At 44.4% G+C, this 144179-nt stretch overlaps 1 protein-coding gene across 1 annotated transcript; it reads left to right on the top strand.

Moving 5' to 3' along the window:
• Window positions 1–32111: 32111 nt before the first annotated feature.
• CLTCL1 (clathrin heavy chain like 1) lies at window positions 32112–103170 on the top strand. The gene is made up of 32 exons (XM_044275543.1): window positions 32112–32258; window positions 47161–47368; window positions 63886–64154; window positions 65643–65804; window positions 67052–67165; window positions 67952–68125; window positions 68417–68614; window positions 68702–68902; window positions 69758–69910; window positions 69995–70117; window positions 70710–70847; window positions 70992–71156; window positions 71699–71879; window positions 78850–79013; window positions 79960–80085; window positions 84670–84812; window positions 85044–85278; window positions 85369–85491; window positions 87352–87497; window positions 87833–88016; window positions 88362–88554; window positions 88716–88873; window positions 88954–89118; window positions 89253–89360; window positions 91278–91445; window positions 91554–91703; window positions 91787–91918; window positions 92097–92207; window positions 93164–93334; window positions 95861–96082; window positions 97219–97294; window positions 99942–103170. Exons 1-32 carry the CDS (start codon window positions 32217–32219, stop codon window positions 100076–100078), a joined length of 5040 nt encoding a protein of 1679 aa, XP_044131478.1. The 5' UTR covers window positions 32112–32216; the 3' UTR covers window positions 100079–103170.
• The last annotated feature ends 41009 nt before the right edge of the window (window positions 103171–144179 follow it).

The following is a 144179-nucleotide window of genomic DNA, read 5'->3' as shown; positions in this document are numbered from 1 at the left end:
AATTAATCAATTAACAATTAACAGAATTGACAATACCCTAGGTACTCTATATAGGACGCCAAGGCACTGCACCAATTGTGTAATGACGTAGACCAACTCATGCAAGTAAAATTTATTGGCAGGGTTAGTGTGCTGCCTTCGGACTCGAAGAAAGTAAAATTACGTAAGTAAAATTCTGACTTTCTTCTTCGTCCTGCAGCAGCACAGAAGGGATATAACATAGAAATTAAAGGGGGGGAAAACTTTCTTTAAAGGGAACCTGTCATGTGGATATTTGATTATAATCTAACTAATTATATACAATCACTAACTACTAAAAAGTACCTTAGATGTGTTCACTTACTGGTGGGACAGATGGTTACCTCATAATATACACACAAAGATGCCGCATGCTAATGATTCGAGTCCGGCGTGATGTCATTGAGTCCGGCGTATATTTAATTCAGAGCTATAGCCACTCCCCTGCCCACCTGCTGCTGATTCCTATGGAAACAAACTGTCATTCAGCAGCAGATGGGCGGGGAGAGTCAGGAGCTCATGAATATTTATGACTCATCATTATCAGCTGGAGCTTTTCAATACAAGATGTTGGCAGATTGACTGGGTCAATTAAAGAAAGTGACCCAGCATTTTGCTTAGAGAATCAATCACTTATTTATGTTGCCCTTAGTTAGGACACCATAAAACTGGTGACAGGTTCCCTTTAACTGCTGACAAAACTGCTGTGCTGAAGGCTGAGTTCTCAGATCCATTGTTGAGCCTGTAATGATGAACAAACGTAGAAGATGAAGTCCAGGAAGCTGCGTTGCAGATGTCTAAGATATCAACTTGTCTTTCTGCCCAAGATGTAGAAGTTGCTCTCGTGGAATGGGCTCTTAATGGCCGAGGTGGTTCTTTACCATCTAAGATGTAGGCTTCTGAGATGGTTGTTTTAATCCAACGACCCAGAGTATCTTTGGAGGCCTTCATACCCTCCTTCGAGACAGAAAATAAAATGAACAAATTTTCTTCTTTCCAGAAATCTTTCAGCCTTTCAAGATAGCAAATTAATGTTCTACGAATGTCCAGTGTATGCAGTTTTATTTCCTTGTCTGACTTTGGGTCAGGGTAGAATACTGGAAGAACAGATTCCCTATTGATGTTACTTGAAGACGAAACCTTTGGTCTAAAGGAAGGCATGGTTCTAAGTCTGACACCATTCGGCAAAATCTTCAGATATGGTTCTCTGGAAGACAAAGCCTGCAACTTCCCTAGCCTCTTTGCATATGTGATGGCAATAAGAAAAAGGATCTTGTAGGACAACCAGCTAAGATCAACTTCGGCAATAGGCTCAAAGGGGGACCTCTAAGTCTATTTAGAACCAGCGATAATTCCCAGATGGGCATAGGCGGTCTAACAGAAGGCCTAAACTTCTTCAATGCTCTAAAAAATCTAGCTATTAGAGCGTGACCTGCAAATTGTCCATCTGTCCAGGCATTAATGGCTGTCATGTGAACTCTCAATGTATTAGGTTTAAAGCCTTTTTCGTGCCCTTCTTGTAGGAATTGCAAAATCGAGTTGATAGAGATTAGTAACTCTTTTTCCTGCAACCAGGATGAAAATTTTCTCCATAATTTGTTGTAAACTGCAATAGTAGACTGCTTTCTGGAGGACAGCAAAGTGGAAATGACCTCATCCGAAAGGCCTTGCTCTTTTAATCTTTCCCTTTCAGGTGCCAAACGGTTAAATATAACTTGTTCAGTTGAGGATGGTAAAGGTCTCCCTGTAGAAGAAGATCTGGGTACAGAGGCAAGGTCCAGTGATCGTTCTTCGAAAGTTGAGATACGACAGAAAAACCAAGCCCTGCGGGGCCAATATGGGGCTATTAGTATCGCCTCCGGTGCTTCTGAGAGGAGTTTTGGTATGATCTGAGGTAATATTGGTATGAGAAGAAAAAGGTAGACGAACTTGTGGCTCCAGTTGAGAGAGAAGGCGTCCAGACAGTTGGGTCTGTCCGCTTTCCTTAGCGAACAAAACTTCAGGACTTTCTTGTTCTTTCTGGTTGCAAAGAGATCCCATTATTGATGGCCCCATTTCTCCACTATTTGGGCGAAATATTTCGGGTTCAATTCCCATTCTTCTGGACACACCCTCTGTCGACTGAGCCGATCTGCCCTGACATTCTCTGAGCCCTTGATGTGAACTGCCATTAGGCTGTTTAGGGCTGGTTCCGCTCAAGACATTATTTTGTCGCAAATGGACTGAAGAGAGAGACAACGCGTGCCCCCTTGTTTGTTTACATAATATACTGCCGTCGCGTTGTCTGTCTGCAGGAGAACTGCTCTGTGATAGAGATAGGGATAGGGCTCGAAATGCTGCAGGGCTAGTTGAATGGCTTTCAATTCCCTGAAGTTTGAGGATCCCCTAATCGTGGTTGAGGACCATTCCCCCTGAATCCACCGATCTCCCATGTGCGCACCCCAACCTTTGCGGGAAGCATCTGTGGTTATCACCACTCTTTGTATAACGTGGAATTCTCTTCCTTGTATCCGATTTTCTTCTCTTGTCCAGCAAAGAAGCCCTCTACGCATTGTATATGATATCTTCATCATAGTGGTCAGATACTTGGGATTCCTGTCCCAACAGTGGAGAATTTCTCTTTGCAGGTCTCTCATATGAGCTTTCGCCCATGGAACTGCTTCTATGGCAGCCGTCAAAAGACCGAGGGTGCTCATTGCCGAACGAATAGATATTTTCGTTGCAGAGATCAATAACTGAATTCTCTAAATAATCTGAGCCACTTTGAGGGGAGGAAGAAATACCCTCATTAACTCTGAGTCTATTAAAAGACCCAGGAACTGGATTCTCGTAGTGGGGACAAGCTGTGACTTCTTTAGGTTGACAATGAACCCAACTTGCTGAAGTAGATTCAAGGCACTGTGTAGATCCGACCTAAGAACTTCCTCAGAATCTGCTATAAGCAACCAGTCGTCCAGATATAGCACTATCCTTAGGCCTCGAATTCTCAGAGCTGCTATTAGGACAACCACAACCTTCGTGAAGATAAGAGGGGCTGGAGATAGCCCGAAGGGAAGAGCTTTGAATTGATAGTGCCAAGTCTGACCTAGGGACCTGACCGCCACCCTGAGAAATCTCCTTGATTCTTTGTGGATAAGTATATGAAGGTACGCATCCTTTAGATCTATGGATGCCATCACCTACCCCGGTTGCAGGATGCTCAGAACAGATCGTATGTTGTCCATTTTGAATTTTATCTTTTTTAAATGGTTGTTTAGAAACCTTAAATCTATGATGAGACGCCACCTGCCGTCTGGTTTCGGAACAGGAAACACTCTTGAATAGACCCCTGAATATTCTTCTTCTTCTGGCACCCTCTCCAGAGCATTCATCTGTAGGAACTCCTGAAGAAGCATAATTCTTGGATCCTCCGTGGTATTTAACAGGAACCTTTCTCTTGGCTGATGAACGAATTCGAGTGAATAACCGTTCTTGATGAGATTCCGAACCCAATTGTCTGAAGTGAACCACAGAAATAAGATAATAATGCACTTAGTATGGTAGATGCTAGCACTATATATGGACAAAGTCCTCACTCTGATATGATCTGAGACACTTAGTCAATATATTTTGATCAAAACACATCTAAGTCCGCCTACCGAACGCCAAGGTGGTCTCAGGTCAGGCGGGTCCTACGCTAAACCTACCTAAGCCGTTGGGCTTCTATGTTCAGTAGTGCAGACGCCGCACATATGGTGTGCTGCTCCTAGTCACCTCCATGTGCATAAAGCAACCAATGGGAGGAGGAGCAAGCACACCCATAATGTACCACCTAATCAAGGCGCTCTATTGGATAGGAAGGGCAAAAGTGCAGAGGAATGCTACTCCCAAGATAAAATAGGTGCGCATTCACACTTGAAGGTGCCACTCCCTCAAGCAAATACTACATAGACAAAAAAATTCCACAGAAAAAACTAAGATAAAAACATCCAGCACGATATGATATACAAATGTGCGGATGTCCCTGGCCATATTATTGAAGAAAACCACAGAAATAAGATAATAATCCACTTAGTAAAGTAGATGCAAGCACTATATGTGGACAAAGTCCTCACTCTGATATGATAATATCTGAGACACTTAGTCAATATATTTTGATCAAAACACATCTAAGCCCAACGGCTTAGGTAGGTTTAGCATAGGACCCGCCTGACCTGAGACCACCTTGGCGTTAGGTAATATGGCTAGAGACATCCGCACATTTGTATATCATATCGTGCAGGATGTTTTTATCTTAGTTTTTTCTGTGGAATTTTTTTGCCAATTGTCTGAAGTGACATTCTCCCATTTTGTATAAAAGTTTCTCAACCTTGCGCCAACAGTGAGGGCAGGCCTGACGTCAGAATTTTGAACTGGAGGCAGGGGCTTCAGAAGGTTTCTTCTTTTCCTTGTCCTGGTAGCGGAAGCGAAATTTCTTCCCCTGCTCCTGTCTATTACGACCCCGAAAGGAAGATCTTCCCCTCTGGGTACGAAACCTAGTAGATCGGGGCCTGAAAGTTTGCGGAAAAGCTTTCTCTTTTTTATTTTCCTCCAGGATCTTATCCAACTGGGATCCTATTAACTTTCCCGGTTCAAATGGGAGAGCGCAAAAATTGGATTTAGAGGAAGCATCTTCCGTCCAAGGTTTTAGCCATATCGATCTTCTTGTAGAATTCGCTAAAGCCATGTTTTTGGCTGAGATCTTTATAACATCAAGAGGAAAATCACAAAGATATTCCGCAGCCGTCTTTAAGGTCGATACTTGATCCAAAAGCTCATGCCTGGATACCCCCGTCTGAATGTCTCTGGTTAGTTCGCTGAGCCAGACTCTTAAAGCTCTTGCAACAGGCACTGAGGACATTGCTGCCTTCTGTAGGGAAGCAAGGTTGCAATGAGCTCTTTTTAGGAAGGTGTCAGCTTTACGATCCATAGGGTCTTTTAATAGGGAGGAATCATCTGACGGAAAAAAAGATCTTTTGGACAGCCGTGAGATCGCCGGATCAACTTTAGAAGGCAATTCCCACTCCTCCGATGCTGCTGAGTCTAACTTGTATAGAGACTTGAAGCGAGGTCCTAAGTCCAGGCGTTTATCGGGTCTTTTCCATTTCCTTTCCATGATGGTCTTTAAAACCGGATGAGCGGGAAGAACTCTGGATTTCTTCTTAGGGAAGTAATATAGGTTACCCTTATCCTGAACTAAATCTTCTTCATTATTAGTTTCCAGACAATGCTTTACGCGTCTAATGAGTTTTTCTGCTGAATCCTTTTTCAATAGGAAAAATTCTTCACTGCCTGTATCTGAATCCGAAGATAGGTCAGATTGAGAAAAAATAGCTGATGATTGAGACTGATGATGGCTTTTTTCCTTTTTGCTACCAGAAGTAGAAGGCAAATTCTGCATATTTTCTCTGAACCAGGAAAAAAACTTTTTTGCTTCTTCTGCTAACGAGTCCTGTGGGGTACAATCCATACAGATATTGGATACCGCTTCTGGTGATAAAGGCTGTAGACAAGTGCTGCATAGCTTAGATCTTGCGGGCTGCGGAACAGGCGTGCGTAACTTCTCTGCACAGAGATCACAGATGTCATCAAGTAAAACATCTGGAAGCGGCAACTTACAACCTGCACAAGCACAGTGCTTTATCTTTTTATGGCTCTTCCGGCTCGACATCTATAGAAAGAAATAACTTTTATTAGATGCACATATAGAGAGAGCATAAGGGAGGCAAACAGGGCAGCAATACCTTTAGAGACTCAGAACTCGGCTGCCCCGCACAGCAGACATGTGCACACAGCTTCTGAGCCTCTAAATAGGAACTAGGGTTTGAATTTGCCACCCAAGACACACCCCAAACGTGATGACAAACAGGACCTGGACGCCGCACAGGAAGAGGCAGAGCGCCTGCGCCCGGCAAGGAACGAAGCATAGGTATAAGGGGACGTGCGTGCGCTCCTATACAACAGAGTCCGCAGAAGAGGTACGTTAACCCTTCCTGAACTTACCCGGAGCATAAAATAACAGACATGAGCCAGGCAAGCGCCGGCAGACAGCCCAATACTCACCGGCTGTCACAATATATGTATTCCGGGAACCAGGTCAGCCAGGCAGACGCACTGGACACCGACCGGCGACCTGCTACAGGCATTACCAGGCCAACGCACTAGTGGGCAACAGCCACAATACACTATAGCAGGTCTGGGCTAGGAACACACTAGCCAGACAGAAGGAGCCTGAACAACGCAAGGCTCAAGTCCTTTCCAGGTGGGGAGCAAGGAGAGACCATCACCTGCTAGAGTAAGGACTAGAAAAAACACAATTTGTGCAGTGCCTTGGCGTCCTATATAGAGTACCTAGGGTATTGTCAATTCTGTTAATTGATTAATTGTTAGATTTTTTTTCTAGGTGGGCGGTCCTATAATAGAGTGACTGGGACGGGAAATATCACTTCTGTGCTGCTACAGAAAGAAGAAGAAAATAGGATTTAATGGTAGCACAATCTTTTTAATAAGCAAAATATGCCAAATAGGTGTTATTTGTTATGCTTGGCTGGCTATAAAAAAGATATACTGTGTGGTAAATATATATATATATATATATATATATATATGTATTTTTTATGGTTCAATCTCTTTCTATTAAAAAAGTGTCGATATACATTTGACAGAGTGATATAAGCATGAAAACATTATGTCTCAAACAGTAAAGCTTGGCATAGTGCAGTATCATAGGCATATGTAGCTAACATATGGCTATATGCACACATCCGTATGCCATCCGTTTGTTTTTTTTGCAGATCCATTGTAACAATGCCTAAAACGGACAAGAATAGGACATATGTTATATTTTTTTGCGGGGCTACGGAACGGACATACGGATGCGGTTAGCAAGAGGGGGCCCAGTCTTAGTTGTGATTATCCCCTCTTCTACTGGAGGTAAAAACTTGGTCATCAGGGATGTAGTTATAGGCTCATGGGCCCTGGTGCAAGAGTTCAGTTTGGGTCCCCCTACCCTCAATACCGTTTCCTAACACCATCAGACCCCTGCACGCCCACCATGCCCAATGGCAGAACTAAAATCTCACGAGAAAATACATTTTAATCCAACAAGTGCATACTAATAATAATAAGGATGCCATCTATATACTATCATACCCATCAATATAAACACAAGCACAGAGAGGGAGCGTGTCAGCTCCTTAGCCAAGGGAGGGCTATATACTATCATTCCCATCAATATAGGCACAGGCATGAAGAGGGAGAGTCAGCTCTGCAGCCAAGGGATGGCATAAACCTATGCACTATATCCCATCAGTACAGCTGTAAACATGTCAGCTCTGCAGCCAAGATAATCCTCGCTCATGCCCATCAGCCCTGGCACAAGCAGGAACAGTTCTGTCAGCTCTGCAGACAAGAGAACAGAACTAGTATGTTATTAACCCTTCTCTGCCCATCATAAGAGCATAAGCATAAGACTCTCTGCCCCCAAGAGATGGTGCTGCCCCTTCACAGCAGAGAGTGCCAAATGATCAGCTCAGCAGCTGGGCAATGCCTGCCGTACCAGTGCCCTACCATGCCAATAAACACAGCCACCAGCCTGCTGCCAGATTTAGGTCACCCCTGTCCTGCCATACTGAGGGGGGGGGGGGTCCTCAGCTCTGGAAGCCTGGGCACTGAGGACTGGCATGCCAGCCACCCATCAACAAAGGGGCCAGCGTGCTGCCAGATCCGGATCAACTGCCAGGTACCAGCTCCTATCCCCTGAGGTGGGCACCAATCACCTGGTCTGTGCCCACCCACAGCTAGCCCTGCAGTATGCACAGCAGTACAGAGGCTGGCCAGGTACCCACCAGCAGAGAGGGAAAGGGAGCCGCTGGGCACCTTGAACACTGTAGAAAGATCACGCCGGCGCCGCCTTACCTCACTCACTCCAGCACGCAGCATGCAGCTTCACCTCCTCCACGTCCGGCAGCCCGTCCAACTTTGCCAGACGGGAGAGGGACCACTCCCTCTCCTGGCTGTGCCTGTACGCACACACGCTCTGCCTCCGCCCCCACCCTATGTGAACTTACTTAGCCGCCCAAAGCCGGTATTGTAAATCACTTAGGCTTTACTTTGTCTCTACTGGGGGGGCCAGTGGTCCCCCCTGACTTAGGGGCCCGGTCGCAATTGCGACTGCTGCGACCCCCATAGCTACGCCACTGTTGGTCAGGACTCTACCCTCTAAAGCAGGGGTGCACAACCTTTTTTGGTCTGGGGGCCGCATTGTTACATCGCTCTATTTCAAGGGGCCACAAATAAAAAAATGTTGATCGGTGCTAATCTGCCTATTACACAAGCCAGTGCAAAGTGACTGGGGAGGAGTGATCGCTGCCACAGTTGTGCTGCAGATAATTGGACATCTTTCATCCTGATAAAATATGCAAATCAGCTGACAAATGAGCGATTCCTTGTTTATCGACTGATCAGCTGCAGGATTATACTGGCCAGATATAAGATATGAGTGCTCCTATGAACACTTGTTCCCAGTAATTGTCCCATATATCGTGCTGCAGCATAGCCCCTGAAACCAGTAAGTTATACTTACCTGCTCCCCGCCTCTCTGGTTCTTCGAACTGCCTCCGCTGTTTACACCTGGCAGTGCATGGACATGGTCATACACCACTCCAGACAATGACTGGCTTAGGCGGTGATGTGGCCACAAGCAGCGTGTCACTGCTGAAGCCAGTGATTGACTGGAGCCGTGCAAGTGACCATGGCCATGCACTGACAGGTGTAAACAGAGCAGGAACCGGAAGATGGAGGCAGCGGGGGCAGTGCAGAGGACCAGAGCGGAGTGGAGCAGGTATTTATGAATTTTCGATTTCAGAGGCCATGCTGCAGGAACTTGTAAAAAATCATTTTTACCAGAAAAGTGGCGACATTTCCTTCCATCCTGCCTCCTATTTATAAATCGGCCTTTTCCCTCACTGCAGAGGCCGGCGCTCACTTGTTATTACCTCCTCCTGCCCCCAGTAATAGGGGCCCTGCAGTAACAAGTAAGCACTTTACCTTGCTAGTGGGGAAGGCGCCTATTGGTTAACGCTTGAATGACCAGGCCCAAAAAGGCCTTAAGGACCAAACACTTATTTGTGATTTAGCGCGCATGGTGGTTCAAATGGTTGCAACTATCTTATTTGTTGGACTACCAAATTGCAACAATTTTTATTTGGGGGAAACTGTACAAAATGTTTTTAAATATTTTTTATTTTTTTTAAACTATAGCTCCTTATTCTCTAAATATGCAAACTGACACCAAAATAAATTATTATAATTAGATCTCTATTTTGTGTAGGCCGTTTTGCTATATAATATGAGAAGTTTCATGTGAATGGGGCGGCAATGGTGATGGTTTTGATTGGTATGGGTGTTTTTTCTTTTATGTATTTTTTTTTTTACTTAATATATTTCTGCTACATAATATGTCCCCCAAGAGGTCATAAAAAGACTTTGGGGCACACTGTCCCTTTTTTAAATTTTGCACTTTTTCATAAAAATACTGTGGTGGGACAGTGAACACTTTTATTAAGCACTTTTTCCTTTTTATTTTATTTATTTAGTGTTCACATTTTTTTTTTATCATTTTTTAACTTTTTTTAAATATATTTTTACCACATAATTTGTCCCCAAGAGGTCAATGAAAGACCTTTTGTGAGACAATAAGTGAATTTTTTTTGTACTATTTCCACTGTAACTGGAGCATCCAAAGGAGCCCCAGTTACAGGGAAACCAGCCTGCTGCGGAGGCTTTGTACCAGGGCAGCACTCCTCTGTTCCCGAGACACCCAGCGATCACATGATCGCTGGGTCCACACTGCAGAGTGCTCATAGAGGAGGAGGCAGAAGCGCTAATAAAGCGCTTCTGTCTTCTCCTCGGCTTCCCCGCTCTCACTAATAGCCGGGGACCCTTTCTGCTCCTGCTACAGTGCAGGAGCAAAACCTGTGATCCATCTGCTGTGCGGCGCTCTGGGCAGAAACACAGCTGATTGCAGGATTAGCTGTGTTTCTGCCCAGCAGGCCGGGGGCCGCAAACCATGGCTCTGGGGGCCGCATGCGGCCCGCGGGCCGCAGGTTGTGCACCCCTGCTCTAAAGGAACAACTTTTAGCAAACGAGGCAGTGGAAAAATGGCCCAAGGGTCATTGAAAATGGTTTAGGCAAAACCCTTCTGTCCTGTGTGGGGGGCCTGGTTTGATTCTTGCTAGGGCGCCCTTACATCTCTATGTATGCCACTGGGTAAGAGTATATACCTTATTAAAGATATTGACCATCTAGATGACCTGTGAAGGAATAACGCCATTGATCAGCCAATCCGAGAAAAACAAAAACTTGTGGAACTGAAAGGAGCACAAGCCTGTGTAAAGGCAGATGGTAAATATATATATATATATATATATATATATATATATAAATGCCTGCATTTTAATTGCCTATCACATTCCATATGTCTGGCAATATGTCCAGTGTATTGTCTTCCTGAATGTAATCACCAAATGCAGTGTAAATTTAGCATACGTCATGTTAGATTATGCACATTGCTGTCCTAGTCCTCAGAAAAATGGCGATTCCATAGCATACAGTACACTAGGTGCCTCCTAAAATATTAAATTAAAGACTTAGGGGGAAAATGAAAGGGGGAATCTAATTGGTTGTTATGAGTAATTAAGCCAATTTTCCTTTACACCAGTTTTGATAAATCTCCCCCTTAGAACATAACATCTAATTGTAACTATGCTACAACCAGGAATCACTAATCCAAAAGATAGACCTAGAACATTTGTACATAACAGATATAACATGTATATTTGTCGAAATTCAATTTAAATACACAGGGTACTGATATAACTGGAGATAAACAGCTGTCTAAGCTGTAAAAGTAAAAGCATTGGCCATTGCGGGGCACCACAGGCTCTTTTTATTTTAGGGATCTGTGTCCTGCTGGTGTTCATGCTTAGACACAGCTTTTTCTCTGGAGGCTTCTAGTGTAAGACGGAAATTGGAGACATTCCATGAAATACACTAGGGAATCACTCAAATCTAAAGCAACCCTTTACTGAATCCACTTGGCTAAAGGGAAGTTTAAGACCCCAGGAGTCTCCATCCATACCACACCCTTCATTTCCTTCCATTACCATATAGCTGCATCCAGAGTTTTTAACCCTTCATTAACTTCTGGAGGGAGGCATGATGTTGGGCTAGTCCTGCATAGTAATAAATTATGTTGAATTAATATATAGAATTGTTAGCACAGTAGACTACAATTTACCATACAGTTTGGGCTGTAGAAATCCTAACGTATGCTGATCAAACATATACCAAAAGGACACCGGTTTGTGCCTTATTTTGCCTATTAAAGTGTTTGGGCTCTTGGTATGTACATCAGGAAATGTTCCTCTTGTATACTCCAACAGTACACCACAAACTTGCTAGAGTAAAATATACAAGAGCTACATTTATTCAAGTATCAGACTATTTACCACATGTGGAAAGTATCCAGGTACCAGAAGAATTGTCTCATATGAAATTGTTCCATTCATAGCAAATATTGAAGATAATTCATTTCAGCATTGATGGGAAATGTACAACACTGTAATGACCAAAACCCTAAGCAAAAACATAATACAATTACTACATTTATTAAAGGAACAAAGTTATCTATATCCACCACATAAAATTGTAACTGATCTTTTAAGGTTCAAACACTTCATTTTTATGCCTTTTTAAAATTACAGTGAAATATTTGACTGCAATTTAAAAAAAATGCACCAAATATAGCAAGTATGTTAGCTTTATAACTGGTCTTGAGCAGCAATAATTGCAGCCACGCACCCACAATAATTCTCTACTAGTTTTGCACGTTGCCAAGTATAAGGCTACATATTTGCGGTCTGATCCGCATTCTTGGTGGATCACACGTGGACCCAATCATTTCTATGGGGCCACAAAAACATCCCCCCAGCAGACAGATGTCATCCGTGTGCTGTCCGCATCCGTGTCGCCGTTCCGCATGTTTTAGAACATATTCTATTCGTGTCCGTTATGCAGACAATAATAGGCATTTTTACAATGTGGCCCGCAACCTCAGTATTTTGCGGATCTGCAATTTGCTGACTGTAAAATGTGTACAGTCGTGTGACTGTAGACTTAGAAGTTAAAAGGGTTCTCCAGGGTTTTGATTAAATTCTAGCTTTCAGACAATCTGTGGAAGGAAGACCGTTTCACCACTGGGTTGTGCTCACTTGACAACCTCACTGGCTGCGGGCTCTTCCGTTGATGTCTCGACCTGATCTGCTCCTGTGTCTTCCTGTTCATGATGTATATGCAGATCAGTGGAAGAGCCCGCAGCCAGTCTCATGAGCATAGCCCAGATTGCGGAATCAGCAGCATAACAGAATGGCAAGTAATGGTGAAATGATATTTGCACAGGTTGAAAGCTAGAATCTAGTCAAAGCCCCAGAGAATCCTTTTTAACCCCACTTTTTGTTTTTCAGAACTTCTTGAAGTCATACACTTTGGCTTCTTAGTTACATAGTACATTTGAAAAACGTAGGGTAATATGTCCATCAAGTGCAACCAAGGGAAGGGGGATGGGAGGGGATGTGAATTTAGGGAACTGAAGTGGGAAACAAGAATTCTACACATTTACATAAGAATTCATGTTATTCCTACACTTCAGCCATTCAGATGTAGACTTTTGTGTTTCTCTTTGCATCCTAGTTGCCCTTCCGGTCACAGATAGATGAAAGGACATTCTTCTCAAGAATTTTCTGGTACATTGCACAACTTGGTTCATTGCTTTTTTTTTTTTTTTTTTTTTTTTTTTTTTTTTTTACATTGGAAAGCCATGGACAATGAAGGCTAAAGAGTCATGCAGTTGGTTGGTAGCCCTTCTGGAATAGGCATTGCTGCTATGCAAAATATTGGAAGGCTATTAATTTAAAGGAAAAATGTGCTGCCATTCCTACTCTTCTTCATTAGGAGTTAAAGGGGTTTTCCAAGGTAATGAAAAATATGTCTATTGCTAGGAATTTTGATTAAATAACAAAAGAAGGCACATACTCACCAGTTTGCTCTGCTGATGAGAGCTAAGGAGCAAAGCTACATACACTCCGGTACCGCATGCTTGTTGGAGAGGCATTTGTTCTGTTCAGAGTCACCAGCGGATGCAGAGCAGACCCAGGTCGGTAAGATCGTGCATGCACCTCATTACAGTGTTGGCGCCTAGAGACTGAGACCAGGCCAGTAGTTAGTTAGGGTCTCTGTTTGTGTCAGGCCACAAGTGTTACTACTGTTCATTGCAAGGACTCCATAACTTAAAGTGACATTTCACATTGGAGCAGTGGCGCGTTGCTAAGGATGGTGTCACCCGATGCGGTAGAAAATGGTGTCACCCCCCCCTGGGACGAGTCACGTAGGGGACGTCCATCAAGCTCCGCCCTTCCACCGCGGCGCTGCTGACATCCCTTCACGTCCTTCACTGAGCCTGCCGACCGACCCAAGTGGTAACACGGGGGGAGGGTTTGGATGTTAAACAGACCACTGATGTGGGGGGGACTAAGCAGACAGCTTGCCAACAGGGGGGGGATTTTTTTGGGGGGATTGGGGGTGCTAGCAGGCAGATCGACAACGGGGGGGGGGTCGTATTTTTGAGAACAGGTTCCCTACTCAACGGCGGACGCGTGGCGTCACGACACGTACATCATATATATCCAACACACAAATACACCCTATACATGGTACACATACAGTACAGACCAAAAGTTTGGACACACCTTCTCATTCAAAGAGTTTTCTTTATTTTCATGACTATGAAAATTGTAGATTCACACTGAAGGCATCAAAACTATGAATTAACACGTGGAATTATATACATAACAAAAAAGTGTGAAACAACTGAAAATATGTCATATTCTAGGTTCTTCAAAGTAGCCACCTTTTGCTTTGAATACTGCTTTGCACACTCTTGGCATTCTCTTGATGAGCTTCAAGAGGTAGTCACCTGAAATGGTTTTCACTTCACAGGTGTGCCCTGTCAGGTTTAATAAGTGGGATTTCTCGCCTTATAAATGGGGTTGGGACCATCAGTTGTGTTGTGGAGAAGTCAGGTGGATACACAGCTGATAGTCCTACTGAATAGATAGTTAGAATTTGTAATATGGCAAGAAAAAAGCAGCTACGTAAAGAAAAACGAGTGGCGATCATTACTTTAAGAAATGAAGGTCAGTCAGTCCGAAAAATTGGGAAAACTTTGAAAGTGTCCCCAAGTGCAGTCACATAAACCATCAAGCGCTACAAAGAAACTGGCTCACATGCGGACCGCCCCAGGAAAGGAAGACCAAGAGTCACCTCTGCTGCGGAGGATAAGTTCATCCGAGTCACCAGCCTCAGAAATCACAGGTTAACAGCAGCTCAGATTAGAGACCAGGTCAATGCCACACAGAGTTCTATCAGCAGACACATCTCTAGAACAACTGTTAAGAGGAGACTGTGTGAATCAGGCCTTCATGGTAGAATATCTGCTAGGAAACCACTGCTAAGGACAGGCAACAAGCAGAAGAGACTTGTTTGGGCTAAAGAACACAAGGAATGGACATTAGACCAGTGGAAATCTGTGCTTTGGTCTGATGAGTCCAAATTTGAGATCTTTGGTTCCAACCACCGTGTCTTTGTGCGACGCAGAAAAGGTGAACGGATGGACTCTACATGCCTGGTTCCCACCGTGAAGAATGGAGGAGGAGGTATGATGGTGTGGGGGTGCTTTGCTGGTGACACTGTTGGGGATTTATTCAAAATTGAAGGCATACTGAACCAGCTTGGCTACCACAGCATCTTGCAGCGCCATGCTATTCCATCCGGTTTGCGTTTAGTTGGACCATCATTTATTTTTCAACAGGACAATGACCCCAAAGACACCTCCAGGCTGTGTAAGGGCTATTTGACCATGAAGGAGAGTGATGGGGTGCTGCGCCAGATGACCTGGCCTCCACAGTCACCGGACCTGAGCCCAATGGTTTAGGGTGAGCTGGACCGCAGAGTGAAGGCAAAAGGGCCAACAAGTGCTAAGCATCTCTGGGAACTCCTTCAAGACTGTTGGAAGACCATTTCAGGTGACTACCTCTTGAAGCTCATCAAGAGTGTGCAAAGTAGTAATCAAAGCAAAAGGTGGCTACTTTGAAGAACCTAGAATATGACATATTTTCAGTTGTTTCACACTTTTTTGTTATGTATATAATTCCACATGTGTTAATTCATAGTTTTGATGCCTTCAGTGTGAATCTACAATTTTCATAGTCATGAAAATAAAGAAAACTCTTTGAATGAGAAGGTGTGTCCAAACTTTGGGTCTGTACTGTACATAAATACACTATACTATACAGCAGCACGTACCTCTCACATCCAGGGCCTCCAGGTGATGTCTCCTCCGATGTAGATCTTCTCTGTCATCATCTTCTCCATTTGGTCCAGACACTTCTTTCAGCCGCGTCTCATCTCTGCAGAGTGTGACACACGGACATCTTAGTGTCCTCACCTTTCTATCATCATCCCCCAACCTGGAGTCCCCCCAGTGTTATCCTGCAGCTCGCTGTGCTCCCCAATACCCCCAAATACTATCCTGAAGAAATAATAGTGCACCCATAGTAATAGTGCTCCTCATAATTCCACCAATAGTAATTCCCTTCTAGAGTGCCATAATTAGTAATACTGCCCCCTACACTGCCCCACATTAAGTAATATGCCCCCCTACACTGCCCCACATTAAGTAATATGCCCCCCTACACTGCCCCACATTAAAGGGGTTCTGCACTTTGTTTTAATTTATGATCTATCCTCTGGATAGATCATCAGCATCTGATCGGCGGGGGTCCGACACCCGGGACCCCCGCCGATCAGCTGTTTGAGAAGGCAGCTGTTTACCGCTGGCCCATTGACATCATGACTAGTATCAACTAGCGTGGGCGGGGCTAAGCTCTGTTCACTTGAATGGAGCTTAGCCCCGCCCGCGCTAGTTGATACTAGTCGTGACGTCACAGGGACAGTGATAAACAGTGAGAAGGCCGCGGCGCTGCTATAGCGCCACTGCCTTCTCAAACAGCTGATTGGCGGGGGTCTCGGGTGTCGGACCCCCGCGGATCAGATGCTGATGATCTATCCAGAGGATCAGTTAAAACAAAGTGCAGAACCCCTTTAAGTAATATGCCCCCCCACACTGTCCTCCATTATATGATTTGCCCCCCACTAAGTAATTTGCCCCCACACTGCCCTCCATTATGTAGTGTGCGGCATTTCCGGGAAATGCACTTTAATGCTCCATGAGTCATGGAGCATTAAAGTGCATTTCCACCTTCTGTTCAAGCTTTAACCTGGCTAGACCTGGAGGCCCCAAGCCCCCGCCCCACCTAAATATAATAAATACTATAATGGGGTATTAAATTAAATCATCTAAATATAAAGTCAATATGCGCTCTCTGCGCTACCTACCACACCTCCTCCTCCCTCACGCGTGGCAGTGGCAGGTCTGGCTGGCTGTGTGAGTGAGTCACTGCTGTCACATGACTCACCACCCAATCTATTAGCTCCAGACTCCAGTCCTGGGCCTACTGGCTGCCCCTGCAGGGCAGCCGCCGTGCCACTCGCCGGGCAGTCACAACCCCTCCACCACGTGACGGCCGGGCCGACGTGCTTGTGATTAAGGAGAACTCCGGCGGCCGGCGGGTGACACCCCATCAGACTGGTGTCACCAGGTCCGGCCCGCACCCCCCTCACAATGCCACTGCATTGGAGAGCTGATAAAATTCCCACAAACTCAAGCCAGGCTGGCATTTTGCTCAGAAGGAATACTCAGGCATGTGCTACAGGACCAGTTATGGGAGGGGGAATATTGTAGAGCTTTGTAAGATTGTAAGCTGTTGTGCTAAACCGCAGGACAGCCCGGTACAGTGATTCTTGTTCTTTTAGGGTAATAACAGGTAAGGTGTGGCAGATTAGTTGTGCCCGCCAGTAAGTATGTTACTGCACTTTCCTCCTGCATCCATCGGAGGGCTCCGTGCTGTGCAGCACAAGGGTCTCAGCCTTCTGGCTGGGTGTATGTAAATTTATTGTATATACAAGCATTTGTGGTTGTGTTTATTGCCACATTTAAGTAAAATTCTATTTTGGCAAAAACTGTTGTTGGGGTTGCTTTCCTCGTTTGTGACTTCACTGTATCCTGGGTAGCCCACCCCGTTACACGGCTTACATCAGCATTCACATCCCCACTGATGCACATCTTTAGGGCTTATGCTCATGAACATAAGGACTCCGTGGCCCTGCTGCAGACAGCAAATAGCAGTCTGCCATGTGCTGGCAACGGCCGTGCACACTGCGTTCTGTGGATGTGGACCCATTGACTTGAATGGATACCGCAAGATACAGAAAAAGATGGGACATGTCCTATCTTTCACAGTATGTAGGCAAGTGCAATGAGCCGGACCGTAGTGTGGTTACACGGACGCCAAATTATGCAGTGGGTCCGGATATGGGTATAGAAGTCTATAGTTTTGGTTTGTGACGCCAATTACAGCGTGCACAGGGTACAGTCTCAGGGTTGCAACTCACGTACCAGGTTAGGAATGCCAGAGTGGTATAATGTCTCTGTGTAGTAGTAGCAATAGTGTCAACGGTGTCTCCTACCTGGGTACGGCTGGACTCCTGGATCCTGGCTCACTTGCAATAAATGAGTGTGTTGCTAGCACAAGTAATTGAGGAACTTAGTAGTAATGAATGAGATCCAGATTTGTAATAAAGTTCAACTTGTCTTTACTGGTTGCAGCTTGAATCCATATGAGATACAGCAATAGTCTTGGGTCCCAGCAGGCATTGGCAATGTATGGCAGGGATCAATATCTCTTCTGCTTCTATCATGTGCCTGGAGCTCTCTTGCAGGATTAGTCATCTGCTTATGGCTCTGTGATATGTGGCAGGAATCTATCTTCTGCTTTGTCTATCTTCTGCTGTATATAGCACTGACTAGCTGAGGAGGAATTTGGCTTCTCCTGGTCTCTGGATGTTACTCACAGTTGTGCTCACAGGGGATATTTTTTCCTGGAGTTCTGGAGGTAGCTGCTTGCTTGTCACCAGCTGAGGCTGAAGGGCTTAGGCTGGGAATGAAGATCTTTGGTCTCAACCGAGACAAGATCCTGGTTTGGGATCCCTATTTCCGGGAGCTCCTACTTGCACAGTCTTCCCCTTGCAGGGAGAGCTGGAACACACTCACATTACCTTCCTTTCCTCCCCATGAGGCAGGACATGGGCGAGCCCACTCTCCTCAAAGAGGAGGGACCTAAACTGGAATGAACTATTCTAGTCTAGATATGCTAAACTGAACTACGGCCCTGCTGACACATTGCTGCCACCTGCTGGTGAACATGGAAATTACAGCAAAGTACATTCAACAAGGCTTTCAATGCACATTTGTGAGAAATATTAAATAAAATCACATTAGATGACAAGGCACATGTTACCAACAAATAGTAGCGGGGAAAAAGAGTTTAGTAACATAACTTTGGGATGTTACACATGGACCCGAAAGCCCATGGAATTGCGTTGTAGTGTTTCTGTGAGCTTCTGATCTGTGCCTCCGCCCTGCAAAAGATAGGACATGTCCTATCTTTGGCCGAATCTTGTGGATCTGCAGCACAAAGTGCACATGGCCAGTGCCCGTATATTGTGGACCCGCTTTTTGCGGTCCGCAATACGGACACGGAGCCCTTTCATAAACAGGAGCCCTAAATGTGCCTTTATGACTTATCAAAAGTTTTATGAAAACTCAGTGACCCTTTAATAAGATATACTGAATAAGGTATACTTGAAATCAAACTCTGCTTCGGTTCCGACTGGTATGTACCTCGGAACTGTTATTCAACAAAGTCAAACGCAACTTTGTGAATAACTTACTTTGACTCATCGGAGCCCATAAGTTCTATTACTGCACGGAGATGGATCTCCGTACAGTATTAATCTGAAGTTTTAAACGAAGCGACTTCGGATGTAGCAAGCGACGCTTGCTTCGCTCGTCACTAGTCATCAGTATTAAAGTCTTAGGCCCCTTTCACAAGAGCGAGTTTTCTGCGCGGGAAGCATGCTGTGGTATTATCTCTATCCTGAAAAGTCAAAAACTCCAAACTCCCGAACGGAACCTCACGAATAGCTGCTAGCAGACGAATAGAAAACGCACCCAAATGGCTTACACTCCTAGCAATCAGTCTCTAATAGCATACAGTGAATCCCCCCAAGAACAAAACCAAGCTCTGTGTTGAGGGTAAGGCAGTGGACAGCCAGAGCTGTGGGTTTATTGTTCTTATATAACATTGTTACACACTAGTACCACCCACAGGGTTTTGTAAAAACAACCAATAAACACGTACAATACAGTAAAGTACTCCCACACAAAATCCTCCCCTCTGCCTGTGGTACAATTACCTTACACAATGGGTTGATGTAATTATCACAGGCAGGAGAATACACAATGTCTTCTGTCCTGGAGACAACCGAGGAGTAATTCAATTATCTCTCAGGACAAAAGGAAATCGCCAGTACACACGTGGAGACAATAGGATAGACATCACTATTCAAATATACAATGTCCCAACCATGGGGTTTAAGTTTAGCATGGGCTGATGAGAGGGCCCATAATCCTGGGGCAAGAGGCTGGCAACCAGGCTTCACCACCCAGTGGTAAGGTTGGTTTCGTCACACAATACATTAGTAAGTGTCTTGTATTAACTTTTTCTACATGATAAATGCTATTTGATGAAGTGACACAACCCCTTTAAGCTTGCTGTAAATTAAAATACCTAAGTCTTTTTCCATGTCATTGTTAACCAACATGCACTGTGTGTTATCCTCCCATTGCTCCTCTACCTTGTATGGATCATAATAAATGGGATCGCAATGTACATGGAGAATGCCATGGATTTCTTATTTTTTATGAAGTTATATTATACAGTGATCCCTCAAGATACAATGGCCTCAGGATACAAGATTTTCAGTATACAATGGTCTTTTCTGACTCATCATAACTTGAAGCCAGACTCAGGATACAATGCCTCAGACTCAGATCCAAGCAATCAAGGACACTTCCCTGGTAAAATAGCTGAATTAGTTGCTAGTTAGCAGCAAATCCTGACTGTTATATGTAAGGACATGTTTTATCTGTCTTAGTTATCTGCTTTTTTTTTCTTAAATCATAATTTTCTCTTATCTTGGATGACATTTTGGGGCTTTGGAACCGATTACTCAAGTTACAATGGTTTCAACCTACAATGGTCATCCTGGAACCAATTAATATTGTAACTTGAGGGACCACTGTACTTTAAAGGGTTTTTCTGGGAGTATTAAATTGATGACCTATCCTCAGGATAAGTCATGATTATCTGATTTGATGGGGTCCCATCACCTCCAGCTGTTTTAAGAGACTGCAGTGCTCCAGTGATTGATGTGGCCTCCTCACAGCTTTCCAAGCACAGCACCGTACATTGTATAGTGGCTGTACCTGGTATTGCAGCAAATGTCTATTCACTTCACAGAGCACATCGGAGGGCTGTGGACTCTTCAAACAGCTGATTGGCGAGGGTGCCTAGTGTCGAACCCCCACCTGAATTATATTGATGACCCATCCTAAGGATAGGTCATCAATATTCTACACCCAGAAAACTCCTTTAATTACAGTTTTTCATTTTTTATTTTTTTTTAACTATACTTGTCATAGCTGCATTAATAATCTCAAATCATAATAATATCCAGTTTCACATATAAAACTTTCCACTGAAAAAGCTGAGCAAACTGTCATCTGGTAAAATTAGCTGAGCCAGCGGGCCAGGAACTGACGAAATTTCTCAAGAATCACTCTTTACTTGTAAAGAAACGTGCTTGAGTTAGCAAATATGTCTTTCCTGTGTGGAATTCAGTTCATTAATGCCTGACCCATGATCAACCCACAGTAATGCGCCGATCCTGTGGTAGGATTTCAGAAATTCCTTGTAAAGGAGATTAAGCCATCAAAGGGTAACCTGACCTCTCCTAAAATGGGTCAGTAAGGGTGTGTTCACACATAGCAGTCACATCTTTTTACAGTTACCGTTTATATGGGTTGGTCTTTTAAAGTGATAGGTTTTTGCTACCGCTGGGACCCCCACCAACATACCTCCCAACTGTCCTGGATCTAGTGGGACATTCCCAAATTCCAGCGGCTGTCCCTGGAGGGCTGCAGCATGTCCTGATTTCTACTATGTCTGTGTGCTGAGGATCCAGATACAGTTGAAAACAATGGTGAAGCAGGAAGAGTCTTAGTTCCACCATTCATCGGCCTGTGCCAGTCAGGAGCGATGCAGCGGAGCAGGAGAGAGCACAAACCGGGGACTGATTTCATCCATTTGTGTGATGGGGAAACAGCTCTCCTTGTCTGAACACTGTGTAGATTAAATTAAATGTTCTAGACTGACATTCTGCTGTTTGGCCACAAGATGCCGCTGTTTCCTAAACACAGCTACAGACTGCATATACATATCTCCATATTCATGAGAAAGGTGGGGTTTGCACAGAGTCTGGAGAGAAGAGAAGGGGAGAGAAGCCATCTTAGAGGGAGGTGAAACTAAGGAACTGTATGAGCAGAGAATCTGACGGCATCCAGATGTGAGAGCATCCCTTAGTGACCAGAGCTGCAGCTAAGCCTGACCCTGATCCTGTCCAGAGGAAGGAGGATTGCTGCCATGAACCCAAATGAGAGCAGAGGAACAAAGCAACATACACTGCTGTAGTGCATGCTTGTTGGAGAGGCATTTGGTCTGTTCAGAGTCACCAGCGGATGCAAAGCAGACCCGGGTCGGTAAGATTGTGCATGCACCTCATTACAGTGTTGGCGCCTAGAGAATAAGACCAGGCCTCTAGTTAGGGTACTTTCACACTTGCGGCAGAGGATTCCAGCAGGCAGTTCCATCGCTGACAAATGCATTGAAATGCCGTCTATGTCTCTCCGATGTCACCCTGAAAAACGGATACTGCATTCATGCATTGCCGGATCCGTTTCGCCGAAACACTCGGCATTAATGCCAATGGGAAAAAATGGGAAAAAATGCAGAATCCGGCATTCCTGCAAGTGTTCTGGAACTTTGGACGGAGATAAAACTGCAGCATGCTGCGGTATTATCTCCATCCTGAAAAGTCCAAAAGACTGAACTGAAGACATCCTGATGCATCCTGAACGGATTGCTCTCCTTTCAGAATGCAGTAGGCCTCTTTCACATGGGGGAGATTTCCACGTGCGTGAGGTGAACGCTTTGCATCCGCACTGAATCCGGACTCATTCATTTCTATGGGGCTGTGCACATAAGCGGTCATTTTCATGCATCACTTGTGAAAATCACATCATGCTCTATTTTGTGCGTTTTTTACGCAATGCAGGCCCCATAGAAGTGAATGGGGCTGGGTGAAAGTCGCAAGCATCCGCAAGCAAGTGCGGATGCGGTGAGATTTTCACGCACGGTTGATAGGAGACGATCTAGATGGGGACCCGATCATTATTATTTTGGTTATATGGTTATAACATTGTTATAAGGGAAAATAATAGCATTCTTAATACAGAATGTTTAGTAAAATAGGGCTGGAGGGGTTAAAAAAATAATTTAACTCACCTCATCAACTTGTTCGCGCAGCCCTGCTTCTCTTCTGTCTTCTTCTTTGAGGAAAAGGATGTGTGGTGATGTCACTGTCCTTATCACATGGTCCATCACCATGGTGATGGATCATGTGACGGATAATGTGATGAGTGCAGTGACGTCACCACAGGTCCTTTTCCTCCTGGACAGCAAAGAAGAAGACAGAAGAGAAGCCGGGATGCGAGAACAAGTGGATGAGGTGAGTTAAATTATTTATTTATTACACGAGGCCTATAAACCACTTGAAGATGTATGGATGTAACACTGTATACCACTTCCCTGTAAATGACCACTGTCAGATCTCCTTGGATATTTGTTCAAGTAATTTAATTCTCTTCCTTTGTTTTATTATATGTATGTACCAAATACCTTTATCATTGGTATCTCATGATACATTCCTGATACTATAAAATTTCAATAAAGCATTTGAAACATAAATTATTTATTAATTTTTTTTAACCCCTCCAGCCCTATTTTACTAAGCATTCTGTATTAAGAATGCAATTATTTTCCCTTATAACCATGTTATAAGGGAAAATAATAAAATCTACACAACACCTAACCCAAACCCGCACCTCTGCGAAGAAGTGCGGGTTCGGAATTGGGTACCAAACATGCCGATTTTTCTCACACGCGCGCAAAACGCATTAAAATGTTTTGCAATCGCGCAAAAAAATCGTGCATTTTCCCGCGACGCACCCGCATCCTATGCGACCCAAATCCATGATGCCTGTGTGAAAGAAGCCTTAGGATAAAAATTATTAGATCTTTTCCAGTATTGAGCCCCTAAGACAGAACTCAATGCCGGAAAAGAATAACGCTAGTGAGAAAGTACCCCTAGTTAGTTAGGATTTCTGTTGGTGTCAGGCCACAAGTGTTACTACTGTTCTTTTCAAGGACTCCATAACTTAAATTGACATTTCACATTGGATAGCTGATAAAATTCTCAAGCCAAGCTGGCGTTTTTGCTCAGGAGGAATACTCAATGAAGTGCTACAGGACCAGTTATGGAAGGGGCAATACTATTGATCTGTGTAAGATTGTAAGCTGTTGTGCTGCACCGCAGGATAGCCCATAACACACACCCATACAGTGGTTCTTGTTTTTTAGGGTAATAACAGGTAAGGTGTGGCACTTTAGTTGTCCCCGCCAGTGGGTAAATTCCTGCACTTTCCTTTTCCATCCATTGCTGCACAAGGGTCTCAACCTTCGGGCTGGGTGTATGTAAATTTAGTGTATGTTCCCAGCATTTGTGGGTGTGTTTATTGCCACATTTAAGTAAAATTCTGTTTTGGCAAAAGCTGGTGTTGGGGTTGCTTTCCTCGTTTGTGACTTCACTGTATCCTGGGGAACCCACCCCGGTACACGGCTTACACATTAATTGGGGGAACAGGGATAGGTATTACTTTTAATTTTATTAAAACTACAGGGGCTTCACTATTGTGAGGGGGTACTAATGGGGCAACACTATTGTAAGGAGGAATTCTACTGTGTGGGGGCACTAAAGCGGCATAACTACTGTGTAGGGGCAGCAGGGCTGGTCCAAGGATTTTTGCCACCCTAGGCAAAAGCTAATTTTGCCGCCCCCTTGACTCCACCCATTGACCACACCCTTTGACCCGCCCCAATTTAATAATTGTTGCATGCAACATTTTACTTGACCAGCTAATTTTAGATATTCTACAGCAGTCCCGTTACAATCACCCCTCCCCAATCAGCCTTTCGACCAAATAATAAAAATAGCAAAATAGAACATTTAATTAAAACATTTTAGTTGTAAACATTTTCTGATATGCAAAACATAAAATAGCAACATTACACATATACAGCAGCACGTACCTTTCATATCCAGGGCCTCCAGGTGATGTCTCCTCCAATGTACAGTAGATCTTCTCTGTCATCATCTTCTCCATTCGGTCCAGACACTTCTCTCAGCCGCCTCGTCTCTGCAGAGTGTGACACACAGACACATTAGTGTCCTCACTTTTCTATCATCATCCCCCAACCTGGAGTCCCCACAGTGTTATCCTGCTACTTGCTGTGCCCCGGCCCCAATACCACAAATACTATCCTGAAGAAATAATAGTGCCCCCGTAGTAATAGTGCTCCTCATAGTCCCACCAATAGTAATTCCCTTCTAGAATGCCCTCATTAGTAATATTGCCCCCCACACTGCCCCATATAATGTAATTCGCCCACACACTGCCTCACATTATGTAATTTGCCCCCCACACTGCCTCACAATATGTAATTTGCCCCCACACTGCCCCACATTATGTGATTTGCCCCCTATACTGCCCCACATTAAGTAATTTTCCTCCCACACTGCCTCACATTATGTAATTTGCCCCCCACACTGCCCCACATTATGTAATTTGCCCCCCACACTGCCTCACATTATGTAATTCCCCCCCCCACACTGCCTCACATTATGTAATTTGCCCCCACACTGCCCCACATTAACCTCAATTTAGACCTGCGGTTTTCAGCACTTTCGGAAGTTTCTGATCCCCACGGTCCGTGACCGCAGGGATCAGAAACTTCAAAATGACCTAAATCTTAATTGGTGCTGGCGGTGCTGGGAGGGCGGGGGCGGTTGCGCGATCATCCCGCCCGCCCCCTCTCATTTTCAGGATGGCCGAGCGGTTAGCAAGCAGAGTGTCAGCACATTGCTGACACTCTGCTTGAAATGGCTGACATCTGTGCTGTGATGTCAGCCGTTTAACCCCTTCCATGCCGCGGTCCGTAGGGACCGCTGTATGGAAGGGGTTAACAGGGAGGGAGCTCCCTCCCTCTCCCATCGGGGGCTGCTGTGCCTTTTCAGACCCCGATTCTTGACGGGATCACAGAGGGAGGGGGCCCCCCTCCCTCCCCATCACCCGCTGCTCTGTTGTGGCAGCAAGTGATGGTTACCATGGCAACCGGACGCCTTCACAGGCTTCCGGCTGTCCATGGTGCTGATCAGACTTCTGCTAAAGGCAGAAGTCTGATCAGACTAAGTGTAAAGTGAAAATACAGTATAGTACACTATATAGTGTACTGTACTGTACAAACCAGATTCCAAAAAAGTTGGGACCCTAAACAAATTGTGACTAAAAACTGAATGCAATGATGTGGAGATGGCAAATGTCAATATTTTATTTGTAATAGAACGTAGATGACAGATCCAACGTTTAATCCGTGTAAATGTATCATTTTAAAGAAAAAATACATTGATTCAAATTTTCACGGTGTCAACAAATCCCAAAAAAGTTGGGACAAGTAGCAATAAGAGGCTGGAAAAAGTAAATTTGAGCATAACGAAGAGCTGGAAGACCAATTAACACTAATTAAGTCAATTGGCAACATGATTGGGTATAAAAAGAGCTTCTCAGAGTGGCCGTGTCTCTCAGAAGCCAAGATGGGTAGAGGATCACCAATTCCCACAATGTTGCGCAGATAGCAATATCAGAAAGATGTTACCCAGCGAAAAATTGCAAAGACTTTGTATCTATCATCATCAACTGTGCATAACATCATCCGAAGATTCAGAGAATCTGGAACAATCTCTGTGCGTAAGGGTCAAGGCCGTAAAACCATACTGGATGCCCGTGATCTCCGGGCCCTTAAACGACACTGCACCACAAACAGGAATGCTACTGTAAAGGAAATCACAGAATGGGCTCAGGAATACTTCCAGAAACCATTGTCAGTGAACACAATCCACCGTGCCATCCGCCGTTGCCAGCTGAAACTCTACAGTGCAAAGAAGAAGCCATTTCTAAGCAAGATCCACAAGCTCAGGCGTTTTCACTCGGCCAGGAATCATTTAAAATGGAGTGTGGCAAAATGGAAGACTGTTCTGTGGTCAGACGAGCCACGATTCGAAGTTCTTTTTGGAAATCTGGGACGCCATGTCATCCGGACCAAAGAGGACAAGGACAACCCAAGTAATTATGAACGCTCAGTTTGAAAGCCTGCATCTCTGATGGTATGGGGTTGCATGAGTGCGTGTGGATTGGGCTGCTTGCATGTCTGGAAAGGCACCATCAATGCAGAAAAATATATTCAGGTTCTAGAACAACATATGCTCCCATCCAGACGTCATCTCTTTCAGGGAAGACCCTGCATTTTTCAACAAGATGATGCCAGACCACATTCTGCATCAATCACAACATCATGGCTGCGTAGGAGAAGGATGGCCAGTCTGCAGTCCAGATCTTTCACCTATAGAGAACATTTGGCGTATCATAAAGAGGAAGGTGCAACAAAGAAGGCCCAAGACAATTGAACAGTTAGAGGCCTGTATTAGACAAGAATGGGAGAGCATTCCTATTTCTAAACTTGTGAAACTGGTCTCCTCGGTCCCCAGACGTCTGTTGAGTGTTGTAAGAAGAAGGGGAGATGCCACACAGTGGTGAAAATGGCCTTGTCCCAACTTTTTGGGGATTTGTTGACACCATGAAATTCTGATTCAACATATTTTTTCCTTAAAATGGTACATTTTCTCAGTTTAAACTTTTGTTCTGTGATTTATGTTCTATTCAGAATAAAATATTAGAAGTTGGCACCTCCACATCATTGCATTCAGTTTTTATTCACGATTTGTATAGTGTCCCAACTTTTTTGGAATCCGGTTTGTATTATACAGACATCAGACCCACAGGATCTTCAAGAACCTAATGGGTCTGGGTCAAATAAATGTAAAAAAAATACATTTATCACTGATTAAAAAAAAAAAAAAAAAAGCACTACACATATTAGGTATTGCCGCATCCGTAATAACCTGCTCTATAAAAATATATCATGACCTTACCCCTCAGGTAAATACCGTAAAAAAATAAAAATAAATGGTGTAAAAAAAGGCATTTTTTGTCACCGTACGTCACAAAAAGTGTAACAGCAAGCGATCAAAAAGTTATACGCAACCCAAAATAGTGCCAATCAAACCGTTATCTCGTCCCGCAAAAATCATACCCTACCAAAGATAATCGCCCCAAAAATGAAAAAACTACGGCTCTCGGACTATGGAGACACTAAAACATGGTTTTGTTTGGTTGTTAACTCTTGCTTTCTAACTGGAAAAAAAATATTAAAATGGAAAATCTGCCAACAAAGTGAAATTTTGAAATTTTATCTCTATTTTCCATTAATTCTTGTGGAACACCTAAAGGGTTACTGACATTTGTAAAATCAGTTTTGAATACCTTGAGGGGTGTAGTTTCTTGGGGTCAATTTTGGGTGGTTTCTATTATGTAAGCCTCACAAAGTGACTTCAGACCTGAACAGGTCATTAAAAAGTGTTTTTTTGAAAATTTCTGAAAAATTTCAAGATTTACTTCTAAACTTATAAGCCTTGTAACATCCCCAAAAAATAAAACGGCATTACCAAAATGATCCAAACATCAAGTAGAAATATTGGGAATGTAAAGTAATAACTATTTTTGGAGGTATTACTATGTATTATAGAAGTAGAGAAATTGAAACTTGGAAATTTACAAATTTTTCCAAATTTTTAGTAAATTTGGTATTTTTTTTATTAAAAAATGGATTTTTTTGACTCCATTTTACCAGTGTCATGAATAAGTAAAAGGATAAGTAAAAGCGTTTTAAAGTTATTCACACATATAGTGACACTGGTCAGATTTGCAAAAAATGGCCTTGACCTTAAGGTGAAAATGAGCCCGGTCCATAAGGGTTAAGTAATTTGCCCCCCACACTGCCTCACATTATGTAATTTGCCCCCACACTGCCCCACATTAAGTAATTTGCCCTCCACACTGCCCTACATTATGTAATTTGCCCCCCACACTGCCCCACATTATGTTGTTTGCCCCCCACACTGCCCTCCATTATGTAATTTGCCCCCACACTAAGTAATTCTGCCCCACACTGCCCTCCATTATGTAATTTTCCACCCACTAAGTAATTTTTCCCCCACACAAGTTAATTTTGCCCCAAGACTGCCCTCTATTATGTAGTTTCCCTCCTCCCCCCGTACTTGTGTCGCTGATCCTGTACAGTCTGTACTTGCCAGCTGCGCGAGCATGAGTTCAGTTAACTTCAGTGTCTTCGGCGCGCAATCCCATCCTGCGGCGCGTGATCCCGCGAAACCCACCTCGGGAGGTCACAGGTCTCTCGGGATTACACGCTGAAGTGACTGAACTCATGCCCGTGCAGCCGGCAAGTACAGGATCAGATCAGTGACACAAGTACAAGGGGGTAGGTGCTAGTGGTGTTGGGAACTTGGGTCCGGTGGGTGACACCCCATCAGACTGGTGTCAACCGGTGCGGCCCGCACCCGCACGCCCCCACCTCGCATTGCCACTGGCGGCCAGACTCCAGAGCGCAGGCGCCCCCAGCAAGAGTGACATTCTACGCGGTGGCCTATTCTGCTTATGGGTGGAGCCGGCCCTGGGGGGCAGTAAAGGGGCATAATTATTGTAAGGGGTCTCTAAGGCAGCATTCTACTGTGTGGGGGCACTAAGGGGGCAAAACTATGGGGGCACTAACAGGGCATTCTTAATGCGAGGGGCACTAAGGGAGTGTAACTGTCTTGGGGGAATAACTACTCTGTGTGGGGCTCAAAGTTGACTCGGCATAATTGGGCGTGTATGATAGGCATTGGCAGAGATAAAGGTGTAGCTAAAGATCCCTTTACACGTGACGACGATCTGGCAGAATGTTTCCTTCCTGACAATCTGCTGATCGCTAGCAGAGGAGACCAATGCATTTACATGCAGCGATCTCCTCCAGAGTATGGGGAGGAGCGATCATTAAAGCTAATCTGCCACTGGGAAACAATGATCTTTTGGGCTGCACAAAACCTACAATTACCCAATAAACAAGTGTTTTGCTCGTTCATCGGGTAATCAGTGGTGCATTTACATGGCCAGATCATTGCTAACGAGCATTACTAGTAACGCTGGTTAGCGATGATCCGTTAAATTGTCGGCCCGTGTAAAGCGCCCTTTAGTGTAACAAAAATTTGCTGAAGCACACGACATGTGCTGCCGATCTTGCCCCTCCTTGAGCTTTTCCAAAGTACACCAACCAATGTAATGGTTATTCCTCATTCTGTTGATAGGGAATAACTTGAAATTTCCAGAATACCCCTTTAAAGGGACACTGACAGGCCCAACAAGCATATTTAGGTATCTATATGACAGTACAGGTCTTATAAGGGGTATTAAAATCATCTAAGTATCCCCCCTGTCCACATTCTAAATACAGTAAACTGAAGTTTTATAACTTGCTTAAACCGTCTTCAATCTGCCCAAGGGGTGGCGTTTCACCTCCACTTGCGCCCAGCCAGCCGCTCCCAACTGCAGTTTTGAAGCGCCGCCCAGCTCATCAATATTCACTTTGCTGGTCGGCTTCTGCTGTCCCCGCTCTGAAGCGCTGCGCTGAACAGTGCCCGGCGCATGCGCCGGATCTTGTGAAGTCGGGGACAGTAGTAGCCGCCCAGCGAAGTGAATATTGATGAGCTGGGCGGCGCTTACTGTACCGGACTTCACAAGATCCGGCGCATGCGCCGGGCACTGTTCAGCGCAGCGCTTCAGATTGGGGACAGCAGAAGCCGCCCAGCAAAGTGAATATTGATGAGCTGGGCGGCGCTTCAAAACGGCAGTTGGGAGCGGCTGGCTGGGCGCAAGTGGAGGTGAAACGCCGCCCCTTGGGCAGATTGAAGACGGTTCAAGCAAGTTATAAAACTTCAGTTTACTGTATTTAGAATGTGGACAGGGGGGATACTTAGATGATTTTAATACCCCTTATAAGACCTGTACTGTCATATAGATATCTAAATATGCTTGTTGGGCCTGTCAGTGTCCCTTTAAGGTCCCTTTCACACAAGCGAGTTTTCCGTACGGGTGCAATGTGTGACGTGAACGCATAGCACCCGCACTGAATTCTGACCCATTAATTTCAATGGGTCTGTGTACATGAGCATTGTTTTTCACGCATCAGTTCTGCGTTGCGTGAAAATCGCAGCATGTTCTATATTCTGCATTTTTCACGCAGCCCTGGCCCCATAGAAGTGAATGGGGCTGCGTGAAAAAGGCATTGCATCCGCAAGCAAGTGCGGGTGCGATGCGTTTTTCACTGATGGTTGCAAAGAGATGTTGTTTGTAAACATTCCGTTTTTTATCATGCACGTGAAAAACTCATCAAAACGCATTGCACCCGCGCGGAAAAAACTGAACAACTAAACGCAATCGCAGACAAAACTGACTGAACTTGCTTGCAAAATAGTGCGAGTTTCACTGAACGCAGTCTGAACGCATCCGGCCCCAGTCCGCAACGCCCGTATGAAACCAGCCTAAAGCTGGAGTACGAAAAGCCAAATTCCCCCCCAGTGTCGACCAAATGAACGGCAAATCTCAAAGAAGGTGAAATAATTCACTTATATGAAAAATTCCTGTTCCAAAGATCGGACATGCTGACCTGCAGCTCTATGCACCCCACCACTGATCAGAGGGTATTCAAACCCTCAGACGTGGACTGGCCACAGACCCTACAGGGAATTTACCTGGTGGTCCAATGCCCATAGGGCCAATTGAGCCCTCCTCACTGCCACTGGCCTGGTATATACTATAGGGGGAACTATAGGGGTTAATATGTGAGGAAGTCCAGGCACCATGCTGAAGGTAGGGCTGGCTTGGTGTTGTGGCCTACATCTCACCTCCTAAGCCCCCTGCTCCATATCCGTATCAGAGACAAAAGAGGACAGAACCTGCAGCTATTGGTGGTCACCACAGAGGGACATGGTTCTGTGGGATGGTAGTCTGTGCTGCACTATGGTATTACTGACCCTGGCATATTGCATTGGCCCGTCTACTTGTTTTGTCCCACCTTCTATCAGTTTGGACCCACCTACAACATTGGGGCCACTTTTAGGTTTTTCCAGGGCGACTTTAAGTTCCCAGTCCCCATTAGACCTCTTACACATATTTCCAACACATTTGTATGGTCAGAACCTTATGGCTCCTTGTGTGAAAAGTCCATTTTTCAGGTATAATTATCTGCTTGAATAATTTTTCATACAGACATTAGCACAACACTAAACTGAATATAGAAGCGTACACCAAATAATACAATAATATACACATTTATGGCGTCTGAGGGTTCTGGAGCAACATGCTATAGGTTTATCTATTTCCCAGGTCTAGAGAGAGTGAGGACTGCGCCTCCAGGTCATGGATGATGATGATGACGACCTCCAAATATATTCTTCATACATCCAGCAGGGGGAGACATCCTCACAAAACGCTTGAAGACCCCCGCTCCCATTCTATGCCTCCATAGTAACATTCCCACCCCTGAGCGTGCGCCCATCTTTGAGTCTGCGCAGCCGGCTCGTCAGTGCGCCTGCGCGGGTTAGACCTCAGTCATACCGTGTGTCCCGGGCGCCGCCGGCGGATTCTCCTCAGGACACGGTTTGAGCTGCGCTTGGAGCCCGAGGCCGGACTTGCAGCCATGGCGCAGATCTTGCCTATCCGCTTCCAGGAGCACTTTCAGGTAATCTATGGGTGTGAGGGGAGAAAGGGCCATTGAGAGCAGCTGCAGCAATGGTGAATAGCGGGTCTTTGGGGGGGGATGATTGGTGATGATTGCTGGAGGGCGACGGACGAGACGAGGACCACTCAACCTGTGTGAGGAATAACGCAGCTGTTTAGGGGGCTATGCATTATGGCGGGGGGATGCGTCTTTTGTGGGCATGGGGGTGTACCGATGCATCCCTCCAGGGGAGGGGTTAGTAGCTCTTGTGCCCCCCTGTGTGATGTAGGTATGTATTGGTGCCAGGTCCACAGTGGGCCTGTCATAGCTGATCTGCCCTCTGATATATGGCTGATTCTGTCATTTGTAACCCTTGAATGTCTGCAGTCCCCCAGATTTGGCCTACGCAGGTTACATGGAAGCTGCGGCTAATGCAGATGTGCAGATCCCCCCCCCCCACCTCCTCTTAGGGTTATTGATTTCCAGCAGTGAGGAGAAAGGAGGGGTGCTGTGTGCAGGGACGACTCTGGGTACCAGTGGAGGTGGCACAGACACAGATTTTGGATGCCCATGTCATCTGCTGGTACCTCAAGACATAGTAATCATTCATCGTCGACGCACTGGAATGGCTGGCAGAGAACTCATTCATCCTTGTACAGTATTTCTCTGTAGTCATCGCAGCAAATATCAGGCCAGCACTAAAGAGGTTAATCTGCATTAACATGAATAGAGAGCAGGAAGTGAGCCTTTCTTATCACGAGGGTCCTCAAGTGTCGGGACCCCCTGTCTTCCTTTTATTTGTTGCTTGTGATTGCGCTGGAAGACCCTGCTCTCAGCTGCGCTTCTGTAGATAGGCCTCAGATGTGACCGAGCCGATGACACAGTCTCCTGCTGTTCCAGGGTAATTGTGAGCAACTTACCCAAGGTCAGGAGCAAATGGAACGCTTGTGTCAGGGATATGTGCTGTGCCCGGCTTCTGCCGCGCTGCAGAGGTCTGACTCTTTCCGTGGGGTTACGAAGGGCATTGAGAGCGAGTTCTGCCGATCGAGCGGGCACGAGATGGATCCACCAGCGTGAAGATGTGTGGGAGCGTGCTCCTGGAGACCTGAAATGCAAATGATGAACCAAGACAGGAATCTGACAGCTCGAGATGTTTTTGTCGCCCCCATCACATTGACCTGACGTGGGTTGCCTGACAGAGCTTCAAATGTAGGAAATGTATGTGCGTTTTCCGTAGCTGTGTCAAAAGTGAAAAAGGCAAAAAATCTTTCCATTCAGAAAGCAGCAGTTCTGGGGACACCTTAGCAATACCGCCATGTAACGTAAAGACAACCTGCACATGTTGCGGATTTTCCTGCCAGGAAAAAAAGCAGCGCTATACAGTACCAGCAAGGTGTATCAGATTAGCCAATTGGCATGGACACATTGCATATTTATTTATTTTTCCGTGTAGATTTTGAAATGCGAACCCATTCAGTTGAATGGGTCCACAATCGCGGAGATGCTAAACGAAAGCTTGGATCGGAAGCACTACGGAGTAGGGTTGTTTCGGGTATCGAGCTTTCGATACCCAGTCGATACTTTTGCCTTTTATCGATACTAGGCTGTGCTACTGCACAGCCCAGTATTGGCGAACATGGCCGCGCTGCTCTCAGCACGGCCGTGTTCCCTCAGCAGCATGGGAAGAAGGAAGCAGTCTCTCCCTCCCCCTGTGCTGCTGCTGCCACCAATGGGAACGAAGAGGAGGGCGCACTGCGCCACCAATGATAACGTTGACTATCATTGGTGGCGCAGTGCACCCCCCCAGTATAAAAAACATTGGTGACACAGTGCGCCCTCCCCAGTATTAAAATCATTGGTGATGCAGTGCGCCCTCCCCTGTATTAAAATCACTGGTGATGCAGTGCGCCCTCCCCTGTATTAAAATCATTGGTGCCGCGGTGCAGTGCACCCTCCCCAGTCCCCAGTATTAAAATCAGTGGTGGCAGTGGCCACAGAGTCCCCTCACCACCTCTCATTGGCGGCAGTGGCAGCTTCTGATTGGAGCCCCAGCGGTGTAATCCTGGGGCTCTGATCGGTTACCATGGCAGCCAGGACGCTACTTAAGCCTTCCATGGTAATCTCCCTGTTACTGTGTGTACTATGCACCCTAATAGAGCTCTATCAGGATGAATAGGACAAGGGATTAAAAGGGGGGAATTTTTAGTAAAATTTGTAAAAAAATTTTTGCATGGTATCGAGACCGAATCAAAATTTTGGTATTGAAACAACCCTACTACGGAGTGCCTCCACACCGGAAAAAAAAATAGACTTGTATTTTTTGTGGTGCGTACGGATCTGCATTTTTTTTGAAGATCCCTTCATTTCAATGGGGCTGCAAAAAGTGCGGCGAGCACACCGTGTGCGGAGCCTGCACATGACCGGTATCTGTGTTTTGTGGACTACAAAACGAATGTGGTGGAATGAATGGGTCACATTGGCTCTTGGAGTGGTAAATATGGCTTCTAAAATCTATTAGTTTGTCAATCGCTATCTGTAGGAGTACCTTACAGCAAGTAACCGCGGGCATCAGACTGGCCTTCTGCCGTTGTATGACAAGAACCCTCAGTCAGGCCTTATGTCCGTGACTGTATTTTTGAGCATAGCACAGTGACTTCTGTATTTCTGATCCATGTGGCCATTCTGCAAATTAAACAACATGTCCTATCCCAGTGATGGCTAACCTCCAGCCGTGGTGAGAACAGCCAAGCAAAGGGGGCATCTTGGGAGTCGTAGTTTTACCACAGCTGGATTTCCGGAGGTTAGCCATCAAAGTCCTATTCCCTCCATGCTGCGTGAGAGAATAGTCCTTTTTATTGACGGGAGTGAGAAAAATGAGTAACGCACAGTTGAAGGTTTCCATATTTTGCCGATCTCTGGTTTGTCGAGGCTTCTGTTGAGCACAGTCAATGTAAAGCTGTCCATGCAGGTTACTTATAATCCTGTCTACACAATTATATTGGGATATGCTGTTGTATGAAAAGTGTAGTCTCACCATTGACCGACCTGCGCAAACTTATTAGGAAATTGTTCCCTACAGTCAGCTGAGTTTCTGATCGTAAGCCGGCAAAACTGTGGGGGCTTCACATTCTTTATAGTTTCCCAGCAAATCTTTCAGCCTGTATCCGGTCCATGGAGCAACAGGCACAGGCAAGTCCATGGCAGACAGTTTGTTTTCATGGTATCTTCACCCACAGAAGATTTATCGCATTCACATTTTTGTGGGTAAAAATCAATTCCCCAAAATTTTGCAGTAAGTTTGACCGCATGACGACATCTATACATGACGTAAATTAAACAGAAAAACGTCTGTGGATTTGGTTTAGGCGGCGGGCATCCGGCCGTGTGCTCCCTGCATCACGGATGCGGACCCATTGACTTGAATGGATCCACAATCTGGAGCTGCGGTGCGGAACTGAGGCATGGAAGCACTACAGAGTGCTTCCGTGGTGTTTCTGTCCGTGCCTCCGCAACCCAAAAAAATAGAACTATTTTTTTGCGGTGTGGACGGATCACGGACCCATTCAAGTTGAATGGGTCCCGATCCGCCCTGGTGGTCCCCAATGCACGGAAACGGCCGCACAACGGCCGTGTGCATGAGGCCTTACATGCAGATTCTGCAAATGATTTGCCGCAAATTTTATTCTATGCGTTGCAAGGCTGAAAATCCGCAACATAAAATGAAATGCAAGTCATTTTTCACTTCTCTTCCCCTCACAGCTTGTAGGTGAGATCTCATCAGCTTTAGGACTCGTGCACATGAATGTATTTTTTTTTTTTCCGTCTGTGCCTGTTTTTTGCGGCCCGTATGCAGATCCATTCACTTCAATGGTCCACATAAAAAACTGTATTTACTCCATGTGCATTCCGTTTCTGTATTTCCGTTCCGCAAAAAAATAGAACATGTCCATTATTGTCCATATAATTTGTGGCCATTTATAATACATACGGATAGGGTTTTCAGAAGTGTAGTTGGGAAAACCCCTTGCAGATTTTGGGTCATGCTCTGGGTTTCCAAGTCTAGCAGGCCCACTGTGTATATAAAAATCTTGGTGATTTCATATATTTGTGGTACTTGTGGGAAGACGGTGGGGCCACAGCAGCCTGACACATTAAAGGGGTTGGCCACTTTCTTGGTCAACTTACTGTTGACCAATGTGTATGTAACATGACTATATGGAACTTCCTAATAAAGTATTTGATATCCTGCACCATTTTCTATATTTTGTAAGGTATGGCCCCTGGTAGGGCAAGTCTTTTGTGCTATCTACACAGAGGTCTTGTCCATAAGATGGCCACTAATGGCGGGTCATGTGACCAGGCTAAGCCCCCAGTCTCCTTCATTTATATACACTGCACTTGCACGGTTGGAGTTTGAATGGAGGAGGCTGAGTGATTTGCTTGGTCACATGACCCCCGATCAGCGGCCATCTCATGGATAGGACCTTTATGCAGACAGCACAGGACATTTGCTCAGCAAGGGGGACACCTTACCTACTCCTAGTCAACAGTTGCCAGAAAGTGGCCAACCCCTTTACCTATAACTTATGGCAGAATATTGGCCTAAATTATAACAGAATTCTCCTCTAGCTCTAGGCTGGTGTAGATTTCCGCTTCTGGCGCACGGACAGCAGAAAATGAGACAGATATAAATTGGTTGGATCTTTCTCCTGCAGGCACCCATGCACATTAGTGTATTGTTGCCTGAGCTCGCCAAGTACAGCGGGTTCGGCTGTCAGTCTAAGGCTGGGTTCACACCTGAGCGTTTTACAGCGCGTTCCTACGCGCTGTAAAACGCTCAACCAGGAGAAACCAATGATTCCCTATGGGAATGGTTCACACTTGGGCGTTTTACAGCGCGTACGATCGCGCTGTAAAATGCCCGACGCTCCAAAAAGTACATGAGCGACTTTTGGGGCGTTTGTGGCCATAGGACACTGTAGTGAATCACACAAACGCGCGTCAAACGCGCATTTACTATTACAAAAACGCGCATAAAAATGCGCGTCAAAAACGTGCGTAGAACGCGCGTTTGCGCAACGCTCAAGTGTGAACCCAGCCTTAGGCTACTTTCACACTTGTGTTCGGTGTGGATCCGTCTGGTATCTGCACAGACGGATCCGCACCTATAATGCAAACGCTTAGATCCGTTCAGAACGGATCCGTCTGCATTATATTTCTGTAAAAAAAAATCTAAGTCTAATTGTTAGTCAGACGGATCTGTCCAGACTTTGCATTGAAAGTCAATGAGGGACAGATCCGTTTGAAATTGCACCATAATTGTGTCAACGTCAAATGGATCTGTCCCCATTGACTTACATTGTAAGTCTGGACGGATCCGTTTGGCTCCGCACGGCCAGGCGGACACCAAAACGCTGCAAGCAGTGTTTGGGTGTCCGCCTCCTGAGCGAAATGGAGGCGGAATGGAGACTGAACTGATGCATTCTGAGCGGATCCTTATCCACTCAGAATGCATTGGGGCTGTACGGATTCGTTCGGGGCCGCTTGTGAGAACCTTCAAACGGAACTCACAAGCGGAACCCCGAACGCAAGTGTGAAAGTAGCCTAATGTGTATGGGGTGCTCCCTACACATGATTTTGAGGGAGAGAAGCATCAGACGAAGTGCATATTTTTGCCTGATCCTTTTGTTCTCCATTAGTGATGAGCGAACTTCTGTTTTAAGTTCGGCGTCTAAAGTTCGGCTTCCGGTTAGCGGAGAATCCCGATATGGATCCCGATATGGATTCCGACTTCCGTTGTGGTCCGTGGTAGCGGAATCAATAATCGGCCATTATTGATTCCGCTACCACGGACCACAACGGAAGTCGGAATCCATATCGGGATTCTCCGCTAACCGGAAGCCGAACTTTAGACGCCGAACTTAAAACAGAAGTTCGCTCATCACTATTCTCCATGTTATGGAGACTTATTGACAATGCTCCATTGGGAAACATTATGCAAAGGGGGATCTCCCAAGGAAAGAGAACCATCTTGTTAGCGCCACCTTGAGAAATCTAACTTTCTAACCAGCCTTGGAACATATAGAAAAATAACCAAGCCAAATATCCATCTGTAGACAGTTGTTACGTGGTGCTTGAGCCTCATCAGTGCAGAGACCAGTCCTGTATGGAGGCATACTGTAAAGTGCTCCATGGTATGCAGACTTATTAGCAATGCTCCATGGGAAAAAAGTATGGAGAATTGCTCCATGGGAAAAAAGTATGGAGAATCTCCCAATAAGCACCATGAAGTACTTCGAGTAATTCTCCATACAGGGCTGGTCTCTAAGGAGAGCCCGTACCCTACTGAGCTGCATACAACGCATCGCACTCAGCCAGCCAGAATCCTAGTCCGTACCGATGAGGGGTAAGCACTGTATAATAGCTGTTTATGGATGGATATTTGGCTTGGTTATTTTCCTTGTCATGTCCCAAGGCTTGTTAAATTGTCGGATTTTGACTCGTTGGGAGCCACTTCCACAAGGTGGTGCTAGTGAGATGTTCTCTTTCCTTGGGAGATCCCTCTTGGCATCTTTATCTTCCAGGGGATAAGCTGCCGTCAGAAGTGTCTGTCAGTGGCTTTCTCCTCTCTATCCATTGAATACACATACATGTGCAACAGAACCATACATACTATACAGTATGTGTATGGGGAAGTCGGGTGATATAGCTATCGGCTGACTGATCGTTTGGCCAACAGCTATTTCATGTCATTAGGCTGGCTTTAGACTGGTGTGTGACATGCAAGTCTATTGTAAATGAACCTCTCTATGTTAATTCTTAGAGATACCCTTTTAACTAATGTGGTTGCAGTTAAAGGGGTTGTTGGAGCATTGGATCGTTTCTAACTCTGATGCTCCCTTTTGCCCTGCGCTACATTGCACAGAACAAAGCTTTTTTTTTTTTTTTGAACGGGTGACGTACTGGGCTTCTCATGAGCATGCTAGATGGAGGCTTCCTCCTAGCAGTGAGCCTGGTGACATCACCGGCACAAATGGGGGGGCTTCGCCCATTAGTGCTGGTGACCTCACCGGGATCACTGCTAGGAATAAGCCTCCACCTAGCATACTGAAAAAAGCCAGGAATGTAATAGTCAATAAAAAAAAACAGTGCATGGGGGAGCATTGCTGCAAGAAATGCTCCACTGATACAGGCTAATTGTGTGAAGGGGAGCTTATGTTCGGGTTCTGAACCCAGACAACCCCTTTAAAGGGAATCTGTCACCTCGTTTTAGGTTATAGAGATGCAGACATGCACGGCTAGATCGCCGCTAGCATGTCCGCAATATACCTGTCCTATAGGGCTGTGTGCTGTTATTTTGTTTAAAAAATGATTTTAGAGATATGTAAATGAGCCTTGTAAGGTGCCCGAGGGGCTGTACTAACCTTCTTGGTGCCCAGTCACGCCCCCTGTGAAGGAGCCCAGCACCGCCTGCGTCCTCCGAATCTCCTCCTTTCTTCATAGATTACGGCTATCTAACTGTGAAGAAAGGAGATTCGGAGGACGCAGGCGGCGTTGGGCTCCTTCACAGGGGGCGTGACTGGGCACCAGGAAGTTTACTACAGCCCCTTGGGCACCTTACAAGACTAATTTACATATCTCTAAAAAAGGACACAGCCCTATAGGACAGGTATATTGCGGAAATGCTAGCGGCGATCTAGCCGTGCATGTCCGCCTCTCTATAACCTAAAGCGAGGTGACAGAATCCTGTTAATGGTGTGAATAGTGTCTGTGTACTCACCTGACAAAATGCTTACATGTGACAGTCACGCTGACAAGTCATGTGGCTCCGAATTAAACCCCTTGCATTAGAGTGTAGAGGACGATCACTTTTACAAAGTGATGGCGATAGAATGGGAATAGATGGGCTAAAGAAACGTGATGATGATGTTGGTTTATCCTTTTGTATTGTATGTTTTTTGTGGTGCGCAGTTGGAGGCCTTCTAACTCTGGCTTGCTGTGCAGGAGAATTTCAGTAAGCAGATGTTCAATATCTATAAACGTATTTCGGAGATCTCCGAGCTGTGCACGCGTCCTGATGCAGCATCTTGGCCTGTAAGAAATGACTGCAGTAAAAACTGATGTTCTTTTATAGACTGTTACCAGTCGTGTCTGCAGCCTTCACTGATAACACTCCAGCAGTCTGCAGATACTGGCTCACATTTGCTAATGTGGGTGCACCTGGTTTTGACATCAGTTATGCTAAAAAGTGGTGCAATATGGCACATCTACTGTAAATTTAGAGAAAGTTTAGTCCAGAAAGGGGCAGGCTGCAAGATGCGCCATTTTGTACCAAACACGCACAGCAGTTCTGGAATAAAATTCTGTCTGTGTAAACCAAGCATCGGACACGTGCCTATCCTTTCACCACACGGTCATCCCGCATGAGCCCCTGTGATACATTTGATGCATGTCTAGACAGTCTGGGTTTCCACCATGTATCTACCTCACACACAAAGGCAAGTTTTTTTATTTTAATTTTTTTCTATTGTGATTTACCAAGATCATGGCTCAGCATGGACATATGGCTAAAGGCATTGTGTCAAGATTTAAACTTATCCCGTATTCACATTGTAAGGGAGAAGTGGAGGCATGACTGTTTGGATCCCCACACCAATCGCTAAAATAGGTGCCCTCTGTCCTCTCGTATGAACAGTTTGGTTGTTATGGTGGCCTGGGGCCTTTTGAAGGCTCTGAGGCCTGCCATAGTAAAGTTGCTATCAAGCCCTCCTGTGGCAGAGCTTAATAGGAACACAGTGATTTTTGCCATAGCTTGTAATGGTAAACCCCTGCAATCCAAGCTATTATGATCACATGGTGAAGGTAAAAATAAAATGAACATAATTGGTATCACTGCATCCAAAAAGGGCTTAAAGGGAACCTGTCACCAGTTTTATAGTGTCCTAACTAAGGGCAACATAAACAAGTGACTGATTCTCTTCAAAATGCTGGGTCACTTTCTTTATTGACCCAGTCAATCTGCCAACATCTTGTATGTAAAAGCTCCAGCTGATAATGATGAGTCATGAATATTCATGAGCTCCTGACTCTCCCCGCCCACCTGCTGCTGATTGACAGTTATTTTCCATAGGAATCAGCAGCAGGTAGGCAGGGGAGTGGCTATAGCTCTGAATGAAATATACGCTGGACTCAATGACATCACGCTGGACTCAAATCAGCTCATTAGCATGCGGCATCTTTGTGTGTATATTATGAGGTAACCATCTGTCACACCAGTAAGTGAATACATCTAAGGCACTTTTTAGTAGTTAATGATTGTATATAATTAGTTAGATTATAATCAAATATCCACATGACAGGTTCCCTTTAACTATTGAAATATAAAAGCATTGATCCTGTAAGGTGAATGTTGTAATGGGATAAAATCTAAATGCGGGAATCAACGTTGATTTTAGTTGCTTTGCTTTCCAACAAAATTGAATGAAAAGTGATAAAAAATTCATAGATGCCCCAAAATGGTATCAATAAAAACTATAGCCCCTCTCGCAATCAGTGAGCCCTACATAGACATAAAAATAAAAAAAATCTGAATATGAGCTGTGCGCTGCGATTGGCCAGTGCTGCAGCAAGGGACACGCCTCCTACAAAAAAAATCTGTCCAATACAACAGACGGAGAGGAGACACCGGAGCCTATACCGGGCGAACGGAGCGGCGCCCAGGCATACTAGTAAGTGCAGGGGGACCCCTGGGCGCCGCTCTGCCCACAGATAGTTTGTTTTTAGTTTGTATACGAGTGAAAGGTCCTCTTTAAAGCTGTGGTGAAAACTGTGGTAAATGTCTGGGTGATGTGGGATCGGTAAACAGCCTAACTAAGCTCAAAGGTGTGCTTATCTTTCTTTATTTCTCCTTTTCTGGTTAAAAAAAAAAAAAAAAAAAAGGCCCCCTTCCCATGTGTGACAATTAAAGCAGACATACTTTTTTTTTTTCTGGGTTGGGGGGGGGGGGGGGAGAGATAACATGCACAGAAGGCCACAAGCCCCCTTTTTCTTACCCACACTGGCTGATATCACTGTCAGCTTAAGTATAGGGTAGAACTTCAACCTGCTCTATTTCAGGCTATATAGCAGCTAGAGATACAGGTTTTGAATTGTGGCTTTAAAATTAAACTGGGATAGCTGCTATACAGCCAGTGAACCAGTAGGGTTGGGAGAATATGGGCTGCAGGTATATGCAGCTCCAACGTCACCCAGCTGCATCTCATAGCTATGGTTCTCCGCTTTAAAGCAAGACTTGTATCTCTAGCTGCTATATATTCTGGGATAGTCCGCCTTACTATTGGCTCTATCTAATAATCCTTTGGCTAATGAAATACCTCCCTGTCAGCATGTATGAGATACATCCTTGGCAGGAAAAAGGGTTAAAGGGCATATGTCAGCTGATTTGTACCTATGAAACTGGCTGACCTGTTACATGTGCGCTTGGCCGCTGAAGACATCTGTTTTGGTCCCATGTTCATATGTGTCTTCATTGCTGATAAAAATGAAGTTTTTATATAAGCAAATGAGCCCCTTGGAGCAACCGCGTCGTTGCCATTACTGCTAGAGGCTCAGCTCTCTCTGCAACTGCTGAGTCCTCTGTACTTTGATTGACAGGGCTAGGCTTGATGATGTTTATACTGTTTGGCCCTGTCAAAGGGCAGAAGGTGTACAAGTTGCAGAGGGAGCAGAGCCTCTAGGTAGGCTCATTTGCATATATTAAAACATAATTTTTCTCAGCAATGCGGGCAAATATGAACATGGGACCAACACAGATGTCTTCAGCGGCCAAGCGCATATGTAACAGTGTCATAGGTGCAAATCTGCTGACAGATGCCCTTTAAGGCCTTTATTTTGACCATGTTAATCAGTTAGGTATAGAGATAAAACTGGTATATCACTGGGATCACAGATTATAATGCCTGTCTTAAAGAATTGTTCCTACAATAAGCATTAATGGCATATCCCAGGGAAATAAGAAACCCGATATTAGAGAAGTTGTGGTCAACATTTGGTTTATGGAGGTTGATTGTTTTTGATATTTTAACTAGGGTTGTTGCGGGTATCGAAATTTCGATTCCCAATCGATACTTTTGTCCCGGTATCGATACGATACTGAGATTTCCATTTTTTTTCGATACTGTGCTGCGCAGTCTAGTATCTCCAAACATGAGTGCGCTGCTGTCAGCGCGCTCATGTTCCCTCAGCAGCACAGGGGAGAAGGAAGCAGTCCTCCCTCCCCCTGTGCTGCTGCCACCAATGAGAAGAGAGGGACGGAGGAGGGGCAGGCGCACTGCGCCACCAATGATATGACTTTTCCTACACAGAGCGGCGCCCAGCGATGTCCTAGCACTCACCATTATTCCTGGGCGCCGCTCCCTTTGCCCGCTGTGCCCCATTACTGTCGCCTCTCCTGCTCCACATGCTAATTTCTATCGGAGCGATGGGGAGGAGATATCAGCTTCACTAGTGGGCGTTCCTTCTCCCTGCGCTGCGATTGGACAATGCTACAGCCAGGGAGAAGGAACGCCCACTAGAAAAGCTGATGTCTCCTCCCCATCGCTCCGATAGTAATTAGCATGTGGAGCAGGAGAGGAGACGGTAATGGGGCACTGCGGGCGAAAGGAGCGGCGCCCAGGAATAATGGTAAATGCTGGGACATCTCTGGGCGCCGCTCTATGTAGCCTAATACTTAAAGTCTGGACCCAGGAAAAGTAGTCTTTAACACATAATACAGGAGGCGGGTGCCGGCAGCAGAATCACATTGCCGGCACCCTGCCCCTGACATGGAGCTGCACCTCAGGGGTTAACTGCCGCTGATCTGCCAGTACCCGCCTCCTGTATTAAGGGGTAATTATCATTGGTGGTGCAGTGTGCCCCCCACCCCATTAAAATCATTGGTGGCACAGTGCGCCGGCCCCTCTCAACCCCCCGAGTATTAAAATCATTGGTGGCAGTGGCCACAGGGTCCCCTCCCCTCCCCCTCATTGGTGGTGCAGTGGCAGCTTCTTATCAGAGCCCCAGCAGTGTAAGCCTGGGGCTCCGATCGGTTACTATACCAAGTAAAAAAAAAATAATAAAAACGCCAAAATATTAAGTATGAATCACCCCCTTTTCCCTATTTCACATATAAAATGTATAAATAATAAACATTACATATCACCACGTCAGAAAAGTCCAAACTATTAAAATATATAAAAAATCTATGCGGTGAACGCCGGAACTGAAAAAATAAATAAAAACTGCGCAATTCGCCATTTTTTTAAAATGCGGAATGCACGTTGCTTTTTTCGCTTGGTATCGAGTATCGCAATACTTTTTCATGGTATCGAAACCGAATCAAAAATTTGGTATCGCAACAACTCTAATTTTAACCATATGGTTGGTACAGTTGTAAATGAAGAGAGCCGTTGCAGAGACCCATTCACATTAGGTTATAAACTTCAGATAAATAGAAATGTGGCTTTGACACGTAATCTTATATAAGCAATCCAATAGTTTGGGTGAGAGCTTTAGGGCACAACCCCGTCAGCTAGTCTGCTATAGCTATAAAGTTTCTGTTCATTGTTTTGCAGCATATTGAGGGCACTGTATAAAATATAGACAAATCTTTACAATTTATAAGTATAACCATTGCCTCGACTACTCTTGTGTCAATAATGGTGATGGACCCATGCCGCTGTTGTAGAGGCACTTAGAAAATGGAGAAGAATAAAACCAGTTTCCCCTGGGGTATTCGCTGCGGTGCTGTCTTTGTGGAACATCCTGCGCGTATCTTGCTTCGCTTACCTTTTCTCGCAGTTTGCCTCTGTAATAGTTGCCTCGGGTTAGTAGTTTATTCAAATGCAAATTCATGTTCAAAGCTGTCCCAGAGCTCACTATGGGTATTGCTGTATTGTGTTGGTATTTAGAGCAAAACCTGTCATGGCTGTTCATTGTAAGAATGTATGAAAACGAAAGTCCCTATAGAAGAAGTGGAAAGGGTTATTTGATAACAGATTGACTTGTACTTTAGCTATAATGATAAATTCTAATATTAATACAGGGTGGCCCATAAAAAAGTAGCCCGCCTCCAGTGATAGTATGGCAAGAGGAACCAGCAAGTGGATTGTTTTGTTGTTGGTTTTTTTTTTATACCCACAAGTCTCAAAAGATGCTGAAAGTGGTCCCCGTTCGTGCCTATGCCTCTTTGGGCACGTTGGATTATGTTGGCTGATACAGTTCACAGTTCATGGACTGTGAGCAAGAGGTTATGGCCACCACATTCTCCAGGCTTGGCCACATGCCATTTTTATCTGTGGGGAAAGTGTCCGCTAACAATCCACATCCCCTGGATGATCTCACGGAGAGGATCACTAACACCATCCGCAGCACCACAAGCCGTATCCGCCGACATAATCCCACCTGCCCAAAGATATGGAGACCAGCATCTCTTGTGATTTGTGGATAATAAAAAACAAAAACAAAAAACAATCCACTTGCTTGTTCATCTTGTCATATAAGATGCTGAACACACCACAAAATAGCACCAAACACATACATGTATGAACATGAAAAGTCTTTATTAGATATACATTACTTGTAACATGTATAAAAACAGCAGCAAGGAAGGGGGAAATCTTCAGTGAGGAACAAAACCCTAGAGAGGGCCGAGGGGTCAACACACAAGGGTATACAGATTGCAGAGCCAGACATAAGAGCCAGTGAGGTAATAGAAGCCACCAGACATGAATCCGATAATAAGGCATAATAGCAGGCCTATGTGTGGAAATGAAGAAGCAATAACTACCCCAAGGTGCGTGTTGATCCCTCAGCCGCCTCCTCCCGAAGATTTACATATCTCTAAAATTATTTTTTTAACTAAATAAAAGCACACAGCCCTATAGAACAGGTATATTGTGGACATGCTAGCGGCGATCTAGCTGTGCATGTCCGCAGCTCTATAACCTAAAACGAGGTGTCAGAATCCCTTTCATATCAGAGTCATGTCTCAAGGCCTGTTTATATGGTTGAACATTGAGTTATAGCAGGCATGCTCAACCCGCGGCCCTCCAGCTGTTGCAAAACTACAACTCCCAGCATGCCCGAACAGCCTACAGCTATCAGCCTATAGTACGGCATTGTGGGAGTTGTAGTTTTACTACAGCTGGAGAGCCGCAGGTTGAGCATGCCTGACTTATAGGATAGCAGCTACCTTACATCTGGTGGCATTAGAGGCAGAGCTTGTTAATGGCTCATCTGCATCCCCGTCTTGCCATACTATCACCTGATATTGATGACCGATGAGCTCAGCTGCAGTAACCCACTACACTTTGAACAAAGCTGTGTTTCCGACTCTGTACAGGTGGTTAGTTCTGGCGCTGGAGGCTGCAGGAAAAGGGCGCGGGGTGTCAGATCCCCACTGACTGGGTATTGATGACCTAACTGATGGTAGGTCATCAATGCCAGGAGTCTATAAAGTGGTTATCTGGAACTGTAATGGGGTATTCCAGAAGTTTAATGCTGCATCAGTAAGATAGGGCATTAATATCTGGAAGGTGGGGATCTGACACCCTGCATCCCCTGAACCGAAAGTCGGCACTAGAACTACATGGCTCCATTCATTGTGTAGCAGATGGAGCTGGTAACTGCAGCACTATTCCCATTTACTTTAATGGTTGCAGCTCCATCCACTACAAAGTGAACAGAACTGTGTAGCTCCAGTGCTGGAGTTACAAGGTAAAACCTGATCAGATATGGGTGGCCTATCATGATATTAAACTCCCGGAATACCCCTTTAAAATGAATGGCCCATCCTTAGGTCAGTCTATGAATATCAGGACGATCCTTGGAAACAGCCGTATTGTCATACAGTATATTTATTGTGTTTTTTTTCCTTAAATTTCAGCTTCAGAATCTGGGAATCAATCCAGCCAACATAGGCTTCAGCACTCTAACCATGGAGTCTGATAAGTTTATCTGTATTCGGGAGAAGGTCGGGGAACAGGCTCAGGTGGTTATCATTGATATGGCAGATGCAAACACTCCACTGAGACGTCCAATATCTGCTGAAAGTGCCATCATGAATCCAGCCTCCAAAGTCATAGCTCTGAAAGGTGAGTCTCACACTTGACCACAGCAGCTCCATTACAGTGAATTCTCTTATATGCGCTTATTATTCAGGACTTATGGAGATACAGCTGGACTGGACGGCAGTTCTCAGAAGTTTTTTTTTTTTCCTCAACTAACTATTTACTCTTTTTAGTTTCATACCTGACACAGTAGGACATCATCCATACACCTATTTTTGACAGTCGTCAAAGAAATCTTAACATTTATGGCCTGCATTACTATAATGGTCATTCGTTTATTAACCCTTTTGTTTTTCTAAAGGTACTTTCACACTAGCTGCAGGACGGATCAGACAGGATCCGTCCTGCCGCTATTTCGCCGTGCTGCCGGACTGCTGCTCCGTCCCCATTGACTATAATGGGGACGGGGGCGGAGCTCCGGCGCAGCACGGCAGTGCGTGGTGAGAGGCCGCTGGACTAAAAAGTCGGACATGCAGTACTTATAGTCAATAGGGACAGAGCGGTAGTCCAGCGGCACGGCGTAATAGCGGCAGGACGGATCCGACAGGGTGAACAGCCTGTTGGATCCGTCCTGCCGCTAGTGTGAAAGTAGCCTAAGTAGCTATTGTAATGTTTTTTCACGTGTCTGGACACACAACTCTATTATGCAGTGAGGCTCCTAGAAGGTGGTTCTAATATAGATACTGCTGTTGAATAACATTTTTTCGTAATTTGTTTTTCATCATTTGCCATAAATGAAACCCATGGCAAGTAGTATAAAGATCCTTTTTCCCCTCCACAATCGAAAATGTACATATAATGTATGTCTTGTTTTTGATAATGTCACATGCAGTATAGAATAGACGTGCAATGTTAGTAAGTTAAAGGGGTTGTCTCACTTGAGCAAATGGCATTGATCATGTAGAGAAAGTTAATACAAGGCCCTTACTAATGTATTGTGATTGTCCATATTGCCTCCTTTGCTGGCTGGATTCATTTTTCATCACATTATACACTACTCGTTTCCATGGTTACAGTCACCCCACAATCTATCAGCTGTTGTCGTGCTTGCACACAAAAAAAAAAGTGCCAACCTTTCTGGTGTCCAGGGAGTGGGAGTGCACATGGTATAGCTCTTTTTCCTATAGTGTGCAAGCAAGGCCACTGTTTCAGGGCGGTTGTCACCATGGAAACTGGCAGTATACAGGTGAAACTCGAAAAAATTAGAATATCGTGCAAAGTTCATTTATTTCAGTTAGGGCTCATCCAGACGAACGTATGCTGTCTGCAAAAATGTGGATTTTTTTTTTTTTTCGGACAGTTCAGCATGTCCGCAAAAAAAACTGATTGCTCTCAGTTTTTTTGCTGATCCATAGACTTCAATAGGGCCATGTGCTGATTTTCACGGACAAGTATAGGACATGTTTCATTTTTTTGCAGAGCCGTGCAATGGAAGTAAAGTGCCCCATAGATGTGAATGGGACAACATCTAATCCGCAAAAAAAATCCGCATTTTTGCGGACAGCATACGGCCGTCTGAATGAGCCCTAATGCAACTTAAAAGGTGAAACTAACATATGAGAGACTCATTACATGCAAAGCGAGATAGTTCAAGCCTTTATTTGTTATAATTTGGATGATTATGGCTTACAGCTTATGAAACCCCAAAGTCACTATTTTGAGGTCCCCTTTGCTCAGGGGATATGGATTAATTAGCTGGCTAGAGTCTGACACTTTCAGCCTAGAATATTGAACCTTTTCACAAAATTCTAATTTGAAGCTGCATTAATGCAATTCCTTCTAATTTGCATTACTGAAATAAACAGACTTATGCCCGATATTCTAATTTTTCGAGTTTCACCTGCTTAATGTAATGAAAAAATACTAGCAAGCAAAGGAGGCAATATGGAGAATCACAATACGTTAGTAAGTGCTTTGTATTAACTTTATCTACATGATAAATACCATTTGCTGAAGTAAGACAACCCCTTTAAAAGGATTCTGTCACCTCCTTTTACGATTTTAAGCTGGCACCATCGCTATGTTGACTAAAGTAGCTTATTTCCAGGACTCTTCTTTTTACTTTATTTCGTTTAGTAGTTTTGATGTAAAAGCGATTTTTATGTTATGCTAATTGGGGTCCAAGGTGCCCAGGGGGGCGTTTTTCTCACTCTCCGGTGCCCAGTGACGCCCCCCTGCAGTGCCCAGTGATGCCTCCTGATCATCAAATAACCTCCCACAGCCCAGCAAACGGTTACGCCCCCTCCCCACATCATAATGTACCTTATAGAAATGCCCCGTCCTTCTTCCTGTCTGCGGCCAGAAAATTCTCGCAGGCGCAGTACCGCCTGCGCGATCATCAACCTCCTGAGGGCAACAGCCTCAAAAGTCTCACTGGGCATGCGCCGAGCCCATTGATGTGACCTGAGCACTGTTGCCCTCAGGACTTTGATGATCGCGCAGGCGGTACTGCGCCTGCGCGAGTTTTCTGGCCGCAGACAGAAAGAAGGACGGGGCATTTCTATAAGGTACATTATGACGTGGGGAGGGGGCGGAACCGTTTGCCGGGCTGTGGGAGGTTATTTGATGATCGGGAGGCGTCACTGGGCACTGCAGGGGGGGCGTCACTGGGCACCGGAGAGTGAGAAAAACACCCCTCTGGGCACCTTGGACCCTAATTAGCATAACATAAAAATCAAACACTGCAAAACACTACGGCCGTCTGAATGTGATCTTAACTGTATTTGGGACTCAAGAACTTTTTTGTAGCAGGTTTTTATTAAACATTTAGCTATCTTTGGCTTCTACTAACTCTGCGTTTTACCCTATGCAGAATGCCGTTCATAGTGAAATCCATTGGTCTGGCTCAGTTTAGTCTTTCTCCTCTCTTAAATGGTCTTGTATGACCAAATCAAAGTTCAGCTTTGGTCGTCATTCAGCTTTGGCGTTTGTTCAGAAGAGGAGAGTGTCTAGAGACCGAGTCACCAGACAGTCTGATGGATTTCACTGTGAATGGCATCCTGCGGCAAGTAGTGTAAAACATAGAGGCTGTAGAAACCAAAACATAGCTAAATAAAAAAACATGGCAAATCTAATGCAGCAAGAAAATGCTTCAAATGTAGCAGAGCCTTCAATCTTTATATTGTTGCTTTTCTGAATGAGGTCTATAGTCTCCCCGATCTCTGCTGGCCATAAACTGAGAACATTATACATTTCCATTAGCTGCCTGCACATTAATAATAGTTAATAGAAACCAACAATGTTCTGTCCTGACATCACCATGAATTTGTGACGCCCTTACTTTAGCTTAGTGTCCTGCTGGATGTAATGAAGGTGAAAAGGCAACCAAGACGTTAGTATTTACCATGTGCTGTCATCTAGTATACCATGCTGGAGTTACATGTACTAAAAACTGAGAATGAAGGAGAATTCTATAAAGGACACTGTTTTTAGACATTTCCACTTTATATATACCTGGCTGCGGTGATGATCAGTATACATGTGACCACTGCATCCACTTAGAGGCACTTTACTGCTCCGGCCAATATCAGCGCGGTATATAGGGTATCACCTATATTTTGCCTTAGTGAAACCAGAGACTGGTATGAATTTGGGCTGTGTATTGCGGTTCATTCACATGAATGGGACTGAGCCATGTCACTGATGGATGTAATGTCGCAGCGGGGGAGCTGGAGCCGCACATGCTCGGCCACCCTTACACTGCTTTGGGAGCTCTGAAAATAGTGGTGAATGTAGAGATGTCCTCGCCATTTACCAGTAGAAGCTGAGCATGCTCTCTCCGATATTTCCTGAACTCCCATAGCAGTTGAGAGCATGCTGTGCATGTGCGGTGTGCTCTCCTTCACTTCTGAAAATAGGTGCTGGTCTCAGAAGTAGTACAAGCACTTATCTGACATTGATGGGGTATCCTAGAGAAATCACGTCTGAGATGGGTATTGCCTTTTAAAGTCAGTGTTTTCATGATAAAGGCTTTCTTTACTAGCAGGGTAACTTCCTTTTTAAGTCTTAATCTGCTTATTTTCAGATTTTCTTTTCAGTGTTAGCATGCTGGCCACCTACACATGGCAGAAGCAGCCATTTTGGCCCTTCACAGGGTAGCGATTCACCGTGTGCTGGTGGCTGCCTCTGCTGCGTGTCGCTGCTGGTTACACCGTGTTCCTGGGCCTCTACTGCATACTTCAGCCTGTTGTCTCATATCCTCTATAGTCTCTTGCTTCTTAGTATTTAATATGCTGTTCCCTTCCCTTTCTTTTCCGTTTTCTTTTTACTTATGCTTTCTATCTTTTGTTTCCTTCTGCTTTCTCTTCTCAAACAGACGGTGAGTTTTTACTTTGTCCTGTCTCTTATGACTTTGTGTGTGAGTAAACGTTCATCAATATGGACAACTGTTATGTCTCAGTTTATGATGCTTGGCCAGCAGTTTGTGGATGTATGTTGTACATGACTTCATTTTCTCAATTCTTTCTTCAATATTTCATTCTTGCATTTTGTGATGAGAATCACAACTACATTTGTATTCATCAGTCCGCTGCATTTCAACATCCATACTCCATTATTGCCTGTATCGTTGTGGAGAGATGCAGGTATCGCACTGGCTAAGGCCTGAGTCCTATTCTAATTAACAGGACCCGTACATGAGACTCCTCGGACATCTTATGGTTGTCTGGGAAACTTCACAAGACTGCTCGGGTGTCTTGCAGTTTTGATATTTAGGCGTTACGCGGTGCTGCAGGGGCATTCCGTTATGGGGGATTTATGATCTACATGTTGCATCAAAAATTAAACTAAAAACTCCATGTTAGGGCACTGCCTTTTAAAGGTAGCTCACCACTTGAACTAAAACCTTAAAAGGGACCTGTTACCCCTCCTGACGTGTCTGTTTAGTTAATAGTTGTATCCCCCATAAAATAACCCTTCTGAAGTCTTTTTTTCTTAGAATTGACGACTGGTCGCAAGGCTTTGGGTACACAGCGATTTAGGTCACCACAAGTGTTGTCTGGTTAAAGATCTCTGCAGCCACACAACATAATGGAAGTCAGTGGTGTCACCGGGAGACTTGCAAGTTGCCACAACGGTTACCCCTGAATTCCAAAAAATTTAACACTGTCTTACCATTCCCTTCTCAGAAAGGTCTGTTGCTAAAGACTGTCACCTTATTGACCAGGAAAAATAATGTAACGCACGGTTTTCAAGATATTGCTATGTGTCCAAGAGGAATAACAGAGGAATAGCAACCACAGAGAAAAGTTGCTCCATGATTGTTAGATTGTTACTTATTAGGGAATTTACTGTAAGTATTTAACCGCCTCCGGACCGCCTAACGCAGATGTGCGGTCCGGAGGCGGCAGCCCTGCGCACAGCGACGCATATACGCGTCATCTCGCGAGGGCCGAGATTTCCTGTGAACGCGCGCACACAGGCACGCGCGCTCACAGGAACAGAAGGTAAGCAAGTGGATCTCCAGCCTGCCAGCGGCGATCGCTCGCTGGCAGGCTGGAGATCTGATTTTTTTTTTTTAACCCCTAACAGGTATATTAGACGCTGTTTTGATAACAGCGTCTAATATACCTGCTACCTGGTTCTCTGGTGGTCCCTTTTGTTAGGATCGACCACCAGAGGACACAGTAAAGTCGCACCAAACACCACACTACACTACAACCCCCCCGTCACTTATTAACCCCTTATGAACCGCTGATCACCCATGATCACCCCATATAAACTCCCTGATCACCCCCCTGTCATTGATCACCCCCCTGTCAGGCTCCGTTCAGACATCCGTATGATTTTTACGGATCCATGGATCGGATCCGCAAAACACATGCGGACGTCTGAATGGAGCCTTACAGGGGGGTGATCAATGACAGGCGGGTGATCACCCATATAGATTCCCTGATCACTTCCCTGTCATTGATCACCCCCCTGTAAGGCTCCATTCAGACGTCCGTATGATTTTTACGGATCCATGGATACATGGATCGGATCCGCAAAACTCATGCGGACGTCTGAATGGAGCCTTACCAGGGGGGTGATCAATGACAGGGGGGTGATCAGGGAGTCTATATGGGTGATCACCCCCCCTGTCATTGATCACCCCCCTGTAAGGCTCCATTCAGACATTTTTTTTGGCCCAAGTTAGCGGAAATATATATTTTTTGTTTGTTTGTTTTTTCTTACAAAGTCTCATATTCCACTAACTTGTGTCAAAAAATTAAATCTCACATGAACTCACCATACCCCTCACGGAATCCAAATGCGTAACATTTTTAGACATTTATATTCCAGACTTCTTCTCACGCTTTAGAGCCCCTAAAAAGCCAGGGCAGTATAAATACCCCACATGTGACCCCATTTCGGAAAGAAGACACCCCAAGGTATTCCGTGAGGGGCATATTGAGTCCATGAAAGATTGAAATTTTTGTCCTAAGTTAACGGAAAGTGAGACTTTGTGAGAAAAAAACTAAAAAAAATCAATTTCCGCTAACTTATGCAAAAAAAAAAAAATTATATGAACTCGCCATGCCCCTCATTGAATACCTTGGGGTGTCTTCTTTCCAAAATGGGGTCACATGTGGGGTATTTATACTGCCCTGGCTTTTTAGGGGCCCTAAAGCGTGAGAAGAAGTCTGGGATCCAAATGTCTAAAAATGCCCTTCCTAAAATGAATTTGGGCCCCTTTGCGCATCTAGGCTGCAAAAAAGTGTCACACATGTGGTATCGCCGTACTCATGAGAAGTTGAGGAATGTGTTTTAGGGTGTCATTTTACATATACCCATGCTGGGTGAGAAAAATATCTTGGTCAAATGCCAACTTTGTATAAAAAAAATGGGAAAAGTTATCTTTTGCCAAGATATATCTCTCACCCAGCATGGGTATATGTAAAATGACACCCCAAAACACATTCCCCAACTTCTCCTGAGTACGGCGATACCAGATGTGTGACACTTTTTTGCAGCCAAGGTGGGCAAAGGGGCACATATTCCAAAGTGCACCTTTCGGATTTCGCAGGCCATTTTTTTTACACATTTTGATTGCAAAGTACTTCTCACACATTTGGGCCCCTAAATTGCCAGGGCAGTATAACTACCCCACAAGTGACCCCATTTTGGAAAGAAGACACCCCAAGGTATTCCGTGAGGGGCATGGCGAGTTCCTAGAATTTTTTTATTTTTTGTCGCAAGTTAGTGGAATATGAGACTTTGTAAGAAAAAAAAAAATTTAAATAAAAATCATCATTTTCCGCTAACTTGTGACAAAAAATAAAAAGTTCTATGAACTCACTATGCCCATCAGCGAATACCTTAGGGTGTCTACTTTCCGAAATGGGGTCATTTGTGGGGTGTTTGTACTGTCTGGGCATTGTAGAACCTCAGGAAACATGACAGGTGCTCAGAAAGTCAGAGCTGCTTCAAAATGCGGAAATTCACATTTTTGTACCATAGTTTGTAAACGCTATAACTTTTGCCCAAACATTTTTTTTTTTATCAAAGACATGTAGAACAATAAATTTAGCGAAAAATTTATATATGGATGTCGTTTTTTTTTTGCAAAATTTTACAGCTGAAAGTGAAAAATTTCATTTTTTTGCAAAAAAATCGTTACATTTTGATTAATAACACAAAAAGTAAAAATGCCAGCAGCAATGAAATACCACCAAATGAAAGCTCCATTAGTGAGAAGAAAAGGAGGTAAAATTCATTTGGGTGGTAAGTTGCATGACCGAGCGATAAACGGTGAAAGTAGTGTAGTGCAGAAGTGTAAAAAGTGGCCTGGTCATGAAGGGGGTTTTAGCTAGCGGGGTTGAAGTGGTTAAAGGGGTTGTCTCACTTCAGCAAATTACATTCACTAATGTATTGTGATTGTCCATATTGCCTCCTTTGCTGGCTTGATGCATTTTTAAATTATAAATGCCATTTGCTAAAGTGACACAACCCCTTTAACAAAGCAGGCAGGTCCGATTTAAAAAAAGAAATCTTTCAGAGAGACTGAAAGCCCCATAGCTCTTACCAAAAACCAAATATTTTTTTTTTTTTAAACACACCTACAACAGACGTTCTCTCTGTGGCTATACAAGCAGCTTATATTAATACACAGCTCCCGCACTGGTAAATCTGAATGTTTTCATTTTACTGAATCATTTTTAAAGGGGTTCTCCGGGGCTTTGACTAAATCCTAGCTGTCGGAACAACCTGCGGAAGGAAGATCCTTTCACCACTACCTATCTTCCCGTTGCCCACTTGACCGTCTGTCTGGCTTCTGGGTCCTCTGCTCAAATGGGTGTGTTCCTGAGTCTTCCTTTACGGCAGCATTTGCAGTATGCAGCTGAACAGGACTCTGAAACGCGTCCAGTCAAGACCTGAGTGGAAGACCCTGCAGTCAAAATGAGTGCAGATTGATGGAGATGTAACTACTGACTAGGCTACTTCCAACAACAGCTCAGAAGGCTGCAGGACTTTTCTTAAAGCTTGGCGGACCCCTTTAATGCATGCAAATATTTATATATGTAATATATGGAAGTCTTTTATTAAAAAGACCACATGGCCCGTGTAGTCTGCCCTTACATTTATTTTCTCTTATTGTTTTTTTGTTTGTTTAATTTCATTAATGCTGAATTTATCTTCTCATCTGCTGCATGAGAAGCATTTACTATCTTTCAGTAAAATATTTTCTGACATAACATCTGTTCTCTCCCCCATCTAGTTTAAGATTTCTGTGTAATCCACATCCTGAAAGAATGCAGAAGTATTCCAAAAGTTACACTTTTGCACTTTACCACAAAACATTTTAGAAAAGAGAGAAAAAAAAAAAATTCTTATCTATAGCCAAAGTGGAATGTAAATTCGAAACATCCTGTGAATGTGGGAAACGGAAAGGGTTGGGTCCAGGGTGAAACGGCAGCTTGATGTGTACCTGCACAGACTGACTCTATCCAATCAGTGCTGCTGTTTTCAGACTGTGCAGGTACACCCCCCAACTGGTTACCTCCCCTCTGTACCCTTACTGCAGACTGCTAGCAATTCACTCATAACTTCTAGTAGAAATAATAAAGGAATGGCACAACGTACAGCCATAAGACTAGATGTTTCAGAATTGTTATTACATGGGGAATGCATTAATCTATAAAAACAGACAAGTCAGGAGTGGTGAAAGGTCCTCTTTAAATGAGCTTACGGTTCACTGTGGCCTTTTGGTGCTGTTTGCATCTACATTGTGGTACAGTTCAGCACCCATATTTATAATGGATCTGCCAACCTTAAAGGGGAGATAACAACAAAATGTAACTAATTCCCCCAAATGCTGTAAATGTAATACATTTGTGAAATGCTATAAATGTAATTAAAGTTAGTAGAATGTTTTATTCTCTTGGACAACCCCCTTTTCCTTCCAGCTTTACAACGCATTCTTTTTAGTGGTTGGTATGTTGTTTTTTCCTCTTCTCCTGATTGCATGTGCCGAACAGAGGCTTCATACATAACCAAATGAGAGAATACATGAAGTCCATCAATAAATCGCATTGATAAATAAGGTAAAGAAAGCGTGTTTGTGCGCTAAGGACTGCAGAAATGTTCTGGATGTATCGCTGAATTCTGCAGTCATAACAAACACCCACTGACTATGCTGAACGCTATCCTGCTGAAATATCCCAGGCTGCCCGCTGAATTCCTGGAATCTTCTGCCACAAACAGCCAAGTGTTACATACATTTCTCCTGCCTGTACCTGCTCTCCCCTATTAATATGGCTTACTCATTTTATACTTAACCCACAGCCTACTGTCGATCTAATTCAGCCCAGTAATAGTTCTGGCAGGGAATCAAATAATGGGGAAATATATTCTGATTCGTGTTTAGTATGTATCGTGAGATGGCAGTCCCAGTTTCCCGTCAAGACAAATGCAGAACATATGACTTTAGTAGACGTGTATAAACATACATACTGTCTGAGCATGTGTCTCCAGTTCTTTTTTCTTTTTTCCAAAGACTTCCTGCCAGGAAGTTTATTCACACCCTTACATCCACATATTTTTTATGTATTAGTTACTGGAACAGTTTTAGAGTGTTACATCATTTTTGTAATTGTGTGTTTCATCTCACTTGAACCGTTCGAGGATTCTGCAGGTTCCTTTGTCTGCTAGATGAATCTCTAAAAAAAAAAAAAAAAAATCCATTAAATGACACCAAGATGCCAGAAGTGAGCTCCGACTCCTAAGTTTACTTGCAAACTTTTTATTTGTATTTTACCAAATAATGATAGTTTTGTTATTAAAATGGTTATCCCACAAAAAGTATTACAGTGCAGTGAATAAAGCATTGCAAATTAAGTATTATTGCAATAGATATGTAATAATAAAAATGTTTAGTTTTTCCTCTCTGGTAGCGCCCCCTTCTGTTTATGCTTCTGGTCCACCTTCTCCTGCATTCAGTGGTCGGCTAACCTGCTTCTCTGTTCCTCTCCCCTCAGCGCTGGTATACTGATCTCATAATGAAGAGGCCCAGACACCTTACATTCATTCATTTATTCCTACTGCTAAATTCAGAGAGGGATATATATATAGCTGTATCTCTGTCTACACCATGGATGTCAAACTCATGGCCCTCCAGATGTTGCAAAACTACAACTCCCATCATTCCCTGATAGCTGTAGTATGCCCAGGCATGATGGGAGTTGTAGTTTTGCAACAGCTGGAGGGCCACGAGTTTGACATCCCTGGTCTACACCGAGAAGATGGAAATTTTGGAGGCATTACTTACCATAGTATGTGTCTCTGGGGCTACACCCACAGAAAGGAAAGAAAGTCCTCCAGATCTGTAAAAAAAATAAATAAAAAAGTTTTAAATTTGTGGGATTACCTATTTGGAGGTTTTTGAAATGAGGCTGCATTATATTTGTGGTCCGCAAACTGCTGACGTCTGTGTCCCACATGGTTCCCACTCTCAAAATGCCTATTCTTGCCTGCAAAATTGACAAGACTAGGACATGTTCTATAATTTGATGTGGATAGCACATGGATGACATCTGTTGGGCAGCGACATTATAATGCTTTGAGGTCCCATCACAGGAACAGAGGTCAGGCCAAGAAAGCATACGATGGGTTTTCCCACGGTGAACACTCGTCTGAGATTGGCCATACTTATTGGTTTTTTTTTTTGCCGCTTTAATAAATCCTGACCTACCATTCTGTGTCAGGCTGTGAGGAAAAGATTTAGTGTGGAATTGCCTACTGCATACACATTGGCTGAATCTCTGCCTATTAGGGCGCCTTCAGACCACCTCGCCGCGTTTTGCTGTCCTCAAATTGTAGATCCAGATGCTGCCAGTGTATCTTCTGCAATTTTCAGAACGGACCGGGCGGGCCATTATAGAAATGCCTATTCTTTAGTCCGCGATTGTGGACAAGAATAGGACAGGCTGTATATTTTTTGCGCGGCAATGGAACAACTGATGCGGACAGCGTTCTATCCGCATCTTTTGCGGCCCCTTTGAAATGAATGGATGCGGACCCATTAATACGATCGTGTGAATGAGCCCGGAGTTGGAGAGGACCTGCAGGCACGGGGAAATACAATTCCATGGAGCTGCTTTCCATAGCATATGACACAGTTGCTGTTTACTGTGCCTGAATTGTGGGAATGAAGCTGTCAATAGAGGGAGCTGAAGACGCATGGAACGGTTTTTAGCATCAGGCAGCATTAAGGGAGTCTCTTGCCTCCAAAATTTGTTGCAAAATAAGCATATCGCCATGTAGGATAGGTCCCTCAAAAAATGAAATCCTGCCCTCTAATCCTAGGGCAAATACGGTGTCTGGTGCACGTAGCTTCCCCTGCATCTTCACTGCTGGCTCAGAAATCTCAAGGACCATCATTGAAACAAGAAGGTGCACCTAATGGATGGTCATAGTGCACCAAAAACACTTGCATAACGATGAAAAGGAGCTTTTCTCAGGTTTAAAGGCAGATGAATTTACAGTAATGGTACAGCATAAGAAGTCTACCAGCTACTGTGGTGCTCGGTGTGTGCACAATATGAGCCTGAAGTGTTGTTTGGGTCTGACCCCTATACAGTATATCGGGCTTGACATGTTCTTTTGCACATTTTGAATATGGACAAACGGCTCCCTCCACTTGTATATATTACATTATTCTGTCATCTGATGCTCCAGCATACACCCGTAGGAGAAGCCATGGAAGACATCCAGGGAAGGATCTGCTGCTCCACTCAACCAAAAAGCACGTGCTGCTCCTCTGGGTGTGGGTGGGTAGCTGTGGTACGCTTAGTGGAATGTCATTTTTGTGCTATTGATGTCATTTTCAAGGGAATTTTGGGTATAGAGCTGAGGACATGGGTTGCTTATGGCCGCTAGCACATCCGCAATACCCAGTCCCCATAGCTCTGTGTGCTTTTATTGTTTAAAAAAAACGATTTGATACATATGCAAATTAACATAAAAGAGTCATATCTTACTTGTGTGACCAGAGAAGAGTCATATTTTCAAGCTCTGACTCATCTCAGGTTAATTTGCATATGTATAAAATACTTTTTTTTACACAACAAAAGCACACAGAGCTATGGGGACTGGGTATTTCGGATGTGCTAGCGGCGATCTAGCAACCCATGTCCTCAGCTCTATACACAAAATCCCGGTGACAGGTTCCCTTTAAGAAGGCAAAACAGAATTATGTGTTCTAATAAAAATCAGCCCAAAATAGTAAGACATCAAAAAGCTACCTAACCCTAAACGGGTTTCAGGGATTTTAATAAATTAGATTCGCACCTGGAAGCTTCAAAAAAAAAAAATAAAAAAAAATCAATAAAGGGTAATATTTTGTCAGTTTTGATTAAATTCGCTTTGACGCACTTTGCACCAAATTTATCAGAGATGGCATGTTTGATAGGTTTAATGATGCTTCATATTTTTTGTGTCATCATGCCTTACGCAGGAGCACATCTCTCTTACGCCTGTGCCTCTGCCACCCCCCCCCCCCCCCCACTGCATCCACTGAGCTGTACATGCGCCAGATGGATGTGCAGTCTAGTGGATGAACCGACAGAAGGGTACAGACAGCGCAGGCGCAGACATAATGGAGATGTGCGCCTGCGCAAGGCATGATGATGTTGACGAGGGTAGGAGATGGAGAGAAGAACAGGAGGGGAGTAGTGGGACTTCTTTCTAATGGGTGCGGCTGGGGTCCTTTAGAGATAACTACAGCCCCTTGGGCTCTCTTATTCTCAATTGCATATTTATAAAGACCTATTTTTTGGGGCCAAAAGAAGAGGGATCAGGACAGAAAGGTATGTTTGGAAATGACATTACAAGAGCTACAGTGCTATGCAAACAGAAGTGGTGACAGAATTGCATATTTACTGACAGGAATTTAGAAAAGTTATTTGTTCAGAAATTGTATTCCAATAAATGTTTTATGTTCTATGTAGCCTGATTATTACATGTATGAAGTGTAATAAAATGCAGGCGTTGGAGTCAGGACGTTGGCCTGTGTGAGAGTCACTGCAGAGATGGGAAGGGGTTTTGCTCATGAGTACACCCAACTCCCCCAAAACAATTATCTGGTGTATTCTTTCAGAGCTCCTAATAGCCAAACAGCACATTTTTTTTGCCATTCTTGCTACTAGTATGGATCCGCAGCTATAATGTGCTGCCCTCACCTAGGACAGCATATTAGTCTAACAGAGCAACGTTAAACGTTTACCTTAATGACCTTGTCCTGATGTGTGGGGGATGCATTTTATTTTCTTCTAGCATGGAGCCACACAGCAGGTGAGGTTTAGCTTGGGTCATGTTTCTGCATTACTTCCATTATGGGATCTCTCTTCGGCCTGCTGTTTCTGGGATGGAGCCAAATTCCATTGAATACTCTTAGGAGAAAATTCTTTTCATGTTTAGAAGAACTGCAGGGAGGTGTCGGCGGAATTATTATTGTATATTTATTTATGCAGTCTTTTAAAGCTTCAGGTAGTGTAGTTTAATTCCAAAATGCATCTTGGGCTTCTTTCACACTAGTGTTTTTGCTGGCCCTGGCAGGGTTCAGCAAAAGCGCTTCCGTTGCTGATAATACATAGATACTGAACGGATGCAGTTGTATTATCTTTAACATAGCCAAGACAGATCTGTTGTGAACCCCATTGAAAGTCAATGGGGGACGTTTCAGTTTTCTATTGTGTCCCATGACCGTTTGCTTTCCAGTATGGGAACGCAACCAAACTGAACCGAATCCATTTTGGTGCACTCCGTTCTGTTCAGTTATGTTTTGTCCCCATTGACAATGAATGGGGACAAAGACAAAACGGAACTGTTTTTTTTTTTTTTTTTCGTTTTGAGACCGTATGACGGATCTCAATACCGGAAAATAGAAAAGCTAGTGTGAAAGTAGCCTAACATATAGTGAAGTGGAAGTATGTACAGTAATGAGCATTACCGAAACCTACTAAACCCCAAATAGTGTTATATTGTAAAGAAACCATAGTGATCTGTTTGTATGGTCAAAACTGATCAGGAGAGTCCAAAAAAAAAAAAAAAAGCACGTGGAAGATGTACAGGAGATAAACCAGCTGAGGCTACTTTAACACTGGCGTTTTGAGTTCCGTTTGTGAAATCCGTTTCAGGGCTCTCACAAGCGGTCCAAAACGGATCAGTTTTGCCCTAATGCATTCTGAATGGAAAAGGATCCGTTCAGAATGCATCAGTTTGCCTCCATTCCGCTCTGGAGGCAGACACCAAAACGCTGCTTGCAGCCTTTTGGGGTCTGCCTGACGATGCGAAGGCAAACTGATCCGTCACCATTGACTTACATTGTGTGTTCGGACGGATCTGTTTTCATTGATACAATTTGGCACAATAGAAAACGAATCCGTCCCACATTGACTTTCAATGGTGTTCAAGACGGATCCGTTTTGACAATGTTAAAGATAATACAAACGGATCCGTTCTGAATGGATGCATGCGGGTGTATTATCAGTGCGGATCCGTCTGCGCAGATCCATGACGGATCCACACCCAACGCAAGTGTGAAAGTACCCGGAGAAGGACAGAACAGGTTACTAGGCATTTCTCGGTGATACTACATACTACAAAGTCTCTTGTGGTCGCTTGTATTATTAATTTATGCAAGGTTATATGAAAAGTTAGTGACCCCCCTGTGTTCCAGCGGTGATAACTTATTTTTTTTGTTTTCTTCTTTAATTTGGCTATATGAGACCTTGAATTTTGCGGGATGAGTTGTAGGGATTTTTTTAGGAACACTTTTCGGGTGCATGTAGTGTATTAAATAACTTCTATTTTATTTTTAGGGGAAAGATAAAATTGGGGGGGGGGGGGTACATTTTTATGGCGTTCACTGTGTGGCATGATAACTTTATTCTGTGGGTCAGTGCGATTATGATTTATATATTTTGTTTTAAATATTTTTTTCCTCTGCTATACTGCAGGCTGTCAGTCCCCCCACTGCCCCCCTCTCCTTCTTCAGACTTGCTAGCAGCTAGAGCTATCAGCCTGGTCTTGTTTGAAAGCTGACAGTCTTTAAGGCTACTTTTACACTAGGAAATCCAGCAAAAACACTTACGTTACTGGTAATACAACCGGCTGCATCCATTATGAATGCATCCGGTTCTATTATCTTTAACATAGCCAAAACGTATCCGTCATGAACTCCATTGAAAGTCAGTGGGGGACGGATCAGTTTCTCGATTGTGTCAGAGAAAACGGCCCTATTGACTTGCCTTGTGTGTTATGACGGATACGTCTTGCTCTGCATCTCAGCATGCTGTGGTTTGCTCTCCGGTATGAGAACGGAACGGAATGCATTTTGGAGCATTCCATTCTGTTCAGTTAGGTTTTGTCCCTATTGACGGATCTCGATACCGGAAAACATTAACGCTAGTGTGAAAGTAGCCTAAAACAGGACTAGAATCACAGCATTCTCTCCTACATCGGATCGGGAGTTAAAGCAGCTGAAACCTGCTTTCAATTTCAGCTGCTGTCACTCCCAACCCGATTTCAACCGCTATATCTCCCAATGTAGATGAGATAATATGGTCATTTTGGTCTTGTTTTAAAGCTTAGATTGTCAATTCTTTACAAGTCTGTTAATAGTTTCTTCTTTATATTCTATATTTGTAACCCCCTCTTGATGTACAGCACCATGGAATTAGTGGCGCTTTCAAGTAATAATAATACTAGGCCTTTTATCTCTACCCAGCCCAAGATATGAGGAATTCAAGCAGCCCTTCTGCCCCACCCCCTCACCCTGCTGATTGAGCTCTGCTCGGGCAAAACTGTTAGGTGCTTAAAGGGATGACATTGTTCAAATTTTATACTATATGGCCAATTTTAAGTTTGGAATGAGACATTTTCTTTAAGAATTTGTCAACTTTGCGAAATGTCAGTGGTTTTCTGTGCTGGTCTTCTAACCCATTGCCATATATCACTGACCTACTCATTTCTTATTTTTACATGATTTTTTTTTTTTTTTCTTGCTTAAAAAAAATGGTAACAGAAACCTGTATTTATATTGTTACTTTTTCATATTCTAGCGGGAAAAACCCTACAAATCTTTAACATTGAGATGAAGAGTAAGATGAAGGCTCACACCATGTCTGAGGAGGTTATCTTTTGGAAGTGGATATCTGTCAACACAGTGGCTCTGGTGACTGAGACAGCGGTTTATCATTGGAGCATGGAAGGAGACTCGCAGCCACAGAAAATGTTTGATCGTCATGCAAGTCTTGCTGGCTGTCAGATCATTAACTACAGGACAGATGAGCAACAGAAGTGGCTTCTCCTGATTGGCATCTCTGCCCAGGTATTATCATGTGAAGTCATCTCATCACTTACTGTACCTATACCCTAGAAAATTCCAGCTGTGACGTAAAGTGGCTATAGACATCAGATATGTTAATAGTTTCACAAAGATCCTCCAACGATCTGATGGGTTCTTTTTCCAACTGTTCTGTTTTAGAGGGCTTGTCAATTCAGCAAATCTCATTTATCATGTAGAGAAAGTTAATACAAGCCTCTTACTAATGTATTGTGATTGTCCATATTGCCTCCTTTGCTGGCCTGATTCATTTTTCCATCACATTATACACTGCTCATATCCATGGTTACGACCACCTTTCAATTCAGCAACAGCGGTCATGCTTGCACACTATAGGAAAAAGCTCTGACCTCTCTGGTGGCCGGGACCATGGTAGCAGCCATAGGCACACATGCGTAGCAGCTCCCGTCCTGTCAATCTCATATCTGTGCTGCAGCGGTGGCTGTAAGCCCTGGAAACCAGCAGCGTATAGTGTGATAGAAAAATGAATCAAACCAGCAAAGGAAGCAATATGGACAATCGCAATACATTAGTGAATGCCTTGTATTACCCTTTATCTACAAGGTTACTCACTAAAAGGCAACAACAGAGATGTCTGACAGTCATTTATCTTGTCCCTTTTCCAAAAACACGCATGTTTGGCAAGGCCAGACAATCATATATATGGTGCTGTTGGATACTTGTGAATGTCTGTGGTCAGCTGTATCTGTTGGCTGACAGATATTTCTTCCGACTTCATTATAACCATGCAAGTATGCATGTTTGTTTCCATGGATAAAAGGCATTAAACCATTGTCCAATTGCCCTGGCAGTAACGTATCTCCTGTGGGAACAAAGGATCATTGTAGTCGATTTCCCTCTTTACTCCGACATCTGCCTTTAGAGGACATTCTGGAGGCTTGTGTATATATAGTATGTCATAATCGGCCAATCCTACTAAATTTCTCTTGTCCTCGGGAAATTCTTATTTGTCCAGTTGAAGAACAGAGTCCAGATGAATAAACATCAACGGCATAATCTGATCCAGACTGTGTAAATCATTCTGCCTGTTTAAAGTGACTACAAACCTGACATGACTTAAAGGTGACCATACACACACAGACCCATTCATTTCTATGGGTCTGCAATTTTTATTTATTTTTTTAATCCACATATTTCATTTGTGTGCTATCCGCATCCATGTTTCTGTCCCACAAATTCTAAAAGATGTCCTACTCTTGTTCTTTTTTCCGGACAAGAATAGCCATTTCTATTAATTCGAAGAAAAATGCAGATTGCTTGCAAAGGTTTCTGTATTTTGCAGACTGCCTAATTAATACGGTAGTGTGCATGTTGCCTAAGACTGTCTAAATTTATACTGTCTTACTTTTAGACAGTATTTAGCCGTGAGTAGCTTTTTAAAATTTTTATAATCTTGATCTTTTCATTTTGTGTATGTTGAATTCTTATCTACATCATTGTACTGTGTTACAGCAAAACCGTGTGGTGGGTGCAATGCAGCTGTATTCTGTGGACAGGAAGGTCTCGCAGCCCATTGAGGGCCACGCTGCAGCTTTTGCGGAATTTAAAATTGAAAGAAATACAAAGCCCTCAACTCTTTTCTGCTTTGCTGTTCGTGGTCAGGCAGGTGGCAAGGTAAGCCAGAGACTGAAAGTAATAATCTGCTTTGGAATTGCCTGCATAAAGAACTTTAAAATTGTGTTGAAAGAACAAAAAAACTGAATTGAAGAAGGCCAGAAAATAAATGTAGATTAGCTGTCATTATATTCGTAAGTCAGTGGTCTCCATTACCAGTAGTGTTGTATGATGACCATAACCAACCACAAACTGCTTAGACTTCTTACTAGCTGGAGTATCTGTGTTTAAAGTGTAACTGCCGTTTTATATTTTATTTATTTTGCTAATGTGTAATGACAGTGACGGGGAACATTTTTGTAATATACTTTATTTAGTGAAAACGTTTATTTGTGCTAGAAAACTGGGGCTGAAATGTCCCTTAGCAGCGCTCTTTCAGGGACATCTGTCTTCTATTCGCATAGAAGAGAGGGGCTGTGCGGGAGCTGCGGGCCTCTGCCTGCTCTGCTCCCTCACAGCCCGGTGGAGAAAAGAGCCTTATGTGTTCAGAAAGTAAATCTACGTTCCCCCTTTTTATAAAATATCAACTTCTACACTATTGTATATGCTCACTGACCAGAGTGGCCAGCGCTGCCAGTGAGCTGCTTTCCCCCTGCCCTCCCGGCGGGCTGACTAATGAACCAGCCGCCGGGAGCGATGCCTGTGTGAGCGATAAGCGCTTACTACTGGCAGTGCAGGGAGGCAGGGGGAAGAATGTATTAAGAAAACATGCTAATTTATAAAACTCTTATATAGTATAATTCTGAAAGCTCAACCGTTGTCCAGATTTCGGACCAACCCCGTTTTGCTGTACAGAAAGCTCCACCTAATGCTCAACATGGGCAGAGAGCTTCCATTCCCCTATTTGTGGCCCTCTGTCTGGGTCAGTTCCTTAGCTAAGCCATCCCTCTTCTCTATTATTGCTGATGTAGAGGCAGAGAAGGAAGCTGGCTTAGTTAATAAACCAAGCCATACAGTCTTCCCCCTTCATCACATCACCAACATAGAGGGAGAAAGCTCTCTACCCATGTTGTGAGGATGGTGTTGGATGGAACTTGCTCCACTGCAAGAGGTGGTGTGAAGTTAGGACATCGGTGCTGCTTTCATATTTTACGCTATGTTAGTAAGTTACATTAATTCTAATTTTCATAACATCTAAACAACTTTTTATGTCACCACACAACCCCTTTAACTTCTCAAAAAAATGTCATGTACATTCCATTTATTTTAAAGGTGCATATGACATGGTTTTGTCTGCTTCCATCTAGCTGCACATTATAGAGGTTGGACAACCTGCCAATGGAAACCAGCCTTTTACAAAGAAAGCTGTGGATGTCTTCTTTCCTCCTGAAGCTCAGACTGACTTCCCTGTGGCTATGCAGGTATAGTGCTTTAAAAATATACAGATGCATATGAATTAATTAAATATCATCAAAAAGTTCATATATTTCAGTAATTCAGTTCAAAAAGTGAAACTCATATATTATATAGATTCATTACACACAGAGTGATCTATTTTCAAGCGTTTATTTAGTTTAATGTTGGTGATTATGGCTCACAGCTATTGAAAACCCAAAAGTCAGTATCTCAGATAATTAGAATATTGTGAAAAAGTCCAGACTCATATTGTAGACTCATGGTGTCACACTCTAATCAGCTAATCAACAGAGGACACCTAAAAAGGTTTCCTAAGCCTTTAAATGGTCCCTCAGTATGATTCTGTAGGTTACACAATCATGGCAAAGACTGCTGACTTGACAGTTGTCCAGAAGGCAGTCATTGACACCCTCCACAGGGCGGGTAAGCCATAAAAGGTCATTGCTAAAGAAGCCAGCTGTTCAAAGTGTTTATATCTGGTGCATCATGGTCATTGTCACCTCCCTGCACTGGCTTTAACAGTGACGTGACGCTTTTGGCCATGTCACTGTTGAAGCCAGTCATTGGCTGCAGCGGAGCATGTGACTGTGACCATGACCATGCTGCGCCAGATGTAAACACTGCAGTGACTTGAACATGGACACACTGGAGCCAGCAGGGAGGACCAGACCGGAGAGTTTAATGGATGTATATTGCAATAATACCTTAACCCATTTAAACCTTTAAATCTTTTAGCCATTTTGTAAAATGTTTTCTGATCAGTTATGTCTCTACCTTCCCATTGTGTACAGATTGGAGCTAGACATGGTGTGATCTATCTCATCACAAAATATGGCTACATCCACTTGTATGATCTTGAGTCTGGTGCCTGCATTTACATGAACCGGATCAGTGCTGATACCATCTTTGTTACTGCTCCTTATGAACCTACGTCTGGAATCATTGGTGTGAATAAGAAAGGACAAGTAAGAATGTTACAATGTTTATTAAAGGTGTTGTGTAAATTCGGAAATTGCAAACTGTAAGCTATCAATCTGAATGGGAACTTACTAGGGGCTATGTATATATAGTACATCTCCCAGAGGAGGAAGGAGACTGATTAGGGACTGTATATTTACAGCTACAAGAGGGTAAAGGAAAGGGACTGGTAGTGATGTGGAGCAGTGGCTGGTGAAAGACATGTGTATGCAAGGCTTTTTGAGAGTTGTTTATGGACTAATAATACTGTTTTCTTTCCTTTTCTGTCCCTTGTTCAGGTACTATCGGTTTGTGTGGAAGAAGACAACATTGTCAACTATGCTACAAATGTCCTACAGAACCCTGACCTGGGACTACGTATGGCTGTCAGAAGCAACTTAGCAGGTGCTGAAGAGCTTTTTGCACGGAAGTTTAACACTTTGTTTGCTCAAGGGAATTATTCTGAATCTGCTAAGGTGGCTGCCTCTGCTCCAAAGGTACCCTGGTATTTGTTTGTATTTTCTAGCAGATTTTACAGAGTTAAAAAATGTTTCTTTTAATTAACGTCCTGAACATCTCTCCAGGGAATCCTTCGTACTGCAGAGACTATCAGGAAGTTCCAGAGTGTACCTGCTCAACCTGGACAAGCTTCCCCTTTGCTTCAGTATTTTGGGATTCTGTTAGATCTGGGTCAACTGAACAAGTTTGAGTCTCTAGAACTTTGCAGGCCGGTCCTGCAGCAAGGGCGCAAGCAGCTCTTGGAAAAGTGGTTGAAAGAAGATAAGGTAGGATTCTATAATATTGGTTTTTAGCTGTTATGTTTCATTGTCTTGTTGCTTGATACATTTTTTATTTTCTTTTATTTTCCTGTCACCCCCCACCAGTTGGCAGTTTGAAGGGGCTGTGGCTCTTGGGCTTAAATGGGGTAAGGCTGCATTTAGGCTACTTTCACATCTGCGTTTTTGCAGGATCCGTCATGGTTCAGCAAAAACGCTTCCGTCATGATAACACAACCATCTGCATCCGTTATGAACGGATCCGGTTGTATTATCTCTAAAATAGCCATAATGGATCAGTCTCTAAAACCATTGTAAGTCAGTGGAGAATGGATCAGTTTTCTTTTGTGTTAGAGAAAACGGATCCATCACCATTGACTTACATTTTGAATCATGACTGATCCGTCTTGCTCTGCATCCCAGGACGCAAGTAAAAACGCTGTATGCAGCGTTTTTGTGTGCGTCATGGGAACGGAATGCATTCTGGTGCACTCTGTTCCTTTCAGTCCAGTTTTGTCCCCATTGACAATGAATGGGGACAAAACTAAAGAGTTTTCCTCCACTATTGAGATCCTATGGCGGATCTCAATAGCAGAAAGGGAAAGCGCAGATATGAAAGTAGCCTTAGTTGTAACACATTGCTACAAAATGTACAGCACTGTGTCTGGTTAATAGTGAAGGGGCCGTAGTGCCTACAGCTCCTTTTTACCATCTAATTGGTAGGTGTCAGACCCTCACCAATGTGATATTGATGGCCTACCGTAAGGATTGTCCATCACTAAATGTACCAGAAATCTCATACATTTCATTGTAGTTTATCTTATTTTATGGATTTTTCTCTTCTTTATATTTTTCTCTGTTTAGCTGGAGTGCTCTGAAGAGCTGGGAGACTTGGTTAAGGCTGTGGACCCAACGCTTGCGCTTAGTGTTTATCTGCGTGCTAGTGTGCCAAACAAAGTCATTCAGTGCTTTGCAGAAACCGGACAGTTCCAGAAGATTGTCCTTTATGCCAAAAAAGTATGTTTTTACCGCTCATGGCTGAATTCTCATTTTATTCAAGGATAATTAGTGATATTTTTATGTCTGTTTTGATTTTGAAAGGTTGGTTACACCCCAGATTGGATCTTTTTACTTCGGAGTGTTATGAGGATCAGCCCAGATCAGGGTCTACAATTCTCTCAGATGCTTGTACAGGATGAGGAGCCACTGGCTAATATTAACCAGGTAAATAGTTGGAATATTAGCTAGAGTGTGTGCGTCTGATTCATGCCCATGTTACATGATGGTGCTTTGCCACTTCCGAAAGCAAATGTTGCTGCGAAAGGATGAACTGGTGATCCAGCTGCATCCCTTGTTTTTCTTTTATTCTATTTTTACATTTAATTGACCAATTATACTCTCCCTTATCAATAATTAAACTGTAATTACGTTATTGTTGCAGAGGCTTGTATAAACCAATTACTTAGGTCATGAAGCCCACACAATGCAATTATGAGTCAATGTTTGGTATCTGTGCTCATAGTAGCCCTGTAGTTAGTTTATAAGGGGAAGATATTTGTATTATAGCTATTACATGTAAAGACAAAAGTTTTGGGAAGTCTTGCGTTATGTGGAGATATTTTATTTTATTCTGTCTGTTAAAGGCAGTAGCTGCATCACTGTATCCATCTGGAGAAGGGCCTAACTAATGCCAAGTCTGTGGGCAAGACAGTATTCTGGTATTGGTTACGGTGGTGTTTTATATACAGTCATTGAAGCTTATCAAACATGCGACCCAGAGCAGTATCAGTTTGACTTGATGTTTTCTAAATCCTAGATTGTGGATGTCTTCATGGAAAACAGCCTTATACAGCAATGCACGTCATTCCTGCTTGATGCTTTGAAGAACAATAGACCCGCAGAGGGCCATCTGCAGACTCGCCTCCTGGAGATGAATCTGATTCATGCTCCACAGGTAATTAATTCTTTGCATTGCCTTGTTGTTTGGAGATAAATAAGACTCACATCGTTGTGAAAGCCTAACATTACAGCTCCTTACAATAACTGCTCGTTCTCCTCGGATTCCTCCGATTTTAATTTATTTTTTTCTCTCTCGCAGGTTGCAGATGCAATACTTGGTAACCAAATGTTTACTCATTATGACCGGGCTCACATTGCCCAGCTGTGTGAGAAAGCAGGACTGCTGCAGAGAGCTCTGGAGCATTATACAGACTTGTATGATATCAAGCGGGCCGTGGTACACACGCACCTTCTAAACCCAGAGGTGAATTTATTTTTTATTTATTTTTTATATATTTTTTTCATTCCAGTGTAAAAAATGTGTCACTTTAAAGGCCTCGTTCACATTTCTGTGTCCGTTTGACGTCCATAGAAAATCTGTGTTTTATCCATGAAGAGGTCTGTGAAGGATCAGTGTGTCCATTTCTTACCGTCCGTGGGTCATCCGTATTCCTTGGACACTGCTTAGCTGAAAATTAATTTCCAAAGCATCTCCTACCAGTGCTTAGTGAAAAAACCGGGCCAAACACAGACCCATAGACTTTATTAGGCGTGTTTTGTCTGCATCATGGACAAAAGTAGTGTCTGTCTCCGTGATTTTCTTTCATTGACCCACGGTTAGTGGAAAACTACTGATGTGTGAACAAACACATTAAAATCAATGGATATTTTTGCTATCCGCAGGAAAAAAAGCACACCAGTAAAAAACGGAAAAGTGAATGAGGCCTAACCGTATATTAATAACTCCTCCTTATGTTAGTTTTCACCGCCAACATCTGTTTTTATGGCCCCCCTCCTTCCCATTAGTGGCTGGTGAATTTCTTTGGCTCTTTGTCGGTGGAAGATTCAGTGGAGTGTTTGCGAGCTATGCTGTCTGCCAACATCCGGCAGAACCTACAACTCTGTGTCCAGGTGGCATCCAAGTACCATGAACAATTGGGCACTCAGGCATTGGTTGAGCTGTTTGAGTATTTTAAGAGTTATGAAGGTATGGTCGTAATGAAATATTGTTTGTTTTTCCTGCCATCAACTTTTTATATAGATTTTTTGGCATATAATAAAGTATCAAACTTTTCAGTGTATTTTCCATACAGAGTCTCCACCGATCCACTGCTCTCCTTTAATATGCCATGTCGTCTTTTTAAGCATTCACGTTTATATGTCACCTGTAGTGACAACACATTTATAATCATTTTAAATAATTCTTCCAAATGGGTAATAAGAGTAGAATTAGTTTTAAATAGAGCTCTCGGCGGCCTGTACGACCGTGCAGTACACAACCACAACGCAGATGCAACACAACCGCACCCTGTGGTTATACCGTTAGACAATTTGGTTTCATTTGTTTATGCTTCCTTGGCTAGCTGATACTCTTCTTAAACTGTTATAAGATGATGCATCCATTTTCTAAAAATTAGGAGTCTTGTAATAAACTAAAGTGTTTACACTGTCCTTTTGTGAAGAGCAGCGAATGGTTGGGCAGATACATCTAGAGGCATATTCGCAGCAAACAATATACGACAGCCATAGTCCACATCATATGTAGAAGATCCACTTGAGGAAAGTTACACCTAGGGCAATTAGATGTGATACAACATATTATGTCATTTCAGGGATGACTCAGTACATGTTGGTTTATGCTGTCTAATGTGTATACTGGAAATAAATTTGTCTGTCAGAAACTTTTATTTCTCGCCCATTTTCCTTGGGGGACACAGACCTTGGGTATAGCTCAGCTCCCTAGGAGGCGTGACACTAAGTAAAACTGTTAAGCCCCTCCTCCATCAGCTATACCCTCAGCCTGGAGATAGAGGCTACCAGTTTTAGCTTAGTGTCCAAGGAGGCAAGACACTCCCTGCTACTGCAGGGCTGTTTTCTCCTTGTTGTAATTTTATTTTATTTTTGTTTTTTCCTAGAGATACCAGAGACGCATTGGGCCTCTCTGCTCTCCCGGGGTGAGCTGCGCCAGTGCCAACTTATCTGCACTGCTGCCTCCCCCACAGAAGCAATAGGAGGATCTGGGCAGCAATGGCTCCCCTACATCCCGCCAGCTAGGGGGTCGCCCGCACGCAAAGCCCCTCTCCCAGCTTCCTGCCACTGCGGTGCCAGTAGCTGAAGGGGCGACCCTGCTGGAAGGAACTGAGGGTGAAGACAGGTGAGATGGCTTTTCCAGCCCATACCCGTCCCTATCGGCAAAGCATGTACCCCTCTGGGTAAGGGGGGCACCCGTGGTCGCTCATTCTGAGCGCTCCAGCAGACCCTCCCCAGCTCCCCTCCGTGTATCCTGCACCCCCACGCCGTTTAATCGCCGCACTCTTCCCCCATCTTCAGGCTACTCTTCAAGACGGCTGATCTCTCCCTCTCTCCCTCCCGCCGCCGCCCGCTCCGTTCCGAACGGGGGGCGGGGCTTATGCCCGACATGACCATTTCGGCATCGGCGGGGCAGGGGACAATGGTGGCAGAAGGTCACCCACCTGGGAATAATCGCCGCACTCTGGGGCCTGCGGGCCCTTTATTTCATGGCATCCTGCTTCTTCTTAGCCCTGCGAGTTTTTTTCGGCAGCAGGGGGCGTGGCTTACGCGCGCGCGCGCCATTTTGGGGGCGGATTTAGGTTCTCCTTCACAGGAGACTTTTCAAGCGCTGGAGGGGGCGGAGCTTGTTCCCCGCGCTTCTGCTGAATTCTTCCCGCGTTTCCTCACTCCTAGACAGGAAGCTGGGACACGTGGGGGACTCTGAGCACCTGGTGTTTCGCTCGGCTTCTGTGGGCGCTATCTGCAGGCTCTCTGCTGTTTGCTGCTCCCTGCTGCTGCTGCTGCTGCAGCTGCTGCTGATCCTCTCTACTCCTGACGTTCTTCTGAGGCACTGGTAGGACAGTTAACCCTCTCCTAACCCTCCTGGTCATAGCTGCTATATCCCTTGTGGTCTCTGTATTGGGGTACGACCACTTTTTTTCAGCATGTCAGATCCCACGGGTGCCCCCAAACTCTGGTACCATGCCTGTACCGCCTGTAAGGAACTTTTTTCGTGTGGGCAGTCTGAGCCGCATTGCCTTGCATGTCAGGCCCCGGTGCAGGGCCCGCTTTCCGCTGCGCCCCCCGGTGCCTCTGAACCCCCTGACTGGGCTAGGTCTCTGTCTCAGGCGGTGGAAAGCCTTACACACGTAGTGGGCCGTCTCGTGGATAGACCGCCTCTCCCGCAGGCTGCCACAATCCCTGTCGCACCCGCTGGGACTACCGTTTCTGCCGCCCCCACTGATTCCCTGCCTCCCAGCGAATCTTCCAGGGCCCGGCATATTCAGAAACGTTCAAGGGTTGAGCGCACATCTTCTCCAGATGCTTCGCTCTCTCCGCCATGCGTGCGAGCTCAGTCAAGTCTATCCTCTCAAAGGGATACGCTTTCTGAGGGAGAACTGGCGGATTCGGACGTGGACATGGACTCAGAGCTTCCGTCCAAATTGGCGTCCGCGGTGGGGCATCTTATCACTAGCATCCGTGATACCTTTCACATACACGATGACCCCCCCAACTCTGAACAGGCCGGCGTGTCCTTTCTTCGCCCCAGACAGGCCTCCAAGGTCTTTCCCATCCACGCAGATTTTTCTTCTGTGGTGTCCAAGGCTTGGACCCGGCCTAACGTCCGCTTTGTTACACCCAAAAAGCTGGACATTTGTTATCCCTTTCCAGCGGATTCTGTGACCACGTGGACGTCCCCGCCTAAGGTTGATCCTCCCGTGGCTCGCCTGTCCAAAAGCACTACTATTCCTGTACAAGACGGATCTTCCCTCCAGTCTGCTGAGGACCGTCGTACGGAATCCCTCTCCAAGGCCATATTTACTGCCTCTGGTTCGGCCCTTAGACCGGTCTTTGCCTCCGCCTGGGCTGGTAAAGCGGTCTCTGAATGGGGTTTGCAACTGGAACGGGAGTTAGGGTCGGACGTCCCTCTACAGGACCTCCGTTCCTTAGCCCAACTAATTGTCCAGGCCGGAAAATTTGTCTGTGAGGCCTCTCTTGATGCGGGTGCCCTCATTGCCCGTTCCTCTGCCCTGGCAGTTTCTGTCAGGAGGGAACTCTGGCTGAAGGTTTGGGCGGCGGACGCCGCTTCCAAACGCTCTTTGGCTGGCCTACCATTCTCGGGTTCCCGCTTGTTCGGAACCCGTCTGGACGAGCTTATATCTGAGGCCACGGGTGGGAAGAGTACTCACCTCCCCCAGTCCAGGCCGAGGGGCGCCCCCCGCGGTCGCGCTGGTTCGTCCCGTTTCCGGTCCTTTCGCAAGCCCACCGGGTCTAGACCCGCGGCCGGTTCTTCTTCCTCTGGCCCAGCCCAGGATAGACGCAAGAAGCCGTTTTTTCGGACGCAATCTACCTGGCGCAAGCCCCAGCCCACACGGGCTCCCTCAGGCCAGCAGCCCTCTGCCTGAAGGTGCGCCCCCACCCACCCGGGTGGGGGGCCGCCTTCTACTGTTCAGGAACGTATGGCGGGCCCACATCTCAGACGCATGGGCGCTCGAGATTGTATCTTGCGGATACAAGATCGAATTTGCGTCCATTCCGCCAGACCGTTTCTTCCGGTCCCGTCCTCCACGGGATCCCGTACGAGCGGCCGCCTTCTTCACGGCCATTCGCTCTCTAATGGACAAGGGTGTCGTCGCCCCCGTGCCTCCGACGGAAAGGTTCAGGGGGTTCTACTCGAACCTCTTTGTGGTTCCCAAGAAGGAAGGCTCAGTGCGACCGATCTTGGACCTAAAGCGCCTGAACCGTTTTCTCCGACTGCAGAGATTCCGGATGGAGTCTCTCAGGTCCGCAGTGGCCTCCCTGGAAAGAGGGGATTTCATGGCCTCAATCGACGTTCAGGATGCATATCTCCACGTTCCGGTTGCTCCATGTCATCACCGCTTCCTGCGCTTCGCGGTGGGGGACGATCACTTCCAATTCGTCGCCCTTCCCTTTGGTCTGGCGACGGCTCCTCGAGTATTCACCAAGGTCCTGGCCCCTGTCTTGGCCCTTCTGCGTTCAAGAAGTGTTTTTCTTCTCCCTTACTTGGACGACATCTTGGTCAAGGCACCCTCCTTCTCTCAGGCATCCGGCAGTGTGGGACTCACTCTGGAGACCCTGACGCGGTTCGGTTGGATCATCAACCACCCCAAGTCTTCTCTTACCCCCTCCAGACGGCTGATCTTCCTGGGGATGCTCCTGGATACGGAGTTGGCGGAGGTCCGCCTCCCGTCGGACAAGCGTCTGGCCCTTTGCGGGTCTGTTCGCAGTCTCCTCCGTCATCACCGCCCTTCCCTCAGATCCAGCATGCGGTTGTTGGGGAAGATGGTTGCCTGTTTCGAAGCGGTGCCGTTCGCACAATTCCGATCCCGCACCTTTCAGAGGGCAATTCTGTCGGCCTGGGACAAATCACCGAGGAGTCTGGACAGGACCTTTCTTCTGCCTCCCCTGGCTCGGGCTTCCCTCAGCTGGTGGTTGCATATCCCTCTACGGGGGAGGTCCTTCCTCCCACTGAACTGGCTGGTGATTACCACCGATGCCAGCTTACGGGGGTGGGGGGGGGTTTTCCCTCCCCGGTCCGTACAGGGCGTTTGGTCTCTATCGGAGTCCAGACTTCCAATCAATATTCTGGAACTGAGGGCGATTCTTCTGTCCCTCAGACACTGGACCCATCTACTGAGAGGCCACCCTGTTCGGATCCAATCGGACAATGCCACGGCTGTGGCATACATAAACCATCAGGGGGGCACTCGCAGCTGCAGCGATGCAAGAGGTGACCCTCATTCTCCTCTGGGCGGAGGCGCATGTGCCGGCCTTATCCGCGATTTACATCCCGGGGGTGGACAACTGGGCGGCGGATTTCCTGAGCCGGTCCACCATCGACCCGGGAGAATGGTCCCTGCACCCAGAGGTGTTCGAAGCCCTTTGTCTTCGCTGGGGTCGCCCCGACGTGGACCTCATGGCTTCCAAATTCAACCACAAGGTCCCCCGATACCTGGCCAGGGCACGGGACCCGAAGGCGTACGGCGCCGACGCGCTCGTCCTTCCGTGGCGCGAATTCTCCCTTCTGTACGTCTTTCCTCCTTTCCCCCTCCTGCCACGGGTTCTTCGGAAGATCGCGGCAGAGGGCGTTCCCGCGATTCTGATCGCCCCGGATTGGCCCCGCCGGTCTTGGTACGCCGACCTAATGTTGCTGTTGGCAGACGCACCGTGGCCACTGCCCTCCAGGGAAGACCTTCTCTCTCAGGGACCGATCTTCCACGAGCATTTAGGCTCGCTACGTTTGACGGCGTGGCTATTGAGACCGCCGTCTTAACGCGACGGGGTTTCTCCGCGGACGTAGTCCGCACCATGATCCGTGCTCGTAAGCCCGTGTCCTCTAGGATCTACTATCGGGTTTGGAGGTCCTATCTGGGGTTCTGTGAGTCCCGGAGCATCCCACCTCTCCGGTTTTCTCTTCCCACGATCCTGTCCTTCCTCCAGTCGGGTCTGGACCTGGGGCTGAGCCTCAGTTCTCTGAAGGGACAGATTTCGGCGCTGTCTATTCTTCTCCAGCGTCCCCTGGCCCCTCTGGGGCCAATTAAGACCTTCTTACAAGGGGTGGCTCACTCTGTTCCGCCGTACCGCCCTCCAGTTCCATCCTGGGACCTGAATGTGGTGCTCTCGACGCTCCAATCAGCCCCCTTCGAGCCTTTACGGGAGGTCTCCCTTCGCCTTCTGTCCTGCAAGGTCATTTTTCTTGTGGCCATCACATCTCTCCGACGGGTGTCGGAGTTAGCGGCTCTTTCTTGCTCCGAACCTTTCCTGATCTTCCACCAGGATAAGGTTGTGCTTCGGCCTGTCCCGTCCTTCCTGCCAAAGGTGGTCTCCGCCTTTCACATCAATGAGGACATCGTCCTTCCGTCGCTCTGTCCCTCTCCTTCCCACCCCAGAGAACGGGAACTGCACCGTCTGGATGTGGTCAGGGCGTTGAAGATTTATCTGGAGGTCACCGGATCCTTTCGGCGCACGGACTCCCTGTTTGTGGTTCCGGAGGGTTCGCGCAAGGGTTTGGCGGTCTCCAAGGTGGCTATTGCCCGTTTCATTAAACTGGCGGTGTCTGAGGCTTATCGAGCCAAGGGTAGAGCTCCGCCTTTCAGCGTCACTGCTCATTCCACCAGAGCAGTCGGGGCTTCCTGGGCGCAGAGGCATCGGGCCTCGGCTGAACAGTTGTGCAAAGCAGCCACTTGGTCCTCTCTGCACACTTTCACAAGGTTCTATAGAGTGCATACGCATGCATCAGCGGATGCTGCTTTGGGCCGCCTGGTTTTGCAGGCAGCGGTTTCCTGATGCTCCGGTGGTGGTCCGCCTTGGGTTTGTGGTCCCTCCCTTCTTGGACTGCTCTTGAACGTCCCAAGGTCTGTGTCCCCCAAGGAAAATGGGCGAGAAAAGGAGATTTTTGTATAACTTACCAGTTAAATCTCTTTCTCGCTCTTCCTTGGGGGACACAGCACCCACCCTTCTGTGTTTTGTTACAGGGTTATGGTCTGGCGCCCCGTTGGGTTGCTGGCTGGTTGTTTCCGTTATTGGTTGTTATCCTTTCACTACTTGGACACGCAACTGGTAGCCTCTATCTCCAGGCTGAGGGTATAGCTGATGGAGGAGGGGCTTAACAGTTTTACTTAGTGTCACGCCTCCTAGGGAGCTGAGCTATACCCAAGGTCTGTGTCCCCCAAGGAAGAGCGAGAAAGAGATTTAACTGGTAAGTTATACAAAAATCTCCTTTTTTATACGTAAGGAAACAAATTAACCATAACTAACATGGAGAACACCAAAAAAGTGCAGTACTAAGTGATGGCAAAAAAGCCTTGAAAAGAATGTCTCTCCATTATCCGCTTAGTCATTTTTAGATGTAGTAAACAATGTTTGTTTTCAAAGGCAGTGTCATGTTGACTGTCAGATGTGAGATATGTTCTTCTCTTTTTCAGGGCTTTTCTATTTTCTGGGATCCATTGTCAATTTCAGCCAAGACCCCGATGTGCATTTCAAATATATCCAGGCAGCTTGTAAGACCGGGCAGATAAAGGAAGTTGAGCGAATATGTAGGGAAAGCAACTGTTACAACCCTGAACGTGTCAAGAACTTTCTCAAGGCAAGTACACTTAGTAGGAGGTAACAGAGGACCAAACAAATATTTTCTTTTTTTTCTGTTTTATATCGAGCACATTTTAATATACACTTCTCAGTGAGTGATTTTTCATACAACGCTCCTCTGCTTGAGCCACCGCCTCCTCTTCCAGATGTACGGAGATGTCAGTGGCGCAAGCACAGTTGATATCTGCGAGGCTTTCATAGCAGCAGCAGATCTTCTGCGCTTTCACAGATTCCTAGGACCAGCCATTCTTGCTGATTTTGAACATATTCAATTGATTAGAATTGGTTCACTCCAAAAATTAGTAGAAGGGAATGTTTAAAAAAAAAATAAAAATAAAAAAAATGCCCCCAAAAGTGTCCATAGCCTTTAAGCCATCTGCGATTTTCATATTTTTTTTTTTTTCTTCTCTGCTGCTGTTGGTAATGTCTTCAGTTCTTTTGATTTAAATATATTATTTCCTTATATCCAATATTTGTATAAAGCATAAATGTTAATGTCCACATTGAAGTCTCCAAGGCATGATGAGGGCCTCTGAAATCTGACCAGATATTCCAATGAAGTAGCCATGCATGCTTCTGGTTTTAGCTTGTTATATATGCTCACATTGACCGCACTCAAAGACAGTAACTCCCTGGATAAAGCTGACAAAACCTCTGTAAGGGCTCATGCACACGACTGTGTGTATTTTGTGGTCCGCAAAACACAGATCCTGAAAAATACGGGTGACGTCTGTGTGCATTCCTTGTTTTGTGGAACGGAACAGCTGTCCCCTAATAAAACAGTCCTATCTGTAATGCAGACAATAATAGGACATGTTCTATATTTTTGCAGAACAGACATACAGAAAAAAAAAAATTGTGTGCATGAGTCCTAACTCGTATACATGTGCTCTCATATTGATATTGGTTGGCTAGTTAAAAAGAATTTCCCTTTCCATCGCCAGGAGGCCAAACTTACAGACCAGCTTCCACTGATAATTGTGTGTGACCGATTTGACTTCGTCCATGACCTGGTGTTATATCTGTACCGAAACAACCTCCAAAAGTACATTGAAATCTACGTGCAAAAGGTAAGGTGTGGCTTGTTCTTTGTTGTGGAAGGACATGACGGTTGGTTCCTATAAAGTGATCCTTTCACGTCACATAACTTTGTCTCTTTATGTCTGGTATTCTGTACTTTTCGATAGCAGGAATAGAGTAGTCTAAGAGAACATGATGAGCTCTAGTATTAATCATATGGACAAGATGCCTTCTTGTGTGAACAATGAAGGGAGACGACATGCACAGGAATGCTAGGACCTCTTAATAGTGCTAGACGAAGGTCAGAAACATTGATGACCTATCCATAATGTGTATGAAACACACATTTCAGGCTGCAGCTTGTAAACATATCCTAAAGCATCTGCTAGGTTATAACAGAACGCCCTGTCACATACAATTGTCCCCAAGAAAAAACAGTTTAATTTTCCACTTCCATTAATCTGGTCATTAAGAATTACTGCTAATCCCACATCCTACAAACTAGTCCTCCCAAAACCCGCCATATGGTCTCATCTTGCAAAACAAGGAAAAGCTGAGTCATTAAAAAAAATGTACATGATGTTTATTTTAGCTAGAATTGTGCTGAAGACCACACGCTAGAAACATATGTTGTGCTTTCTACCTCCATAGTCCATTCGTCAAACAGGGTTGCTTCATTTATTTAAAAAAATGCAGGCTCATTATCTGCGTGATATTTAGAATTGTCAGTGGCTCTGACACTGGCAGCCGACACTGTGCAGGGACACACCCACTATTGGGGAATAATGGAGGGATTACACAACATAGTTATAAAAATAGATGCTCCTGAACAGTCATTTCAATTTGAAAATTATAGGAAAATCCAGCTCAAGAATGGTGGAAAAAATTTGTAGCTTTATTGCGGCATAAAATCTTCCACAGAAATTGTTCAGTTACGCGTTTCAGACCACAAACAAATATCTGTCCTTCCTCATGACATATCGAACTGGTAATGGGATGGCACCATATGAGCAGCTCACACAGCTGGCCATGCAATCAATCGATCACATGGTCATGAGCAGCTGCACACACGGCGCAATCACATATGTCCAATCACTTTAAACATACACAGAGAGAATTAAAATCACACATGCTGACCAAAACACCTACACAGGTATGTAGTCAATACATATATAAAAGAACAATTGCAAAACCAAAAAATATAATAATAGTGAAACATCTAAACACAAAAGGGAGAAAAAGAAGACTCCCCTAATAGTGTAGGATTAAATAATGCCTTTTGTTAAGACCTTGAGGCTGGCTTTAACCCAGCTGAAAAATCCAGTATGCCTCTCGATTCAAGAGTTTCCTCCTATGGTCACCCCCTCTGGTGGGAAGGAAAACTCACACGATTCCTTGAACCACTAGATTGGAGGTGTCACCTGCATGCAAAATCGCAAAGTGTGTGCTGACAGCAGACACGTTGCGGTTTTTGTAGTGTGGGATATCTGAAATGTGCTTGCGTATGCGAGTTTTTATTTCATTCGTAGTACACCCCACATATTGCAACTGACAAAGTTCGCACGTTATATAAACCGCGAACTTTGTGTTGAAGTTAAGATAGGACTGTATAGTGAATTCCTTATTGTTAGCAGTAGATTTAAACTTCATTCTGGCTCTGGTATGATTGCGGCAAATACATTTCGCATGACCACATTTATAGCTGCCCTTATTATTGAGCCAGGTTGGTCTCTGCAAAGTCTTCTCAGAGAACAAGCTGGGACTTAAGGAATCGCTCAGGGTTGGAGCCCTTGCTACACACTTCACTCCCTCTGCGACAATATCCATCCACTGATTATCGCATGACAATAAAGGAAGATTTTTCTTAATGATTTTGCATATGCGATCATATTCTAGGCTATATTGTGTCACAAAGGGAGTAAAATCACGTTTGCATTTTGATATGGATTTTACCTGGGGCAGTGACTTTACTTCCGGAAACACTAGGGGAGCTCTATCCATGGCTGAAATTTCAATGACAGAAGAGGCAACAGATTTATAAGAATAAGCACTACCAATTAGCCTTTCCGTAATATTCCTTGCTTCTTGTGCGAATAAATGAATATTCAAACAATTGCGTTGAGCTCGAATAAGTTCACCTTTGGGATGGGAATACTCCGTATTGTGTGAGGTGAATGACACGAAGTGGCATGTAATATTGTGTTGCCTGCTAGTTCCTTTCTGTATGTGTAGTGATAACTTCGGAGGTGGTGCGATCCCCCTCCAAGCACAAATCTAGAAAGCATATGCTATGATGTTGGAGACTAAAGGAAATAGACTCCACTCACAAATTAATATAGTCCAGGAACAGTGGTATGGCCGCCACATGTCATTTCAATTGGAATATGATTTTTTACCAAAATATGTCAGGAGTGATGACATGTGCTCTTTATACAAATACTAAACCTAGAAGGGGGCATGACTAAGCATGCTGAGCTCCTATACTATATTCTGTCAGTTCTCCTGGAGTGCTGTGTTTTTCTGGGCTGTTGGTACTTGCCACTTCCCAAACACCTCTGGAGTGTAACCATTGAGCTGGAAACCAACACAATCCTGAAAAAAAGGGAAAGCTCTGCTCAAACCAGACCGCAAGTCTCCTATCAAAGATGTCCCAGCACCAACAGAGTGGTGGTTCCTACCAATACCGTAAAGCAAGATATAGCGGCGCGGATAGAGAGATTTGCACGCAGACTGGAGGAGCCCTGTTCAGAGCAGTAGATACCTAGTAGGGCATCTTATAATAACCAGTCTGGCTCCAATGCTGCCATTGTCTTCAGATGAGGAGCACCCTGCACGGTCGATGCAATCCTGTTCACTAACCCAGTGATGCAAGCGTCCTATGCAGCTTAGTCAAGGCAATGGGGGGAAAGAACCCACTTTGAAAGATGTTATGGCAGTCGTCACTAAATATAATTCTGCACCATACAAGTGGGGAGCATGATAGTGGACTTTTCTCTGATTAGAAGTGACCTGCATAAAGTGTTGAAGTGTACCTGTGCAGTGGAGGGTTATGTTAGACTCCTTAAAATGGCAGCTGCCTTGCTGGCTAAAACAGACTATTTGGAAAACAGGTTGCGCCCCAACGGTGTTTAGATTGTGGAAATCCCTGAAAAGGCGACGGTAACAACTCTACTGACTTTATTGAAAACGGTTGGCTCAAAAGTTTAGTGGAGGGGGCTTGTAATCTCTGTATGGTATGGAGCAGGCACAGAAGGTGCCAACTAGGCCACTGCTCCCGGGATGACCACCCCACACTTGCAGAAATCCTTCACTTCAAAGACAGAGATGTTATACTTCACAAGGCCAGCGACTACCTAGACGTAACGTTGAATGGCAGCAAGGTGTCCATTCTTCTCAGATTATTCGAATGAAGTGCACAACTTCAGGATCTCCAAGTCCCGCTTGTGTCTGCTGGTGAGCAGGCGATATCTTTAAAGACCAGACACCAGCTGTACATTTACGTCGGAGGTCCACAATGGGTTAATGTTTGTTCAGCATCAGCACATTCAGTGGGGGATGCCCTGCTGGTGTTCATAAGCCCATTAGTACGGTCAAATGTCAGTCCTGAGCTTTAGATCTAGCTTTGCATTTGGAAATGAAAGAAGCAGCATTTGTAGGAGCGCCCTCTCGGGGGACTAGGAATCCAAGCTAATCACTATTTGTAAGATGTAGACAATAAGAAATGCTGCTTTTTCAAACAGAGGTTCGTTGATGAAGGGGGAAGGGTGGGACATGTAGTCTATGGTAAATAAAGTCCTGTGACGTGCCCTCTCCTTTCTGCATTGAGGTGCTTCACAGCCCCACCCTCTGCTCTGAGTGACAGCTGTAGTATCCAACCAGGAGACCACTATACCTGTCCTATAGCAGAGGGGAAGGGGCTGTGAAGCAGCTCAATGCAGAGAGGAGACAGCACTTCACATTCTCATGATAATAAAAGCTCCACAGTGCGGTAAGCAGCATGGTCAAAACTGCTGACGGGCTCCTATTTATTTATTTATTTATTTTCAAGAGTGTTTTCAGGAAATTGTTTCTTACATGCACTTGTATACTGGTTGTGCAGATCAGCAGCTTTCATAAATATATTATAGTCCAACACTGTTCATTTCTAAGTTTATTTAAGGGATATTGTGATATTTTCAAGTTATTCCCTACCCACAGGATTGGGGATGACTATTAGATTATGTGAACGAGGATCTAAACCCCACAGGGTCCTCCAAAATGAATGTAGTGGCTGGTTAAGCATGCATATGTCTCTATGGGACCTGCCAGAAATAGCTGTACTCTCCATTTATTTTAAGGGGCCCTGCAAGATACGGGACTCCTGTTCTTGTGATCAGAGGGGGTCCCAGTGGTAGGTCTCACACTAATCTAGTTATACAATATTCTGTAGATAGGGGATTACTTGAAATTACTGGAATACCCCTTTTAAATATAATTTATATAACATTATTAATGCATTTTAGCTATTAAAGATGAATATAAATGTGATTTATATTGAAGTTATTCTTATTTTCCATTTCCATCCTGCAAGGACGTTGAGTGCTGCTGATACTGTAATCACAGATGTAATACATTAAATGGCTTTCTATGTCTAGGTTAATCCCAGTCGCATCCCAGCAGTGGTGGGAGGCTTGTTAGATGTGGACTGCTCAGAAGATGTGATTAAGAATCTCATCATGGTTGTACATGGGCAATTTTCCACTGATGAACTTGTAGCCGAAGTAGAGAAAAGAAACAGGTGAGCGATCGTAGTACAGTACTTGAGGACACTGAATATTTCTGTATCGTGTATAGTTTCCCACATTAATACAAATGCATATATATATGACAATAATCTCATTATTAACACCCAATCCATATTTCGAATTTCTTGGAAAATCTGACCATTCCAGCAGCCTTACTTTTCAGTGATCATCTCTCATTGTATTGGATGATAGTTTACAGATCTTTTCAATCTCCTCCATATCAGGTTAAAGCTGCTATTACCATGGCTGGAATCCAGAATCCACGAAGGATGTGAGGAACCTGCGACACACAATGCTCTGGCCAAGATCTATATAGACAGCAACAACAACCCGGAACGCTTCCTGCGGGAAAACCCTTTCTATGACAGCTGTGTGGTGGGCAAGTACTGTGAAAAGAGGGACCCGCACCTCGCCTGCGTAGCCTATGAGAGGGGCCAGTGTGACTTGGAGCTAATTAAGGTGAGTTCTTTGGATCTGCCACAAAAGAATACTATAATCATTTCTTCACAAAACATAATTTTAGTAAATGTATCATTTACATTGGCCTAGGTGTGCAATGAAAACTCCCTATTCAAGAGTGAAGGTCGGTACCTCGTGCGGAGAAAAGATGCAGATCTGTGGGCCAGTGTGCTGGAGGAAAACAACCCATTCAGGCGACAGCTGATAGATCAAGTAAGCTAAAAATATAATTGTGAAAAGTTAGTCCTTTGGTTAAATGTGTGAGTTAAAAGGTTATTTTTCCAGATGCTTTCCTTTCATCTTAGAAGCTTTCATAGCTACTGCCTAAAAACAATTTCTGCATAGCACATGGTAGGAGACATTCTTCTAAAATGATATTTTGATTTCCGGAATACCGATCTTTCCACTGGTCAGACATTAGTTACTGAAAATCTTATGTATCGTCCTGAACAAGCTGCCATTGATTTAAATGGTCATTTGCAAAGAATGATGTGCCAGGTTTCCAGTTACAGAGAGCAGTGCTAAAGGGATTTAAAGAGGTATTTCGGTTTTAATGATTACGATTATAGTTTTAATATATGTAGATGAGGCTCTAGGATCAATAAAGATGTTGCTGTTACTCCTAGAGTCTCAGCTCTCTGCAACTGCTGCTCCCCCTGCACTTTGATTGACAAAGCTAGGCAGTGTGTAAGTTGCAGAAGCGCTAACTGGTAACAGCAATGCCCCCGTTGCTCCTAGAGGCTCATTTGCGTATATTAGAATATAATTTTTCTCAGCAATGCGGGCACATATGAACATGGGACCAACACAGATGCCTTCAGCTGCCAAGTTCACATGCAACAAGTCAGCTAGTTTCATAGGTACAAAGCTGCTGACAGATGCTCTTTAAAAAAAAAAAAAAAAACTGGATTACTCCTTTAAGTGCTATATATCTAATAATAGAAGATTGTATTTTTTTATCAGAAGTTTAAAGGGGCTGTGCAGTGAATTAATATTGATGACCTATCCTCAGGAGAGGTTAGCAATAGCAGGTGGTGCTGGGTCAGTCTCCCAGCACCCCCTGCCGATAAGCTGTTTTAAGTGGTTGCGACCATTGTGCCCGTGCTGATTCCTCTTGGAAGTTTACCTGCATGTTGTCTCCTTTGCAGCAGTGATGCAGTCCTCTTAAGAAATGTAAGGGAATGACCACACAGAGAGACTGTGCTGCACCTTCATCCTATTGACTCATTACAACCACATTACTTCTTCAGTCTTCATTGATAATGGTCGCAATATTTTGCGGGTTAGTGTGTGCCCATTAACTATAATGACAGAAGAAACAATGCCTTTGTAATTAGTTAATAGGAAGCAGCTGTGGCTTGTAGTGACGTGGTACTTGTCCACAGGTATCTGCATCCTAACCACAGCACAGTCATTCCATATGGTCATACCCTTCCTGCACACTTTGATTACTTATGGATAAACCGCCGTGTAAGAGCACATGCAGACGGCCATTGCTCAGCCATTACATGCATTGTGGACCACATTTTGTGGTCCCCAATGCATGGGCACCATCCGTGCATCTGCTAGAGGTGGATCCAGACCCATTCAACTTGAATGGGTCCGTGATACGTCCGCATTGCAATAAAAATAGAACATGCTCTATTTCTTTGCGGTGCGGAGGCACGGAGAGAAACCAAGGTTCTGTGCCTCCATTCCACACTGCTCCTTCTGGATTGCGGACCCATTCAAGTGCGGGAGTGGCCAGGCAACGGCTGAGTGCTTGAGGACTAATACGGTACCTGCAAAGTGTATGAGATTATACAAACTATTTTTTGTTCTGTGCATAAATTGACCTGCTGTGCAGAATGTCATTTCTTTGTGCAGCTTTCACCCTTTAAAATGAAAGGGTGAGATCTGCATAAAAAACACGTCAAATATGTACCAAAAACCAACGTTTATTTTGGGTGAAAATGCACAGAATGTCACACGGAAATTGGAGTGGAATTTCTTCAAAATGACATGCACCCGAGTGCAGGTAGCCTTAGAGATTGGCTCATGTTTGTTCATCGGTCTTTTTTCATTATATGAAAGGTGGTCCAGACTGCTTTATCAGAAACTCAGGATCCAGAAGAAGTATCTGTGACTGTGAAGGCTTTCATGACTGCGGATCTCCCAAATGAGCTCATTGAACTTTTGGAGAAGATTGTGCTGGACAGCTCTGTCTTTAGTGAGCACAGGTCAGTTGGGGAGATGACAGACTACAATATGATGTAGGCAGGTGCTTGACTGGTACCTGAATCTTTCGTCAGGCCAAATATCCTTAGTACAGGTGATGGCTTTAGCCCTGTGCTGCAGCGTTCTGTTATGGGAGGAGACCAGGGTGCAAGAACTGCAAACTGCTGCCCTGCACTGTTGTAGCCAGCATATCCTGTAGCTAGATGGAAGCTAGAATTGTGGCTATAGGCATTTGTATAGCCCCTGCTAAGAAAAACAAGAAGCTATTTTAATGGATGTGTGGTTTTTGTGTGAACATCGGTCAGACACTATAGATTTCCCTTTTGTTTGGTTTCAGAAATCTGCAAAATCTGCTCATACTGACAGCCATTAAAGCTGACCGTACAAGAGTAATGGAATATATCAATCGTTTGGATAACTATGATGCACCAGACATCGCTAATATTGCCATTAGCAACCAGCTCTTTGAGGAGGCCTTTGCCATATTTAGGAAATTTGATGTAAATACATCTGCCATCCAGGTGAGAAACATGAATTGTCTATATACTGATATAGGGAATGAAAGTAGCCATACACATTAGCTGAACGTCTGCCGAACCTAATGTGTATTTGCCTGGCCAACGTTCGTTTGGTTTATGTCAAAGGAAACTAAGAATCAATATGTTGAATTTCAGCATGTTTTGTATCCCATGCTTGACAGATCCAAATGTGTATGGGGAGGGTGGAAGGAATAGCAATTAGTATGCCTGTGTTGCGGTATTTTTTCCTTTGGAGTATAGTTGGTTGTAAGTAGGGGAGGTGGTGCCACTTTTTATGTACATGTATTCAGTAATCTTTATACTCTTGTTCTGCCTCTTCTCTTGTAGGTCTTAATTGAGCACATTGGAAATCTGGACCGTGCTTATGAATTTGCAGAGAGATGCAATGAACCTGCTGTATGGAGTCAGCTAGGCAGAGCTCAGTTACAGAAGGACTTGGTAAAGGAAGCTATCGACTCCTACATTAAAGCTGATGACCCCTCTGCTTACATGGAAGTTGTGCAAGCAGCAAGCAAGAACAGTGAGTGCTTTATTCTACCTTTTGAAAGTGTGACATTTGCATTAAAGTGTCTATTCACCTTATTAGTCTGTCATCTATGCCATAGTTCTGTCCTGAGCCTGTTCCTGCTGACAAGGCTGTGTGGCATCTTTCTAAACATTTGGCGGTGTCTGCTTTCACAGGTAACTGGGAGGACCTGGTAAAGTTCTTACAGATGGCACGGAAAAAGGCTAGAGAGTCCTATGTTGAAACGGAGCTCATATTTGCTTTGGCTAAAACAAATCGCTTATCAGAGCTAGAAGAATTTGTCAGTGGTCCTAACAATGCACATATACAGCAGGTACTGCACTGAATGTCGTACTCGGAACATATTCAGAAGTGAAGTCTGTATTACCTTACAGTATTTCCTTTGCCTTTTAGGTGGGAGATCGCTGTTACGATGAGGGCATGTATGATGCAGCCAAACTTCTTTATAACAACGTGTCAAATTTTGCTCGGTTGGCATCCACTTTAGTGCACCTGGGGGAGTATCAGGCTGCTGTGGATAGTGCCCGAAAGGCCAATAGTACCCGCACATGGAAAGAAGTAAGAACTTTTTTATGATCACCATAACTTTGTTACCTTTTATGAAATGATGGATTGCATATGGTATTCTTTCTCATGCAGGCTTTACTGTATACATGTTATATACAAACTTTTTTCATGGATCTTTTTACTAGGTTTGCTTTGCTTGTGTGGATGGCACAGAGTTTCGCCTGGCACAAATGTGTGGTCTGCATATAGTGATCCACGCTGATGAGCTGGAGGAACTTATCAGCTATTACCAGGTGAGTGAATCTTAGAACAGACAGTTTTAGAATCATTTCTTAGAAGATACTTAAATGGGTTTTCCAAGTGTTTTATTTTTTTTATTTTATATACTGATGACCTATCCTCTGGATTTTTCATCAGTGAGGGTCCGACACCTGGGACTACCCCACTCACAATAGCGCCGCGGCCTACTCTCTGCTTACCAAGCACAGTGCCGTACATTGTATATCGGCTTTGCTTGGTATCGCAGCCCAGGCCCATTCACATCAGAGGGGCTGAGCTGCACCTAGGCCATGTGACCATAACATGGTCTAGGAAAAGCTGGAGAAGGCCGTGGTGCTACTGTGAGCGACACTGCCTTCTCAAACAGCTGATCGGCAGGTATCCGACCCCCAACGATCAGATACAGATCATTAAAAACCTCTTTGAAAACCCTTTTTTAAGCGTTTGACCACTCGCATACTTTACATTCAATTTTGAGGCTTTCTTGGGCTCTCCGTGATTTTTATATTGATAGTTAGGATACGTCATCAATATCAGAACAGCTGTTTTTAGCAGTTCTGGAATTATACAATTCCATCTACAACAGCACTGCTCTCATTCACGTCACTTGGAGTAGTACTACATGAACCTGCTCAGTCTACTGTTACTATGTAGTGGACGGAGCTATGTAGTTCCAGTGCCTATTTCTGAAAAATAGTTGACTGGCAGGGATGCAGGCAGTTGGATCCTCCAGATCTGTTGTTGCCGATCTATCCTAAGGATGGGCCATCAATATAAAATTTCTGGAGAAATCTTTTAATATTTGGAGAGAACACCTTTGCTCTGTTAAAGATAGTTCCAGAACTGTCCATATTTAATAAACTGTATATTGTATGTCTTGGTTATAACAAATCTCTGAACTATTGAACAGTACTAAAAGATCTCACTTATATATATATTTTTTTTTTTTAAGGATAGCTCACATTTAGACCCTAATTTCAATTTTCATATATGTAGTTACTATTAACATGATATTCCAGAATCAGTTACTATTAGACTGACTTACCCCATATTTAATAAGATTCAGCCCTTAGCAACCAGTCTGCATAAAACTGCAATTTCACTATTCAGTTAAGATGGCCGCCACTGCCCTGACCCTGAGGCTAATCCTGCCTGCCCTCACTAGCCAGTAACAATAGCCCCCCAAAAGTGTCAGTAACGAGAGCCCTCCCCCTAAAGGGTTAATCTCCTGCAGCACAAAGGGGTCCTCTTACCACATGTTGCTTTCATTTATACACTGAGCAGACGGCAGATCTCCCTTCCCTGGTCTGCGCTGGTTCAACTCTGCATTGTCCAAGTCTGCTGAGTGAGGGAGCGTCTGCCAAGCGCAGGGACAGAAAGAAGTGCACACAGCCCAGGCACTGTTATCAGCTGCTGGGGAGCACCTGGCTTTAATCATTTACTTACAGTCCCTGGCTGTCAGTAATGTGACCCTAGATAGACGGACCATGCCTAGCAACCCTATTTTAAGCACAGGTAAAAGCAAAAGCAGGCAGTACAGGGGACAAAAATGTGGAATTAAGAGGTAATTGAGTACACAGTGAAAAGTTGAAATAGGGCCACCAAGGTGATATTAATCACCACAATCCAATACTCCCAATTTTTATGGACCTGACTGTATTTATCTATAACAAAGCATCCCACATAATGTATCATAGTGTTTGAGCAGATTTCTAAACTATATTGCTGGATGTGTTGATCTTGGTACAAGGCTAGGGTTTCACTCAGGTAGGAATATGTGGAGTCTGTAAACCCCAAAATGGTTGCAAAGCTGCACAGTGTACCCCAACATTCACTAACATCACCTTTGGCGTCTGTGAACTGAACTTCAGCACAGCTTAACCATGTTCACTGCCATTATTTTTGACTCATCGTTTTTCTCTTTCACTTAGGATCGGGGATATTTTGAAGAGCTCATTTCTCTCCTGGAAGCCGCCCTGGGCTTGGAGCGTGCTCATATGGGCATGTTCACAGAGCTTGCCATTCTATACTCCAAGTTTAAACCTCAGAAAATGCGTGAACATTTAGAATTATTCTGGTCCAGAGTCAACATCCCCAAGGTGAGGAAACAATCAGTTTTTAAGTCATTTTGTATACTGGTCTGTGTTTTCTGACTTACACTATTAATATATGACAAATTATACTCAGCCGTTTTCTGATGCTTACAGGTCCTGCGTGCAGCGGAACAGGCCCATCTGTGGGGTGAATTAGTCTTCCTATATGATAAGTATGAAGAGTATGATAATGCCATTATCACCATGATGAGCCATCCTACCACCGCTTGGAAAGAAGGTCAATTTAAAGACATTGTCACCAAGGTATACCATTGCTGTACAGTGTAGTTTATTTTCAGTGCTGCAACGCTACACACAATTTCAATGACCAAAATTTAAACTTGCAGGTAGCCAATGTGGAATTATATTACAGAGCACTCCAGTTCTACTTGGAGTACAAACCTCTTCTGATGAACGACCTTCTCCTTGTCCTGTCTCCACGTTTGGATCACACGCGAACAGTCAACTACTTTTCCAAGGTGAGTTCTTAATAAACTTCATGAACTCCTTGGTAGTCTCAGCCTCTCCCCACACTTTTGTAATGTGTTTTATATCGGTTTCCATTCCTCTATATAATTATGTATTTATATAGTTATACTTTTTCCTGGAATTTTAGTTGTGTTCTTTAGTCACCTCTGAATTCTCAATTTCTTTTAGATGAACCAGTTACCCCTTGTTAAACCATATTTGCGCTCTGTTCAAAATCACAACAACAAGTCAGTAAATGAGGCTCTCAACAACTTGCTGACAGAGGAGGAAGATTACCAGGTAATACAGTTTGTCATTGTTATCCTACTCTAAACAGTGTACAAATTGCCGCTTTTAAGGTGGCCATGTACCTAAGATAGCTGCTGGCTGAATGCTCGTTCAGCTGGAGACCGTTCTGTTTGTTTATTTATTCATTTATTTATTTATTTTAAATCAGATGCTTCTTTAGATTTTTTTTTTTTTTTTTTTTTATACATCCCAATTCAAGTCAATCCAACACATCAATATATTTATTTTACTCACTTATATTGCGTGGACATATTCTGCAGTACTTTACAGTATAGACATTATCATTACGTAATGTCCCCAGTGGAGCTAACAATCTAGATGTATAAACAATAAAGGAAAAAAACGCATTCATAATAGTAAAAAATAAATAAAAAATTCTTATTGCCTAACCTAAAAGGCCGCAAGCCCCGCTCCCTCTGTCTATGCAACACAGACCTCCATCCAATGGCATCTAGCCAATCGAAATTACAATCTTGAATGTTACAGAAGACCTGATGGTCTGGAAAATGTTAGAGCATTCCTGCTCCCAAGCTGTAATTTAAGGAATAGGAGTATCTGTAGAGGGAGCCTTCAATGCTTTAAGAGTTTTTTAGATGGTCTTTGGAACTAAAGACCATAGGGCCGCCAATTTTCCAAACTAGGAGAGTTCCCTTTGTGGGTATCCCATTTTCAAAAAAAATGTTGAAGTTGGTTAATAGCTGAGAATAAATAAGGCCATCTACTAAGATACCTTGAACCAAGGGCTAGAAGGTAAAAAAAAAAGTCTGGAAAGACCCCATCAGTTAGGATGTCTCCAATACTTATCGAATCTATGTTGTAGACCTAAGGAATCTCCCAGTCCTGTCAAGGGGAAGGATGAGGCCATATTAGTGGAGTGTATTGCGACTTTAGTTAAAATATTACGGTTAAGAAAAGGCACTGTAAATAATGTCTGCATTTATTCTCAGGGTTTGAGGGCATCCATTGATGCATATGATAACTTTGATAATATCAGCCTGGCACAACGTTTGGAGAGACACGAGTTGATTGAGTTCCGCAGGATTGCTGCCTATCTGTACAAGGGAAATAACCGCTGGAAGCAGAGTGTGGAGCTGTGTAAGAAGGACCGCTTGTATAAGGTAAAACAATAGATTTTATAAAGCCACCACCTAATCCAGTATAGGATGTAAAGAAAGTGATCTACTTCATTGAATTTGTTCATGCTCCTCTACTTATCCGAACTATGACATCAGCAAAATCAGATTTGGAAATCCTATTTTATTCTATAAGATTACCAGTAAAGTTTTGATTTGAGACAGATCTAAACTACTTTGAGATATTTCACCTTCTAGGAGGGGTATGTAGCATTCGGATCTCTAGGCTTCCACTAGTCTGTTTTCTGGGGTATGTGAATCCTACCAACAAATGATATAATACAATTAGCTATAGCTAAAATACTCAAGTTAACTTGACAACTGATAGACGAGATGTCTAACTCTATGATCCTAATGGAGAGTGAAATGTTTTTGAAAAGAGGGACACTCACAAAGTTTGGGGAAACAGTGGGATTTATGGCTGGATAAGCCTGGATTGGCATCTTCTACTCTTGAGAACTAGCAAGATAAATTATTGGAGGGCACTCAATTACCTGAAAACATCCAGCAGGGTATCAGTAAACCTATTTATTGCACAAAAAATAATCGCAGCAATATTCGCATAAAATATTTGCATAAAATGTTCACATACAAACACACTGTAAAACCATATTTGCATATAGTCACATAGGAATGTGTCCATAAATCCAAATGGTGGACTCAATCCTGATGTAGGTAGTCCGAATTTAGCAGCAGTATTAATGCGCAATCTTTTTACGCGATCTTTTTATGATCGCATTTTATCACCATGTGTGACGTGTATATATAACGTGTTCAATCGCCAAGTGTAGCGTATATAAATGATGAAAATCGCATACATAAATGCATCAATGTAGCCCTATGGGGCAAAGTACGTTACCCCTCTTGTGTCACCGTAGGCAAGTCCTTATTCAGCCAGTTGGACTCACATCGGCGTCCCGTGTGGTCTAAAGGTCTCGAATGCGGCGTCCCACATGACCTAGGCTGCGTCCTACGTAATAGGCACGGCTCTTTAGGGGACTGGTAAGTCAATTTGGTCCTAAAGTTCGGACTGTATGCTTGTATTCGCACAAACTAGGTCCTGGCAGCTGCCTTTTAATTCCGGCACTTTGGAATTCCGTTGAAGACTTTTGCTGTCATGAACCGGACGCGTTTCGGGGACCAAGCCCCTTCCTCAGCGATATTAAAAGGCAGCCGCCAAGACCTCGTTTGTGCGAATACAAGCATAGAGTCTGGACTTTAGGACCGAATTGACTTACCAGTCCCCTAAAGAGCCGTGCCTATTACGTAGGACGCAGCCTAGGTCACGTGGGACGCCGCGTTCGAGACCTTTAGACCATACAGGACGCTGATGTGAGTCAAACTGGCTGAATAAGGACTTGCCTACGGTGACACAAGAGGGGTAACGTACTTTGCCCCATGGGGCTACATTGATTGAGTCCACCATTTGGATTTATGGACACATTCCTATGGGACTATATGCGTATATGGTTTTACAGTGTGTTTGTATGTGAATATTTTATGCGAATATTGCAGCGATTATTTTATTTTTTTGTCCAATAAATAGGTTTACTGATACCTTGCTGGATGTTTTCAGGTAATTGAGTGCCCTCCAATAATTTATTTATCTTGCATTTTCTCAATCGGATTTGGGTGAATCCGTGGAGTGAGCATCGGTTCCTTGGGGAGAAGGTGGGTGAGCCGCTGAAGACTAGTATACTCTTGAGAACTAGACTACTTATTGGCACCGGGTAAATTGTAACTGCATTAAGTGCTTAATTGGCCTCATGTTAGTCAGGTTTACTTGCTTGATGCCTATTAATTCCCATTTGGATGCACTATAACCAGGGAGGGGTTGTTGGGGGTGTTTGTATTGTATGCTGGGTGTTCTATATATATGTACATCAGAACTTTAAAAAAAGCTGGTTTGGACCAGACCTATGGCGCTGGAAAAATATGTGGCGCACCTGATCTCATCTGCAAGCTACACATCCAATGACTGGACTCTTGACAAATGGAGCAGTGGGTAGTGGATGAGTATTTTAGGTACAGCGCGTCCTGGCCCTAAGCTAAAATGGGGGTTAAAGTTGGAAGGCCCCTTTAAAGTCCTGCAGCAGCTATTGGATAGCATGGCCATTAAATAAGTGAATGGACGGGAGAATCACAAGACTTGGAAAACAGTGTTTAGAGTTCTTGAAAATTTACATCCACCTTTTATGGTTGAGTAATTATGAAGGCAATTACACTCTTTTTTTCACTAGTATAAAAATGAGCAAGGACGAAATAAATTTTGAGAACCTTTATGCATCTTGAGTCATTTCTCATGATTCTGGATGGGCTCATCCCTATGTTCAGCTATAGCAATGCTATAAAAACAATGTAAGAAACATAGCTGGGTTCATAAGAGATATTTCTGACACTTTTGGGATCTGCTGTTTGTATTGAAGTGTGTTGACTTTGCCTGGATTCACTACTCAATTAATAAATGAACTAATCTTTAAATTTTTCCTGCAATTATGTGTATTTCTGCAGGATGCAATGTTATATGCTGGGGAGTCTAAAGATACAGAACTGGCAGAGAAGCTCCTTCAGTGGTTCCTTGAGGAGGGAAAGCAGGAGTGCTTTGCAGCGACACTCTTCACCTGCTATGACCTGCTGCATCCAGACATTGTATTAGAGTTGGCCTGGAGACACAATATCATGGAGTTTGCCATGCCTTATTTTATCCAAGTCATGAGAGAGTATTTAACCAAAGTAAGTTTTTTTTTATATTTTTTTTTGTTTCCTGGTTAAATGTTTATATTTTTGTAGGTTGATTTGCTTGTAAAAATCTGAGTTGGGCCTCTTGCACACGACCGTATGGCTTTTTCAGTATTTTGCGGAACAGCTGGCCCCTGATTGAACAGTACTATCCTTGTCCGTTATGCGGACAATAATAGGACATGTTCTATCTGTGAACGGAAATACCTTCCGTTTTTTTTTTGCGGATCCATTGAAATAAATGGTTCCGTATACGGTCCGTATGTGGAATGCAAACGGAAAAAAATAATTGCAAGTGGCCTTATGCTCAGTATCGGGCCAGTTTCACACATGCTTGTTCAGTTTTGAAAATACAATCCATGTGACAGCTGCATTTTCCGAACCGCCTGCTGCTCATCTAACCTGAATTTACTGCATTATAGAGATCTAGGATTCTGTGAGTTCCTGCCCACTGTGCTTTACTGTCCTATGCTCACAGCATTATGTGAGTACAGACACTAGACCCACGGTCGGGCAGGAACTCGCAGCATCACAGATCACTACTGAGACTCACAGCCATCACACAGAAGTTTTTCAGACTGTAAACGTTTATGTAAAACTGGAGAGGAAAAACGTCTGTTCTCATTTCAGGATATTAACCACAAAAACTTTACTACAAAATGACCTAGTACTGTAAGTTATAGATTATAGAAAATTAAAGCACCTTCTCACCTACTTATAGTAAATCAAAACTGGAGTAACATTTTTAGAGAAGTGTTAGGTTTAAAGATGCACCAAACTTAACAAGCACCATGCAACATTTGATAAACTTGGTGCAAAGTACTCCAACATAGACTACTGCAACACTGACTGCAAATATTCCCCTCATGATAAATTTTCCCCAATCTGTCTTTATGGCGAACATTACAGTAAGTGTATAAGAAGAGCTAGCTGATTGGCGAGGGTTCAGGAGTCGGACCCCCACCAATCAGATAGGCCATCGGTATTTAAAAACCAAAAATCCCTTACACATGACAACAATGGAATTTTTTTGTGTTCCTCAAGTATGTAATTTTTTATAGTTGGAAGCATTGTGGCAGAACAGTTTTAGCAGATTCAAGTCTGATTTTTAGCTTCTATTCTCTTTACAGGTAGACAAGCTCCATGCTGCAGAGAGTTTGAGAAAGGAAGAAGAGCAAGTAACAGAGCCCACTCCAATAGTATTTGGTAAGTATTCCAGAATCAGAAGCATTCATCTTTTCTTGCTGGAAAGAGGTCACATAATTGCTTGATTTATTTGTAATTATGTATCATCACCTATATTTAAAGGGATTCTGTCACCTGGATTTTAGTGACAGAGCTTTTAACATCATCACATCAGTCTGCTCGTTTTGTATTTAAATATACTAGTATCACTACCCTAAGGCCTCTTTCACACTACCGTTTTTATTTTCCGTTTTGCGGTCCGTTTTTTGCGTTCCGTATACGGTCCGTATACGGAACCATTCATTTCAATGGTTCCGCAAAAAAGCGGAATGTGTTCTGTATGCATTCCGTTTCCGTATTTCCGTTTTTCCGTTCCGTTGAAAAGATAGAACATGTCCTATATTTGGCCGCAAATCAGAGTCCGTGGCTTCATTCAAGTCAATGGGTCCGCAAAAAAAACGGAACACATACGGAAATGCATCCGTATGTCTTCCGTATCCGTTCCGTTTTTTGCGGAACCATCAATTGAAAATGTTATGCCCAGCCCAATTTTTTCAATGTAATTACTGTATACTGTATATGCCATACGGAAAAACGGAACGGAAACGGAACCACAACGGAAGCAAAAAACGGAACAACGGATCCGTGAAAAACGGAACGCAAAACACTGAATTCAACATACTGTAGTGTGAAAGAGGCCTAAGTGTTGTCCTTTGTCTAGAAAATCGCTTTTATTAATATGGTAATTACCTGAGTAAGGAGCCCAAGGGGCGGTCCGTTGGAGCCCAGACGCTCCCCTTCTCCTGGAGACCAGCACTGCCCCACTGCTAATTTATTCACTCCTCATTGCCGCCTGGCGCATGTGCAGTGCGTCCTGTGAGGCCGATTCCAGGCGCTGACATGTGTATCCACGGAATGCGTTCCCTGAGCCATAAGCACTGTACATGCGCCAGCCGGCAATGAGGAGTGAATAAATTAGCAGTGGGGCGGTGCTGGGCTACAGGAGAAGGGGTGCGTCTGGGCTCCAACGGCCAGAGGGACAGCCCCTTGGGCTCCTTACTCGTGTAATTACCATATAAAAAAAAAACTATTTTCTAGACAAAGGACAACACTTAGGGAAATAATACTAGTATATTTTAATACAAAACGAGCAGACTGATGTGATGATGTTAAAAGCTCTGTCACTAAAATCCAGGTGACAGAATCCCTTTAAAGGGTTTCTGTCACCTAAAAAATGGGTATTAAGCTGGCTGACATTAGCCATGTGCTAATGTCAGCTGAACATAACTATATTAGTGACATCTCCATGCCTGAAGCCATTACTGAGAAAAATTAAACTTTTAGAATATGCTAATTATACTCTAGGAGCAGGGGTGGGGGCGTTGCACCTGCTCCTAGAGGCTCCGTTTGCCCACCTATTTTCACGCCCTTCTTCTCTTGATTGACAGTGCCAGGGCAGCACTACTCTCCTGCCAGCCGTGTCTACTGCGAAAATCCCGCGCCTGCGCCGCCCCATTCAGTATTCGGCGCAGGCGCAGTGAGGGAAGGACGCTCGGCGGCTGCTGGCTTCCTCACTGCGCCTGTGCTGATCACGGCAGCGTGCTCCTGGAAGAGAAGACAGCCGTCATCGCCGAGAAGGAGTAGATTCGAGTGACGTCGCTGGATCCTTCTATGTGGTAAGTATATTCCTTGTTGCCCAGCGTTTATTCCCACTTATACCACCAATGATCAAGGGGGAAAATAATAAACTATATTTTAGAAAAAAAACAAATACTAATAATATATTTATAAACAGTATATCAAATTAATTTGTGTGTGTGTGTATATGTATATATATATATATATATATAATCTTGTGCCAAATTAATTTGATTAATTGGTGATAGTGTTTTTATAAATATATTATTTTATTTTTCTAAAATATAGTTTATTTTCCCCCTTGATCATTGGTGGTATAAGTGGGAATAAACACTGGGCAACAAGGAATATACTTACCACATAGAAGGATCCAGTCACTCGAATCTACTCATTCTCGGCGATGCCGGCTGTCTTCTCTTTCGGGAGCACTCTGCCGTAATCAGCACAGGCGCAGTGAGGAAACCAGCAGCTGCCGAGCGTCCTTCCCTCACTGTGCCTGTGCTGAATACTGAACGGGACTGCGCAGGCGCGGGATTTTCGCAGTGGACACGACCGGCGAGAGGAGAGCAGCGCTGCCCTGTCAATCAAGAGAAGAAGGGCGTGAAAATAGGTGGGCAAAAGGAGCCTCTAGGAGCTAATTAGCATATTATAAAAGTTTGTTTTTCTCAGTAATGGCTTCAGGCAGGGAGATGTCACTAATATAGTTATGTTCAGCTGACATTAGCACATAATGTCAGCCAGCTTAATACCCATTTTTCAGGTGACAGAAACCCTTTAATGTATTCCTGATATAGCTGGCACTAAATCACCTACAGCACCCTCCATGAGGTGCTAGGGGCTGTGATCCGTATCCCAGAGTTTAGGTATGGTCCGCAGGGCTGTTGTCATTTCCAGCTATTGGTGCTTGTTTTAGAAAAGTGTTAAGTTCATCAATTTTATAAATCTCTTCCACTATTTCTAAAATGTGGCCTAAATATTAGTCTAGTGGTTCAAGTCCACTTTATCTTACAGCAGTCCTCTTTCTTTGCAGGTCAACAACTGATGCTTACCGCAGGTCCTAGTGGTGTGGTGCCACCGCAGCCAGGCTTCGCGTATGGATATACAGCACCACCAACATTCACTCCACCTCCCCCTTCTGTTTCTCCTGGCTATGGGTTCAACATGTAATAAGCAGTATTTTTCCTTTTCCACATGGAATTCCCTGGAGGAACAGTTTAGCCCACACTTCAGGAGATGACTGTAGTTCATCTTGGACACCTTTATTTATTACATTTGCTCTACAGACTTCACTGGGGCAGGCAGCTTTTCAGCCATTCACTACCATAGTTCATGAAATTTGTGTTTTTATTTTTTTTCTGTATGAAGGGAATGGCCTGACGCTGATGTGTCCCTACTGGTTTAATGACTATTACTTGTGCTAACGGAGCAACCATTACGTACTGTATATCGCTCAACACAAAACATGGCAGCTCATGTTCGTGCACAAGCCCTTGCCAACCGCTGCATCATTAATCCACCTTAAGTGGTCAAATGGACAGTCACGCGAGATGCATATCCCTTTCTTCTTCCATCTCTATATACTGGAGCTGGAGTCACAAAAAAAAAGAAACTTTTATTCGCAAACGTGTAACATTTTACAATATCTTATCAACTGTTTTCTTGCTGTTATCAAAAAGGGTACTGTTTAGGAACCATGCCAATGTTTAAAGCTTGTACAGTAGGCTTATGTTAGACTGGCATTGCTTGTGTTGCAGTTTTGGCCTGCTACAATTCACATAATATCAAATACAGTAAAAGTATAAACCTCTTTAAACTCGCTCTACCCTTTGTGTGTCTGATCAGAATGGTTTACAGAAGAAAGACAAGGTTTCCTGTGTCATGACCTCAATAGCAATACAACATGGAAATATGTGAAGGTCTCCTTTTAGTAAAAGTAGGGTTAATTTCCATGCAGGTGAGAATAGGCCGTCCATTGTAGCCGTTCCGGTTAATGTTTACTCCACTGACATATAGTTCGGCACCAGGTCATACTACAAAGACTGTGTGTAATGTCGGCTGTAAATGTGAATACTATATTCTCCTGACCTGTGCTACACAACTTTTATGAAATGACATTTTATTCTCATACGTGTACGTTTATAGCGGCATATTACATTTTCATGTTTCAAGTTTGTTTTTAACCCCCTTCGAGGTTAACGCCCTAGAGACTAAGCATGTGCTCTGTACACATCCTGCAACAATAGAGAAACACTTCTCTCTGTCATGTATACTTTGATGTGCATGTCCTCCTTGGTTAGGATGTAGAACCTGTGTAGAGACCACTGAGAGATCTGTTCAACCATGGCTCAAATTCTAGAGGTCTACCCTGAAAGGAATGCAAAGAGCTTGAAAGTTAAAATGTAACATTGTGTGGTGTGGTTGAAGAGCAGATGCAATTAAAAATGTGTGTATAGGTTCACACAAAGCATTTTAATCTGCTTTTCATGGTTTTACTTCTAGGAAATACACCTATAGAACCCAACAGTAAAGAAAAAAAATGCTTTTAGATTATTATTTTTTGTGTGCATCATTTCCTGATTTCCCTCACAAAAAACAAAAGACAATAACACAAATTTTTGTAAATTGTTTTACCAACATTAGGCGTTTAGCCTTCAAATAGGCTGGAATGAAGTCATACACATTAGATTAATGCTGAGCCTATTTCATCCGTGTTAAAGTGTGAATGTGTGCCATGACGTCTGGTCATTTTGCCCGTTTGCCACTGCAGCTTGTTATCCTCCTTTCTGTTAAACCGCTTGCATGTTTACATGGGGGTGTTGGAGGATAGAACTAGGTTTGAGCGAATCGAGCTTTGGGTCAAAGATCCGAATTCGATTCATTCAAAAACTTCAGTTTTAATGCTGTTTCCGTACAGCATTAAAATGAAGTGACGCAAGACTTGCTTGCTTCAGTATTCCTATGTGCGTATTAAAAAAAACTTTTTCAAATAGGAATCTGAAGGGAGCATTGGTACTGGCTGGTACCTTGGTAAGTAACCTTTTGGGGTTTCTTTATTTTATAACTATTACTGTAGTTTCACTTTTAAAACAATCAGACAAGCCTGTTAATAGGTGACTGTGTACTGCGTAATGAATTTAACATATAAACTGTATGATCCTGGTGGTGAGAATAGGCCAACAGTACCGCGAACTCGGAGAAGCCATTAAAGTTTGTCTATGAAGGGGATTTGAGCTTTGTGTCCTAACAGCTGTGACATCATATAAGGCTATACTAAGAAATTAAATGGCACAAAATGTTGTACCTATAGAAATTAAAAAAATGTTTCATGGTGAGCATTGAAAAGGAATTCAACACGGATATGTTTTTTAAAGACAACCTTACCACACTGGACCTGAGAAGGGAAGCATACTTGCATGCTATCTGCCACTCTGTTTCAGCTCTGTGGGTCTATCTATCGCTTTCCTAACTGTGCTTCGATTCCAGCATGGATATGGTCATGTCTGCGCGGCAGCCAATGACTGGCCTGTGTGGTGACATGGTTCCAAATCACACGTAACTACTTGGGGACATGTCATCAGTCCACGCTGAAAGTTTACATGCAGGGATCAAAGTGCAGTTAATAACAGAGAATGAAGCCAAAAGCTCCATCCACTTTGTAGTGACTATATTGGCTTTATTGCAGCTCATCTACCCTTCACTTGAATGGCAGCTGGGCTGAAGTATGGGGCTGCCGGATGTGGGACCCCCCCCCCCAAATCTGATTTTAAGGACCCCAACCACACCTTTTAATGCACAAAGTCAGATCTTGAAAATCATACTTAAAGTGCTAGATGCTTGCTTGATGAATTTCTAATTTGACACAGTACTGACCACCTCAGTGTTCTTTTCATCTTTTATGGGTTTTTTAGTGTTGCAAATTTTACTTGTTGACTTTGGTCTATGCCTGTTAATCCATATCATTTTATGTACTGAAATTAGATTTATCTGTATAATTTATGGCTATGGATGTTGTGCTAATCATAAATATAATGGGTTAAGCATTCAGTTATAAGAGTGTATGCTGATGATCCCTGTCCCTACTGTATTTTGTGTACAGAATGCCATGGCTGCTGAATTACATGTACTCTGCCTGCATATGTAATGGTTAAAACTGGAACCTCAATAGAATATGTACTAAATTATGGGCTGTTCAAAATTTCAATGAAAATCGTTCCGTATTTTCTGACCTCCATTTGAATAAATCCTAAATATTAGTGTTATATGTGCATTTAAGAAAAATCAAAAAAATACACTACATAAGCCTGCAACTGTTAAAGGAACCCTGTTGTCAGTTTCATGGTGCCCTTCTTACAAAGAACAGTTTTTCTCTGAAACGCTGGTATTTCAGAGAAATCGTAGTTTTAAAAAGTCACGCACAAGGAGAAGTGTTACGTTTAAGTCATCCCTTTGGTATCTCCCTGTCCAATTCAATGGACAGGATTCTGCCTACTTGTATATGAAGACAAAAGGGTTTTTGACTGAGACTGCGCTTAATTTGTGGCTAGGCACAGGCCTAATCATAAATTAGGTGCATCCCTGGCAGTACATGCACCTAAACTGAAATCTATGGCAGCAGCTGCCGTGGATTTCAGTCTTCATTTACTCCAGAACAGTATTCCTCAACTCCAGTGTCCATGCTTCAGAACAGGGATATTCTCAAATCATGACCGGCAGGTGGGCCCTTAGGACTGGAGTTGAGTAACTGCTGCTCTAGAAGACTGGCGTAAGAGAAGATAATTGTGCCAGGCCTGCTGGCCCTGCCCCATACCCGGCCTTGTCCTTGTCACGTCACATTCTCAAAAAAAAAAATGCCAAGGGTGGCGTAGAAATGCCAGTTGCAACTAAATTGTCGCAGTGGCATTTAAAAAGCCGCAAACATGAGGCTTCAACTTTTTTACACCAGAAAAATGGCGTAGGGAAATGATAAATCTCCCCCATTCTTTATAAAGCAGGAGTCACTGTTTTATGCTGTTAATGGTTAATATGAAACTCATGACCAATGCTGGCCTTTAAAGCTCCAGGCAGTTAATTTATTTTTATTAGCTTTTATATAATTTAGGATAAACATTATTTCACTGCTCTACTTAGTGTATGATTAAAAGTTATGGAAATATTGACTCGACAAACTAGTTCAAATGTAACCTAATGTAGCCTTGTCTGAAATGTATTTTCTTCAGTCTTGGTTGCTTGGAAGTTGATCTAGACCAGGGGTGCACAACCTGCGGCCCTCAATACCATTCTATGCGGCCCCCAACCACCTGGTAGCAGACATGTATGTCTATGTCTTGTGGCTGCTCACATGAATCTTTAATGTATTGTCCCATTTGATGGGAGTTCTGGAAGTGTAACTAGACATTTATAATATATACTGTATGTTCAATATGCCTTAAATATAGTATTTCACTTGGTAATACCCCTTTAAAGTTTTTTTCCGGCCCTTGGAATTGGTTCAGGTTGACAATGTGGCCCCCAACCAGAAAAGGTTGTGCACCCCTGATCTAGACTATCTGATAAAAGTATTAGGTCACACCTCTTAAACACTGAATTCTGGTAAATTATTTGCTCCCACTACCACACGTGTAAAATCCAGCCCCTACCCATGCAGTCTGCCATTACAAACATTTGTGAAATAATGGGTCATTCTTTAGAGCTATTCGAATGTGGTACTGTACTAGAATGCCACCATTGTAACAATTCATTTTGTCAAATGTCTTGCCTTCTAGATATTCCACAATCATCTGCGAGTGGTATTATTACACAGTGAAAGCGTTTAGGAACCACAGCCATGAAGTGGAACACCATGTAAAGTTAGAGTGTGGTCGCTGTGGCGTCCTCTGGTATTAACATCAGCACAAAAACTTCTACATGTCATAACATTGGTTTCCACGGCCGATCAGCTGTATGCAAGCCTTACATCACCAAGCACAATGCCAAGTGAAGGATGGTGTGGCCTTCTTGTCCAACATCAGTGTATGACCTCGCAAATGCTCTTCTGGATAAATGAGTAAGAATTCTCAGACACAAAAAAATCTTGTAGAATGCCTTCCCAGATCAGTGGAAGCTGTTTTAGTTGCAAAGGTGGATCCAACTCAATACTGACCCCCCCCCCCCCCCCCCCCCCCCCCCCAAACTGCTTTGCCTGAGCTGAGCTCTGCTTGGGATTTGAGAAAAGGACTTAATGGGAATTCTCCGGGAATTATTTCAAATAGCCACCAGCTGCCTATGGGGATGAGGGGGATGGGGCCTCTCTACACACCGCACTGCTCTACAATAGATAGTAATGTGATGTAATTGTGTCTACAATACGTCATCATGGTTGAGAAGCCTGACCGGAAAACTCACCAAAATGTAGTATATGCAAGTGTCAAAGTGTAGTGAGGCTTCACCCATCTGCATGTGGAGACAACCAATCCCGCTCTCATTCTAGGTTGCTAGCGACCATTTTAAAGCATTACCGGAGAAACCCTTTAAGGAAAAGATGTGGGTGCGTTGCGGGAACATGCACGATTTTTCCGCGCGAGTGCAAAACATTGTAATGCGTTTTGCACGCGCGTGAGAAAAATCTGCATGTTTGGTACCCAAACTCACAAAAGTTCGGGTTTGGGTTAGGTGTTCTGTAGATTGTATTATTTTCCCTTATAACATGGTTATAAGGGAAAATAATAGCATTCCTAATACAGAATGCATAGTACAATAGGGCTGGAGGGGTTAAAAAAAAAAATGTAACTCCCCTTAATCCACTTGTTCGTGCAGCCCGGCTTCTCTTCTCTTCCGTCAGGACCTGGGTAAAGGACCTTTGATGACATCACTGCGCTCATCACATGGTCCATCACACAATCTTTTACCATGGTGATGGATCATGTCACTGCGCTCATCACATGGTCCGTCACCACAGGTCCTTTTCCTGTGCACAGCAAAGATGAAGACAGAAGAGAAGCTGTGCTGCGAGAACAAGTGGATTAAGGTGAGTTACATTTTTTTTTTAACTCCTCCAGCACTATTATACTATGCATTCTGTATTAAGAATGCTATTATTTTCCCTTATAACCATGTTATAAGGGAAAATAATAATGATCGGGTCCCCATCCCGATCGTCTCCTAGCAACTGTGCGTGAAAATCGCACCGCATCCGCACTTGCTTGCAGATCCTTACGATTTTCACGCAGACCCAGTCACTTCTATGGGGCCTGCGTTGCGTGAAAAACACACAATATAGAACATGCTGCAATTTTCACGCAACGCACAAGTGATGCGTGAAAATCACTGCTCATGTGCACAGCCCCATAGAAATGAATGGGTCCGGATTCAGTGCGGGCGCAACGCGTTCACCTCACGCATTGCACTGCGTGGAAATCTCGTTCCTTGTGAAAGGGGCCTTACTGTTCAGCCTGTGCAGAGCTCTTGCAGCGGGGGGAGGGCTGATTAACCTCTCATCTTTCAGGATTAGTAGCACCTAGAGATATGCGCCATGAAAGCTGCCAATCTATGCTTTTAAGCAAGACCAGAATCGCATTTGCCTCCTCTACATCTAGAGATATAGCTGTTAGAAATCCGGTCGGGAGTGAAAGCAGGTTTTGGCTTTCACTCCACGCCCAATTAATAATAGCTATATCTCCTGATATAGTGGAGATAATCCTGTTTAATTCTGGTTGTGTTTTAAAGCTTGTCCGCTTTCAAGCAATACCAGTCCCATATCTCTAGCTGCTATGCAGCCTGAGATATGAAGAGTTAAAGCAGCCCTCCCCCTTCAGCTGGCTGTGACCTCAGCCAACCTGAAAAATGAGGGGAGGCAGTGGTGATCTGACAGGCTGCAGGGAGTAGAGAAAAAAATTATATAAATTTGGCAACATTCTAATCGTAGTGACCCACAGAATAACGTTATCATGTTATTTATACCTCACAGTGAACACCGTAAAAATAAATCCCAAACAATTGTTAAAATGGCTGCTTTTATCTTTCTCCCTAAAAATAAAATAACTTATTTCATGTGCTATGTACCCCAAAATGAGTTATGTCATGAAGGGGTTAAAAATGCACTTGTGTGTTAACTAGATTTACTTCAGACATTAATTTAAAATCCACAATAAAAAAAGTGATACTTTCGAGAGGGTTTTTCCAGTTTTAATGCGACTGTTGCGGGTTTTCCTATCCATAGGGAAGGTCACCCCCTCTTTCAAGAGGCTTCAGTGCTCCACTGAGGTCATTTCCATCGGTCACATGTCAAGTGAATAGGGCTGTGCTGTGCATGGAGGCAGCAGCCTCCTAAAATACCTGATTGATAGGGGTCCACCTTCTGGCACCCCCGCCAATCAGATACTGATTGCCTATCCTGTGGAAAACCCCTTTAATGCCTATGGATTTAGAATGAAATGTCATAAAAGCTCGTGTCGGTGTCACCATACTTTTGTCCATAAAGTGTATGTTTCACTAGCTCTATGGTCAATGACTTTCTTACCTGCGCTGTATTTTATAGTCTGAGAGTTAGAAAAGAACATGCTTGTATCATTTCTCAGCTGTCATAGGCTCTGGCTTCTCTGTACCTGACTTTACACATCAGCTTTGACTGTTCATGTAGGCAGCAGTACATAACTAGTACTCAATACTCCCTGCTCTGGGTCCCAGCAGGTAGTCGTGGTTCCAGTCAGCTATTACATCAGATGGCTATGCACCTTCCTTCCTCCTTGACTTCCCTAGTGCTGGGCAGCAGCTCTTCTACTTCCTCCTTGGCTTCCCTAGTGCTGGGCAGCAGCTCTTCTACTTCCTCCTTGGCTTCCCTAGTGCTGGGCAGCAGCTCTTCTACTTCCTTCTTGGCTTCCCTAGTGCTGGGCAGCAGCTCTTCTACTTCCTCCTTGGCTTCCCTAGTGCTGGGCAGCAGCTCTTCTACCTGGTGATCAAGGTACACACAAAAAGAAAAGGCACCAAGAATGAGTTGTTGGATTAACTTGAAACTTTCTATGTGTGAATGTAAGTGATTACAATATTAGAGAGAAAGGATACATTTATTGGGGAAAACTGTACAATTCAACGGAGGCTCTAGGACCTTGTTGGTCACCTCTAGCCTGGATACAAGATGAGATTTGGTTTGGCATGGCATACAGGTTCCGTACGGTATCCTGAAGAACATTTGCCAGCAGATGTTGCAGCCTGGCCTGTAGATCATGCACACTCCTCGGATGCCAAAGCTGGTGTCCCAGCTGGTCCCATAAATGCTCAGTTGGTGATAAATCTGGTGACTGGACAGGCCAAGTAAAGTGTTGCATTGTGAAGAAGACATTCCTGGCAAACCCTCGCTGTGTGTAGGTGAGCATTATCCTACTGAAAAATGTCATTTTGATGTGCTGCCAGGAGAGACGATACATGTTGCCACAGGATGTCCTGCACATATCTCTGAGCTGTTAGTGTCCCTCGTATCAGTACTAGAGTGACCGACTGTCGTGCAGTTGGGGCTGTGTGTCACTCCACAGTAAAAGCAGGTTTGACAGCATTATTTTAGTGTCATCTAATACATTCCAAAACTGTAAGGGTTAGTGTACTTTCATACTAGCGTTTAAGTTTTCCGGTATTGAGTTCCGTCATAGGGGCTCAATACCAGAAAAAAAAAACGCTACAGTTTTGTCCCCATTCATTGTCAATCAGAACGGAATGCGTTCCGTTTAGTTGCGTTCCCAGACCGGAGAGCAAACCGTAACATGTTGTATTTTGCTTAACGTCTTGGGATGCGGACGCAAAACGGATCCGGCATTACCCCTATGCAAGTCAATGGGGACGGATCTGTTTTCTCTGACACAATCAGCCACAATAGAAAACGGATCCTTCCCCCATTGACTTTTAATAAAGTTAATGACTGATCCGTCTTGGCAACGTTAAAGATAATACAACTGGATCCATTCATAATGGATGCAGATGGTTGTACAGTAACTAAAGTGTTTTTGCTGAACCCTTCCGGATCCAGCAAAAACGCCAGTGTAAAAGTACCCTTAGGGCTCTTTCACACTTGCGTTCTTTTCTTCCGGCATAGAGTTCCCTCGTCGGGGCTCTATGCCGGAAGAATCCTGATCAGGATTATCCTAATGCATTCTGAATGGAGAGAAATCCGTTCAGGATGCATCAGGATGTCTTCAGTTCCGGACCAGAACGTTTTTTGGCCGGAGAAAATACCGCAGCATGCTGCGCTTTTTGCTCCGGCCAAAAATCCTGAACACTTGCCGCAAGGCCGGATCCGGAATTAATGCCCATTGAAAGGCATTGATCCGGATCCGGCCGTAAGCTAAACGTCGTTTCGGCGCATTGCCGGATCCGACGTTTTAGCTTTTTCTGAATGGTTACCATGGCTACCGGGACGCTAAAGTCCTGGCAGCCATGGTAAAGTGTAGTGGGGAGCGGGGGAGCAGTATACTTACCGTCTGTGCGGCTCCCGGGGCGCTCCAGAGTGACGTCAGGGTGCCCCAGGCGCATGGATGACGTGATCACATGGCACGTCATCCATGCGCATGGGGCGCTCTGACGTCATTCTGGAGCGCCCCGGGAGCCGCACGGACTGTAAGTATACCGCTCCCCCGCTCCCCACTACTACTATGGCAACCAGGACTTTAATAGCGTCCTGGGTGCCATAGTAACACTGAAAGCATTTTGAAGATGGATCCGTCTTCAAATGCTTTCAGTACACTTGCGTTTTTCCGGATCCAGCGTGTAATTCCGGCAAGTGGAGTACACACCGGATCCGGACAACGCAAGTGTGAAAGAGGCCTTACATAGCATCATAAATTAATACAATGCTATGTGACCACGGCAGTGCTGGGAGTTCAGGACGGGAGGTGCGCTGCGGACTCACAGCATGACACGCTTGTCTGCAAGGGGCCTAAAGATAAGGTTTCAGTCTGTAGCAGTCAAGGTTTCTTTTTCATGACACTGCTGCAAACGAAAGCGGCACTGGCAGGGTGCATAATGGGTGCTGTGACGCCAAGTTTCCAGAGACGGGTGTGTAATGAAGGTGCCACATGTATCTGGATGGAGGACAACAAAACTTGCTTGTCGGCAAATCAAACAATCCTTTCTACGTTGTGGTCTGGATGGGCTGTCAGAAGCCTGTTTGCCATGTGTGCATGTTCTCATGTAACCACTGCTCCCAACTGCTAGGTCAGAACAGCCTAAATGGTGTGCAATTCATCAAACTGACCTGGTCACTGCTGCAATGTTGATGGCAAGCAGGTAAACAGAGAAGGCTGAATAAGTCAGTTAACCCCTTAAGGACACATGACGTACATGTACGTCATATCTGGACGGGACTTAAAGACCCATGACGTATATGTACTTCATGAGGTCTGGGGGAAGATCGGGGTGGAATCGCGGCACCATGGCTGCTCTTACTGGCAGGCAGCCATGCCAGGTAAGGGCAGCATGGTGCCGATCTGCCCCCCTGCAGCTCCAAGTGCTGCAATTGGCCGATCAATGACACCATTGCAGCGCAGGAAGTTGTTAGAAGCTGAGGGGCGGGAGGAGGTCAGGGGACTGTGCAGTTCAGCACTGGTCACATCCGAGGTGAGGCAGGGGACACCAGTATTTTGGGTCTCCTGCCAGCACTGCGATTGGCTGGAACAACACTCCAGACAATGGCAGCGCTATAGCTGCACAGGAAGAGGCTGAACTTCCCTGCATGCAGCCATTTTAGCTTGTGACTGCATGCAAAGAGGTTCTGTGCTGCTGTGGCTTGCTGGGACTTGTGGTGTACCACCACTGCGAATTTAACCCTTTTGATGCTGAAAAGAACAACATCTGGAATAGCTGCACTGATTTTTTTTTTTCATTTGCAGCTGTTTCAGGTCCCCGTCCCCGTCACCCCCATCCTTTTGTTACGGACACCGTTTGGTCGGTGCACTTTTTGGGGTCTTTTTATTATATTTTTTTACCATTTTCCAGCTCTGCATCACTTTTTCTGCGTGCAAGCTGTGACCGCCAAGTGCTTTTCAGTGCGTACCTGCCTGATCAGAACCTGGACTTATTTGTGCAGATTTTTTTGCCAATTTTTCATATTTTTTGGGTTAAAAAAGAACTGGTAGTTAGGGCTTTATATATAATATATATATATATATATATATATATATACAGACGTGGACAAAATTGTTGGTACCCTTTGGTCAATGAAAGAAAAAGTCACAATGGTCACAGAAATAACTTTAATCTGACAAAAGTAATAATAAATTAAAATTCTATAAATGTTAACCAATGAAAGTCAGACATTGTTTTTCAACCATGCTTCAACAGAATTATGTAAAAAAATAAACTCATGAAACAGGCATGGACAAAAATGATGGTACCCCTAGAAAACACAGAACATAATGTGACCAAAGGGACATGTTAATTCAAGGTGTGTCCACTAATTAGCATCACAGGTGTCTACAACCTTGTAATCAGCCATTGGGCCTATATATATGGCTCCAGGTAATCACTGTGTTGTTTGGTGATATGGTGTGTACCACACTCGACATGGACCAGAGGAAGCAAAGGAAAGAGCTGTCTCAAGAGATCAGAAAGAAAATTATAGACAAGCATGTTAAAGGTAAAGGCTATAAGACCATCTCCAAGCAACTAGATGTTCCTGTGAGTACAGTTGCACATATTATTCATAAGTTTAAGATCCATGGGACTGTAGCCAACCTCCCTGGACGTGGCCGCAGGAGGAAAATTGATGACAAATCTAAGAGACGGATAATCCGAATGGTAACAAAAGAGCCTAGAAAGACTTCTAAAGAGATTCAAGGTGAACTTCATGCTCAAGGAACATCAGTGTCAGATCGCACCATCCGTCGTTGTTTGAGCCAAAGTGGACTACATGGGAGACGACCAAGGAGGACACCATTGTTGAAAACGAATCATAAAAAAGCAAGACTGGAATATGCCAAACTACATGTTGACAAGCCACAAAGCTTCTGGGAGAATGTCCTGTGGACAGATGAGACAAAAATCGAAGTTTTTGCCAAGGCACATCAGCTGTATGTTCACAGACGAAAAAATGAAGCATATCAAGAAAAGAACACTGTCCCTACTGTGAAACATGGAGGAGGCTCTGTTATGTTCTGGGGCTGCTTTGCTGCGTCTGGCACAGGGTGTCTTGAATCTGTGCAGGGTACAATGAAATCTCAAGACTATCAAGGAATTCTAGAGAGAAATGTACTAGCCAGTGTCAGAAAGCTTGGTCTCAGTCGCAGGTCATGGGTCTTGCAACAGGACAATGACCCAAAACACACCGCTAAAAACACCCAAGAATGGCTAAGAGGAAAAAATTGGACTATTCTAAAGTGGCCTTCTATGAGCCCTGACCTCAATCCTATTGAGCATCTTTGGAAGGAGCTGAAACATGCAGTCTGGAAAAGGCACCCTTCAAACCGGACACAACTGGAGCAGTTTGCTCATGAGGAGTGGGCCAAAATACCTGCTGAGAGGTGCAGATGTCTCATTGACAGTTACAGGAAGCGTTTGATTGCAGTGATTGCCTCAAAAGGTTGCGCAACAAAATATTAAGTTAGGGGTACCATCATTTTTGTCCATGCCTGTTTCATGAGTTTATTTTTTTACATAATTCTGTTGAAGCATGGTTGAAAAACAATGTCTGACTTTCATTGGTTAACATTTATAGAATTTTAATTTATTATTACTTTTGTCAGATTAAAGTTATTTCTGTGACCATTGTGACTTTTTCTTTCATTGACCAAAGGGTACCAACAATTTTGTCCACGTCTGTATATATGTTACATTTTTAGCAAGTGTTCACTGTAGTAAAGTTTTATACTACAGTTTTTGCACGCACACACCGATCAGTAGTGTGCTCAGTAGCAACTGCACATTTTTGAGGGGGTTTTTTTTCACATTTTTTTGTGTGTGAAAAAATAACTGCAGTTAGAGGTAGTTAGTGTTTTATATATACAGGTCCTTCTCAAAAAATTAGCATATTGTGATAAAGTTCATTATTTTCTGTAATGTACTGATAAACATTAGACTTTCATATATTTTAGATTCATTACACACCAACTGAAGTAGTTCAAGCCTTTTATTGTTTTAATATTGATGATTTTGGCATACAGCTCATGAAAACACAAATTTCCTATCTCAAAAAATTAGCATATTTCATCCGACCAATAAAAGAAAAGTGTTTTTAATACAAAAAAAGTCAACCTTCAAATAATTATGTTCAGTTATGCACTCAATACTTGGTCGGGAATCCTTTTGCAGAAATGACTGCTTCAATGCGGCGTGGCATGGAGGCAATCAGCCTGTGGCACTGCTGAGGTGTTATGGAGGCCCAGGATGCTTCGATAGCGGCCTTAAGCTCATCCAGAGTGTTGGGTCTTGCGTCTCTCAACTTTCTCTTCCCAATATCCCACAGATTCTCTATGGGGTTCAGGTCAGGAGAGTTGGCAGGCCAATTGAGCACAGTAATACCATGGTCAGTAAACCATTTACCAGTGGTTTTGGCACTGTGAGCAGGTGCCAGGTCGTGCTGAAAAATGAAATCTTCATCTCCATAAAGCTTTTCAGCAGATGGAAGCATGAAGTGCTCCAAAATCTCCTGATAGCCTCGCTGCATTGACCCTGCCCTTGATAAAACACAGTGGACCAACACCAGCAGCTGACATGGCACCCCAGACCATCACTGACTGTGGGTACTTGACACTGGACTTCAGGCATTTTGGCATTTCCCTCTCCCCAGTCTTCCTCCAGACTCTGGCACCTTGATTTCCGAATGACATGCAACAGTCCAGTGCTGCTTCTCTGTAGCCCAGGTCAGGCGCTTCTGCCGCTGTTTCTGGTTCAAAAGTGGCTTGACCTGGGGAATGCGGCACCTGTAGCCCATTTCCTGCACACGCCTGTACACGGTGGCTCTGGATGTTTCTACTCCAGACTCAGTCCACTGCTTCCGCAGGTCCCCCAAGGTCTGGAATCGGTCCTTCTCCACAATCTTCCTCAGGGTCCGGTCACCTCTTCTCGTTGTGCAGCGTTTTCTGCCACACTTTTTCCTTCCCACAGACTTCCCACTGAGGTGCCTTGATACAGCACTCTGGGAACAGCCTATTCGTTCAGAAATTTCTTTCTGTGTCTTACCCTCTTGCTTGAGGGTGTCAATGATGGCCTTCTGGACAGCAGTCAGGTCGGCAGTCTTACCCATGATTGCGGTTTTGAGTAATGAACCATGCTGGGAGTTTTTAAAAGCCTCAGGAATCTTTTGCAGGTGTTTAGAGTTAATTCGTTGATTCAGATGATTAGGTTAATTGCTCGTTTAGAGAACCTTTTCATGATATGCTAATTTTTTTAGATAGGAATTTTGTGTTTTCATGAGCTGTATGCCAAAATCATCAATATTAAAACAATAAAAGGCTTGAACTACTTCAGTTGGTGTGTAATGAATCTAAAATATATGAAAGTCTAATGTTTATCAGTACATTACAGAAAATAATGAACTTTATCACAATATGCTAATTTTTTGAGAAGGACCTGTATATATCATCAATTTCATTTAGTGTCCGTTTAGATTTTTGCACCATCTGCGTACGTGCATTTTGCAACCACTGAGCACAGATCAGTAGTGTCCATTACTGATCACGTCTGCCTAGTTAGCACTGCCATCTTTTTTTTTTGCAGAAAAGTTTCTTCTAAATTTTAATTTAAAATTTTCTACAAGCCCCTTCACATGTGAAAACACTACATACACACCCCTCACACTAAATAAATGTTTCCATATTTCACACGTCACACCCCAATAAAATAAATGATTATACTCAGCTGAAGAGGCATACGCCATCCTTGCCTCCGATACAGAGTCTGCCAGTGAGGGAGAAGAGGATGCCGCTTTCCTCTACTCCTCAGGCGCCCCAGGGTAGCAAAGGAGGCAGCCCCCCCCAGAGTGAGCCCACGTGGACCCCACCCCCTGATGATTATCAGCCCCAAATTCCTGAGTTTGTGGTCAACTCAGGAATTCTGATTGATTGTGCGGGCTTCACTGAGCTCGATTTTTTCCAAATCTTCAATGAAGATTTTTGTAAATTTAATGGTGGCCCAAACCAATTTGTACGCCCAACAATTAATTGCTCAGAACCCTAGTTCGCCATACGCTAGACCCCCTAGGTTGGACCCCAATAGATGATGAAGTTTTGTGGACTTGTGCTGCATATGGGCATAATAAAAAAAAAAAAGAAGTTAGGCAATATTGGAGTTCTGACATTTTCTACCAGACTCCAATTTAGGCTACATGCACACGACCGTATGTGTTTTGCGGTCTGCAAAAAAAACGGATGACATCCGTATGGCATCCGTTTTTTTTTTTTTGCGGATGCTTTGTAATAATGCCTATCCTTTTCCGCAAACTAGAAAAAAAATAAGACATGCACTATTTTTTTGAGGGGGGGCAACGGAACGGACCTACTGATGTGGACAGCACACGGTGTGCTGTCCGCGTTTTTTGGTGGACCCATTGAAATGAATGGGTCTGCATTCTATCCGCTAAAATAACAGAACAGACACGGAAACAAACAACGTTCGTGTGTATGTAGCCTTACAGTCAGACCATGACCCGGAAGCTATTTGAATCAATCTGAAAATTCCTACACTACAATGACAATTCACAGTGCCCACCCCAAAAACGACCCAACATTTGACCTGTTCAAGGTTAGGCCTGTCATTGACCACTTCAGCAACAAGTTTGGTGAGGTGTACAACCCAGAGAAGAATTTCAGTGTAGATGAGTCCCTATTATTGTTCAAAGGGAGGATTAGATTCCGCCAATACCTGCCTAGCAAACGGGCAAGGTATGGCATAAAAATATACAAACTCTGTGAGAGTAGCTCCGGGTACACCCACAAGTTCCACATTTACGAAGGGAAAGATTCCAGGATAGAAACCCCAGAATGCCCTCCCATCGTAGGAGTTCGTGGGAAGATTGTGTGGGAATTACTGCACCCACTGCTGGATAACAGTTACCACCTCTATGTAGATAACTATTATACCAGCATACCCCTATCCAGGTCTCTAACTGCCAGGGGTACTGTGGCTTGTGGCACAGTATGCAAAAATCAGAGAGGCCTCCCTAGATCCCTGGTAGTGCAACCACTGAGAATGGGCGAAAGTAGGGCTCTCCGCAATGAAAATATGTTGGTGGTTAAGTACAAAGACAAGAGGGACGTCCTTGTACTGACCACCATTCACACTAGCGCCAGCTCCCCTGCCGCTGTACGAGGTACCACTACCACTGTCAACAAGCCAGACCGCATCCTTGATTACAACAGGCACATGGGAGGGGTGGATCTTGCAGAGCAACTTATGAACCCTACAGTGTCACACGAAAAAATAAGTGTGGTACAAAAAGCTGGCCCTACACAATGTACAGATGGCAATGTGCAATGCGTACATCCTTTTTCAATCTTCAAGCCACAGAGGAACTTTCCTTCAGTTCCAAGAGGTGGTTATCAAGGCCCTAATTTATCAAACCCAGGCAGGGGAGGGTCCCAGTACTTCTGGAAGTCATGGTGCCTGTGTCGTACCAGGGCAACATTTTCCAGGTCAAGTCCCCCAGACAGCAAGGAAGGGAAGGACCCCAAAAATATGCAGGGTGTGTCACAAAAGAGGGATAAGGAAAGACCCTTTCAACCACCTGAAATGTTTGTACGGGGGTGCTCTTTCCAAAATGGGGTCACTTCTTGGTGTTTTTTATTTCTGGGGAATTATTCTGGGGACCTCAGGAAATTTTTTAAATGCAACATGGCAGCTAAAATCCATGTCTGCCATATCAGGCCTGCAAAAAACATATTTTGCTCTTTGCCTCTAGAGGCCTGCTGTGCGTCAATACAGCAGGCTACGAGCACATATGGCTGTTCGCAAAATGAGGAGAAAATGGGGAACATATACTGGGGTGCATTTTCTCCTTTAACCCCTTGTGAAAGTGAAAAATTGGATTCTGATAGTATTTTTTCATTTTTACAAATGTCTGCTTGGAAAAGCTTCTCAAGTAATTCTGCCTTCTGTGAGACACCTGTTTGCTAAAAAGTACCCTTTAACCCACTTAAAATGTTCGTACGGGGGTGCTATTTTCAAAATGGTGTCACTTCTTGCAGTTTTTCATTTCTAGGGACCTCAAAAATTTATTTAATGCGACATGGCACCTAAAATCCATGTCTGCCAATTCAGGTCAGCAAAATCCATATTTAGCTGTTTGACTCTAGAGCCCTGCCATGCGCCCATACATCATTTTTTGAGCACATATGGGGTGTTGGAATATTGGGGAGAAATAGGGAACAAAATGTGGGGTGCATTTTGTCCTGTTACCACTTGTGAAAGAGAAAAATGTGGGTGTAAAGCAACTTTTTCTGGAAAAAATTGTCATTTTTTATTTTCACAGCCAAGCGTTTTCTAATTCTGAGGGGTATAGTTTCTGGTATGGGTTCACTTTTTGGGATTTTCCACTCTAGGGCCACCTCAGGGTGTCTTCATATGCGACATAGCTCCCAATTACCATTCCAGCGCCATATGGTGCTCCTTCCACTCTCAAGCCTGTTGTGTGGCCATACATAATTTTTTGAGCACATATGGAGTGTTGGCGTATTCGGGGGGAAATGGGGAACAAAATGTGGGGTGCATTTTGTCCTGTTTTCCCTTGTGAAAGTGCAAAATGTGGGTGTAAAGCAACTTTTTCTGCAAAAAAATTGAATTTTTCATTTTCACAGCCAAGCGTTTCCTAATTCTGCGAAACGCCTGATGGGTCAAAGTGTTCACTACACACCTGGAAATATTCCTTGAGGGGTGCAGTTTCTGGAATGGGGTGACTTTTTGGGGGTTTCCACTCTAGGGCCACCTTTGGGTGTCTTCATATGCGACATAGCTCCCAATTACAATTACTAAATCCGCTCTCCAAAAGCCATATGGTTCTCCTTCCACTCTGAAGCCTGCTACATCAGTTTTTGAGCACACAAAAAACTCCAGATTCAGGGTAATAGATTGAGTTTTGTTTGGCTGTTACCCCTTGATGTGTTGCAGAAAAAATAGATAAAAATGTAAAATCTGCAAAAAATATCATTCCCATTTTCATTTAATTCTCGTGGGGCACCTAAAGGGTTAAAAAAGTTTGGGAAAATCTGTTTTGTAGTGTAGTTTCTAAAATGGGGTGATTTATAGGTGGTTTCTAATATGTAAGCTCCAGAAAGTGACTTCATAACTGAACTGGTGATGAAAAAATTGGGGTTTGGAAATGGTCTTAAAAATTTTAAGATTTGCTTCTAAACTTCTAAGCCTTCTAACGTCCCCAAAAAATAAAATTTAATTTTCAAAATGATCCAAACATGAAGTAGACATATTTGGAATGTAAAATAATATCTAAGATAGAACTTGCAGTCAGCTATTATAGGAGGGGATATATAGATCAGGCCCAAGGTTCCAGCGGCTGGGGGTCGCTCTTTTCAGGGCGAGTGCTCAGACTACAGCCAGTTAGCCTATCTCCCCACTCAAGACTAGAGTCACGGTCAGAGACAATTAGGCTTAGCTGTATATACACTCACCTAAAGAATTATTAGGAACACCTGTTCTATTTCTCATTAATGCGATTATCTAGTCAACCAATCACATGGCAGTTGCTTCAATGCATGTAGGGTTGTGGTCCCGGTCAAGACAATCTCCTGAACTCCAAACTGAATGTCAGAATGGGAAAGAAAGGCCGGTCTGAGTATTTCACAATCTGCTCAGTTACTGGGATTTTCACGCACAACTATTTCTAGGGTTTACAAAGAATGGTGTGAAAAGGGAAAAACATCCAGTATGCGGCAGTCCTGTGGGCGAAAATGCCTAGTTGATGCTAGAGGTCAGAGGAGAATGTGCCGACTGATTCAAGCTGATAGAAGAGCAACGTTGACTGAAATAACCACTCGTTACAACCGAGGTATGCAGCAAAGCATTTGTGAAGCCACAACACGCACAACCTTGAGGCGGATGGGCTACAACAACTGAAGACCCCACCGGGTACCACTCATCTCCACTACAACTAGGAAAAAGAGGCTACAATTTGCACGAGCTCACCAAAATTGGACTGTTGAAGACAGAAAAATGTTGCCTGGTCTGATGAGTGTCGATTTCTGTTGAGACATTCAAATGGTAGAGTCCGAATTTGGCGTAAACAGAATGAGAACATGTATCCATCATGCCTTGTTACCACTGTGCAGGCTGGTGGTGGTGGTGTAATGGTGTGGGGGATGTTTTCTGGGCACACTTTAGGCCCCTTAGTGCCAATTGGCCATCGTTTAAATGCCACGGGCTACCTGAGCATTGTTTCTGACCATGTCCATCCCTTCATGACCACCATGTACCCATCCTCTGATGGCTACTTCCAGCAGGATAATGCACCATGTCACAAAGCTCGAATCATTTCAAATTGGTTTCTTGAACATGACAATGAGTTCACTGTACTAAAATGGCCCCCACAGTCATCAGATCTCAACGGGAGCTTCGTGCCCTGGATGTGCATCCCTCAAATCTCCATCAACTGCAAGATGCTATCCTATGAATATGGGCCAACATTTCTAAAGAATGCTATCAGCACCTTGTTGAATCAATGCCACGTAGAATTAAGGCAGTTCTGAAGGCAAAAGGGGGTCCAACACCGTATTAGTATGATGTTCCTAATAATTCTTTAGGTGAGTGTATAATACCGAGCAATATCTGCAGATCTCGCCTAGAAGCAACCCCCACCCAAACCGCCAAGCCCTCACTAGGGCAAAAGACTGTATACCCCTCCCCCGGCAAAGAGCCATACGCACCAAAGTGCGTGTGTAAGAATTTTAGAAAGAATCCTGAGTTGCATCTAAAGAACACCATACCTACTGTGAAGTATGGGGGTGGAAACATCATGCTTTGGGGCTGTTTTTCTGCAAAGGGACCAGGACGACTGATCCGTGTAAAGGAAAGAATGAATGGGGCCATGTAACGTGAGATTTTGAGTGAAAACCTCCTTCACTCAGCAAGGGCATTGAAGATTAAATGTGGGTGGGTCTTTCAGCATGACAATAATCCCAAATACACCGCCGGGGCAACGAAGGAGTGGCCTAGCCAGTCTCCAGATCTCAACCCCATAGAAAACCTTTGGAGTGAGTTGAAAGTCCGTGTTGCCCAGCGACAGCCCCAAAACATCACTGCTCTAGAGGAGATCTGCATGGAGAAATGGGCCAAAATACCAGCAACAGTGTGTGAAAACCTTGTGAAGACTTACAGAAAACGTTTGACCTCTGTCATTGCCAATAAAGGGTATATAACAAAGTATTGAGATTATTGACCAAATACTTATTTTCCACCATAATTTGCAAATACATTCTTTCAAAATAAGACAATGTGATTTTCTGGATTTTTTTTCCTCATTATGTCTCTCATAGTTGGGGTATACCTATGATGAAAATTACAGGCCTCTCTCATCTTTTTAAGTGGGAGAACTTGCATAATTGGTGGCTGACTAAATACTTTTTTGACCCACTGTATGTGGTATGGTATGAAGTATGGAGTTGCCAGGAGCTGAGGAAGAGAGAGGAGCTACATGTGCTCTCTCCTCAGAAGACTAGATCCAAGTCTCAGAATCACTATCTCTGAGATACTTGGCAAAGATGGTGGTGCGTGCACCACGTGAGGCCCAGCGTCTCCCTAGATTTAGTTAGGTTTTAGATTTTTTAGTTAGCAGTGTTATTTCTGCTCATTTCGGTTCTGTTCGCTTAGAACAGCTTCGCTTTTACATCTTACACCCGACAAGAGCCTTTGAATACACACAACCCCGACTGTTTTATCAGCAACCTTCGACTCATCCCTGAAATAAGAAGAACATCCAACACCTCGCAGGCTACTCGGGCCGACTGGAAGTACTCAAAGACAGTGCAGGGACCGCAAACAAAGGCGGGGGAAACACGGCGGGCTAACAGCTAAGCTAAGGCTAACACCGCACTGGCTTTCTTTAACCAGCATTTTCTTTGCTAATGTGCGGTCCCTGGTGAACAAAATGGATGAGTTACGACTATGGATCACTGACAACAGGGCACTTACGGATTGAAATGTCATGATACTCACGTAAATATGGCTACGCAGAGGAATATCTAACAATGCTATCAAACTGGTCGGACGCCATACTCTCCGGGCGGACATAATGGCAGAGGACTGCATTTATGTTAATAAGGCTGTCACGGCCTATAGTGTGCGCTGTGACACTTATGCCACGCTTGCTGTTGCCTGTGGCAACGTTTTGCTGTTTCAGCATGCGGGGGCAGTGTCACGGCCTTTGTGGTGTGTGCCGTGACATGGTTGCCTTGCATGTTGTTGCCTGCGGCAACGTGTAGCTTTTTATGCTGGTGTGTGCACTTCCCCTTTCAATTGTTTCCTCCTCTGTCTGGTGTGTGTTGGAGTTATGCTCCTGGTCTTCATGTTTTCATCTTCCAGAGTGAGGGCCTCCTAGTGGGACACCGAGGTCTCCAGCGATGTCTTTTCTTCCTTTACATGTGTTGTATGTTTGGTGTGGGGTTATGATTTGGTGTGTTGTAATGTCTAGCCTGGTGTTCCTTGTCTGGTATGTTTGGTGATATCTTCCAGCATGGTTGCTAGACTTCCTAGCCTGTATGCAGTGCCACCTGGGGCTGCCATGCACATTGAGGCATGGGGGTCCTGGCGGAGTCTGGTGTGCTGGATACCTGTGTAAGTTGCTGGTACGGTGTCCTGTTTGGTGGTAGGGCTCCGGTACGTATTCACGGGTTCCAGTCGTGGTGGCAGCGGCAGGTAAGTGTGTCGTCTTGTTTTCTTACCTGCCGATTCTCTTGCTGCATATTGTCTTTTCATTTCCCTGCTTCTAGGCCTTTTGAGACTCCTGTTCTTCCGTGTCCTGGAAGAACAGGGTGCCTCTCCTCAGATCCTTTGTGAGGGATTCTCAGAGCGACTCAGGGCCTTAGGTATCCAGGGAATAAGCCGCCCTACCGTCCAGGTCCGCTCATACGGTGAGGAGTTAGGGTTAGGTATAGGGATGCATTAGGAGATGACCTGCTCCCTTATCCTTGTGTTCAGGCCTAGTTGCTTTCCTTATCCCCCAGTCATCGTACGGTGGAGGGTTTTCCCCACTCCCCACCATGACAAAGGCTTTGTGTACGAACACTGTCATTGTTGGAAAACACTGCTCAGCTGACCTATAGTATCGCATGGTTAAGTGTAGACCGTTCTGTCTGCCGAGGGAGTTCACCTCCACTAAAATAACAGCTGCATATATCCCACTAGATGATAATGCCAAGCTTGCTACAGTATGAGCGAACTCCATGCGATTATCAGCAAACTACATTCTGCACACCCTGAGGCTGCATTTATTGTAGCGGGTGACTTTAACAACTCCAACCTAAAGTCAGTAGTACCTAAATTTTATCAACATGTCTCCTGCCATACCAGAGGGGATAAAACCTTGGACCATGTCTACACAAACATTGTTGGAGCCTACATGGCAACGCCCCTCCCCCACTTGGGACAGTCTCATTACCTTTCTTTGTTTCTCACCCCCAAGTACTTGCCACTTATCAACCGTGTGAAACCATCAGTGAAGACAATCAAAGTGTGGCCAGTGGGGGTAGATTCTGTACTCCAGGACAGGTTTAAAGACACGGATTGGAGCAGGTTTGCCTCTCAGGCCACCTGTGGTTCTCACACTAACATCGACTTTTATACGTACTTAGTACTGGAATACATCAACACCACAACTGACAATGTTACCACAGAAAAGCAGATCACAATGTACCCAAATCAGAAACCATGGATAAACAAGGAAGTGCTGCTTCTACTAAAGGTACGTAACAATGCCTTAAGATCAGGTGACGCTCAGGCCTACAGTATGTCCAGGGCAGACCTGAAGAGGGGCATCAAGAAGGCCAAGCACAGCTACAAGCTGAAGGTGGAGGAACACTTTGTCAACTCTGACCCACGACGCGTGTGGCTGGCCATTCAGGCGATCTCTGACTATAAGCCCAGTAATTCCACACAGACAGCCATGAATGTGTCCTCCCTCAATGAGCTAAATTACTTTTACGTTAGTTTTGACAAGGACAACAAGGAAAAGTCTGCCAAAACCCTACCCTCTGATGACTGCCATACCTTTACTCTTACCATCATGGATATCCATAACGCACTGGGCAGTATCAATGCTCGCAAAGCTGCTGGCCCTGATGGCATTCCTGGACATGTGCTTTGAGTATGTGCTGAGCAGTTTGCAGGGGTTTTTAGTGACATATTCAACCTGTTGCTTGCCCAGGCAGTAGTACCAGCGTGCTTCAAGACCACCTCCTTTGTGCCAGTGCCGAAACACTCATCACCAACGTGCCTGAACGACTACTGCCCTGTAGCACTCACGCCTATAGTTATGAAGTGCTTTGATGGACTGGTCCTGGCACATCTAAAGTTATGCTTGCACCCCACACTGGATCCTCATCAATTTGCCTATCGAAGTAATAGGAGTATAGAGGATGCTGTATCCACAGCACTTCACTGTGTACTCTCACACCTGGACAACAAGAATACTTATACAAGAATGCTGTTTGTTGATTTCAGCTCAGCATTCAATACAGTCATTCCTCCCAAGTTGATCACTAAACTTGTGGATCTTGGAATCAGTAACTCTATCTGTAACTGGATCATGGACTTTCTGTCCATCAGACCCCAGCATGTTAGGTCAGGAAATAACTGTTCCACCACCATCACACTCAACACTGGCACTCCACAGGGCTGTGTGCTGAGCCCGTACCTCAACTCCCTTTTCACCTATGACTGCAGGGCTAGGTATGGATCCAACTCTATCATCAAGTTTGCAGATGACACTACGGTGATCGATCTCATCAGTGACAACGATGAGTCTGACTACAGGGAGGAGGTAAAGCACCTAGCTGTGTGGTGCGCTGACAATAACCTGCTCCTGAATACCAGCAAAACAAAAGAGCTCATTGTGGACTTCAGGAAGGAGAAGAGAGACATCCATGACCCCATCCACATAAATGGTACGATTGTTGAACAGGTCTCCAGTTTCAAGTTCCTGGGGACCCACATCTCAGAGAATTTGTCCTGGTCAACTAACATCTCCAGCCTGGTCAAGAAGGCACATCAGCGCCTCTTTTTCTTGAGGACACTGAAGAAAAACCACCTGTCTGCTGACATACTGGGTAACTTCTATCACTGTGCATTAGAGAGCATCCTGACCAACTGTGTTACAGTCTGGTATGGCAATTGCTCTCTTGCTGACCGTAAGACATTTCGGCGGGTGGTGAAAACTGCCCAACGCATCATAGGGACTCCACTTCCTACTATTGAGGATGTTCATAAGAAGAGATGTCTATGTCGGGCACGCATCATTCTTAGAGACTCCTCTCATCCAGCTCCTTCCCTCTAGAAGGCACTACAGGACCCTTCAGACTAAAACCTGCAGGTTTAGGAACAGCTTCTTCCCCATAGCTGTCACTCTACTGAACTCAGTCCCCCGATGAACCTTTCCATGCACATTCATTTAACCCTCTACACTCCTCCTCCCCTCCATCCCTCCCATGACCATGATCATGACTGTCATTCATTCGCAATATTCACTGTATGTTCACATTGGTTACTGCTATAATTTGGGAGATTGTCATAGCATAAGTCTCTGTTATATACGTATAACATTAACACATTGTCACGGCCATGCCCATGACCGTGACTCCTTGACCGCATGCGGTTGCCTGCGGTTTTATATGGGCGTTCAGCCACGGGTGAGGGCCGCTGGTGTGTGGCCTCACTTGTGGTTGCCGCAGGCAACTAGTTTGGTTGTTGGCAGCAGAGCAGCCTGAGCGTTGCCTAGGCAGCTTGCTGCCTTGGCATGCGGTCTCACCTGACTGCTATTATGTTAGGTGTGTGTGTGGTGTGCACTGTGTTTTATGTTTTGTGTGCACTTCCCCTTATATGTGTTTTCCCTTCTGTGTACTGGAAGGGTTAACTTCCTTCCCAGTGTGTGTGATGTCACTGGGTGTGGTTGACCGGTGGGTGTGGCCTTTGGGCCTATATAACCTCTCTCTGTGGCAGGGCTCAGTAGGTTGCTGCAGCCTTGCTAGCTGGAGCAGCCTCCTGTGCTTTTCCATCTGCCTGTGAGAGCCACCACTGTGGTCATAAAATTTATGTATGCTAGGTCTATGTGATGGTAATATGTTTTGTTGCTTTCTCTATGTCATCTGTGTGTTGTTGGTGGATGTTGTCTGTTGGGATTTTCACATGTGTTTGTGCAGCACACGGTTCTGGATCCCTGTCTGTTTAGGGATCCAGTCAGCAGGGCTGTGGCAGGTTGGTGAACTTCTGTTCGCCTGCCATTTCCGTGTTGCTGTTTCTGTCCCCCTCTTCCCAACAGCTTGGCCATTGAGGCTCCTGCTCCTCCGTGTCAAGGAGGAGTAGGTCGTCTCACCCAGCTCCTAGCTCAGGGATCTGCGGAGGGTAAGATAGGGCTCCGAGGTTCCTGCGCATGGGCCCTCCTACCCTAAAGGTCGGCCCATGCAGGTTAGGAGTTAGGGTCAGGGTAGGGATGCTGTAGGAGGTGACCTGCTCCCTATCCTGTGGCCTCATGGCCGAGTAGCGACTTCAACACCTGGCATCTCACGGCTGAGGGTTTCCCCCATCCTCAGTCGTGACACACATCTGCACATCAGTACATCTGTATATTTGCTCTCTATATAGCAATTTAGTTGAAACAAATCCAGCCGGCACTCGCTGTTTCCTAGCGTTGCAGCGGGAAGATGCGTAGCTCCACGAGGAACAGGTAAAAGATCCCAGCAACCGCTAATATGCTTGAAAAAAAAATCTTTATTCCATATCAATTAATCAATATTAATATAACGCGTTTTGGCACACAGCCTTTATCAATAGATACATAGCAATGACTCAAACTAACTTTATATAAGATATAACCAATCCAACATAAGTGACATCATCCACCCCTCAATGGGCGGGAGCATGTCTAGCACCAATCCGCAACTAAGATTCACTTCCACCTAGGACAAACCGTAAACATAAAGGATATCACATTTCAAGAGTGGAAGATCAACGTGCCGATAGAGTCTATAACAAAGAAAAGAATAAAGCACTTCAGTAAAATAATATGGTCTACAGCACCAGATCATTATAATCCTATAACCTTGCAACCTCACAGTCACGATTCAGACCTCTGGAATGTGGCCCTGCCCTATGCAAATGCGTTCATGTCAGCTTTTGAAGAATAATACTGTATGTCTATAATAATATGTATTATCAAGAAAATGTTATAATTTGGAAAAAATTTATAGACTATATTTTTTGCCAGTGGTATGGCGATTAAACAGCAAAGAGTAGCGTTTATACATAAATTCCATCCCTATAATGTAAACTTTGACAATTTAGTCAGGAAACATTGGCAGATTTTAACTAAGGCTTATCCTGGTGTGGAGGAGTTCAAAATCCACCATTGATCTGCAATAAAAAGAATCCCAGTCTTAGAGATAAACTGGTGCATGCAGATCTAGGGAGTAAAAGAGAGACACTGAGACAGAGCACATTGAGGACTGTGAAAAAAAGGCACGTTCCCGTGCCTCCATGTCACTACCAGAGCTTTGAGACGTTCTCACAGCTCTGTGTCTCCACCCCTGTGATGATGTCACTTAGGGTTGGAGGTGTTCTCACTGTTCTGTTTCTCCGCCCCTGTGATGAGGTCTTTACTCCCAGCTGTCTCTCCTGTGTTTGATTTCTCTGCCTTTAAATCACCCCTCCTCCTATTGCAGGGCGTGGATTATATTTCTCTTTTCAGTTGTAGCTCTGCCTTGAGTATCTTCACTTCTTTAGCTACTAGTTCTCTGGACCTGTGTTCTGCTGCTGCAAGCACTCCGGATATTGCCAGCGGTCCTTGGATCCGTCTTCTCTGCGGCTGCAGCTCCATCAGCTAGTTGTGCAGACTTTATTGTGTACCTGGTGATTTCCTGACTGGATCTGAGGTGGCCCCGGTTCCCTCCATATTCTGAGCAGGGCATCGGTGGCCGTGCCCCTTCCACTATTGTAGGGGTTACAGGGCTCATCAGTCTAAGGTACGCGGGCATGCCTCGTTCCACCATTTGGATCCGGGCATGTGCTTTAGCAGCATAGGGAGAGTGTTGAGGGTCTGACAGGGGTCACCCTTTCTCTTCCCTAGTTTGGGGTCCGGTCAGTAGCTCTTTTTTTTTTTTTTTTTTCAAAGATGTTTATTTGTATTGCATCATGATCTTGATAAAAGACAATACAGCATCATCCAAAGTACAATAAAGATCATATAACCACAAGCAACCGTTGAATACAAAGTAGTTGACACAGCCTTGTTCAGATCCATCAACATAATGCAATACCTTTTTTCCAATTTTTTTCCTCCCCCCCCACCCCCCACATAACATTTTTTCCCTTCCCCCACCCCCCACATAAAGAATACAATTCAAATACGATCACCAAGGGTATACAAACATTTCTCTCTGGGCCCCCCCTGTTTTGCCACCAACGTCAACCAAATATCCTGACTCCACTATACGCCCTCCTGCACCTCCCGTCCCGTACCATCAAAGACTTAAACCTTAAGCCTCCCCAATCGTCCCCTGAGGTCCTCCTGCAAATACCAAGCAGTCAGGGTGAACGGCTTCATGATCCTCACTGTTTCAGCCCTCTCCATAAAATTAATCATGAACTTTTTCCATGTTTTGTATAGCTTTTTGCTGGCCGTTTCCTTTTTACCTGCTGCTTCCAGCCACTCCAAGTGTAGCATGTGACACAGGCGTCTAAGAAGTTCATCCTTAGATGGGACTTTGGAATCCAACCAGTTGGACAACAGACATCTTTTAGCCTCAAGCACTATCCTATGTCCCATTGCTGTGAAACCTCCATCCTGCCTATCTCCCCCCTCATTCGACTCCTCCTGTTGTCTCGCATGCAGTATTGCCCTTTGTACATCCAGTTCCCCTTGAAAATTACTGCCCTCTCTAAGAAATAATCCCACCATCTTCCAATACTCCACTAATTTTGTGCAGCTCCACAGTCCATGCAGAAGATCAGTTTTAGGCGTTGAACACCTGGGACACGTTACCATCCTATTGGGTTTCGCACTCGTCACTGGCAAATCAAATCCATACAGGGCATGATGGACAATTTTAAAGTGGGTTTCTCTCATCGTCTCATTCCCCACTGCCTTGTGTAAGGCCGCTATACCAACTCTTGCAATTGGACCAACTTCCGTCAAATCCAATTTGTTCCCCCATTTTCCAAACAATCCCTGAGAGGTTGAGTCCTCCCAAAGGCACCTCAAACTGCCATACAGGTGCGATATGGATTGTCTGTTACCAGAAATAATGAACGAATCAAATTTATTCTGATTCCACTCACCAGTCATATTGATAGCCAGACTAGCGCAATAGTGCCTAACCTGTAAATATGGGAACAAATTGGATCCTGTCAGTCCCCACCTATCTTTCAATTCACGTAAAGTCGCCCATCTATTCTCCTGAGTATGGAACAGATCCCTTACTGTCCTAATGCCCTTGATCCTCCATTCCCTAAACGACCGCTCCATCCGCCCCGGTGCAAAGGCTGGGTTGTCATGCAAAGGGAGGTGTTTCGAAATCTGATACGGAAGTTTGTATGATTTTCTAAGGTTTTTCCACGTTATTATGGAGTCTCGCAAGATTATCGAGCACCTAGCTAAGCGGGGCAATTGAGATAACTTGGTATGCACCAAGGCCTTTAAATCCCAGGGTGCCGCTAGCTGCCTTTCCAACCTCAGATTCGAGTAGTGGGAAGTCCCATTAAACCAATCCAGGAGATGTCTACTCAGACACGCCAAATTGTAACCCCTGACATCGGGCACATTTAACCCTCCAATCTCCCTCCGTAGTTTCAACTTCCTCAGTGAGACTCTCGATTTCTTGCCATTCCAAATGAATTTCGTGAAACATCTCTCCACATTCCTCACATCCACATGCCTTAAGAGCACCGGTATGGTCTGGAGTGGATACATCAGCTTGGACATTGCTAACATCTTAATTACATGGCACCTGCCCATTAAGGATAACGGTAGCGGTTGCCATCTGGCTAGATCCTCTTTAATTTTGTGAAATAAAGGTGGATAGTTAAGCTGATAGATAGAATGCGGTGTCCGCCCAATCTTTATGCCCAAATACCTGATTTGGGATTTTATCAAGGATCCCACAACACCCCTATTTCCGCCCCCCTCAAACTTAGTCCTCTGGCTTATCGGCAGTAGTTCACACTTTGACATATTCACTCTATACCCGGAATACTTCCCGAAACTCTCCAATGCCCTAAAAATGGTATCGATCTGCCCCTGCGGTTTGGACATAAATAATATAATGTCATCGGCGAATAAAGCCGCCTTCACTTGCGACTTCCCTACCCTTATCCCCTCAAATAGGTTAGACTTGCATAGCTCTCTAGCCAGCGGCTCCAGTGCCAGATTAAATAGCAAAGGGGATAGGGGGCATCCCTGACGAGTCCCTTTTTGTAAATTAAATGGTTTGGATAAGTGCCCCTGCGTAAAGACCCTCGCCTGTGGCCTATGGTACATCTGCGACAAGACAGTCCTAAAGGCACCTGTGATCTCCATTTTATCCAGGACCGCCTCCAGCCATGCCCACCTGACATTATCAAACGCTTTTTCGGCGTCCAATGTGAGCATGGCTGGTGACTCACCCTCCTCCGGATCATGTTGCACCCTATCCAAGACAGCCAGTACTGTTCTAATATTCGTCACCGCGGCGCGACCCCGGACGAAAACCCACCTGCTCCTGTCCCACCAAAAATGGCATCACTTTGGCCAATCGGTCCGCAATGAGTTTTGACAGTATTTTTGCATCTACATTTATCAGGGAAATAGGCCTGTATGAACCCGGTAACAATAGGATCCTTTTCCGGCTTGGGTAACAGTTTAATATAGGAGAGGCTAGTTCCGTCCAGGGTCGGTCCACCCGCAAACATGCTGTTATAAACCTTCACCAACACTGGCGAGACCTGGGTACATAATGCCTTATAGTATTCTCCAGTGTAACCGTCCGGTCCTGGAGCCTTAGAGTTACCCAACCCCTTTATCACTCCCTGTAACTCCGTCTCCGTAATTTCTGCATTTAAAGCACTCCGCTGTTCCTCGGTCATCTTAGGTAGGCCAACTTTGTCAAGGAGGGTGTCACTCAAATCCACTTTCTCCCCGTCTTTGTATAAATGCTCATAATATTCCCCTAAAATGGAGTTAATCCGAGCCGGATCATGCACGATTTTCCCCGCAGAGTTTTTTAAGCTGTTAATATACTGCGGCTGTCTCTGACCCTTCGCTAAATTAGCTAGAAGCCTCCCTGACTTATTTCCAAACTTGAATAGCTTAGCCTCAAACTCAGAGCTCCGCAATAATTCTCTCTCTTTAGCACAGTGTTCAAAGACCTGACGTTCCTCTATCCACTTTTTCCTATTAGCCTCTGTGGGGTCCTGCTTAAACGCTAAGTAGGTCAACCTAACCTTTCGGCTCGCCTGATCAAACTGCAAATGGACCTTCTTTTTAAGACCTGCCAGATACCCCATGATTCTGCCTCTCAGCACTGCCTTGGAAGCACTCCAGAAAAGGTTTGGTGTTTCCAGGTGATCCGCATTATCTGATTTATATTCCTCCCACCAAATAATCAGCTTTTCTATGAACTCCTCCCTAGCGCAGAGCTGAGAGGGGAAACGCCATATGAAATCAGGTCCCCTAGGGAAGTCATCCCTAACCAGTAATGTCACCGGCGCGTGGTCCGAGATCACAATATCCCCTATGTCCGATAGTAGCACCCTGTGCAATAGATTGTGAGTCACCAGCAGGTAATCTATTCGCGACCAGGAATTTTGGGAGTGTGAATAGAAGGAATAACTGCTATCATCAGGATGAGTTCGTCGCCAGTCATCTACTAGTCCCCCACCGACCAACAACTGCTGCAATGCTTTGTCTTGGGAGGTCTCCCCCCCCCACCTTTCCGTCCACCCTCTTCCGATCTGCCGCACCATGCAGAACCGCGTTGAAATCCCCTCCTACAATTTTATTCACATACGCATCCCCTAGCAGCCTCAATTCCAGATCCTTTAGAAAGGACGAGTTCCCCGTATTGGGACAATATACGTTGTGTATGCTATACTGCATGTTCTGCACCTGTAGTAAAATATGAGCCCATCTTCCCTGGGAGTCACTGGACTGTGCTAAAACCTGGCAATTCAACTGTTTACTAATAAGTGTCAGTACCTCTGCCTTTCGGTTGAGTGACGGGGACCCAAACACTTTGCCCACCCATAGCTTTTTCATTCTATCAAAATCCTGCCCTTCAAGATGGGTCTCTTGCAGAAGGACCACATCTGGTTTGAGTTTTTTAAGATGTCGCAAAATCATCCACCTTTTGTGAGGTGACTTCAGACCCTTAACGTTCCACGTTATTACCTTCATTTCGGCCGCGTCTTCCCTTTTACCCTTTTTTTTTTTTTTTTTTTATTGTTTTTTTTTTTTTTTCTTTGTTTTTATACTTTTCTTTTTCCCACCCTTGTTTTCTGTTTTAATGTAACCCAATCTACCTACCGAGTCAGGGGTCCACGTCACTCACCGAGAAGGCCCAGAGAAATCCCTTGTAGACAAACAAACAAATAAACACCCGTTAGGTAACCCACAATTCTTCGTTCCTTAGCAACGCACTCTTGACGTCACTACCTCCACACACTGTTACACTCCCCCTGTAACCACCACTAAACAACTGCAGTAACTTCCCTTTTTTTCTGGGTTGCAGCTCCCTCCCACCATGTTAACTAAGCAAGCAATTCCAATTTCCCCGCTAGAGGCCTCCCTCCCAAAAATGCCGAACCTTCGCCCATGGCTATTTATGCTATAACTAGTATCATCTACTTCAAATATAGCAATCCACCGGTACTACTCCAACATAGACATAATACCCGATCGATACTACCAACGCCACTCAGCAGACGGAACAGTCCCACCATATCCGAGTAGTAACTCAAACGTCCTCTGACAACAAGACGGGTAACAGAAGTCATCTCCTAGGGTACGAGTCCGCTCTTCTACCCGAAAGTCTTCGCCCCCTTGCTCCGGGCTCAACACTCTCCCTTTCTCCCCCTCTTCTCCGCTCCAAGTCACTTGGATTCTCTGCACCGTAGGGACCTCTTCCACTCCTCTGGTCTTCATCCATGAACTCCCCTGGGGCCTGTATGGAGTTAATCCACTCTTCCGCTGCAGTCGGGTCATGGTAGACTGTGCTGGAACCATTAGAGTGTAGTACCCTCAGCTTGGCGGGATATTGTAATTGAAACCTGCGGCCCTTCTGATGTAGTAGAGTGCATACGCGGCTAAATTCTCTCCTCTTTTTGGCGACGGCCGCAGAGTAGTCTCCAAACAGTAGTACAGCATGGCCCAGCAACTTTAATGGGCCTTTCTTAGCCCTATACGCTCTCAACAGGGCCTCCTTGTCACAATAGTCCAGGTACTTCATAATGACCTGGCGCGGTTTAGGACCCAGGCCTCTTGCCGCACCAGCCCGCTCCTGCTGCTCCTCCAATACCGGGCCTATTCTGTGTGCCCTTTCCACCTTGCAGCGCCCCTCTACTCCCAGCGCCTTCGGCAGGTCAAACTCACAAATGTCCATCAAGGCCTGCGGCTTATACTTCTCAGGTAGTCCCACCAGACGCAGGTTACTTCTTCTGGACCGGTTTTCCAGGTCCTCTACCCGGTCATATAGAACCATATTCTGTTTAGAGAGCTCGTTCAGTTTCTGGCTGCACGTTGCCGCTTCGTTTTCAGCCCTCACTACCCTCTGCTCCAGCTCCTCCAGCCTCATGTCATGCTGGGAGACCGCCTCATGAAGTTGCTGCAGGGACGCTGACAGAGTCGCGGTAAGCGTGTCCCTGATATCTGCTACTAATGTCCTCTGGGACTAAATTACACCACTTTCACTACACCTACCTATTTTACTAAGACTTAGCTTTTATTTCATATTATTTAATAATTTTGGTGTAACTGACTAATTTGTTAAAAATCTCAGTGATCACTGGCCATTTATATATTCCTTTGAGTTACCCTGTCAGGACCGTCATCTGACTGGGTTTGAATATACACTATTCACTAGCAGGCTGTGCACTTGCCTGTATTTAATATTTGTTGAGTGCAATTCATTTTATTTTGCTGTAATGGCCTAATGAACAACTGCCATAAAATTCAGAGCCTCACGCTGCCCCCCGACATGTTTCGCCGACTCACGGCGTCTTCAGGGGTTAGGGCAGAGTGTAAGCGTGTCCTCCTTGCGACCAGCTTATAAAACCTTTGTTTGTGATGTCATTATTGGGAGCCAATAAGGCTCCCAATAATGACATCACAAACAAAGGTTTTATAAGCTGGTCGCAAGGAGGACACGCTTACACTCTGCCCTAACCCCTGAAGACGCCGTGAGTCGGCGAAACATGTCGGGGGGCAGCGTGAGGCTCTGAATTTTATGGCAGTTGTTCATTAGGCCATTACAGCAAAATAAAATGAATTGCACTCAACAAATATTAAATACAGGCAAGTGCACAGCCTGCTAGTGAATAGTGTATATTCAAACCCAGTCAGATGACGGTCCTGACAGGGTAACTCAAAGGAATATATAAATGGCCAGTGATCACTGAGATTTTTAACAAATTAGTCAGTTACACCAAAATTATTAAATAATATGAAATAAAAGCTAAGTCTTAGTAAAATAGGTAGGTGTAGTGAAAGTGGTGTAATTTAGTCCCAGAGGACATTAGTAGTAGAAAGTGTTGATTAACACACCACATCTCTGCTCTTAAAGGGGAAGTACGGATATTGCAGTCCCTGATATCTGGGGCCAAATGTCGGGCCACCTCTATGGCCAGCCGCTTATAGTCAATGCCCACAGAGGAAGTCTGTTGGACAACCTGCTCCTCCATCGCACCGCCTTCTAGCAGCACTTGTTTCAGCGGAGAGGGGGTGGCAGGGCGCGAGTCCGCCATCTTGCCGAGCGCGCCGTCTATCACTCTGCCCCGTCCTCTGGAGATCCTCCTTTTGCCGCTCCGTAGTAGGTAACGGTCCATATACTCATGGACTCTAGATGTTCAGGGACCGGGACGTATCTGTCGCAGCCCCCTAATGCCGGTATAGTATGAGCAGGGTGTAGTATGGTGAGAGGTCACCGGAGCTCCTTCACGCTGCCTCCTGCATCCCCAGCGCCGGAATCGGAAGTCAGCTCTTTTTACTGTGTATGCTCTTGTTACCCTTAAACAGCCGTGACATTATAATCCACCAAAACCGTCCTTGTTGACATGGATCCGCTTTCTGACCTGGTTGACCGCATGCAGGGTCTTTCTTTGGAAGTAGCGGATCTCCGTCAATCTCTGACTCAGCTACAAGCATTGGGCTCTGCTCCGGCTCATGGAGTCTGTTGCGAGCCAAAGGTCTCACTTCCGGAAACGTTCTCCGGGGGCAGTGAGAATTTTGTTCGCTTCAGAGAGGCATGTAAACTCCATTTTTGTTTGTGTCCCCACTCCTCTGGTAATGAGGAACAGAGGGTGAGGATTGTCATCTCCCTGCTCAGAGGTAATGCTCAGACTTGGGCTTTTTCGCTGCCATCAGGGGATCCTTCCCTGCGATCCGTGGAAAGGTTTTTTGTGGCCCTGGGGCAGATATATGATGACCCGGATCGTGTTGCTCTGGCAGAATCGAACTTACGTGTTCTATGCCAGAACAAACTGTCTGCGGAGCTTTTATTGTTCTGAATTTCGGAGATGGGCAGCTGATTCAGGCTGGAATGATGCTGCACTCCGAAGTCAGTTCTCTCATGGTCTCTCAGAGGATTTGAAAGATGCCTTTGCTTTCCATGAGATACCAACATCCTTAGAGTCTGCCATGTCATTGGCGGTACGCCTTGACAGGCGTCTAAGGGAAAGAAACAAGACCTCTCCGTCCAGCCATTGTCAGTCTAGGGGCAATGGTGCGGACTCATTCAGTATGCAGGGGTCTCATCCTGTCTCGCTCCCCTCTGAGGAGGAGCCCATGCAGCTAGGCCGACTTGCCCCTGATAAAAGAGGATTTAGTCCTCAGAATATGGTGTGTTTTTGTTGTGGGGGCATAGGTCATTTGGCAAATGTTTGTCCGTCTAGGAGATTCCTGAACTGTACTAAGAGCGATAATAAGAGAAAAACCTCAAGAGGTGGATCATCAAGTTCTGCTTCATCTGCTACTTTGGGCAAAGTTGATGTGGGAATTGATGCTTTTCCTCTGACCTGCAGTTCCCGTTTTCTCCTGTCTGCCAGGGTGGCGCTAGAGAGCAAAGTCATTCCTTGTGAGATTTTTGTCGATAGTGGAGCGGCCGTCAATCTTATTGACACTCAATTTGTAGCCTTGCATGGTTTTCAGGTTTGTACATTAGAAAAGGATATACCTGTTTTTGCTATTGACTCTGCCCCACTCTCGCAGAGATCTCTGAAAGGCATTGTTCACAATATCCGGCTAGCTGTAGGTGACACTCATGTGGAGGAGATATCTTGTTTTGTCCTTAACGGATTGCCTTCTCCTCTAGTTTTGGGGCTACCCTGGCTCACTAGACATAACCCCACTATTGATTGGCAAGGAAGGCAAATAAATGAGTGGAGTGACTTTTGTAGAGAGAATTGTCTCACAGCCACTCTTGCAGAGGTGTCTACTAAAACTCTGCCATCATTTCTCTCTGATTTCTCGGATGTGTTTTCCGAGAGCGGTGTTCAGGAGCTACCTCCTCACCGGGAGTTTGACTGTCCCATTAACCTCATTCCCGGCGCCAAGCTGCCAAAGGCACGCCTCTACAATCTCTCACAACCGGAAAGACTCGCAATGCGAACCTATATCTCCGAGAGTCTCGAGAAGGGGCATATTCGTCCCTCAAAGTCGCCTGTTGCCGCGGGTTTTTTTTTTGTTAAAAAAAAAGATGGCTCTCTGAGACCTTGCTTAGATTTTAGGGAGCTGAACCGTATCACGATTGGCGATCCCTATCCCCTTCCTCTGATCCCGGACCTCTTCAACCAAATTGTTGGGGCCAAGGTGTTTTCCAAATTGGATCTGAGAGGCGCGTACAACCTGGTCAGGGTCAGAGAGGGGGATGAATGGAAAACGGCCTTTAATACCCCTAACGGGCATTTCGAGAGTCTCGTTATGCCTTTCGGCCTGATGAATGCTCCGGCCGTCTTTCAGCATTTTGTTAATAGTATTTTCTATCATTTAATGGGGAAATTTGTATTGGTGTATCTTGATGATATTTAGATTTTTTCCCCTGATGTTCAGACTCATCAGGATCATCTCTTTCAGGTCCTGCAGATACTGCGGGAAAATAAACTGTATGCCAAGCTGGAGAAATGTCTTTTTATGGTATCAGAGATTCAATTTCTGGGTTTTCTCCTCTCTGCTTCTGGTTTTCGCATGGATCCGGAGAAGGTCCGTGCTGTGCTGGAGTGGGAGCTTCCTGAAAATCAGAAGGCATTGATGCGCTTTCTGGGTTTTGCTAACTACTACAGAAAGTTCATTTTGAATTATTCCTCTATTGTCAAACCCCTTACTGACATGACAAAAAAGGGGACGGATTTTTCCTCTTGGTCGGAGGAGGCGCTTGCAGCCTTTTCTAAGATTAAAGAGAGTTTTGCGTCTGCCCCCATCTTGGTGCATCCCGATGTTTCCTTACCTTTTATTGTTGAGGTGGATGCTTCCGAGGTGGGTGTGGGTGCAGTTTTGTCCCAGGGCCCCTCTCCTGCCAAATGGCGACCTTGTGCCTTTTTCTCTAGAAAACTCTCCCCGGCAGAGAGAAACTATGATGTGGGAGATAGGGAGTTGTTAGCCATCAAGTTGGCTTTCGAGGAATGGCGCCATTGGTTGGAGGGGGCCAGGCACCCTATCACCGTTTTTACCGACCATAAGAATCTGGCGTACTTGGAGTCGGCCAGGCGTATGAATCCGAGACAGGCCAGATGGTCTCTGTTCTTCTCCAGATTCAATTTTGTTGTTACTTTCCGCCCTGGGATCAAGAATGTGAAGGCTGATGCTCTCTCTCGCTGTTTTCCGGGAGGAGGAAACTCCGAGGACCCGGGTCCTATTTTGGCGGAGGGGGTAGTTGTTTCTGCTCTATATTCCGATTTGGAGGCCGAGGTCCAGGCTGCCCAGTCTGAGGCACCTGCCCATTGTCCCTCCGGGAAGTTGTTCGTGCCTCCTGAGCTACGTCACAAACTCTTTAAGGAACATCATGATACAGTTCTTGCTGGTCACCCCGGGAGTAGAGCCACGGTAGATCTCATTGCTCTGAGATTTTGGTGGCCGGCTCTTCGTAAGTCTGTGGAGGGTTTTGTGGCGGCTTGTGAGACGTGCGCTCGCGCTAAGGTCCCTCGTTCACGACCTTCAGGTTCCCTTCTCCCGTTACCCATACCTTCCCGTCCTTGGACACACCTGTCCATGGACTTTATCACGGATCTTCCTCGTTCCTCGGGGAAGTCGGTGATCCTGGTGGTCGTGGACCGTTTTAGCAAGATGGCTCATTTCGTTCCTTTCCCTGGTTTACCCAATGCTAAAACGTTGGCGCAAGCTTTTGTCGATCATATTGTTAAATTGCACGGCATTCCCTCTGAGATTGTTTCCGATAGAGGCACGCAGTTTGTGTCCAGGTTCTGGAAGGCTTTCTGTTCTCGCCTGGGGGTTCGGCTGTCCTTCTCTTCTGCTTTTCACCCGCAGTCGAATGGTCAGACTGAGCGCCTCAATCAGAATCTGGAGACATATTTGCGCTGTTTTGTGGCAGAGAACCAGGAGGATTGGTGTTCATTTCTCCCTCTTGCTGAGTTTGCTTTGAACAACCGTCGTCAGGAATCTTCTGATAAGTCACCATTTTTTGGTGCATATGGGTTCCATCCGCAGTTTGGGACATTCTCGGGAGGGGCTCTTTCTGGTTTACCTGAGGAGGAGAGATTTCCTCGTCTTTGTCTACCATTTGGCAAAAGATTCAGAGTAATCTCGGAAAGATGAGTGAGAAGTATAAGCGTGTGGCTGATAAGAGACGTGTGCCTGGTCCGGACCTGAATGTGGGTGATCTGGTGTGGTTGTCTACAAGAAATATTAAACTGAAGGTTCCCTCTTGGAAATTGGGTCCCAAGTTTATTGGGCCTTATAAAATTTTGTCAGTCATCAATCCTGTTGCCTTCCGCCTTGATCTTCCACGGGTTTGGAAGATACATAATGTTTTTCACAGATCTCTCTTAAAACCATATGTCCAGCCCACGGTACCCTCCTCTTTGCCTCCTCCTCCGATTTTGGTTGATGGCAATCTGGAGTTTGAGGTTTCCAGAATTGTGGACTCTCGCATTGTCCGCGGTTCTCTTCAGTACCTCGTTCATTGGAAGGGTTATGGTCCTGAGGAGAGGATGTGGGTTCCGATGTCGGACATTAAAGCCACTCGCCTTATCAGGGCATTTCATAGGGCTCATCCTGGGAAGGTGGGTCCTGGGTGTCCGGAGTCCACCCGTAGAGGGGGGGGTACTGTCACTACCAGAGCTTTGAGACGTTCTCACAGCTCTGTGTCTCCACCCCTGTGATGATGTCACTTAGGGTTGGAGGTGTTCTCACTGTTCTGTTTCTCCGCCCCTGTGATGAGGTCTTTACTCCCAGCTGTCTCTTCCTGTGTTTGATTTCTCTGCCTTTAAATCACCCCTCCTCCTATTGCAGGGCGTGGATTATATTTCTCTTTTCAGTTGTAGCTCTGCCTTGAGTATCTTCACTTCTTTAGCTACTAGTTCTCTGGACCTGTGTTCTGCTGCTGCAAGCACTCCGGATATTGCAGCGGTCTTCTCTGCGGCTGCAGCTCCATCAGCTAAGTGTGCAGACTTTATTGTGTACCTGGTGATTTCCTGACTGGATCTGAGGTGGCCCCGGTTCCCTCCATATTCTGAGCAGGGCATCGGTGGCCGTGCCCCTTCCACTATTGTAGGGGTTACAGGGCTCATCAGTCTAAGGTACGCGGGCATGCCTCGTTCCACCATTTGGATCCGGGCATGTGCTTTAGCAGCATAGGGAGAGTGTTGAGGGTCTGACAGGGGTCACCCTTTCTCTTCCCTAGTTTGGGGTCCGGTCAGTAGCTCTTTTTACTGTGTATGCTCTTGTTACCCTTAAACAGCCGTGACACTCCATTGTCTTCAATGTTCTCACATAATTAACGGGTTGGAGGTTTACCCTCCCCACACAGGGAAAACTTTTAAAATAGAAGGATTCTTTACATGTAAATTCAAAAATGTGATCTATTTGATGAAATGCCCATGTGGTCTTGTATATGTGGAAGAAACTATGCAGGTGGTGAGGGATAGGATATGTAAGCATATGTCCACAATAAGGACAAAAAATTTGCTATTACCGTTACCATATCATTTTGACAGGTGCAAATATTCAGTGTCCCAGTTGAGGTTTCAGGTTCTTGAGCAGGTTACGAGACCAAGGAGAGGAGGTGACATAAAAAAAACTCCTGCTCCGTAGGGAAGCATATTGGATACATACTCTTAACACACTACATCCCAGAGGTCTGAATCGTGACTATGAGGTTGCAAGGTTATAGGATTATAATGATCTGATGCTGTAGACCATATTATTTTACTGAAGTGCTTTATTCTTTTCTTTGTTATAGACACTATCTTCCACTGTGATCTTCCAGTCTCGAAATGTGATATCCTTTATGTTTACGGTTTGTCCTAGGTGGAAGTGAATCTTAGTTGCGGATTGGTGCTAGACATGCTCCCGCCCATTGAGGGGTGGATGATGTCACTTATGTTGGATTGGTTATATCTTATATAAAAATGGTTTGAGTCATTGCTATGTATCTATTGATAAAGGCTGTGTGCCAAAACGCGTTATATTAATATTGATTAATTGATATGGAATAAAGAAGAAATTTATTTTCAAGCATATTAGTGGTTGCTGGGATCTTTTACCTATATAGCAATGTAAACCCCTGTATGCTTAAAGGGAACCTGTCACCTGGAAAACACATATTAAACCAACCACAGTACCTTAAAGTATCCCCCAGTATGTTGCTAATCATGATTTTCTTTCCTCATTCCGTCTCCTCATATTTGTTCAAATCACAGTTTCAATGTCTGTTGGCTCCTTCTCCAAGTCAGGCTTGAAGTCAAGGGGGCAGCGGCCTCCTTTCTTCAAGGCACGATAACCCCGTCCCTTACCCTTCCTCTCTACGTTGTGATGGACATCTTGCCGTGATGCCGGGACCGCGCCCGTCTCGTGCATGCGCCGTGCGCTGCCTGTTACAGCGCGATCCCGGCTCCGGCTCCCTCACTCACCACCTTCATTTTGCGTGGTCACTGGCTTCAGGTGCTGGAGAACGCAAGCAAGTGATCACGCTCACGCTAAAGACGAGAAGCGACGGCCGGACGCGAGCACGATGGAACTGAACGGCGCGTGCGCAGTCTGCAAAATGAAGGAGGTGATTGAGGGAGCCGGGATCGCGTTGTAACAGGCAGCCCACGGCGCATGCGTGAGAATAGCGCGGTACCAGCATCACGGCAAGATGTCCATCACAATGTAGAGAGGAGGGGTAAGGGGCGGGCTTATCGTGCCTTGAAGAAAGGAGGCCGCTGCCCCCTTGACTTCAAGCCTGACTTGGAGAAGGAGCCAACAGACATTAAAACTGTGATTTTAACAAATATGAGGAGACAGAATTAGGAAAGAAAATCATGATTAGCAACACACTGGGGCATATTTTAAGGTACTGTGGTTGGTTTAATATGTGTTTTCCAGGTGACAGGTTCCCTTTAACTTATTTGTACATAATCTGTACATAACTATTCCTACCTTCTATACTACCCTTATCTGTATATAGCCTGTTTTTATTGCACTTGCTGCTCTTTGCACTTCTGATTAGATGCAAACTGTATCTCGTTACTCTGTATTTATACATGTGTAATGACAATAAAGTTGAATCAAATCAAATCAAAATCAAGTTTATATGTCCTTGATAGGAAGGACAGATTGATTATAAACTACTACAAATTGAACCACCAATGAGAAAGAGGTAACTGCCAAAGCAGAGTGTAAACAGTAAACACCATAAAAACAAAACTCTAAAAACAATTGCGGAATTGATATTTTTTTTATCACAACCCCCCATCCCCTTCAAAAAAGTTATAAATTAGGGGAACCTGAAGATTTCATCATCTGTATTCAGGATCATAATCCCTGACAAGTAGAGAGGAGGATGAGGCAGCTCTTTACCTCAGTGTTGTGAAGTAACTTGTCCTTCTGTGTTATTAGGACAGGTTTTTTTGTGTACTTATAGAATGGCGGCCATTTTATTTCTCCTAATGATTCCTCCCCAGACAAAACAAACCATTATATATAATGAAATGTTTAAAACAAGAGGGAGAGTGAGCACTCACAACACCTAGGTCATACGATATATAGAATGTTTTAATTTTAAGCATAAAACCTACACGGTCAAAAGGGTAAAACAATTACACACCATTCACAATATAAAATACATTCAAAATAAAATAGAATAAAATGTTGCAAATAGGTACCAATATCTATAATAAACTGATGTCAAGGTAGAATCCTAGTGCCACAATCTGTGTGGGTATTAGTATTCAAAAAGAGCTCTTAAGCAATATGTATGTAGCAGTGTCCGGTCACTGCCATTGCCTCCTATACCACACACCGCACATCAATAGAGACGTCCCGAAAGTTCCTCAGATAGGTCACTTATAATTAATCGCTTATCTCCGGTGCAAACAGTCACTGTACTAAACAGTCCCTCCGAGGCTGCTTAGTTCTTCTAGTTAGTAATGGCGTGGTCCATGTCCAGAAAAACAGTTTGGCAGTTCCTACCTGGTTCCTGGTAGTATGTCCCGCTGTGTGGCGTCTTACGATCCTTCCACGAGACGAGCGATGCCGGCTGTTCAGGCGTCTTGCACGTCTCGGGTCGATGACGTCACAATATCGCGGGATTCAACAGGCAAGGATAATACCTGATCGGCGGTGTCCGCTGCTCTAAACTAGATCTGTGGTTTTTCACTGGAGATCTATTATCGCATGGCCATGCAATTTGTAAGAGGGTCCAGTAGATTAGGTGGGCGCTTTTTCCTTTCTTTTACCAGACGCGTTTCGGGGCGTCTACACCCCTTCCTCAGTGGTCAAAGCGCCATTAGTTGTTCTCCACCTTTTATAGTCTGTTTGGTAATCCAGAAAATCAGGAATCTGGATGATTTGAATATGGTTCCTCCAGTGCGGTTTTGGAGCGATATGGTTGCGGTTTCTTTAGCTCTATTGCGTTTTTACTGAAATTACATCTAACGCATTGCAAGATTCTACCCGACTCAGTGCTTAAGGTTAAAAATGATAATTTAATACATATAAAAATATTTTAGTACATTTAATATGAAAAAACATATATTATTACACATATTTTAAAATAGATAAATATAACATACATATCTGTCCTACTAACCCTTTCTACAATCCCATTAATAAACATCGGCTGACATTTTGCGGGGAGCACTAGTCATATAAATAGTGAGGGAGGTCAAAAGATAAAAGACATCATAATGAGAAATAGAGGTTCTGCCAATTAAATAAATGTAGAAAGTAGGGTTCAGAGGTTAGGGGTGCTGATCCCCACTCCGAGGGGGGGCCCCAGAGCCGATAGACGGCTAACTATGGTACCCCCCATCAGAGAAGGGACCAGCACCCTACAAAAAACCAAAGATCTCCAGGTCCGAATTTAGGCCTGCTGGTAATAAGCAGCCAAATTCATAGATGTGTTTCGATTCGGCTCTGGACATCCTCCTGATATAATCACCCCCTCTCCAATGCTTATCAATTTTTTCTAAGGCCACAAAGAACAATTTGGATGGATCCCTATTATGCACTTCATCATAATGTTTCGAGAGTGAATGTTTTAAGTAGCCCTTTTTAATATTTGACACGTGTTCACTAATTCTGGTTTTTAGTAGTCTTTTCGTTCTACCAATGTATTGGCGTTTGCATGGACACTGTATCAAATAGATAACTCCAGATGAGTTACAAGTGAGACAGTTATTAATTTCCCAGACAAAGGAATTGTGTGCTGAGTGTACTGTGGTTGTTTTTCTTTCTTGTAGGCTCATCCTGCACCCCATACATCTCCCACATTTGAAAAAACCTTTTAGGTTCATAAAAGATCCTAAATTCGTTATTGTGGATCTTTTCTCTTTCACTGACGGGCCTATTTTAAGTTTTAAGTTTGGGGCCTTTGTGTATATTACCTTAGGTACATTAGGCGCAGTTGTGAGCCGATTACCTTGTCACTCAGGACATGATGCCAATGTTTAGATATAATATTAAAAAAAAAATTATAATCACTATTAAAAGGCAAAATTACTTTAATGTCAATCTTAGAATCTTCAGTTGTCTCAATTATTATTTTTTTCTTCAAAAAAGGACTTTCTTTCAAGTTCTCTCACCTTATTTAGGGATTCATCCAGAACTGTTACTGGGTATTTTTTATCTAAAAATTGCGATTTCATTCTGGCTGCCTCTTCCTCAAATGTATCTGATTCGGTACAATTTCTTTTGATTCTCCGGAATTGTCCCAATGGGACATTCAGTAGCCACCTGGGTAGGTGGCAACTGTCAAAGAGGATAAAGCCGTTTTTCGCAGTCGGTTTCTGATATGTACTGCAAGAGTAATGGCCGTCCTCTCTCTTTATCAATAAATCTAAGAATTCTGTTTCCTCCTTAATATTGGATGTAAAAACTAAATTTCGATTATTACTATTAATTTCTTCCAGAAACTCCAATAATTCTGTTTCTCCCTTTCTCCAAATAAATATCACGTCATCAATGTAGCGCCGCCATAGGACCAGATCCGCCCCGAGTCTGGGTATGATGGTAGTGGATTCCCATTCCGCCAAAAATAAATTGGCGTAACTTGGGGCAAATCTGGTCCCCATGGCGGTGCCACATCTCTGCAGATAGTACTCCCCTTCAAAATAAAAATAGTTATGTTGTAAAATATACTGGATTATTCACAGGGACTATTCATAGGATTCAGATATACTGGGCAGACTAGATGGGCCAAATGGTTCTTATCTGCCGACACATTCTATGTTTCTATGGATCCCTTCCAGTATCAGTTTGATT

This window comes from Bufo gargarizans, chromosome 1, assembly GCF_014858855.1.
Source record: "Bufo gargarizans isolate SCDJY-AF-19 chromosome 1, ASM1485885v1, whole genome shotgun sequence".
NCBI classification, from domain to species: Eukaryota; Metazoa; Chordata; class Amphibia; order Anura; family Bufonidae; genus Bufo; species Bufo gargarizans.
The sequence above is the reverse complement of the archived record's forward strand: the minus strand, read 5'-3'. Positions and strand labels throughout refer to the sequence as shown.

Excerpts from the sequence above, each read along its gene's own strand:
- CLTCL1 (XM_044275543.1), top strand. The coding sequence starts at position 32,217 with ATGGCGCAGATCTTGCCTATCCGCTTCCAGGAGCACTTTCAG. Across the intron at positions 88,874-88,953 it reads ACAATGCACATATACAGCAG|GTGGGAGATCGCTGTTACGA; the intron begins GTACTGCACTGA and ends TTTGCCTTTTAG. Across the intron at positions 96,083-97,218 it reads TGAGAGAGTATTTAACCAAA|GTAGACAAGCTCCATGCTGC; the intron begins GTAAGTTTTTTT and ends TTCTCTTTACAG.